Source organism: Haliotis rufescens, unplaced genomic scaffold (assembly GCF_023055435.1).
Source record: "Haliotis rufescens isolate VD_foot unplaced genomic scaffold, xgHalRufe1.0.p SCAF_9, whole genome shotgun sequence".
Lineage (NCBI taxonomy): Eukaryota > Metazoa > Mollusca > Gastropoda > Lepetellida > Haliotidae > Haliotis > Haliotis rufescens.
Genome location: NW_025964383.1, coordinates 19,273,811 through 19,417,989, shown reverse-complemented (window position 1 = coordinate 19,417,989; position 144,179 = coordinate 19,273,811). Strand labels below are relative to the sequence as shown.

Sequence of the window (144,179 nt, the reverse complement as noted above, 5' to 3'; positions counted from 1 at the left end):
ATGGGCGCTATACACCCGGAAGCACTTGCTGAGAAGATGGCCAAGTTTTATTGTGAGGCTAAACCCTAAGGTTCCGAGAAAAGGTCGTCACAATCTGAAGAATATCACAAAAACACACTGAAAAACATTCGTGCTGCCAGCAATCGTCATATATCTGATATTGGTAGACAGATAGACATTGTTCATGATAAGTTGTTCCAAAAAGCAAATCAGACCTTAGATGGTTTGCTGAAGCACAGGATGCAGAGTGGTGTCTCGCGACCAACTCAGCACAAAGAAGTTATTGAAATGGCGGAGCTACATAAAATTGCCGTTTATTTCAGTGATGCCGAAAGTTCACCTATCAAACTCCGTCAAGCTGTTTGGTACAATATTGTTATTCATTTTGTATCTAGGGGTTTAGAGTTCCACCACCAGCTTACAATGTCATCATTTGAATTTAAAAGTGGCGAAAACGGTGTTGAATATGCTTGCTTAACACACGGAACACAGCAAAAAAAAAACAATTTAGGTGGGGGAGGCTAAATAATGAAGAGGCAATGGCTGACAAAAGAATGTACTCATCTGGTCAGCCAAACTGTCCAGTCCAAATGCTGAAAATCAGTAGAACCGACACTCAAGCTACTTCTCTATTTAACCAGCGTGTTAAGGATGCCATTTCGCAACCGTTGAGTCACGAAAAAGGGTATACTTGTTCATTATCATTAGGTAAAACTAGTTTCAAAGGTTTCATGGCTGATGTTTCCAAATATTCAAAGTGTTCAAAACGGTACCCAGCCCACTGTCTGAGATCGACATCGATTCAGGCTATGAATGATGCAGGCTTTGAAGCCAGACAGATCATGTATATGTCGGGTCACCGAAATGAAGCGTCCATTCGAAGCTATAACAGAGAATGCTCGACTCACCAAAAGAAATCACTGAATCGTGTATTGCTTCTGTCGGGGCTAGACGGACCTCATCGTCTCCGTTAAGTAGTACTAGAATGTGTAGGTCGTCCATACTGACGCCCTCCCTCAGGTCGTTGATATCAGTGGCTAGGTCATTAATGTAGAGAGCAAATAACGTGGGTGACATCAAACAGCCCTGCTTCACACCTTTAGATACACAAAATAAAGGGGCCATTATATCGTTGACGGGGCACGGGTGGCCCAGTCGCCAAAGACGCCGCGATTCGCTGTGCAGAGTTGCGTCCCTTGGGCACGTTCACCCCGATTATGTTTCTAGGTTTGTCAGCACCATACCCGTGCTCGTGGGTTTCACCGAAGTGGTGAACGTCTGAGACATGTGCACCAGCTTTTTTACAAATAAGGAAATCTAAACATACAATTTGTTCAGAGTAGTTTTTAGCGAAATTCATGCATATTCATAGTCCAAACTGCCCTTTGAGGCCGAAGGATTCATACAGTTTGCACATCGATTTAACATACCTCAGTGAACCGAAAAAAATACAGAATCAATCCTTAAACGAATGTTGTTGAATACGATGACGTCTTTATACAATGGATGATGTCATATGCATCTGTGGTAACTGTACTCGCCTGGTTAGGATGATGTGGAAAAAGCAGCTGAACCGATGTTGTTAAATATTGATGAAACGTAGCATTTAATTAACTTTTCGACAAACCGCGAATGGAACGGAGTTGGTTTTGGGGATCTTATTTGGGATTGAGGAAAGAAATGGATACATACAATTCCGGAATCCAATCCCATTTAACAAAATTTTCAATCAATTATTATATTGCATCACACACTTTTTCATTTTATAATATCAATTCAGTAATAAGCTTTCTAGAGTTGCGAAAACAGTGAGTCGTTGTCAAATGTGGTACTTTGATGAGACAACCTTGACGACATCTAATTATGTGATAACTCACTATCATTCATTCTAACATTAGGAGATCCTGTTTATTACAGGGGACACAACTGGCCCAGTCGTCTAAGGCGCAGCGATTCGCTGTGCAGAGTTGCGTCCCTTGGGCACGCCGGAAACCTATGATTGTGGGTTCGAATCCCGGTTCGACTCGATTATGTTTCTAGGTTTGTCAGCACCATACCCGTGCTCGTGGGTTTCGTCCGAGACCTGCATCACTTCGGGCTTTCCTCCCACATTAAGCTGGCACGTCGTGATATAACTGTAATACTGTTAAACACAACTCACTCACTGTTTATTACAAGATGGCGAGACCATGCATCAACTTCCATGAAGGTAGGTGTAACCATCGTATTCTAACATTTTTGACATTATTAACATGAAATTATTATTATTATTATTATTGTTGTTGTTGTTGTTGTTGTTGTTGTTGTTGTTGTTGTTGTTGTTGTTATAAATTTTTAATGTCCAATCTCATTGAATCAGGGGGCGGTCGGGTAGCCTAGAGGTTAAAGCGTTCGCTCGTCACGACGAAGACCCGGGTTCGATTCCCGACATGGGTACAATGTGTGAAGCCCATTTCTGGTGTCCCCCGCCGTGATATTAGTGGAATATTGCTAAAAGCGGCGTAAAACTATACTCACTCACTCACTCACTCACTCATTGAATCAGATCTTAGTTCTCGCTACCGCTTAACAAAGATCTGAAGACAGACAGAACGATCTGATATTCCTGTACTTTGACAAAAAGGAACTTGCTGAGCTAGGCAACATTTGTGAATTTAATGCAGCTTTAAGGCCTGGTTGTGCGTGTAATATCTGCTGAAAATGCCTAGTCGTTTTAACAAAATATTACGTTACTATAGATGTCTATGGGAAAACAGCCGGAGTGAACGTCAACAAGTCTGGGGGAGTTGTCTCCCTTACAGTTTAGGAAAGTGAACGAATGAAGTTTAAACTTAAATAAGGAAGACTGTTTCCCACGGTTCCTTGGTGGCCAGTGATGGACATTATTCAAACTGTGGGACCCCGCGATACCCTGGACACAGTGATTTGTGCTGTTGGGGTCGTTGTCGGTTCAGGTACTACAGAAATGTACCTGTACCCTACCTTGGCAATATAGCATACCATACGACACTAGTTTCACCTGTGAGTGAGTGAGTGAGTGTGAGTGAGTGAGTGAGTGTGTGAGTGAGTGAGTATGGTTTTACGCCGCTTTTAGCAATATTCCAGCAATATCACGGCGGGGGACACCAGAAATGGGCTTCACACATTGTACCCATGTCGGGAATCGAACCCGGGTCTTCGGCGTGACAAACGAACGCTTTAACCACTAGGCTACCCGACCGTGTTTCACCCGTGAAGATTCCGGGGTAGAATAGCTCTTAAGCAACCCATGCTTGCCGTAAAAGGTGACTATGCTTGTCGTAAAAGGCGACTAACGGGATCGGGTGGTCAGGCTCGCTGACTTGGTTGATGCATGTCATCGTATCCCAATTGCGTGGATCGATGCTCATGATATTAATCGCTGGATTGTCTGGTCCAGACTCGATTATTTTACAGACCGCCGTCATATAGCATGGGATATTGTTGAGTGCGGCGTTGAACAACAAACAAACAACCAAAAACAAAAACTAGTTTCACACTGCCCCTGATATTGCTGGAATATCGTTTTTGGAATAATTCGTTTTTCTTGGCATAATAACAGAATACAAGTAGTGCGATACTTGAAGTTGATTAAACGTGGAGCCTAACGTCATGCATGGTTCGGAGCAGTGGGCAGCATTAGACTTTATTACATAATTTAAACAGGTTCTCTTATAAGTTCTCTCATTTTAAAGGGGCGGTCGGGTAGCCTAGTGGTTAAAGCGTTCGCTCGTCACGCCGAAGACCCGGGTTCGATTCCCGACATGGGTACAATGTGTGAAGCTCATTTCTGGTGTCCCCCGCCGTGATGTTGCTGGAATATTGCTAAAAGCGGCGTAAAACCATACTCACTCACTCACTCTCATTTTAAATCATGATTATTCTATGATGTTGTTTTTATTGAGCGGATATGTCATGGTTCAGGAACTCAGTGAGTATGTGGGTATGGTTTTACGCCGCTTTTAGCAATATTCCAGCAATATCACGGCGGGGACAGCAGAAATGGATTTCACAGATTGTACCCATGTCGGGAATCTAACCCGGGTCTTCTTCGTGATGAGCGAACGCTTTAACCACCAGGCTACCCGACCGCCCCGTTCAGGAAGCCTTTTAGGGCCATTTGTTTTGGGGTTTTTTCGATACTTCTTGAAATTTCAAGATACTAAGTTGAAATTTCAAGAAACTAAGTTGAAATTTTAAGATAGTATCAACTTCTGTATCTTGAAATTTCAAGATAGTATCTTGAAATTTCAAGATAGTATCGAAAAAACAAAAAAACAAAACAAATGGCCCTAAAAGGCTACCGTAGTGGCCTGAACACTGTCATATCTTTTTTTACAGTTTGATTCTTAGCTGTTCATCATATCAAGTCAACATGGCTGTCGGCGTAACCTCGTGGGGTAACCGCGTGGTTAAAGCGTATGCTCGTCACGTCGAAGACCTGATGGGTACACAGTGTGAAGTACATTGCTGGCACAATGCTGAAAGCGTACAGCCATACTTATTCACTCATTTCTGTTGGCTCACGTCCCCTTTTTAACATCGCCACCATAACCGCCCACGTTTCCTCTCTAAAGTCGCCATGAAGCCAAGGACACGAATCCGATTTTCTCATTTGCGTCTACGATTGTGGGTTTTGAATCCCGGTTCGCCCAGATTATGTTTCTAGGTTTGTCAGCACCATACCCGTGCTCTAGGGTTTCACCGAAGTGGTAAACGTCTGAGACCTGCATCACTTCGGGCTTTCCTCCCACAGTAAGCTGACACGCCGTGATATAACTGGATTACTGTTCAAAGCGGCAAAGCGTCCGGCAACTGACTTCAACCAAAGACACTTAAACCATCAATGGTTCTGGAAAATTGCTGTCAACTCACACGCTATTACGGCATATATTGTGACCGGGCATATATTGTGACCGGGCATATATTGTGACCGGGCATATATTGTGACCGGGCATATATTGTGACCGAGCATATATTGTGACCGGGCATATATTGTGACCGGGCATATATTGTGACCGAGCATATATTGTGACCGGGCATATATTGTGACCGGGCATATATTGTGACCGGGCATATATTGTGACAGGGCATATATTGTGACCGGACATATATTGTGACAGGGCATATATTGTGACCGAGCATATATTGTGACCGGGCATATATTGTGACCGGGCATATATAGTGACCGGGCATATATTGTGACCGGGCATATATTGTGACCGAGCATATATTGTGACCGGGCATATATTGTGACCGGGCATATATTGTGACCGAGCATATATTGTGACCGGGCATATATTGTGACCGGGCATATATTGTGACCGGGCATATATTGTGACCGGGAATATATTGTGACCGGGCATATATTGTCTCAGGCGACTAATCTCTTTTTGAATTTGATGAAATCCTCCTCGGTTAGTTTTAAATTTTGTCTGGCAAAGTCAGTTATGTTTTCCTTAAGATCAGAATTTAGAAACTTTGGCACCCGACGAGCAGATATCTTATTCATCTGTAAATGTTCCTGAATAATAGTTTCAGTGGATGCAGGGCTTAGACTTGTGTCTTCCTCAAGTTCCGCAATGGTAATACGTCTATCTGACAGTAGAAGTTTTTCCATCTCTTTGAATGAATCTTCATTGATGGAAGTTGAGAGACGTCCACCTCGGATCAGCATCAAGGCATGTTCCCCCAGCCTTAAACTGAGCTGCCCAACGTTAAACAGTGAAATAGCTAGTGCACTTATCCCCATACACTTGTGACATGCGGTCGTGAATTTCTTGGGACTTTTTTCTTAAGTCAAGAACTTGATGATGGCTCGGTGTACGTTCTTTTCCATTGCTGTGTACATTTGGACCCCTATCACGTTCAACTGCCTGTCACTAATATACAAACGGCATCAACAGACCAAATACACTTGCAATGAACTATTCAAACAATGTACTGCATTGACTAGTTCACTTTGTTATGGCCCATAGTTGAAAGAACAGGCTTACAACTACAGTATCCTGAGTCAAATATATCATATCTATGGCCCCCAACCCCAGCCTAACCCCACTACCGCCCACCAGGCATATATCGGTGCCTGCGATAATGTGTGACGATTGGCGCCAATGTGTGCCCGGCGACAATATCTGCTGTAATACACCCTTAACTTTGCATTTTGACCTCGAGCAAAACATAACAGAACAATCAATGTTGTATCGAATTACTGGAGTATATTTTTTGTTCAGGAACATGTTAAGGTTTGTCATTCTGGACCTGTTGTATAACAGTTAATTAACACCTGATTAATAACAATAATTGTTTGATAGGCATTACTTAGAAGGTGACGGATGACAAAGTGGACACAATTTATGGATAACAACTTAGTAGTAGCACAGTATTAAAGAAGATGTTATCCATAAATTGTGTCCACTTTCTCATTAACATTTCCCACCCAAATACCATTGATCGAACACAATTGAATTACAAATTGATCTTGGGTTTATAACATTATGTTGCTGTCTGATTCATATCATATCATATCATATCATATCATATCATATCATATCATAGCATAGCATAGCATATATCATCATGTCATATATCATCATATATCATCATATCATATATCATATATCATCATATCATATCATATCATATCATAACTTGAGAAATTTGAAAACTTTGTTTCTATTGGTGATTCTATAACAGACGTTCAGGCTTTAGAATAACTCGACAATGCACTTGAAACTTTTCCGTTTTGATTATTACCAGGGCTATAAGGGTCAGCTCTTACAGTGTGTTATACCCTCGGGTCGCACGGGGAAACTGTGTCAGCTGCCAGTACTGAACAGCCGGTCCTGTCTGACGCCATGGGGGTGACACGCTGCGCTTCATCTGGCCTGACGTGGATCAGCGTGTCGATGCCGCGTGTTCCCGTGACGTTGACGGGTGAATCTCGGCGGTCAGGGTCCGGCGGGGCTTGTCTCGCTGATGGTGCTGGGACGGGAACAGCTGGAGCTGGTCTCCCCGTGGACTTGCAACACTGCAATAGTAGTAGTAGTAGTAGTAGTTGAGGTGAACTGGGGTTTAACGTCGCGTCCATGATTATTGCACTTATATAGCGACGTACATGCATGTGTGTGTGTGTGTGTGTGTGTGTGTGTGTGTGTGTGTGTGTGTGTGTGTGTGGCTGCTTGTACTAGTCCGGACTCCGATTTATAGTGCTAGCTCACTGAGATACATGTACCATGCCGCAGTTTAACATGAATACCCCACTCAGACACAGTATACTGACTCCGAGCCGACCAGTCCTTGTTTTAGCCCCTTAATGCCGAGCGCCAAACAGGGTAACAACAAGTACCATATTTTAACGTCTTGTGGTATGACGCGGCCGGGGATCGAACCCCGGACCTTCCGCTCTCCGGGCGGACGCTCTACCACTAGACAACGGAGGCGGTAGCAGCAATAGTAGTGGTGTTAATAGTTCAGTGTCGTCACGTCTTATGGGCAGGAAAAGTAAGGGCCATAATCTAAACCAGGTTCGAACCAGCGACCAACGCACAAACGCGGACTTGGAATTTTTGTGGAACTATCTATAGACACATATGCAAAGGACTGGCGTGCTGACTCGGCTTGTGTTCAGACAGGCGTATGCCGGGGAATCCCAGGAAGCTTATTGCCGACCTCGACCATATTCGAATTTTCAAATGGTTTGCTTGAGACATTTCTGAGTAAAAAAATTGATTATAATCAAAATCCAATATGGCCGCGACTAAAAAGATATCCCAAAATGGCAAATGTGTTATGTGTGGAGACAAATCTCAGAAAGTTTGGAAACATTTAATTCAGTAGGTTCAGAGTTGTAAGGATTTGAAGAGATGTACCCCAAAACACTGTGGAAACCTTGAATAATGATTTGTCAAGAAGAAAAAATGTCAAGCACCTAAAGCAGCGACGCCTGCAATGTGTGAAAGTATTCGGACAACAGGGCGAAATATATCTTTAAAAGTTGCTTGGTTTTTAGTTATGTGCCCTTGGTCATTTGGTCTATGACCTTGGAATTTTTGTGGTATCTCGAACTCAACAGACACACACTATTTGAACATAATCGAGCCATCGAGTTATTTTGCGATCACACTTGTACAAAAAATAATAAATAATATAAAATCTAACGATTACAATAGGGCCCTAAAGACTTTCGGCTTGAGACCTAAATATTGTTACTTTGGGACAACTGAGGATATTTGTATGGACTGAAGCCTAGTGTCAGTTATCGTAGTGGAAAACGAGAGCTACCTTCAGTTTTGACAACTTCAACATGCCGTATGCAAAGGGTGAAGTTGCGGCGTTTGCAGTACTGAGTAGCCACAGGAGCTCTGCCAGCATCCGGTCGACAGTCTCAGGGGATACACTTGCGCGTAATACCACCACGGTAAAGGGTATCTTGCAAACCACGTACAGTGCAGTGATTTGAAGGCAGGAGCGAGCCACTTTGAGCAGATTATCCAGACGTTGCCGCTCAGCTGTTGATCTTGACGATGCTTTTGAGGACATATCTGCAACCTGAATATACGATTGGACAACAGGATGTAGAGACCGGGACTTCACTGCACCAGACAGCAACACATGCAAACATACCCTCTTGTTGAACTTCACTGCACCAGACAGCAACACTTGCAAACATACCCTCTTGTTGAACTTCACTGCACCAGACAGCAACACTTGCAAACATACCCTCTTGTTGAACTTCACTGCACCAGACAGCAACACTTGCAAACATACCCTCTTGTTGGACTTCACTGCACCAGACAGCAACACTTGCAAACATACCCTCTTGTTGGACTTCACTGCACCAGACAGCAACACTTGTAAACATACCCTCTTGTTGAACTTCACTGCACCAGACAGCAACACATGCAAACATACCCTCCTGTTGGACTTCACTGCACCAGACAGCAACACTTGTAAACATACCCTCTTGTTGAACTTCACTGCACCAGACAGCAACACATGCAAACATACCCTCCTGTTGGTCTTCACTGCACCAGACAGCAACACTTGCAAACATACCCTCTTGTTGAACTTCACTGCACCAGACAGCAACACATGCAAACATACCCTCCTGTTGGACTTCACTACACCAGACAGCAACACTTGTAAACATACCCTCCTGTTGGACTTCACTGCACCAGACAGCAACACATGCAAACATATCCTCTTATTGAACTTCACTGCACCAGACGGCAACACTTGTAAACATACCCTCCTGTTGGACTTCACCGCACCAGACAGCAACATATGCAAACATACCCTCCTGTTGGACTTCACTGCACCAGATAGCAACACTTGCAAACATGCCCTCTTGTTGGACTTCACTGCACCAGACAGCAACACTTGCAAACATACCCTCTTGTTGGACTTGTATGTACGATATAGCTACACCTGCAAACATACCCTCCTGTTGGACTTTACTGCACCAGACCGCAACACTTGCAAACATACCCTCCTGTTGGACTTCACTGCACCAGACAGCAACACTTGTAAACATACCCTCCTGTTGAACTTCACTGCACCAGACAGCAACACATGCAAACATACCCTCCTGTTGGACTTCACTGCACCAGACAGCAACACTTGCAAACATACCCTCCTGTTGGACTTCACTGCACCAGACAGCAACACATGCAAACATACCCTCCTGTTGGACTTCACTGCACCAGACAGCAACACATGCAAACATACCCTCCTGTTGGACTTCACTGCACCAGACAGCAACACTTGCAAACATACCCTCCTGTTGGACTTCACTGCACCAGACAGCAACACATGCAAACATACCCTCTTGTTGGACTTCACTGCACCAGACAGCAACACTTGCAAACATACCCTCCTGTTGGACTTCACTGCACCAGACAGCAACACATGCAAACATACCCTCCTGTTGGACTTCACTGCACCAGACAGCAACACATGCAAACATACCCTCCTGTTGGACTTCACTGCACCAGACAGCAACACTTGCAAACATACCCTCTTGTTGGACTTCACTGCACCAGACAGCAACACTTGTAAACATACCCTCTTGTTGGACTTCACTTCACCAGACAGCAACACATGCAAACATACCCTCCTGTTGTACTTGTCTGGACGATATAGCAACACTTGCAAACATACCCTCTTGTTGGACTTCACTGCACCAGACAGCAACACTTGCAAACATACCCTCCTGTTGGACTTCACTGCACCAGACAGCAACACATGCAAACATACCCTCCTGTTGGACTTCACTGCACCAGACAGCAACACATGCAAACATACCCTCCTGTTGTACTTGTCTGGACGATATAGCAACACTTGCAAACATACCCTCTTGTTGGACTTCACTGCACCAGACAGCAACACATGCAAACATACCCTCCTGTTGGACTTCACTGCACCAGACAGCAACACATGCAAACATACCCTCCTGTTGGACTTCACTGCACCAGACAGCAACACTTGCTAACATACCCTCCTGTTGGACTTCACTGCACCAGACAGCAACACTTGTAAACATACCCTCCTGTTGGACTTCACTTCACCAGACAGCAACACATGCAAACATACCCTCCTGTTGTACTTGTCTGGACGATATAGCAACACTTGCAAACATACCCTCCTGTTGAACATCACTGCACCAGACAGCAACACATGCAAACATATCCTCCTGTTGGACTTCACTGCACCAGACAGCAACACTTGCAAACATACCCTCTTGTTGGACTTCACTGCACCAGACAGCAACCCTTGCAAACATACCCTCTTGTTGGACTTCACTGCACCAGACAGCAACACTTGCAAACATACCCTCCTGTTGGACTTCACTGCACCAGACAGCAACACTTGCAAACATACCCTCCTGTTGAACTTCACTGCACCAGACAGCAACACTTGCAAACATACCCTCCTGTTGGACTTCACTGCACCAGACAGCAACACTTGTAAACATACCCACCTGTTGGACTTGTCTGGACGATATAGCAACACTTGCAAACATACCCTCCTGTTGTACTTGTCTGGACGATATAGCAACACTTGCAAACATACCCTCTTGTTGAACTTCACTGCACCAGACAGCAACACATGCAAAAATACCCTCTTGTTGGACTTCACTGCACCAGACAGCAACACTTGCAAACATACCCTCTTGTTGGACTTCACTGCACCAGACAGCAACACTTGCAAACATACCCTCTTGTTGGACTTCACTGCACCAGACAGCAACACTTGTAAACATACCCTCTTGTTGGACTTGTATGTACGATATAGCTTCACCTGCAAACATACCCTCCTGTTGTACTTGTCTGGACAATATAGCAACACTTGCAAACATACCCTCTTGTTGGACTTCACTGCACCAGACAGCAACACTTGTAAACATACCCTCTTGTTGGACTTCACTGCCCCAGACAGCAACACTTGCAAACATACCCTCCTGTTGGACTTCACTGCACCAGACAGCAACACTTGCAAACATACCCTCCTGTTGGACTTCACTGCACCAGACAGCAACACTTGCAAACATACCCTCTTGTTGGACTTCGCTGCACCAGACAGCAACACTTGTAAACATACCCTCTTGTTGGACTTCGCTGCACCAGACAGCAACACTTGTAAACATACCCTCCTGTTGGACTTGTATGTACGATATAGCTACACCTGCAAACATACCCTCTTGTTGGACTTGTCTGTACGATATAGCTACACCTGCAAACATACCCTCCCGTTTCACTTGTTTGTACGATATAACAACACTTGCCAACATACCCTTCTGTGGGACTTGACTGTACGACATATGACTCCAGTGTAGCAGATGATCACGATGACGACAGGGATGACGAACAACGTCCTCATGACGACTGTGTAGGCAAGTGTGACGGAGTTGAAGAAGATGACATGACATTTTTTAGATCCGTCTGGGTTGTCTGTCAAGACGTACCAGGCAGCGTAAGGGCAGCCCGAGGCCAGCGTGAAGCCCCACACACAGACGATGAAGGCGCGAGTTGTACCCATGCTGAACGCCTGCCCGTTAACGTTTCCAAGAGCTCGAAAACTGAACAAGTAACAACAACGTTAGTTCAGCATTGGTCCGTCCCAATCGGCTCAACCATAATATCATTCGTCACCCGGTCAGCTTGGAGAGGAATACACATTGGTACGGGACCATCCAGTTTCGCGAGTTCACCATCACAACACAACATAATATAAGGGACTTTGGGGTGGCCTAGTGGTTACGGTAATTACTCGTCATGACGAAGCCCTTGTTTCGATTCCCCACATATGTGCAATGTGTGAAGCCCATTTCTGATGTCCCTCGGCGTGGTGTTGCTGGAATATTGCTAAAAGCGGCGTAAAACCCATTTAATAGTTCAAGCGGTAGTGAACAAAATAGTTCAAACGTCGATGAAACTAAACTCAGCTAAACCCCCCAAAGTGCTAATTTTATGAACCCCGTTATGTTTGCCCTCGTAGCTAACAATATATGATATTATCTTTGAAAATAGAAGGTTAAACAAGACAGGCCTGATGTTAATCATGATTTTGAAAAGCCTTTAGACACCATCTCTGAACGATTTATTGAACAAGCATCAGCAAAAATTGGATTTGGACCAAATATCATTAAATGGATAAAGATTTTAACTGATAATACATCAGCATCTGTTATGCAAAATGGGCATCTCTCATCTTTTATTTTTTTGTTAGAACGGAGACGTAGACAAGGAGACCCGATATCTCCCTACCTATTCCTATTTGTAGTCGAAATATTAGCTATAATGATCAGGGATAATTCTAACATAAAGGGCATTACACTAAATAACCTAGAGCACAATGTGCTGACGACACTCGGTTCTTTCTAGATGGATCTGAAAATAGCCTAAATGCTGCCATAGTAATACTAAATAATTTCTATAAAATGTGTGGCCTTATAATCAATGTAGATAAGACTAAAGCAATCTGGTTCAATGCGGGTAAGTTATATGACTTTAGGCAATGATTTAAAGCTGGTCTGGCTTAAAGGGGATTTTGAAATTAGACTAAGACCTCTGGGTGATCAATAAAAAGAAACGTTTAGCTGTTCTAAACAGAATACTTGCCAATTGGCATAGAAGAAATAATAATAGGGAATATCAATTGTAAAAACTTTGGCTGTCAAAATATTACTCGAACATATACTGATGGTGGTAGTGGAAGGGATAATATTGAAACTTGTATAAATGCTCTTAAACTGTCCACCTTTAAACGCTATTTAAAAAAGAACACAAGTAGCAATAACATCTTTCGGTTCTAATATTAGCGACTGCTTATCTCATGTTGACAATCCTTATGGGAGAGATGTGGGTCATGTTTTATGGAAGACATGAGTTTGATAATGAATATATTGAACAAATCATGGCTCAGCCACTCTGGTAAAATCATCATTTTGAATCTTCATATATTATAAAGCATTGGTTTCATCATGGGGTTCATTTTATAAGAGATATTTGTAATGAAAATGGTATTCTAAAATTTGATTTTGATAGCAGTTACAAAATAAAAGAAAAAACTTTTGACTATCAAAAGCTGTTACGAATATTCCTAAAGCTTAGAGTGAGTGAGTATGGTTTTAGCAATATTCCAGCAATATCGCGGCGGGGGACACCAGAAATGGGCTTCACACATTGTACCCATGTCGGGAATCGAACCCGGGTTTTCGGCGTGACGAGCGAACGCTTTAACCACCAGGCTATCTGACCGCCCCTCTAAAGCTTAGAAAATGTGTTACAAACAGATCATTACGTCAACTAAACATCAACAATGTTTTTTTCCGACATTTTTTTTTCTATTCCATTCTATTTTCTGACATTTTCTATGACAAAATGGGGGCACCGCGATTCGCTGTGCAGAGTCGCCTCCCTTGGGCACGCCAGAAACCTATGATTGTGGGTTCGAATCCCGGTTCGCCCCGATTATGTTTCTAGGTTTGTCAGCACCATACCCGTGCTCGTGGGTTTCACCGAAGTGGTAAACGTCTGAGACCTGCATCACTTCGGCCTTTCCTCCCACATTAAGCTGACACGCCGCGATATAACTGGAATATTGTTAAAAGCGGCGTCAAACCCAACTCACTCACTCACTATGACAAAATAATCAAGAGTGATACAACCCTTCAAGTATTAGAATACCGGAATGGTATTTACCACCTTCCTATCACCTTCACTGTTTTTTTCATACTACAGAAAATGTACTAAGGACTGTACACCTTTGGAATTTCAATTCAGATTTATTTAGGGTCAATCTACAGAAAGAAAGAAATGTGCTGTCATATTTGTATTTTGTACAAACAACCACATAGTTAACAATAATCTGCTCTCAGCAAAGAGATTAATTTTTTATCAAGTATTAAAAAACAAAAACCGTCCTTTGATGTATTCATTATAAGATTGAGTGATACTTGTCAAATGGAAAAATTCATATTGCAAACAAAAACAACGGAAGCCATTGTAAGCACAAGAAAGGGAAGTAACTGACTTTACGATGATGATAACCAGTGAAGCGTTCATAAAATATCTTGTTCAATGTAAAAGTCTCATCACTGTCTACTTTAAACATTGTATGCAGGCCTTACGTGAATATTTTTTTTATAATGTCTTCTACCTTGATCGTAAATGTACTTGTCCACTCTATATATGTGTTAACATGTACTTGGAAATGGAATACAATTTACATATAAAAAAACAAAAACATGCCCCCAAACATTTAATTAAATCAACAGTAATTAAGTGGTACGTATCACCTTTATTTAAATATATATGTTTGTATAAACTAGTATGCAACTAGGGTCTCAACTTCGCAAAACAATACCACTGTCAGAGTAGCGTTACGTACAATTATAATATCACATATGTAGATAAAAGAATCTTCTACAAAGATGGAAGTATCATCTACGTAAATGAAATTAGCATTTACATTCTAATCACATTTCTACAGTGTACGCAGCTTCACTATTGAGGGATCACACAGATAACAGGGGTGCAACTAGGCTAACCTAAAGGGTAAACCAATGTTACGAGGGCGAGAAACGAACGGGTTTGGCGGCATGTCCCCAGAAATATTTAAAAAATAAATACGCTATTTCCTGCATTTTGGAAGCGTTTATGTTATATTTTACTTGTAACAAATATGAGTAATTCATTTATTCTATTTTTTATTAGTAGTATTAATTAACTGAACTGCAACAGAAATTTTGCACATTTGAAAATAATGTGATTTTAAATTAGTTGTACTGGTTGAAACCCAAATAGACACAACAACAAAGCCCAAACGCATCGTTGCTGTACCTGTAATTTTTACCGGCAATGCGCACGTTTTTTTGTAAAATCACTCGATGTCATTGCTGGTAAAAATGCACGTGCCATTGGGGTATCAAAACTGCACAGCAACAATGTCAAACATACACATTGTAAAAAAATAATATTTGCAATGCCAAAACTAGCATCAGAACAATTGGGATGGTCCAGATGGGGACCACGCACACCCACGTTGCAAAAACCTTTAGTTGTTCCCGTGTTGCCGTTGGAAACTTGTTGCAGCGTTTCAGACAGACTGGAAGGGCGTCGGACAGGGGGACCTAGGGTCACAACGCAACAGGAAGACTGGTTACTGAGAACTGTTGCATCTCCGCAACCGCTTCCTCACAGTGACGTCATCGGCAGTGAGTGAGTATGGTTTTACGCCGCTTTTAGCAATATTCCAGCAATATCACGGCGGGGGACACCAGAAATGGGCTTCACACATTGTACCCATGTCGGGAATCGAACCCGGGTTTTCGGCGTGGCGAGCGAGCGCTTTAACCACTAGGCTACCCCTCATCGGCAGTGAATGTCTTGGGTCGGTTGGTGACCACACACACAGTGACCAGAAGACTTCGGGCAGCAGGTATCAGGGCCTACCGACCATTCAAAGGACAGATGTTGACCGCTGAACATCGACGCAGACGAATACGATTGACTTATACAGTGAGGTGAAGGTGAGGTAAAATTGGGTTTAACGTCGCGTCCAAGATTATTGCACTTATATAGCGACGTGCATGTACGTGGCTGCTTGTACTAGTCCGGACTGATGCCGATTTATAGTGCTAGCTCACTGAGATACCATGCCGCAGTTTAACATGAATACCCCACTCAGACACAGTATACTGAATTCGAGCCGACCAGTCCTTGTTTTAGCCCTTTAATGCCGAGCGCCAGACAGGGTAACAACAAGTACCATCTTTTAACGTCTTTTGGTATGACGCGGCCGGGGATCGAACCCCGGACCTTCCGCTCTCCGGGCGGACGCTCTACCACTAGACCACGGAGGCGGTGCTCATACAGTGCGGCGGTGGCTGCGTCGGGATTTACGTGGTCTTTACGGACGAAAGCAGGTTCTGTTTGTTGGGTGGATGGCAGACAGCGTGTTTACCGTGGCAGAGGTGAACGGACAGCTGCTTGCTGCGTTCAAGAAGTCGTTCCTCACGGTGGAGGTGGCGTTATGGTGTGGGTTGGAATTTGTGGAGACCAGACAACGCCAATCGTCGTCATCAATGGAAACCTCAATGCACAACGCTATAGAGATGATATCCTCCGTCCAGTAGTGCTGCCCTACCTCCAGCATCAACCCCGATGTCGTCTGGACCAACACGACAACGCCAGGCCCCACACATCTCGTATCGCACTGGACTTCCTCGCCAACAACAACGTCAACGTCTTGCCGTGGCCGGAATGTTCTCCTGACTTCTCGCCCATAGAACACAAGACAAGACAGACAAGTGTTGACACAAGCTCTACATGATGAATGGAACCGCTTGCCACGTGACCTCATCAGACGTTGGACGTTTTCCGTCCGACGCAGAGTCTTTGCATGTATGGAGGCACGGGGTGGCCACAATCGGTATTAGTGACAAATTTTGTGTCTGTGACCACTTTCTGTGTTTGAATGAACTGCATTGAAAATCTGGACAACTGAATTTTCAACTCCCACTGATTTTGTTTGTCTGGTATACAATATGTAACCAAAAAACATTGTTGGTTTATTAACTATACTTTAACTTTTGTTATTTTAGTTTATTAATTACATTCACTTCAATCTGGTGCAAAGTTTATTTTGCCGTTCAGTTTATATGAAAGTGTTTCACAAACACATTTACGACGTTCATTCAAAAAAGCATCTATGATGACAAATGAATTTTGAACATAAAAACGAATCGGTAATATTACTTTAAAGTGTTTTTACATGTTCATTCGTGGTATGTGCTAGTTATTAATATTTTCATCTTTTAACGTGAGCCGATCTATCATTATAATGGAAATAATTGTGAGAGCGCAGTTTGCATCCGTCAAAAACCATCTACAACTAAAATCCTAAAGTGAGTAAAGATTCCGATTTTCAAGTAAATAAATAAGACAATAAATATCATGTTCAACCGCGTTTATTTTGAATTATAAATTCACTGCATAGATGGTAAATTGAGGTTTATTTATAAAAGAAATTGTGGGGTTTTTTAGGTGTGAAAAAAATATGCTTTTTTCTTAGGTGTAAGCAATAATTATTGCTTTTCTGCTACAATGGTTGTTTTGCTCCTGGTTAATAACAGTTAAAACAGTGCGTTGTCAACTTCCAAGAGTTCAGTGCAGTTGCATCTAGAACAAGCGTATAGTTGACAAAGTAATCTATATCCCCCGCCATTTTAACACGTTATGGTCCCAAACCAGGTAACTGACCCAACATTTCTCTTAGCCCATGTCAAAATAGCTGCAAGGGAAATTCTAAAATAAACATTTCTAAAACTCCTTAATATCAAATGGCACTAGTTCAGTATGCGCTTTATATATAGACATGCAATGTTTGGAAAGGAAATATTTAACAGTTAATTTGTTATACTACTTAAGTAAACCAATCCTATATTAAAACTTAAATCCAACTTAATGTCACGGAAACATAAACAATAAAAATTTCTAAAAGTGCTATATATCAAAAGGCACCAGTTCAGTATGTGACTGGTAGACATGCAAAGTTTTGTAACATTTAACGGTTTTTGAGTTACGCTCCGGAAACGAACAGCACCCTTATAGAACCTAAGTCCAACGTGTTGCAATGGAAACGTAAAGAATAAAAATTTATAAAATTCCTAAATAGCAAAAGGCACCAGTTCAGCATGAGTCTGATAGACATGCAAAGTTTCGTAGAGAAATATTTAACGGTTTCTGAGTTATGCTCCGGAAACGATTTCGGGACGCACACACGAACACACACACGCACGCACGCACGCACGCACACACACACACACATACATACACGCACGCACGCACGCACGCACGCACACACACACACACACACGGACGGAACCCATTTCTATATCCCCCGCCAACTTCGTTGGGGCGGGGGAGAATAAACCAGTTTATACCCACATTGACAGGAACTTGTCATGTATTGCACGTGCAAATGGTTCCCCTAAGGCGTGCGTTTTGAGTGTATGTTTTCCATCACCTACAATCTTGCACTTTTCATTGTTTTTAATAGTCGTTGCCCATGTTTCCAGTTTCATAAAAAAAATAGCATAGGTTTATGTTTGACAACTTATATACCAAGGTTGTCCTTTCATAATGAGACCCGTGAAGATTCCGGGGTAGAATAGGTCTTCAGCAACCCATGCTTGTCGTAAAAGGCGACTAACGGGATCGGGTGGTCAGGATCGCTGACTTGGTTGATGCATGTCATCGATCCCAATTGCGTGGATCGATGCTCATGATATTAATCACTGGATTGTCTGGTCCAGACTCGATTATTTTACAGACCGCCGTCATATAGCATGGAATACTGCTGAGTGCGGCGTTAAACAGGAAATTCCTCTCAAAATTGCTGTGTGGGGTCTGGCATTGTCGTGTTGGAAGATCAAACCGGGTCCATGTGCTGCCATAAAAGGCAGAAGTTCTGGTGCCAGTACCTGGTCGCGGTAAGCAGCAGCGTTGAGGTTGCCACGGATGACAAGAAGCCTGGAACGTGCATTGCCACAGAAAGCACCCCACCGCCTCGAAATCTGTCAACTTCCTGTACACAACACTGGGCGTAACGTTCATGACGGCGCCACACCCTCGCCCTACCATCAGCAAATCGAAGATTGCGACTTCAGCTACGGACGTTCCCGTCTGCAACATGCCGATGGCACGTTCACGTTGCACATTTGAAAGGCGTGGCATGACAAATGACCGTAAAGACTTTCTTGGGTTTTTTCTTTTTTTGTTAATGACTGCTAACAAGTATGGCTGAAAACACGTGCGGTATTATGGCCACGTGGCACGTGAAAAAACACTTTTGCCACTATAGTGCTGTGCACATGATTTTGATCGATTCACCTGCACAAAAACGGGTGTTTTCTGAAGACAATACGTGGCCATTACTGTTTAAATACACGATAAGGGCCCACAATGATAATTTGTCAAAATGTTAAAATATAAGGATTGTGAAGTTTTTAATTTGGTTCAGTATATATTATTCATCCTACAATCAATATCGGGAGACGAGACGTTTACAGGCAAAATAACTTGATACTTTCACAAACACAATTTTTGATAAAACCTCGGAGTACCCAATATGGAACTGTTACCTTAATACATGATGTGTCATTCCAATCGTCCTGTTACTTATCAAACACAAATGCTCCAATTTCGCCTTGACTGTGTGGTTTTAGAGAGTGTACTGCTAAAATAATTCTTTGACCCTCGAGGTAGAAGTCACTGGTTTGCCAGCTCCGGTCTCTCGAATATTTACAGACCGTTGTTATGGAGCTCTCTGAGGCGTAAATCAGCATCCACTCGGTCTTACGCTTGATTGTATGTGTTCCGCTTGCATTGGCATATTTAACTGACATTTGCTAGTATGTCCGGTATACGGTAATACGGGTAGTTCCGTACCTTCGATAGAGAATTGAGTGAGTGAGTTGGGTTTAACGCCGCTTTTAACAGTATTCCAGTTATATCACGGCATGTTGGCTTAATGTGGGAGGAAAGCCCGAAGTGATGCAGGTCTCAGACGCTTACCACTTCGGTGAAACCCACGAGCACGGGTATGGTGCTGACAAAACAAGAAACATAATCAGCGCGAACTGGGATTCGAACCCACAATCATAGGTTTCTGGCGTGCCCAAGGGACGCAACTCTGCACAGCGAATCGCGGCGCCTTAGATGACTGGGCCACCCGTGCCCCCTCGATAGAGAAGGCACCACGACACTGGACAGAAGCTAGATAGTAATCTTACCTCTCAATACCAATAAATCCTATGGTGCAGAGTGATATCCTCTCAAAAACAGCCCTTCCTACAAGGTGCACCTGACAAATATGGACACCGAGGCTCCATGTTCCCAGCAACTTGTATAGAGAGAAGGGCAAAGCTGTCGTGAGAACAAACATCAAGTCGGAAAACGCCATGGAGAAAAGACATGTCTCAAAAGGCCGTCTCTGGACTATCTTCTTCTTCAGCATGACGACAATCAGAGCGACGTTGCCAATGGAGGCAATGGCGATGACGAGAAATTCGAGCGACGACACCGACTGGTCGAAAATGGACGTCATGTTGGATCACCTCTGAACGGAACTTTAGAAATTATGTTCGGCTCGGAAAGCACATATCTGGTCAAACAAAACCATAGCAACAATGAGCTATGACCAGGAGCCGAGATTTTTTAATTTATGAATAACAACTGCGGTAAAATTATATTACTGGAGAAAATGATAGACTTTAGTTTTAACCTGACACTGAAGAAACCGGCGGTGATGCGTAATGAACGTAATACACGATTTGACGAGTGAAACCACACAAAGATATGTTATTAATTGATCGACTTTCACCGGTACATCCTGCGAAGCCTTTTATGGCAGCAGTGCTTGCATGATTCTCCTGGGTATAATCCGAGAAATATTTGTTGAGTAACGCGCATGTGCAACTGAATGTCTAACTAATGTGATACTTCTTTATTTATGTGATTTGCTGTGCAGAGTTGCGTCCCTTGGAAACGCCAGAAACTTATGATCGTGGGTTCGAATCCCGGTTCGCCCTGATTATGTTTCTAGTTTTGTCAGCACCATACCCGTGCTCATGGGTTTCACCGAAGTTGTAAACGTCTGAGACCTGCATCACTACGGCCTTTCCTCCCACATTTAGCTGACACGCCGCGATATAACTGGAATACTGTTAAAAGCGGCGTTAAACCAAACTCACTCACTCACACTCGTTATTTATGTCACGTTTCTGTGTAGATCCTTATATCTCGTTGTCAAGCAAAAGTGAAGTAAGATCATCATCATCATCATCATCATCATCATCATTTGGTGGTCTTACCCACTTCAGAGTCAATCCACTTCGTCGACGGGGTAGGTGGGTATAATAATAATTGATATCGTTAATAAAGGGATAAACCACCATACCAAACAGGGTAGGGAATAATATTCAAGTATAAATGTAGCCATTACTTATGGCTTGTTTTAACTCTATTATTAGCACACAATCCGCCATGTGCTACAGCATATACTGCCGCTGGCGACAATACATGCCAACGGCACATATTGTCGCCAATCGTCACATATTACCGCCGGCGACGAGGTATGATAGATTTTTAGATGACTCAGGATATTGTTTAGGTGGACACCATTATGAAAGAAGCTGTACACCTTTATGAAGATGCTTTTACATTATCTGTCATTTGCCCTCAGTTTGCGGTTATTAGATGTAATTGTTTCTTCTAGAAGAATGGATATGATCTCAAAACTGTTTTATATCGAAGTACAAATTTAACTTAACATATTAATCTACGACCAGAAACCATAAGAGTTTTATCTTATGGTAGTCTTGGAATATACCACTGATACGAGGGCTGGTCAAAGGGTTATAAGCCTGACTAACTTTCAAGTATGGGCCATAACAAAGAGAACTAGTCAATGTAGTACATTGTTTGAGTAGTTCATTGCAAGTGTGTTTGTTCTGTGGAGGCTGTGTGTACATTAGTGACAGTCTGTTAACGCGATAGGGGTCCAAATGGACACAGAAATGGAAAAGAGCGTATGCCGAGCAGTCATCACGTTCTTGACTTTAGACAAAAGTTCTTCCCAAGAAATTCATGACCGGATGTCACTAGTGATGGGGATAAGTGTCCTAGCTATTCCACTGCTTTACGTTGGGCAGCTGTGTTTAAGGCTGGGAGAACAAGCCTTGGTGCTGCTGATCCTAGGTCTAGACGTCCCTCAGCTTCCATCAATGAAGAGTCAATTTAGAAGATAGAAAAACGTATGCTGTGAGATTAACGTATTACCATTGCTGAACTTGGGGTAGACACAGGTCTAAGCAATGGATCCATTGAAACTATTATTCATGAACATTTACAGATGAATAAGATATCTTCTCATTGGGTGCCAAAGTTTCTAAATTTTCATCTTAAGGAAAATAGAACTGACATTGCCAGAGAACATTTAGAGCTAATTGAGGAGGATTTAGCCAAATTAAAAAAAGATTGATGAAACATGGGTCTACCACATGGGTCTTCCACTATGATCCCGAGTCAACACGTCAATCCATGGAATAGCACCATTTAATTTCTCCGGCACCAGTGAAATTCAAGTCTTCAAGACCAGTGAAGAAGGTTATGGCTACTGTGTTCTGGGATGCAAAGCGTGTGATCCTTGTTGATTACTTATACACCGTCCACATGCACCACATTTACTGACGTAAGTAATTTTACACATGTGTAACTATACATACGTGCGTATATGTAAATTTACGATGCGTTCACATGAGAAGCATCTTAGGTGTGTAAAGAAAGTATGTAAATTGTGAAAGGGACACATATTCGTCTGTTCACGACTTTCAACAAAAAACAGGTTGTTTTCCCATCAAAGTTGAATGAGAAGAGAGTTACCTCACCGAAAATTTTCGCGTGAAGCAACATTTGTTTTATTTAATTTGTACACAAAGTTTTGACTCCTTGAAACCAAAAAGAAAACACCGTCCGCTCAACTCTGTATATACGCAAACAAGTTGGCAACTGTTGACAATTTGTTTGGTGTTGGCAAAAGAACAGATATTAATTAGACCATCCACTTGCAACATATACATACAGTGCAAACTTACATTTACATTTGCATCTGTTCCAGACATGATGTAAATTTCCTCCTGATGTAAATATACACATATGAGTAAACGCGTTCCCGTGACAGGTATACTCATGTATGTATTTCTACACACGTATGCACATATACACACATATGTATAGAGGCGCATGTAAACGGGGTATTAGAAAGTCAAAAGACGATTACCGGTTCCTACTATGCTGATCTGCATCATCGCCTGAGAGATTCTATCAAAGAAATGCGGCGAGGAATGCTGACAGCTGGAGTTCTACTACTTCATGACAATGCCTCTTCTCACACCTCTCGACTTGCAAAAGCTGATGTGAGACAATGTGGGTTCGAAGAGCTTCCTCACCCTCAATACTCGCCAGACCTGGCACCAGGTGATTTCCACCTGTTTCCTAAACTGAAAGAACATCTTCTTGGAAAGCGCTATGACGACAACGATAACCTGAAAGCTGTGACATTGGTTTTCCAGACTGGCTTCACAATTATTGGTTTTGTTTGTTAGGCTTAGAAGTTTTTGACCAGCCCCCGTACACTAGTTATAACACTAGTAAGACATATATTGATTGCTGTATAGTTATTTATCTGTAAAATGTCTGTTTATATATGTGTTATGCTGGGTTGTATACATGCTCCGGAAATGACACAATCCCTCAGTTTTCAAAGTTCATCATGTTTCCATGGAAATGTCCAAAATACAACTTTGGAAAATCTTTAAATAGCAAATAGGCACCAATGCTCAATGTGATCAATAAGAGTTAGGAGTTCCTTGAAGCTGGATTGTAAAGTGTTCGAGATAAGCCCCAGAAATACAGACGGACGGAAAGAATGACTTACTGACGACTATATACCCCCCCCCCCCCCAAATGACCAATCCTGGCTTCATCCCCGTAATTCCGAGCGCCTGGCACGTTAACAACAAGTACCATTATCAGAGGATCGAACCACAGACCTACACAACGACCTGCACAGCGATTTGCTCCTGATTTCCTGATAAAAAACACAGGAATGTTTCGTTTTTTAATCATCATTTTAATTTTACCGTAAAAAAAACGGCGAATATGAAAGCTATATCTCGTGACCTTCAGCTCAAAAAGACCAAAAAAACTCCTGCAGTTATACATTTTAAGCACGTATTTCTTGTTCGCCTTCCGTGGCATTATGTACAGTCTTCATAGGCTGACAATGAGTGAGTGAGTGAGTTGGGTTTAACGCCGCTTTTAACAGTATTACAGTTATACCACGGCGTGTCAGCTTAATGTGGTGCAGACAAACCTAGAAACATAATCGGGGCGAACCGGGATTCGAACCCACAATCATAGGTTTCTGGTGAGCCCAAAGGGACGCAACTCTGCACAGCGAATTGCGGCGCCTTAGACGACTGGGCCACCCGTGCCCCGTCTAAAATAGAATTACACGCATTTGAAGGCGAGTGTCTCAGGAAGTGAATCATGTTGCACTTGTAAGATCACGACACATGTGAAACAGATGCAGTGCGATGCTACGGTGGCCCATACCCGCCACTGGTGAGATCATTTTTACACTGTATGCCTCTATATTTTGTCTGGCGGCCGCCAGATTCTTCCACTGGTGAGATCATTTTCTCCTGTAAGCCTCTATATTTTATCTCACCAGTGGAAGTATCTGGCGGCCGCCAGATAAAATATAGAGGCATACAGTGAATAAAATGATCTCACCAATGGAAGATTCTGGCGGCCGCAAGATAAAATGTAGAGGCATACAGTGTAAAATGATCTCACCAGTGGCGGGTATGGGCCACCGTAGCAGATATGGATAGGGGATCTTTAATGAAAATGCGGGGGCGGCCAGTAGCTCTATGTGGCGACAAGTCAATACCGAAATCGTTCATAGGGAGGGCGGATCCAGCGTTTATAAAATGTCAAAATCCTCTCTCGCACGACTTTTACTGCCTTACAAGATACTATATCTGGTTTTCAAAACGAGTCGCCCCCACCCCCACTCTGGATCAGCCCATGGGGATCAGTAGGGAGATGCGCTTGCCGAAGCTAGCTGATAACAAGCTATAAAAAAAATGACATTTTAGAAGTGTGACCCTTTTTTAAGGCAAGCACATGCCATTGTGATCAGAATATGTCCATTATATGTTGTCAAAATACATCTTGTAATAAAATAATTTTGATCAGCATTGGTGCCACATCAAGTTTGGCACTGGCCCAAGCCACGTTCCGCCCTGAATCCATCAGACAAGCACGAACCTTTCTTTTGGCCAAGTTTTCAAGAGAAAATAGTTTGAAGTCGTCAGGAAGAAATTTCTGCAGCTGGTCTACATGGTGTAGTGCTAATTGGTGAGGGGTGCTTGACTTTGGCTTCCCCGACACCAACGCCAACCTCATCAAAATCGGTAGGAATAATTTCGGGTCAAGTGATCGAAATATGGACAGAAAGAGTTCTAAGTTCTCCTCGTCCAGCGTGTAGCCATGGGCGGATATCACAGTTTCAACCATCTTGTAGTTCGCAATGTCATTCTCCTTCGCGGCAGGGTGGGATTGAGCAAGTTTGGAAATGGCGTCTTTCACGACACAGTGTTCCTCGTGGTACGTCCTCGCGCCGTACTTGATGAGTTCTTGCACCATTGTGACCTGACCGGCGTTGATAGCCTTGGATATGGGCAGCTTTCCTTTACGATTAACAACGTCCAACCTCGCTCCATGTTTAACCAGCTTTCTCAGAAGCGACACTTGACCATAGCTGGCCGCAACATGAACGGGGGATAGGCCATCGTGGTCCAGGACGTTGGTCTTAGCGCCAGCGTCCAACAACCAATACACACACTTCGGCCGATTGTAGACCACGGCCTTCAACAAGGGGGTTCTTCCCCACGCGTCCTCTAGTTCAACTAAAGCCTTGGCTTGCAACAACAGCAGGAGACACTCGGTAGCCCCTGCTTTGGCCGCAGTGTGCAGTGGAGTTTCGGCGGAGCTGTCTTGAAGATTGGGATCAGCTCCATTCCCGAGGAGATATTTAACAATGTAGCCGTGCGAGTTGGTGGCAGCTGCGTGTAGCGGCGTGGTCAGGGTCGTCTCGCAGCGCAATTTGGTTATACCCCCTCGAACGCATGAGTATATTTTCCGGAGTTTGCCGATGTCGCCCGTTTCGGCGGCCTTAAGCGCCTCCCGCACGAAAGCGGGGTGGGGTTGGCTTGGAACTTTAACACGGCCTCCCCACCAGAATCTCCTTTGGGTGTAGGTGTGGCTCGTATCCTGCACGTTGCCCATCATAGAGAGATGGGGGCGGGGGTAGTGCCACATGTACGCCTGAAACAGACAATAGGTGTACAGTAAACTACGGTTATAACGAACACGCTTATAACGAACTGACGGATATAACGAACTTTTTGGTCCCGACTACTTGCTGTAGTCATACTGTATATGTACTTATAACGAACTATGGTTATAACGAACTAAAATTAGTAGTCCCTTCGAGTTCGTTATAACCGTAGTTTACTGTAGTTAGACAACGGAATTTGGAAGAATGCTAACATTTATCTCTATACTAGAATCTTACGCAGTTCCTGACCCCTATCAAGTGCATTTTGTTTAACCCCGATCTCAGCATATATTCCAGCAATGTGACAAGATTTTGTTTTGTGTGTTGTTTAATGTCGCACTCGGCAATATGACAGCGGTCTCTAAACACTCGCCCCTGTGAAATTGCTGGAATGTTGGAAAAAAAAGCGGCGTAAAACAATACTCGCTCACTCTTAACACTCGAATCTGTAGCAGGCAAACCGGTGGTTGACAGCACGAGCAACTATACACATCGTCGGGTACGTACACAATCTGACAGTTCAGACATTGTTGTCATGCGCGTTTAATCATATATGAAGAAGTGATCCCCGTACGGACTCTGCGTTAGAATAGGTTTGTTTGCGTGTTGATAAACGCCGCATCTTTCAGCAATATGACAGCGTCTGTAAATAATCGAGTCTGGACCAGACAATCCAGGGATTGCCATCGTGGGCACAACTGGGACACGATGACATGTATCAACCAAGTCAGCGAGCCTGATCAGCCAATCCCGTTAGTCGCCTCCTTCGACAAGCATGGGTTGCTGAAGACAATTCTTGATTAAGTTGATATATTTAATTTAAATTAGCAATAGAGTCAGTCGGTCACAGAGCTTGTTCTGTTTAATAGCCGGCTTTCATCCAAATTTTTTTGTTGTGAATCTTTTGGAGTGATTGGACACACTGCCATATTTAGCAACTGATTGACTTGAGAAGAGGAGCTGTATTTATAAGAATCTACAAGAGCCGTCACACCATGATAAAGTTGTCATGTTGTGGCTAAGCATCCTGTAAAGGTCTAGTTTTTGACACTACATTTATATCGCTTCACTCCAAAAGAAAACTTAGTCGCCTCTTATCTTTTAAATTGTTGGAGCTAACGTGACAAGGCAATAACTAGATGCATTCTATATGTTGACCTCTGTTAAAGTACTGTCGGAAATGCTAGAAAACTGTTTTTCTGGCTTCATTTAATAAATACGAGTCATAGGACTATAAAGAGAGCATATATCAAAATAACGCGAATTGCACTAATCTAGCCTGTCCTAACTGACACTGTGATTACCCTTAAAATGTACATTTACAGGTAAAATGATGATAAACTTAGAAAATATTCGTGTGTTGTCTCGCATGTATGAAATGACCTATAACCTGAGATAATTACCTAACACCTGTCCCGAGGTGATGACCTGACATAGTCCCGTGCATTCTCCCAGGTGCAAATGTCACCGAGTTGGGGGTGGTCTCAAAATATTGCTGTTATTGTACTTAATTGACATGCGTTGATGAGGTAGCAGTTTAGGATATGTACATTGTACTGCATTATATTTGCTTGGAAACATGATGGACTAGTTAAGAGCTATGAAACGGAATGAGTATTGGAAGGTTGCGGGTTTGGAATCCAGAAGTATTTGTTGTTCTACAGATGATTTCTTGGGGTAGCATTTATCTCCGCTGATGACGTATATGAATGTTGTGTTATGTCTTGCCACGAACCCTGTACATTTAGCCAAGATAGACACGACAGGGTTGAACTCACAATGTCTGACTGCAGTACGTAAGACAATGTAACCGTGTTCTGCCGCGAGCACATGTCTTGTACTTTACATGTTTCTTATTCAGCCGAATTTTCTCCATGAGTTGAGCTTTCGTTTCATATGGTCTGAGGTGAGGTGAAATTGGGTTTAACGTCGTCCAAGATTATTGAACTTATATAGCGACGTGCATGTTCGTGTATGTGTGTGTGTGTGGCTGCTTGTACTAATCCGGACTGATGCCGATTTATAGTGCTAGCTCACTGAGATACCATGCCGCAGTTTAACATGAATACCCCACTCAGACACAGTATACTGACTCCGAGCCGACCAGTCCTTGTTTTAGCCCCTTAATGCCGAGCGCCAGACAGGGTAACAACAAGTACAATCTTTTAACGTCTTTTTGTATGACGCGGCCCGGGATCGAACCCTGGACCTTCCGCTCTCCGGGCGGACGCTCTACCACAAGACCACGGAGGCGGTCCATATGGTCTGAAGTCGACCAATGTCATATATTCTTGTATGGTCGCCTTCAGAATACTCATGGTTTGGGCGACAGTATCTGATTCCCGGACGTTATCCATGACAATCACACTGACGTTGTTTAAAATGGGCAATAGCTGAAGTTCCAACCAGTCTATGAACACATCACTTCCTATAATTTCCTTATGAAAATCACCAGTTTTCTTTTTCGCCTCGAAAACATCCATCAATAAGTCCCATATCATGGGATGCAGCGTGCAAAACAATGACACGATTACCTTTACCTAATGGTACAATGGTTGCTTTTTGTCCATCTGCCGACAGCCACGTGTAGTCAGTGGAATGATTCACCAAGGTAAATTATCTGGACGCCCTGACTGTGTTAGTGATAGTTATGAATGGTTCGGAGATAATGTGACCTCATAGACAGGATGGAATATTTTCCCCTGAAAAGTGCTCAGTCATCGCCACGCGCAGTGTATCGAAATCCCATCTCTTGGAGAGCAATAGTGCGGTCCGGAAAACATTAATTGTATCTTTAATTCCTCCCAAATTCTACTACAAGTCAGGTTACCTCCTGCTCATAAAGCTTGTACACTGTACGCCTAATCACCCTGTATCAAAGCTGTCTAAATCCTTTTACGCCCCAGTTGTGTTTTTGAGACCACCCCTATACCTGTTTTGTTTTCTTATCATACCGTAGACTTGATGGTATGAATTGAAAACCCCATAGCTTGGGCAGTTCCGTATTTCACCCTATCTAAATTAATAAATGGTTTCCCTCTATCTCTCTAAAGTGTAAAGAACTTGCATGCATTTCCTAGTACAGACTCCATATCGTGTACCATGGTTATGGCTATGCAAGTGTAATGTAACATGCATCATGGGAGCAATGTTAAGAAATAAAACGCAGCGTCATTTTGTCATTTTAGAAGATGCACATCTAGAATTTTCTCAATATGATTTTTGTGTGTGGAGATGTTTTATGAAGACTACATTATTATCATTGTAACGGAGTCACGTGCGAATATTTCTATAGTCCGTTTCAGACTGCCATCATTGGACTTAGTATAAATGTGAACTTCATGTTTTCGTTCGAATTTGTCTCCTGAAATACTTCAAACCACAGGTAGGGCCATCGGCAGTTATTCGAGATTTCAATAACAACAGTCTGTGAAAATTTACATCCCTTTTTAAGCATTTCTAGCATTTCCGACATTATTTTAGTCTGTTGTTTAACATCTCGATCGGAACCCTCCGGCTGTATGACGACAGTCTGTTTATAATTTCGAGCCTTATGATTGCAGCCTGTAAATAATCGACCATCAAGAGGTTCGATCTCCGCAATTGGAATACGATGACATGCATCAACCAAGTCAGCGAGCCTGACCACCCGATCCCGTTAGTCGCCTCTTACGATAAGCATGGGTTGCTGAAGGCCTATTCAAACCGGATCCTCACGGGAGACAGTTGGTTTTAACCAGTTTAGTTAAACCAACGAACATTGGCATCGTGATATAGGACAACCCTGGAGAGACAACTTGATGAAGTATAAAACAGGAAATATAACATGTGCATGTTTTCTATTTAAAAAAATGAAAACAATTAAGAACGACATTTTTTGTTTGTTTGTTTAACGCCGCACTCAGCAATACGGCGGTCTGTAAATAATCGAGTCTGAACCAGACAATCCAGTGATTGACATCATGAACATCGATCCACGCAATTAGGATACGATGACATACTAACCAAATCAGCGAGCAAGACCACCCGATCCCGTTACTCGCCTCTTACGACAAGCATAGTCGCCTTTTACAACAAGCATGGGTTGCTGAAGACGTATTCTACCCCGGATCTTCACGGGTCTAGTAGAACGACATTTAGATTGGTTAGTACAGTGTTTGCATAGCAAGAGGAGGTAGGATAAATGTGCGAATGACAAATGGGTTTCATGTTCGTTTATCAAGAAAAGGTAAATAAGACCACTTCAACCCACATGAACAGGTCGCCAGGCGAGATCCTGATATGAGTGTATACATATATTCTAGTAGCGGACAACGTATGACTGACCTGCATTGCAGCGCAGCATCCGCCAACAGTACTGCCCATGTGTGTAGGGGGGACAGTGTACCAGTTATCTAACTGCGGTGGCGTGACCAAGCTACATCGTGACGTCACAGTGAGACGAACAGTGGCCTGTTTTAGGTGCACCTGTGGGTCATGTTCACTGTCGCCGTGGCACGTGATGACATACAAACATGCACATACGGTGTGTTTCCAGGTCACGCAAACAGAACGTGCTTCCACAACTGGCGCTCTCCCTCTGATGTTGTTATTTACGTTGTGATGTAATCTCACGCACATGCAAGTTGCCAGTTATGGTAAACTTAGGGACTGGTTATGGGGGGAAACTACGGCGGAGAGATTGGTCTTAGGACTGTATCATAATTTACCACCCCCCACCCCACCCCACCCCAAATTTCTACACACACACACACACGCACACCCAATACAATGTCATATAACATTTTAAGTTAATTACTTACCAGTCCGTAAATAGTGTTCATTTTTATCAAAATAAAATATAAATTAAAAAAAACAAACTGTATGGTTCGTTGGTCTGTTGTCTTGTTTGTTTGTTGTTTAACGACAATCCAAGTAGCTGGAATACTAGGAGTCTTGTGCTCACAACAACAAATCATCCAAAAATGATGAACAAAACCGACTCCTGTCAAGAGACAGGAAAAAACAAACCTTGCTCAAATACAACTTTATAAGAGACACGCGGGTGGTGTCACGTGACTAAACAAAGATACAACGACACGATGATGCACATTCAGTTATGTTATAGTTTACTATCTGTCTGTCATGCCATCCCCTTATAATGCTTATTACAATTCTAAAACCTATTTGAGCTATTTTTCCAAAAAGGTATAACCCTGTATATATATATATCGCCACGGACCTATATAATCGGGATACCGATAGCATGGGGATCGGATTTAAATTCGCGGATGCGCGGCAGAGATAGTGTCAGGTTGGTTGGTTGTTTGTTTAACGCCGCATATCATGGGTATCGATTTACGCAATTGGGACACGATGACATGCATCAACCAAGTCAGCGAGCCTGATCACCCGATCCCGTTTGTCGCCTCTTACGACAAGCATATTCGCCTTTTACGGCAAGCATGGGTTGCTGGAGACCTATTCTATCCCGGATCTTCACGGGTCAGATAGTTTCGGGAAATCTGTAGCGTTTCCTGTCCTGGCTTTACAAGTCCGTGACATCGCTAAATCCATGGGACAGTGTTGAGGATAAGCATGTGAAAATCGAATTTGGGGATTATTGGTGTACGTCAGACTGCAGATGACAAATTGATAGAAGCATTTCTTATTAATTGTGATGAATTTAGCAATTTAGAAAGTCCAATAGCAAAGAAAATAGAAAATGTCCTTTGTATAACTGAAGCAGTGTGCATGATCAAACTAATATCCACTGAGAGTTGTGGGGGATAAAAGGTATGGCTGCTTGAATCATAAAATATATGAAATTTATAAATGTTACCATGGTTACATATTACTGACATTTCTATTCTTCTAAAATGCATCCAAAGGTTCCACCCACGTGGTTGATTTTTAGTCGCTTCTAATTACCTGCATAGGTCGCTGGGGACATACTCGGTGGCCCCTAACGACCATTTAGTCACCTCATATGACCAGCATAGATTGCTAGAGACGTATTTAGTCACCTCTTATGACCAGCATAGATTGCTAGAGACGTATTTAGTCACCTCTTATGAACACTTAGTCACCTCTTACGAACATTTCATCGCCTGTTACGATTAGCATAGGTTGCAGGATGGGGTATAACGTCACCTCCATGATAATATAGCGACATGTATGCATGCATGTGTGTGTGGGTGGCTGCTTGTACTTGTCTGGACTGATGCCGATTTACAGTGCTAGCACACTGAGATACCATGCCGCAGTTTAACATGAATACCCCACTCTGTTCTTCTAAATTGCACCCAAAGGTTCCACCATGTGGTTGATTTTTAGTCGCTTCTAATTACCTGCATCTGCTTCTAATTACCTGCATCGGTTGCAGGGTCAGGGGACATACTCGGTGGCCCCGAACGACCATTTAGTTGCCTCTTATGACCAGCATAGGCTGCTAAGGACGTATTTAGTCACCTCTTATGAACAGCATAGGCTGCTAAGGACGTATTTAGTCGCCTCTTATGAACATTTAGTCATCTCCTATTGTCAACATAGGTTGCTGGAAAAGTATTTAGTCGCCTCTAACGACCATTTAGTAGTTACTTACGACCAGGATAGGTTGCTAAAGACGTATTTAGTCGCCTCTAACGACCATTTAGTAGTTACTTACGACCAGGATAGGTTGCTAAAGACGTATTTAGTCGCCTCTAACGACCATTTAGTAGTTACTTACGACCAGGATAGGTTGCTAAAGACGTATTTAGTCGCCTCTAACGACCATTTAGTAGTTACTTACGACCAGGATAGGTTGCTAAAGACGTATGTAGTCGCCTCTTACGACCAGGATAGGTTGCTAGAGACGTATGTAGTCGCCTCTTACGATCAGGATTGGTTGCTAGAGACGTATGTAGTCGCCTCTTACGACCAGGATAGGTTGCTAGAGACGTATGTAGTCGCCTCTTACGATCAGGATTGGTTGCTAGAGACGTATGTAGTCGCCTCTTACGACCAGGATAGGTTGCTAAAGACGTATTTAGTCGCCTCTAACGACCATTTAGTAGTTACTTACGACCAGGATAGGTTGCTAGAGACGTATGTAGTCGCCTCTAACGACCATTTAGTAGTTACTTACGACCAGGATAGGTTGCTAGAGACGTATTTAGTCGCCTCTAACGACCATTTAGTAGTTACTTACGACCAGGATAGGTTGCTAGAGACGTATGTAGTCGCCTCTAACGACCATTTAGTAGTTACTTACGACCAGGATAGGTTGCTAGAGACGTATGTAGTCGCCTCTTACGACCAGGATAGGTTGCTAAAGACGTATTTAGTCGCCTCTAACGACCATGTAGTTGCCTCTTACGACCAGGATAGGTTGCTAGAGACGTATGTAGTCGCCTCTTACGACCAGGATAGGTTGCTAAAGACGTATTTAGTCGCCTCTAACGACCATGTAGTTGCCTCTTACGACCAGGATAGGTTGCTAGAGACGTATGTAGTCGCCTCTTACGACCAGGATAGGTTGCTAAAGACGTATTTAGTCGCCTCTAACGACCATTTAGTAGTTACTTACGACCAGGATAGGTTGCTAGAGACGTATGTAGTCGCCTCTTACGACCATTTAGTAGTTACTTACGACCAGGATAGGTTGCTAGAGACGTATGTAGTCGCCTCTTACGACCAGGATAGGTTGCTAAAGACGTATTTAGTCGCCTCTAACGACCATTTAGTAGTTACTTACGACCAGGATAGGTTGCTAGAGACGTATGTAGTCGCCTCTTACGACCAGGATAGGTTGCTAAAGACGTATTTAGTCGCCTCTAACGACCATTTAGTAGTTACTTACGACCAGGATAGGTTGCTAGAGACGTATTTAGTCGCCTCTTACGACCAGGATAGGTTGCTAAAGACGTATTTAGTCGCCTCTAACGACCATTTAGTAGTTACTTACGACCAGGATAGGTTGCTAGAGACGTATGTAGTCGCCTCTTACGACCAGGATAGGTTGCTAAAGACGTATTTAGTCGCCTCTAACGACCATTTAGTAGTTACTTACGACCAGGATAGGTTGCTAGAGACGTATGTAGTCGCCTCTTACGACCAGGATAGGTTGCTAAAGACGTATTTAGTCGCCTCTAACGACCATTTAGTAGTTACTTACGACCAGGATAGGTTGCTAGAGACGTATGTAGTCGCCTCTTACGACCAGGATAGGTTGCTAAAGACGTATTTAGTCGCCTTTAACGACCATGTAGTTGCCTCTTACGACCAGGATAGGTTGCTAGAGACGTATTTAGTCGCATCTAACGACCATTTAGTCGTCTCTTATGACCCCGTTAGGTTGCTAAAGACGTACTTAGTCACCTCTAACAACCATGTAGTTGCCTCTTACGACCAGCATAGATTGCAGAAAACGTATTTAGTCGCATCTTACGACCATTTAGTCACCTCTTATGAACATTTAATCGCCTGTTACGATTAGCATTGGTTCCTGGAGATGTGGCGAGGTGAAAAGGGGTACAACATCGCCTCCATGATTATTGCACTAATATAGGGACATGCGTGTGTGGCTGCTTGTACAAGTGTGGCTGCTTGTACAAGTTCGGACTGATGCCGATTGATGGTGCTAGCCCACTGGGATACCATGCCCAGTTTAACATGAATACCCAAATCAGGCACAGTTACTGACTAGGAGCCGACCAGTCGTTGCTTAAGTCCCTTAATGCCGAGCGCCAGACGGTAACAACAAGTACCATCTCTTAACGACTTTTGGTATGACGCGGCTGGGGATCGAACCCCAAACCTTCCTCTCTCTGGGCGGACGCTCTACCACTAGACCATGGAGGCAGTCTGCTGTGGGTGTATTTAGTCACCTCTTACAGACATGTAACCCATCACCTCTTACAGACATGTAACCATGAAGATCTGGGTTAGAATAGGTCTTCAGCAACGCATGGTGGGTAAAAGGCAACTATGCTTGTGGTAAGAGGTGACTAACAGGATCGGGTGGTCAGACTCGCTGACTTGGTTGATGCATGTCATTATATCCCAATTACTAGGCTCAATGCTCATGATGTCAATTACTGGACTGTCTCGACCAGACTGGATTATTTACAGACCTCAGCCATATAGCTGTAATACATGTATTGCTGAGTGCGGCATTAAACAACAAACAAACAAACAAACAGACATGTAATGGCCTCTTATGACCAGGGCACGGGTGGCCCAGTCGTCTAAGGTGCCGCGATTCGCTGTACAGAGTTGCGTCCCTTGGGCACGCCAGACACCTATGATTGTGGGTTCGAATCCAGGTTGGCCCCGATTATGTTTCTAGTTTTGTCAGAACCATACCCGTGCTCGTTGGTGAATGAGACCTGCATCACTTCGGGCTTTCCTCCCACATTAAGCTGACACACCGTGATATAACTGGAATACTGTTAAAAGTGGCGTTAAAAACCAACTCACTCACTCCTCTTATGGACCATAAGTTAGTTTTAAAAAAAAACAAGCTCAAAATTGAGCAAACACTTTAAGCCACAGAACATCCATGACAAGGTGTAATTGAAAGACCACAGTCCAGGTATATTCTTTTCTCAAGGTTGTTGTGTATCATTTTTAATTCACGTGGCAACATTTCTAACAGTGAAGTTTAATTCAACCATACGATGATGATAACTATGGTATTTTATGATAATCTAAAAATATTCTCTGGTTTACACATGAAAAAAATGGTTATGTGGCTGTTAAGCTTCTAGTGCCTCACAGGCAGCTTGGGTTGTACACTCCCCAGGGAGCTGAGAATCCATTGATAATAATGGTAATAATGTTAGCGCTTTGAGCATACACCTTGTGTGACGAGTTCAGCACAATACAAATACACAAATTTTATTGTAATAATTGTTTAATAGAAGTCAAACAGACACTAACTAACAATAAGTTGAATAAGATGTTAATGAAAGATAATGACAATGTGCCGTTACAAGTATCACTAACAGTAATATTTTATTTAGTGGTTTGCAATCATGTGCATCCACCGGAAGTGCTACTATAAAACATTTGTTCTACCAGAGGTCCAGATAACTTTTTGAGCAATTGAGTTTTTACTCTAGGGTTCTATTTTAATTGGGTTATAACATTTTTCATTGGGTAACCAATATTATTTCACTCATCTATTCATTACTCTATTGGGTTTTTCCCAAAATTAGTGAACATTTTTAAGATTTTAAAAAAATGAAATAATGTTCTTATAACTGTTCTAAATATAAAAGGCTGGACTCAGAAAGTGAATTAGCTCACAATTGTGTTTCGGAAATTAGCTCCGTTGTACGCATGCTAAAAAAGCTTCATTGGGTATTTACACGTGCTGTTTTTATACATTTGAGTTTTTCCTTTAATGCACATGTTTTTGTACGCATGATGATTGAAAGTAATTGGGTTTTGAATATTTTTGGGGAGTATTTTACGCAAATATGCCGCTTATCTGTAGCTCTGTTTTACGTTCTTTGGTCGCAAGGGCGACAGAGATTCACTGGGTTCTCCATATTGGTTTTTAGCATTGCATGCTACATCAGGTCAAACTTCAGCCATCCATAGTCCTTTTACCAAATATACTCAACGACAAAAGAAACGTGAATACCTTACATGTTGGTTAATATATGTAAAATTACTCATATGCAAGAGATATTAGATTTGGTTCGACTCACAAACAAACATACTGCTATATTGTGTGAACTGACACCAATGAACGCATCACATGTGATGTCATAGATCCATGACTCGAGATGCACCATTTGCCTCGTGCACGATTAGCAAATAACGTTTGGAAATCAGGTGCAGCATATCTTTAAGAATAAGACACTCTGTGGTAACACTTGACTGATTGTTAGTTTTGTCATTAAGTGGTACACATTGGCAACATCTCTTCTTAATGTACTTACTTCTCTATATGTTTCTATGGTTTGCGTTTCTTTTGGCAGTGAGTATACATCCATACACATTGCATGTACAGGCTCACTGAAGTAGAGACATGCACAGGAGTAATAAACTTGGAATCTGGAATTTCAATTTTGTCTAATATTTTACTGGACTGAGCCTTACTGTGTTGGATCGGTAAACTGATGAGTGAGTGAGTTTGATTTTACGCCGATTTTAGCAATATTCCAGCAATATCACGGCTGGGGACACCAGAAATGGGCTTCACACATTGTACCCATGTCGGGAATCGAACCCCGGTCTTCGGCGTGACAAGCGAACGCTTTAACCACTAGGCTCCCCGACTGCCCCGTAATCTGATGACTGCTAGAACCTAAACCACATTCTAGAAGACAGTACAGACAACATGCACTTAAAAATGATGCATAGCTTTCAACTTAAATCAGACTTGACCGACAACAGTGTCTCATACCAAGCAGTTCCCGCTGTATTCCACAAATATTTTGCAGAAATGCCCATGCAGTGCAGAAATGTACCTTTCTTGCAGAAAAATCACATTTTGTGCAGACCTTGTGCAGAATTTGGCATTTATCTGCTGCAGAATTCATCAAATATACTGCAAATCTTTAACAGGTGAGTTGAAAGCTGGTAACAAATATGTTGGTTGGTTGGTTGTTGGTTTGTTGTTTAACGCCGCACTCCGCAATATTCCAGCTATATGATGGCGGTCTGTAAATAATCGAGTCTGGACCAGACAATCCAGTGATTGATATCATGAGCATCAATCCACGCAATTGGGAATCGATGACATGCATCAACCAAGTCAGCGAGCCTAACCACCCGATCCCATAAGTCGCCTTTTACGACAAGCACAGTCACCTTTTTACGGCAAACATGGGTTGCTGAAGACCTATTCTACCCCGGAATCTTCACAGGTCGTAACAAATATGTAAACGGACATATATTTCATTTTGAAGTGATGTTGACTTTTGTATTATTGCTTACTGAAAGTGCAGGGCCCCGTTCCTCAAAGCGATCTTAGCGCTACGATGATCGTAAACCTATGTTAGAGTATGGGACTTAAATCACCTTAGTGCTAAGATCGCTTTGTGGAACGGGGCCCAGGTCTGTATGTTTTACACTAGTCATCTCCAAATTGACTTCAATAAGCTCCTCTAGGCATGGATAATCTTATCATAAACATGTCAAAACAGGTGGAAAACTACAAATTTAGGAAAACTAAGCATAAAAGTTTGCAAAATTATGTGCAGAATTAGCTAAATTTGATAATAGAATTTCCAAAAATGGACCGGAACAAAGGTATAGTGATCTATAGGGTCACACTGCTTTGAACAGTATTTCAGTCATATCACTGCGTGTCAGCTTGACCTGGGAGCAAAGCCATAAGTGGTGCAGGTATGATGCAAAAAAAACCTAGAAACAAAATTGGGGTAAACCGGTATTTGCACATAGGTTTCTGTTGCGCCCAAGGGAGGTAACTCTGCACAGAGTATTGCAGCACCTTAGATGACTAGGCCTATAAGTGACCTGAAGTAGCTTGATGTCTGAGTGAGTGAGTGAGTATAGTTTTACGCCGCTTTTAGCAATATTCCAGTAATATCATGGGCCCCCAGAAATGGGCTTCACACATTGTACCCATGTGGGGAATCGCTTTAACCAGCCCTTCTGGATATCTGAAGTTGCTATTGTAATTGGTATGAAAGGGTTACTGACCTGATCAGAATTATGCCGCCCCAATTCTCTGATTTGGCTAATGTCATGGTATCTGAAATGGTAATAGCAGCGTTAGAAATTGGCACTAGTCCTGTAGTCCTTACCAAACTGCCCAATGGTACAGGTATCCTAAGGACAAGTAGAAATTGGCCAATTTTAAGGGTTTTGCTATATGTTATCATTATGAGGACTAGTGGACGAAAACTGTTAGTTTCTAACCCTAAATAGGTGAGTGAGAGGCTTGAGAAATATTTACTTTTACCAGAGCTCCAGATAAGCTGCGTATCTGCGTAAAATACGCTTCAGAAATGCAGAAATACACAGTAAAATATAATCCAAGCGTATCAAATACGCAACAAACATTACAGATACACTACAAAAATAAAACTTGTGCGTATCATCAAAATATTGTGAAGTAACCCTGCGTATTCGATTAGCAAATCAGCAACTTATTTTGAAATTATAAACGGGCATTCCGTCAACCTTGCAAAACTCCACGATGACAGTTACATCATGATCATTTGCCATCACACTTTCTTGTGGAAGTATCGTGGTATTTTTGAGTCCTATAAAGCCTCAAACCCACACGACACCAGTTTGCAGGCAATAGATGAATAGTGTTTTTAAATATTTAACTTAAATACCCACAAGTGTAAAAACTAGTGGGCAACAGAAATTTGAATACCCAGATAGAATTACTGAAACACAATGATTTTAAAATGCATAGGTATAATACCCACAACACCAAAAGCTTATCTGGAGTTTGTTTTACTCAATGATCCATGGGCTGCATAGTGCTATATAATGAGTGCCAGTCAAAACCGACCAGTTCCAAAACAGGCCAGCCTATTTAGTCAAAACAACCTATTTTTTTGGTCGAAAACCGACATAGGAGTTAGAGGAACCTCTACGAGATTGATTCTTGCATGCTGACAAGTATGAAAGTACATTGTATATTGTTTGCAAGTTAAAATTTAGGATTATTTAGGAATAAAAAAATGATAGGTTTTACGTCTGATCACGTCAATTTTGTGGACAGATTATTTACACACATTTCATGTATATTTAAGTATTCATGTGTTTGTGACTTTGGTTGGTTTGTTTGTTTGTTGTTTAACGCCGCACTCAGCAATATTCCAGCTATATGAAGGCAGTCTGTCATTAATCGAGTCTGGACCAGACAATCCAGTGATCGATATTATGAGCATCGATCCACGCAATTGGGATCGATGACATGCGAGCCAGACCACCCAATCCCGTTAGTTGCCTTTTACGACAAGCATAGTCACCTTTTACGGCAAGCATGGGTTGCTGAAGACCTATTCTACCCCGGAATCTTCACGGGCAGTTTGTGACTTTGAATGTATAGTAAGGCTTTTGGGGTTGTTGCTGCTGGGGCACATTTGTCTATATAGCACATTCAGCAATATTCCACCTTTATGTCCATGGTGGCACCCTGTAAATAATCAAGACTTGATCAAATATTCCAGTGATTGATAGCATGAGCAAGAATCCACAGCGTCAGGGTACGATGGCACACAAAAAAAGTCACCAAGTCTGACCAACCGATCACATATGTAGCAGTTGCAGATTTGTTTTGAATTTGTACATTATTACTATTAGTTACATGGTCCTGTGATTCACATGAATATTGGACTTATGTGGCGGAAATAACATAAACTAGGTCTGTCTTTATGCAAATGAATAAGAAGTGTTAACGTGTTGACAATGACATATATATATATACACCCCCTATAACAGCGTTAGAAACTAACAGTTTTCGTCCACTAGTCCTCATAATGATAACATATAGCAAAACCCTTAAAAATGGCAATTTTCTACTAGTCCTTATGATACCTTTACCATTGGGCAGTTTGGCAAGGACTATAGGACTAGCGCCAATTTCTAACCCTGTATGAGAGGTTTACATATTTTAATTACCGTATTTGACGTAATAAGCGCCCCACTCTAATAAGCACCCACAGCGATATTTGCTAATATATTGGCTAGTAAACAATCCCAATAAGCAAACTTCCGATTGATCAATGCACACAAGACCTTTTTATTCGTGTATAATACGCACTCGTGTGTCATATGCACCCTTAATTACGGGTAATTAAATTCTGGAAAAATATATCTGTCGTGTATAGGCCTAATACGTACAGACTTTTCTTATTATTATTTCAGGCTGTCAGCATAAACCACGAAATTTACGATCTTTCAACTCTTTCACCCAAATGATATTCTAACAAGAGCCCCCTATTTCTAATTTTGAGAGCGCCCTGGTCGCTTATTACGTCGAATTCGGTACTGCCCAATAAATGACATTCCAGGTGTCAATGACTGAATGAGTGATTCCAAGTTCAGCAGTCTACATATGTCCAATGGGAGACACATCAGGAAACTGACAACTGCGCTTACACCTAAACATCAATCCACAGAACCTGCCTGGTGCAATTCTATGATGATAATGAGCACAAAAAGAACATATTAAATGGACTCGACAAACAAACCTGAACGGTCTACCACAAGAAAAGGCATAATAGTGCCGTTTATGGCATGTTGCAAAAGTGACACTGAAAGAACGTATCGTGTTATGCTAATCAACCAGTTATATATCTATGAAACTAGATGCAGAAAGTATGTGAAATGATCACATATAAGAATCGTTGGAGCGACAAGAACTTTAACGACAGCCATAAGTGAAAACATTGCGCAAGCGTGTTGTTTACTTCCGGTACATGTGCATGGAGGGCGAATGAGTGTTTTGTAACTTTGACATTGGCTCGCCATTCGATAAGATGCGTTTGCTTAAATTAAGCTCCGTCCTGCGCCAAGGATGTGTAAAGCAACTGAAACAGGTAAAAGAAGAATATAAAAATATAAGGAAGACACGTAATCTGTGGGTCAACAGCGTAAAATCTTATGGTTTTGACCCCTGCTCTTATACCGGTGCTTCATCAGCTGGTGAGTGGGTATTCATGTTCAACTGCGGAATGGTATCTTACTGAGATAGCACTATAAATCGTCATCGGTCCGGACTAGTACAAGCAGACGCACACATACACACACACGTGCATGCGACCGCCTCCGTGGTCTTGTGGTAGAGCGTCCGCCCGGAGAGCGGAAGGTCCGGGGTTCGATCCCCGGCCGTGTCATACAAAAAGACGTTAAAAGATGGTACTTGTTGTTACCCTGTCTGGCGCTCGGCATTAAGGGGCTAAAACAAGGACTGGTCGGCTCGGAGTCGGTATACTCTGTCTGAGTGGGGTATTCATGTTAAACTGCGGCATGGCATCTCAGTGAGCTAGCACTATAAATTGGCAACAGTCCGGACTAGTACAAGCAGCCACACACTTACATTCATGTGCATGCACATCGCTATATAAGTGCAATAATCTGGGACGCGACGTTAAACCCAATTTCACCTCACCTCACACGTGCATGCACATCGCTATATAAATGCAATAATCTTGGATGCGACGTTAAACCCAATTACACCTCACCTGATTGTGTAGGGGTTGTCAAACTTTGTGTAAGAGTCCAACAATACGCAAGTTTCGGTTCTCCGTGGGTTCGGATTGTCCAGTTCCCTATATATTTTTATAGTTCTTACTGGATCCCAAGTTGGTTTTCTTAAGTGAAGCAAATATATGTAATTCTCATTTCATTGTTAAGGGGACAAAACATCGACAGTTCTGAAGCATTGTTTATAAACAGTAGCCAATAGCCCCTGAGCTTGCTCAACTCCATTTCTGCTCCAGTGACCACATCGCCGTTGTTGGTTTATCATGTGACCGGATTTTTAACTTGTTTGTAAACAAAAATACTTTTTCTGAAATATGAACAGACGGACCTGATGGGAGCCTTTCAGTGTGCTTTACATATTGTTTTGCATAATTCTGTAGATATACTTCCACCGCAATTGCGGCAGTGAGGTGCATGGCAAGTGCTTTACACATCAAAGTGAACATAAGTGTCTTGAGCTCTTCATAGAGCTTTGATGACTGACTGACTGATTATGGTTTTACGACGTTTTTAGCAATATTCCAGCAATATCACGGCGGGGGACACCAGAAATGTGCTTTGATGACAGTACCTGGAGGATAAATCTGCAAATGGAAATAATTTTTCACGTTTTAGGATATTTTCTCAATGAAAGTTAAACATTTCATGACATATGCTTATCCATGTGTGTAGACTCGTCCAAAATGAAATAGATGAATAAACATGTATGGACTGATTAAGATGTGACAATGTGACAGAGTTGACTCTGCTGGCCGCAAGGATCTCTGGTAGGAAAGTGATTGACTTCATACCTAGATACAACTAAGGCATATTTATGTTGTAGTTTAGGCTTTGACAACACTGGCTTCTAATCTTAATCAAGATGGCAATAAGTATTTTGTAATTCAGCCCTAAGAAAAACACACAAACTTTCTCTTCAATTCTTTTTGAAAAGCAAGACTTAAGCCAACTTACTCTGCGCAGAACTTGTGTTGTCGACTTCACAGTGTAGAGTTCTATTGGTTTGGTTTGAGAATTGAATTGGACATGTAACATCACACTCGGAAAAACAAAACACACAGAACCGTCGACTAATGTCCCTTTGGTGGTACAGAACCGACAAACACATGAACGTGAAGCGGGTTATCTGGAGCTCTGTATGTAACACCATTAAACATAGGTATTGAGGATTACACAATTTACAAAATAACACTAAAATATTTGTGATATATTTGTCAAATCTGGATAAAAAGGTATGAAAGTTAATTATTTTCAACTGTGATTTTCTCCAGTGTACATATATTTTAACAGCAACTTAACATTTGTGCATTTTTCAAGAAAGTGAATTTACTCTTTTCTTAAAAATGTTAAAACTTATCTGTTGTCAATTCATGCACATTGGTTTTCTCAACAATTTGTTGATCATGATAATAATCAATGACTCTGCCATGTTCAGTTTGGATGAGATGGACAATTGGTTGCATGTTCATTTTGGATGAGATGGACAATTGGTTGCATGTTCATTTTGGATGAGATGAACAATTGGTTGCATGTTCATTTTGGATGAGATGGACAATTGGTTGCATGTCAGTTGGGATGAGATGGACAATTGGTTGCATGTTCATTTTGGATGAGATGGACAATTGGTTGCATGTTCAGTTGGGATGAGATGGACAATTGGTTGCATGTTCATTTTGGATGAGATGGACAATTGGTTGCATGTCAGTTGGGATGAGATGGACAATTGGTTGCATGTTCATTTTGGATGAGATGGACAATTGGTTGCATGTTCATTTTGGATGAGATGGACAATTGGTTGCATGTTCATTTTGGATGAGATGGACAATTGGTTGCATGTTCAGTTGGGATGAGATGGACAATTGGTTGCATGTTCATTTTGGATGAGATGGACAATTGGTTGCATGTTCATTTTGGATGAGATGGACAATTGGTTGCATGTTCAGTTGGGATGAGATGGACAATTGGTTGCATGTTCATTTTGGATGAGATGGACAATTGGTTGCATGTTCAGTTGGGATGAGATGGACAATTGGTTGCATGTCAGTTGGGATGAGATGGACAATTGGTTGCATGTTCAGTTGGGATGAGATGGACAATTGGTTGCATGTCCATTTTGGATGAGATGGACAATTGGTTGCTTGTTCATTTTGGATGAGATGGACAATTGGTTGCATGTTCATTTTGGATGAGATGGACAATTGGTTGCATGTCCATTTTGGATGAGATGGACAATTGGTTGCATGTTCATTTTGGATGAGATGGACAATTGGTTGCATGTCCATTTTGGATGAGATGGACAATTGGTTGCATGTTCATTTTGGATGAGATGGACAATTGGTTGCATGTCCATTTTGGATGAGATGGACAATTGGTTGCATGTTCATTTTGGATGAGATGGACAATTGGTTGCATGTCCATTTTGGATGAGATGGACAATTGGTTACATTTTTTGTTTGCTTTTTCAGTTCCAAGCAGTATCCTACTCCACAAGAAAACTTGGAGTAAGTGACGCCTTTAATTCCATTAAATCCTGATAAAAGGGGAATAAATCCAAGTGATAAGCAAGTGAAGTACATTCACAGTTACATATAATAAATATTGTTTTTGTTCTATGTAAACAGTTTAAGTTTGTCATTTTAGTTGATGTTTAACACAGCAACACTGAATAAGGTATTTTATTAATGTCAAGAAACAGAACTAGAAATGTTGTCATTGAGCTTTGCTTTTAAACAGTTTCATTTTGTCCTGATCCTGCAAGAAAGGTCTTATTTTGACAACTATAATTTATGTGCTATGTGTCGTTATTTGTCACATTGTTGGTTGTCGAATAGAAAGGATACTGAAAATGATGTTTCGAGTGATTCCGATGACTGTATTTGTGACCATGGTTACATTGTTTATGTAAATGTAGGAAGTGCAAGAAGATGTGAAGATGATCAGAAACATTGGGATCTCGGCTCACATCGATTCGGGAAAGACAACTCTCACAGAACGCCTTCTGTTTTACACAGGCAGACTAGCAGAAATGCACGAGGTAATTGTCACGTTCAACATGTTTGTCTCATTCAACATAAATGTCTCATTCAACACGTTTGCCTCATTGAACATAAATGTCTCAATCAACACGTTTGCCTCATTCAACATAATTGTCTCAGTCAACATAATTGCCTCATTCAACTTGTTTCTCCCGTTCAAGATAATTGTCTCATTCAACATATAGTAAACATGGTAAATTACGTTTATAACAAACACGCTTCAAACGAACTGACAGATATAAGAACTGATTTTTGTCCCGGCCTTTCGCTGTGTATTTGATGTATACATGCTTATAATGAACAACTGTTATAACAAACTAAAATTAATTCCCCTTTGAGTTCGTTATGACTGTAGTTTACTGTAATTGTCTCATTCAGCTTCAAACATGAGTTGTGCCATGCCCCTTCTAGGTTTAACACCATAACCTTTTGTTCACCTTGACCTTTTCAGGTGAGGGGGAAGGATGAGGTGGGCGCAAAGATGGACTTCATGGAGCTTGAGCGTCAGCGAGGCATCACAATCCAGTCCGCGGCCACTTACATCATGTGGAGAGACCACAACGTCAACATCATTGACACTCCAGGTGATATAGCAACTTATTCTTCCTGGATTTGGGGGGGGGAGGGGGGGGGCATGGGTGGCTCAGTTGTCTAAGGGTCCGCAATTCGCTGTGCAGAGATGGGTCTCTTGGGCATGCCAGAAGTCTATGATTGCTGGTTCGAATCCCGGTTCTCCCCGATTATGTTTCTAGGTTTGTCAGCACCATACCCGTGCTCGTGGGTTTCACCAAAGTGGTAAGCATCTGAGATCTGCATTACTTTGGGCTTTCCTCCCACATTAAGCTGACAAGCCGCGATATAACTGGAATATTATTAAAAGCGGATTTATACCCAACTCACTCACTCACTCATTAGGAACCCCGTATCCATGGTGTGGTGGACAGCCCAGAGAGTGGAAGTCGGTGGTTCGATCTCCTGGTCGCGTCCCACCAAAGGACATTCCTTGATTTGTTGTTACCCTGCCTGGCGCTCGGGATTAATGGTGTACCACAAGGACTGGTCAGGTTAGAGCATCTGAGTGGGGTATCCATGTTAAAACTGTGGCATGGTATTTCAGTGGGCTAGCACTAGAAAACTGCCTTATATTATTTGCACTAGTACAAGCAGACACACCTATGAAGATCCAGGTTAGAATTGGTCTCCAGCAACCCATGCTTATCATATTCCTGAGAATAGACAAAGTATTCTTTGATTCAATGCTGAAATGTTACTATTTTTGGGTGTGTAAGAATTAGGTTACTGCTCTTCTGCCTGTGAAATACAATTTATCTTACAACTCAATATTATATGTGACAGGCACTCGTAGTAATCTTTTTGTATTACCCTCATTCTCGCTCAGGAAATACAAGAATTTGGACACTCACTTTGTAAAATCAGTATGACACAATTGCTCAAAATAATTTCAATATTTACAGACTCGCAGATTCTTATAGCCATAGGGGTACGAGTGGCCCAGTCGTCTAAGGCACCGCGATTCGCTGTGCTTAGTTGCGTCCCTTGCGCACGCTAGAAACCTATGATTGTGGGTTTGAATCCCGGTTCGCCCCGATTATGTTTCTAGGTTTGTCAGCACCATACCCGTGCTCATGGGTTTCACCGAAGTGGTAAATATCTGTGACCTGCATCACTTCTGGCTTTACACCCACATTAAGCTGACACGCCGTGATATAACTGGAATACTGTTAAAAGGGGCGTTAAACCCAACTCACTCTTATAGATGTGATTGTGTTGCAGGTCACGTGGACTTTACAGTAGAGGTGGAGCGAGCACTGCGTGTCCTGGATGGCGCTGTGCTGGTGCTGTGTGGTGTCGGGGGCGTCCAGAGTCAGACGTACACCGTCAATAGGCAGATGAAGCGCTACAGTGTTCCCTGTCTGGCATTCATCAACAAGCTGGACAGGATGGGGGCCAACCCACACCGAGTCCTCACACAGTTGAGGTGAGTTTGGAACAGCTGCAGCAACTGTGCTGCTCTCTGTAAACATATTATAATTTTTACTTGTTGCCAGACAGAGCTGACCGCCTCCGTGGTCTGGTGGTAGAGCGTCCGCCCGGAGAGCGGAAGGTCCGGGGTTCGATCCCCGACCGTGTCATACAAAAAGACGTTAAAAGATGGTACTTGTTGTTACCCTGTCTGGCGCTCGGCATTAAGGGGCTAAAACAAGGACTGGTCAGCTCGAGGGCAGTATACTGTGTCTGAGTGGGGTATTCATGTTAAACTGCGGCATGGTATCTCAGTGTGCTAGCACTATAAATCGGCATCATCCCGGACTAGTACAAGCAGCAACACATACACATACACGTACATGCACGTCGCTATATAAGTGCAATAATCTTGGACGCAACGTTAAACCCCATTTCACCTCACCTCACCAGACAGAGCTATGGGCAGTTTTTCTAATATTTTTCCCGATTCGGAACATACCACAGTAACAATCATACCATGGCATGGCCTTTGTCAAGCATTCGGTGGATCAGCATTTCAAGGCTTCGTTTAAGAATTCTGTATGTCGTCAGCCAAGAATCCTAAGCGAACAGGTACTCCATTGTTGCCTTACCTCCCTTGTCTTTTTTCAAGACAACAATAGTGACCATCACTAAACTATCAATGGAAGATGCATTTCATTCACATTTCTCCAGAGCTGAATTTTCCCGCCTTTACGGCGACCACAGTCTGTTTGCGTGTGGATACACATTCACGTTCTACAGTCATCCCACTTTGAACACCAACGATACTGTATGGTTTATATAAGATTCAACGTGACCTTGTTGGACTATTTCTACAAGGGACATATAATCCCACTGGCTCACTCATTCATCTACGCATTGCCTGGATCAGATTAACTTTCGGTTTTGAGACATTATGGCAGTCTAGATTGGCCCTCCCTTTCCTACTGCACGGAATCAACTGACTTTATTCAATCTGTTGCTCAAGAAGATTTTCAAATATTTAACGTTTAAGATTGGTTATTTTACCCCTATGAGTATAGACATTATCAAGGGAGTGAAGATAGACTGGATCATGCGCTCCATTTTTACAAGTGCGATCTACAGAGATTTGACGATTTTGTCATTTCGGACTTATTTACATGCATCACATATTGCACCTGTCATGTCACGCATTCTACAGGGAACTGGCTGCACTTACACTGTTACCGCTTCAGAACTCGGGACACCTTTTTGTTCATCTGCTATGCAGTTCTCTTGTGATGGGGTGTGTGGATTCTCTTTCTGATTAAATCCTCCTTGGGGCACTTATTGCATTTTCCTTGCTCAAGAAAATCTACATGACATAGTTGTAACCATTTTCCTTAATAAAAAATGTTACCACACAAAAAACTTCGTTTTTGTATGATATACGACCACCCTTACGGGGCCTCACCCCCAACGGCGCCTCACGCCAGGGGGAGCAACTCTCACCCAAATCACTTTTCCTTATGTCATCTGTAAGAGACAGACGTAACACGCCCCTTTGGTGTTATAATTATACTACGACATTGGCTATTAGTATCGCGTTACAAATCGCATTCTACATTACGCCTTTGCTTCTAGTTTCACAATTTATGCACGTATATTTCCGATCTTTATATCGCACTGATACACGTTGATACCCTTCCCGCCCACCTCAGAAATTACGGTCTTGTTTACAAGACCTTCAAACTGTGTACGGGTTGTTCTAAGACAGGCACGAACGCTGCCTAATATGTCTGGCGGAGGACATTGCCTTTACCCCCCGGGGCCCCCCAAAAGAGACAAGTTGACTTGTTCCACTTTAAAGAGGTCTATTAAAGACGGGGGTAGATATCAGATCTACTAAGACATCCTCCCCCCCTCCCCATCTAAAAAGGGTAAAAAAGCTGCCGAGATTGTCTCCCCCGCTACCTCTCCGGGGGCCGGGGGAGAAGGCTCGAGGGTCCCCATAGTAAGCACTGCACCCTCTCCTGCACTGTCTTTGGCAGACTTTTCTGCGTTACTTAAGTCGCAGATGGCGTCGATGATGGAGGAGGTAAAGTCTCAGCTCCGAGAGGAGATGCGGACCGAGCCTTCCCCGTTGTCGGCGCCGGACGCGGCTTCGAGACCTTGTGATATGCCCGGCGTCGGCCGAGGCAGGCCACTTGGTCTCGGGGACGATCTCAGACCGGGCTTCGGCGCCGGCTCGAGGTCGCTCCCCAGCGGAGGGGTGGCGGGCGCCGGCCCGTGCACTACCGACGCACAATTTTTCCCTAGCGGAGCCAGACGCCTCTTCCGAGGCCAAGGCTTTCACTAGTGGATTCGTAGCCCGGAGCCAGGGGGGTTTCCCTTGGTCTCGGGGACGATCCGAGACCGAGCTTCGGCTCCGGCTCGAGGTCGCTCCCCAGCGTAGTGGTGGCGGGCACCGGCCCGTGCACTACCGACGCACAATTTATCCCTAGCGGAGCCAGACGCCTCTTCCGAGGCCGAGGCTTTCACTAGTGGATACCTAGCCCGAAGCCAGGTTGGTTCCCTTTGTCTCGGGGACGATCCGAGACCGAGCTTCGGCTCCGGCTCGAGGTCGCTCCCCAGCGTAGTGGTGGCGGGCACCGGCCCGTGCACTACCGACGCACAATTTTCCCTAGCGGAGCCAGACGCCTCTTCCGAGGCCGAGGCTTTCACTAGTGGATACCTAGCCCAGTGCCAGGTGGGTTCCCTTGAACCTACGGCACCTCGGCACCGGGACTTGGCACCGGGACCCTGCCTCGGGCCGGGTGCAGAGACACGTGCGGGACAGGATTGTCCAGGTACTGCCTCAGGTGGCTGCGCCCATGCCAGAGTCGGAGACACCCAACTTGACTAAGGTCAAGCAGGGCCGGCGGTTGCCCCCCCCCCCCTTTCCCGTGTGCGGTGCGGAGTTGAAGGCTGCTTACATATGCTTCGAGGAGCAATATCATAATGCATGCCAACAGCTCCGTGTGTCCGTACACTCCGCGTATCTGTCGGCTGTACAGAGGGAGTTAGCGGGAGAGGGGCCGGCCGACTCTTCGGAGTTGGCCGCGCAACTAACGGAAGTTCAGTTATCTCGCGCGGGACGCTATTCGTAGCTGTGCCTCGCAGATGATGTGCGCTGTTATGGGCATGCGCAGGCGGTGGATGTCGGTATCTAAATACTCGACTTACACACGCCAAGACCTACTTGCTTTGCCGTATAAGAGGGTGCCACCCTCTTCCCTGGGGCTCAGCAGGTGGTCCGAGAGGCTGCTCAATTGTATACTTCCATCAAAGACTCATAAGGCCTTGTTGGAGGTACCAAGCGTTAAAACCGCGTAAGCGGGCCTCTCCAATTGTCCCCTCCTACGCTAACACACGGGTCAGACGTCCACACCTGCTTGGAAGCCGCCGCTTCCTTCAGGTATAAGGGCGCCGGGAGGAGCAAGAGAGGCACGGGCCGGGGCAAGGCAGCTGGTCGAGGCCAACAGCTTTTTCGCGGGGCTGGGAACGATGGGTTCCCATTAGCGCCCGAAGAGCCCCGGGTGAACCCACAGTCGCAAGTTATCGAACTGCCTCCAGTCGGGGTCCACTGCCTCCAGCCGGATGTCCCCGTAGGCGGCCGACTGGCTCTATTCCTGAAGGAATGGGAGACAGTTACATCACAATCCCCGGACCCCGTCCATTTTAAGGGATGGCCATTTGCCTCGGTGGAAAACTCATCCGCTCCTCCACTTTTCCGGGATAAAGCACACTCCGGTGCCTGCTACCCGAGAGAAGGCGGAATTCCTCCGTGCCGAGGTCAACGCACTTCTTATGAAAGCTGCGATCGAACCGGGTCCCGAGGGACAGGGAAGCGAGGGCTTCTACTCGACTTGTTTCCTAGTCACCAAACAGTGATCTCAACTGTCGAGACAGGAGAATGGCTAACGTCAATAGACTTAAAATACGCCTATCTCCACATACCAATACACCCCGAGTTCAAGAAATACCTGAGGTTTTCTTTCGACGGGAGGTGTTATCAGTTCAGGGTTCTACCATTCGGGATCTCCACGGCCCCCGAGGGTGTTCACCAAGCTGATGTTGATTCCCGCCCAAGTGGCCAGGTCAAAAGGCCGGTTCTGCCATCCGTACCTCGACGACTGGTTACTAAGAGCTCTATTGCAATCCCTGAGTCAGATAGCTACACAACAAGTGATAGATATTCTGATCACTCTAGGGTGGATGGTCAATCTCAAGAAGTCAGATCTGAGCCCCACTCAGAATCTAGTCTTCCTAGTGGCTAATTTCAACACGGTGAGAGGACGTGTATCCCTGTCACAAGATATCAAGTCCCTTAAGCGCAAGTCACACTGCTCGTACATGGCTCCAGTTACTGGACAACATGGCGGCGACAGTGGATTTGGTCTGGCGGGCGCTCTTGAGAATGAGTCCCATTCAACAAGCACTCCGTCGACTTTGGGCGAACTCGGAAGATCTCGAGACTGTGCTCGAGACTCCCTAGTGGCTCATTACACACCTCCAGTGGTGGACCGAGGTCAGGAATCACTCCCGTTCCGTCTCTCACAGTTCAAACAGACGCGTCACTCTCCGGCTGGGGAGGCGTTCTGAATGATCACACTGCCTCGGGACTATGGTCCCAGCAGGAGATCAAACTGCATATCAATGTGCTAGAACTGAGAGCGGTCAGGTTGGTGTTTCAACGCTTCCCGGATCTGCTTCGTGGCCAAGTGGTTCGTCTAGAGATGGACAACCAAACGGCGATGACTTACATCCGGAAGCAGGGGGGAACGGCGTCTCCGTCGCTTCGACAAAAGACGTGGCAGTTCCTACTATAGTGCGACTCTCATGATATCAGGGTGCTACCTGTTTATCTCCCGGGGGTGGACAACGTCCGTGCGGACGCTCTGTCTTGCCGGATCCTCGCTCCTCACGAGTGGAGGCTGGACCCGGGGATATTCGGGATTTTCTCCCTGTTATACAGGTCGTTACAGGTGGATCTGTTTGCGTCTGGGTTAAATAACCAGACACCAACGTTCTGCTCCCGAGTCCACGACCCGAGGTCGGTGGCACCGGACGCCTTTCAGCTAGATTGGACGGACAGTTCTGTGGGCATTCTCCCCAGTACCTCTGATTTCCAAGGTCCTGTCTCAGCTAGGCACTCAGCCTGCGCGACTAATTGTGCTCCTGGCACCTCTTTAGTCGGCGCAGAGTTGGTTTCCAGTAATACTCAGGTTTCTGGCTCAGCCTCCTGTTCTATTACCTTTACGACCGGACCTCCTATCCCAGAACGGGGTCCTCCACCCGAATCTCAGGATTCAATGGGTGGCTTGGCCACTGTCAGGAATCGCCTCCAGAAGAGCGGTATTCCTGCACGAGTTGCAGACACAATACTGGCTTCGCGGAGGGATTCGACAAACGTTCAGTACGATAGATAGGCCTGCTATGCGCCCTGGTGTGTCGATAGAGGGATTGCAGATTTTTTTTTTTTTTCTGCAGATCTCGTATCCGTGCTTGAGTTTCTCCAGTCAGGAGATGGCCGCATCGACAGTCCGAGGGTACTCTACAGCTATCGCAGCTTTTCACGTCCCTGTCGACGGGGCACTTCTGGGTGCACACCCATTAGTGCAGCGCTTTTTAGCAGGTGTGGACAGGATCCGACCGCCAGTCCGGCGGATCAGTCCCCCTTGGGACTTGTCAATCATTCTCGATTGGCTGTCCGGTCCTTCCTTTCGGGATCTGTCGTCTCTCTCTCTTCAGCTGTTGAGCTGGGAGACGGCGTTCCTTGTGGTGGTAACGTCCGGCAGACGGGTAGGCGACATTCGTGTTATGTCAGCCGATCCCAAAATAACTGTCTTCCATGGGGTCGATAAATATCACCGGGACAGTCAGTTTTCGTCTACCGGACTATTACCGTCCTAGGGTCGCACACGATTCCACGTGAACGGCTCCTATTGAGCTACCTGCTCTTTCACAGCCTTCCTCGTCGGGGACCACTGCAAGACATGCTCATGTCTTGGATGTCCGCACGACTCTCAAGGCCTATATCAGCAGAAATATGGGTGTCCGTAAGGATAACCAACTATTTTGCTGTTACTGCGGTAGGAAGGTTGGCTCACCTGCGAGTAAACAATCTATCTCGAGGTGGATAGTTTCAAACATTTGTACAGCGTATACGCTTACAGGCAGGGACCCCAAACCAGGTTAAAGGCTTATTAGGTTAGAGCAGTGGCTGCGTCAAAAGCGTACGCCGCGGCTATTTGGAGCCAGCCGAGCACGATTCATCAAACCTTACCAACTCGACAAACACTCAAGCGAGCGTACTCGGTTTGGTCAGTCAGTTCTCCGAACTGGGCAAAGTTCTAATCTCTAGCTGATTGAGCATTCGAGATTTTAGACAGTCTTCCGGTTATACTGCTCAGTAATGGTTTGGATTTTATCTTCTGCGGTCGATAAATATCAGTCCTTACTACTCGATAATACTCGTATTTTGCGCACGCACTCCTTCGATCCTCGGGGACCCTCTGGCCTAACTCAGCGCTGGTCATGGTCTCTCGTGATCTACGCCCTTATATCACTTGTTCAAAAAAAGTGTGGGGGGGTGGGAGGTGTTTCGAGTTCTCAACTTATGACAAGCCGCAAAAACAGGCTTTATCATAATATATGGTCGACCACGCCCGGTCTCTAGCCCCCGCCTTTCGACGGTGGTGCCTCACGATAAGGTTGGTTCCATTTATTGAACTCAATATTTTATTCTGTTGAATAATCAAATACGATGTATTTATTTACGCCTGTTGCTGACGGATGCCACTTCCTAGATTATCTTTGGGAGTCTGTCTTGATGCAATAAGTGCCCCAAGGAGGATTTAATCAGAAAGAGAATTTTACAAACCTGTAGAGGTTATGAATTCTCTGATGAAATCCTCCTTGGGGCACGGCCACCCACCTCCCCTTATTCCGTCAGCATTTGACATATGGAAAGTGATTTGGGTGAGAGTTGCTCCCCCTGGCGTGAGGCGCCGTTGGGGGTGAGGCCCCGTAAGGGTGGTCGTATATCATACAAAAACGAAGTTTTTTGTGTGGTAACATTTTTTATTAAGGAAAATGGTTACAACTATGTCATGTAGATTTTCTTGAGCAAGGAAAATGCAATAAGTGCCCCAAGGAGGATTTCATCAGAGAATTCATAACCTCTACAGGTTTGTAAAAGTTTTACAACAAAAAATGAAAGAATAGAACTTTTGAGAACTTGAGTAAAGGGTCAAAATCGTTTTTGTTTGATTATGGAAAATTGCATACCATTGCAATGGACCTGTGAAAACCAGGGGAAGAATATGTCTTCAGCAACCCATGCTTGCCATAAAAGGTGACTGAGCTTGTCGTAAGAGGTGATTAACGGGATCGGGTGGTCAGGCTCGCTGACCTGGTTGATGCATGTCATCGTGTCCCAATTGCATGGATCGATGCTCATGATGTCAATCACTGGATTGTCCATACTCGATTATTTACAGATCGCCGTCATATAGCTGGAATTTCGCTGAGTGCGGCGTTAAACAGATAAACAGACAAACAAATCCATTGCAACGATGTTTAGACCTTCTGAACACCACTTGCAACAATCGCCTCCTGCTGGGTACGAGATCTGGATGGAGTAACAATAGACTCCTGTAAATCATGGTCGTCAGTTGACGTCAGTTAATGATAGGTTGTTGAAATATTCCCGACTGCAGGATAAATATTCATTCACTTCTCAAAATATTGTGAATTAAATTCAAATCATCTTCATTGAAGCACCGATCAGAATGGATGATTGTCATTGTTACCATGGTTACAGGTCAAAGCTGAACCACAATGCAGCATTCATCCAGCTGCCAATCGGACTTGAGGCCAACCAGAAGGGAGTCGTTGATCTCGTACACCAGAAAGCTATATATTTTGGGGATCCTCACGGGTAAGTGCATTATGTAAGCATTCAGATTAGAAAGGACTCCATCCATCCATCCATCCATCCATATACTTCTCAAATTCATCCCTAAATGAAATTAAACAAGACAGTTTCAAAACAGATACTGATTTGCTCATTAATGCTCTTTGAATTATTTTTCTAAGTAATGATATTTTCTAAAACTTTGATATTTCCACACAATATGTACATATTAAATGTTGTAATGTTTTAACCATGATAAATGATTTTTGTATCTTGTTAATTATGTTTTGAAATATAGCCTCTAGTTAAGAATATCTCATACGTGTTTTGGGGGTCGCCAAGTCGTCTAAGAGTTGCGTCCCTTGGGCACGCCAAAAACCTATGATTTGGTTCGAGGCTCGGTTCGCCCCGATTATGTTTCTAGGATTCTCATCTAGGATACCTGTGCTTGTGGGTTTCACCAAAGTGGTAAACGTCTGAGACCAGCATCACTTCGGCCTTTCCTCTCACATTAAGCTGACACGCTGTGATATAACTGGAATACTGTTACAAGCAGCATTAAACCTCACTCACTCACTCACTCACTCACTCGTATATGCTGTGTTTCAGAATCAATGTCTATGAAGATGAGATTCCAGCAGAAATGAGGGCGGAATCAGCAGACCGCAGACAGGAGATGATCGGTCAGTTGTACATGAATTTCCAATGCATAACTTGTATCGTCTCAAATCACACTTTCAAATGCTGTGATAGCTCACCTGCACCACATCATGCTTTAAAGTAACATGTTAGCTCTCCTGGGTGCCGTTGAACAAAGCGATGTTAGCGCTAAGGTGATCGTAAAGTCCCATACCTTTACATAGACTTACAACAGTTGTTGAGCTAAGGTTGTTTTGTACAATGGCACTTTGGACCACATCACACATTGAAGTACAGTGTTAGCTCACCTGGACTACATTACACGTTGAAGTACCATGTTAGCTCACCTGAATCTCATCACGTGTTGAAGTACGTTACCTCACCTGGACCTCGTAACACTTTGAAGTACCATATTAACTCACCTGGACCATATAAAGCTTTGAAGTACCATGTTAGCTCACCTGGGTGCTGTTGTACAAAGTGATCTTAGCGCTTAAGTCATCGTAACTCTCACACCTTAACATAGACTGACGACAATAGTAGTGTTAAGATTGTTTGCCACAATAGCACCTGGGACCGCTTCACACTTTGAAGAACAATGTAAGCTCACCTGGATCTCATCACACTTTGAAGTTCCATGTTAGCTAACCTGGACTACATCACACTTTGAAGTCCCATGTTAGCTCACCTGAACCACATCACACATTGAAGTACAATGTAAGCTCACCTGGACCACATCACACATTGAAGTACAATGTTAGCTCACCTGGACCACATCACACTTTGAAGTACCATGTTAGCTCACTTGGACAAAACCTGGCTACAGATAAGCAATGTATTTAGGTAAAACACTGAAATTTAAAACTCAAATGTTTAAAAACAGCACACGTAAATACCCAATGAAGCTTATTCAGCATGCGTACAAAGGAGCTAATTTCCAAAACACAATTACGAGCTAATTTACTTTCTGAGTCAAGCCTAAATATTTAGAATAGTTATATAGATCTAAAACATTATTTCATTTTTTTTTTAATTTTAAAATGTTCACTAATTTTGGGAAATAATCAATAGAGTGATGAATGGATGAGTGAAAAAATATTGGCTACCAAATGTAAAATGTAATAACCCAATTTAAATAGAAACCCCAGAGTAAAAACTCAATTGCTCAAAAAGTTATCTGGAGCTCTAGTAATTTCCACACATCAGACATCTCTCTCTTCTGAAACTGTAGAACTTATGAAGCTCAAACTTGTATAGTGCCAATGAAAAGTTGCACATTGAAATCAACTCCTAATTTTAAGTGTTGCCATTTAAGGTACATTGGAAATGCAAGTACTTAACAAAATAGCATTTGTGTATTTTGGCAAACACATAGGTAAAAATTATGTCTGAAATTCTTGTTTGACCTTGTTATGACCTTGTTATGATCTTGACTTTCATGTATGCCTGTGTAGAACACTGTGACATCTCTTCTGAAGATGGCTTATGCAACTGGTATTTTAGCATAATGATCCTACATGTGACCATGTCAAATATGAATAAGATGACCATGTGTTCTAGGGGACCACACTCCAAAATGGTAAAAGACCTGCATCACTTCGGACATTCCCGAAGCTGACACACGGTGATATGACCAAAATACTGTTCAAAACAGCATTTAATCAAACTCACTCACTCAAACACTGTAAATCTTGAAATTAACGCGAGCGTGAGTTAAATGCAAAAAATGCAAGTGGTCTTTGCTCTCATTAATGAACTTTATGTTTCCAAATGACTATCAACAATAAGACGACCTCACTGCACACTTAGGATAGCGGAAATACCAACATGATTATAAACACAAACACGGTTTGTTGAGCAGCAGTTGTAACAAGTCCATAACAATGCCATTCGAAGAATAGGAGTTATCAATGCTGGGGTCAAGAGTTCTACCCACTTGTGTCAAGCTTGTTGATACATACTCCCCATACCGATCAGTGAACTGTTATAGGTTCAATTATTTTATTGCTTTTGAACTTCCTTAATGCCAGTCAACAGAGTAAACATATAAACTGTGTGTTGTTTTTAGGAAAACACTGTTTATTGTTTTAACAGAGGTGCTCTACTAGCGCTAATAAGCTGTGTATTTACTGTTTGATTGGATAAGGGATTGTTTCATTCCACTGGGGATGGGGTGGAGGGGGTCGCATTGATACTGAGTGACATTTTTGGCTAGTGGTCAGAAGTCGTTTTAATTTGGAGATGGATTAATTTCGAAATTTATGGTGAAAAGGTGTAGATTTGACTCAGTTAGGATCCTTGGTCGAAGTAGGGCCGACACCAACTCACTCACTCACTCTCTTGCCTACTGCAGAACACATAGCTAACGTGGACGAGAATCTGGGTGAGATGTTTCTGCAGGAGAAGACACCGACGGAAGTTGAGATACAGGTGAGAGCATGTTTCTAGGATTTAAAACATTTCTTCTCTGACACTGTTTAAATACCACCAGTAGACACTCCTGTGTTGACCTGTGCCTGGGCAGAATACGTCCCATGTCCCAGAGCTTTTCACAGGAGCCAATGAGGATTAGGCAGTTGCAGTGTGTGAGAGATTTTGTATCATAACACCCCATAGAGGGGGAGACCGCCTCCAAGGTCTGATGGATAGAGTGTCGACTCGGGGAATGGTTTGATCCATGCACATGCCCGACCTAAAGGCGCTCAAAGATGGGACTTGTTGTTACCCTGCCCAATGCTCGGCATTCAGGGGCTAGTGGGGCCTATTCTAACCTTGTTTCGATAGAAGAATCAGCTTTAGAGTTGTGGGGCCTATTCTAGCCCAGTTTCAATAGTGGAATAAGCCATGGAGTGCTGGGGTCCTATTGTAACCCGGTCTCAATAGTGGAATAAGCCTTGGGGTGCCGGGGACCTATTGTAACCCGGTCTCAATAGTGGAATAAGCCTTGGGGTCCTGGGGACCTATTGTAACCCAGTCTCAATAGTAGAATAAGCCATTGGGACCTATTGTAACCCGGTCTCAATAGTTGAATAAGCCTTGGGGTCCTGGGGACCTACTGTAACCCAGATCCCTACTTGTAATGTGTGTATTTCAGGCAGCTATCAGACGGACCTGCATCGCGCGGACGTTCACGCCGGTGCTTGTGGGGACAGCCCTGAAGAACAAGGGGGTGCAGCCCTTACTTGATGCCGTCCTGCAGTACCTCCCCAACCCCTCCCAGGTCAACAACCACTGCCTCGACAACTCCCAGGGGTGAGGCTCACCCCAGGCTCTTGTTTATTGTTTATGAATGTATCTGCCTCAAGGTATGATAAGACCAAAGAGAGCCCCCTCGTTCCTCTTGTGTGTTTTTTATGGTAACAGCCGGAGTCAACAACTTACACAATATACAACTCAAAATGACATAGACATCCTGATTCAGAATCTGGGCGGTGGGGTAGCCTAGTTGTTAAAGCATTTGCTCGTCATGCCAAAGACCAAGGTTTGATTCCTCACATGGGTACCATGTATGAAGCTCATTTCTGGTGTCCCCCGCCATGAATATTGCTGGAATATTGCTAAAAGCAGCGTAAAAACATACTCACTCACTCACTATCATACTTTTTTATCTATATTCAGTGTTGTCTTTCATTCTAACATCCCCTGTTTCTGTTATGACAGGATAGAGAAAGCCGAGAAGCTGCTGATGGACTCGGACAGAACTCACAACAATCCCTTCATTGGACTCGCATTTAAACTGGAGGTATTGTCATCTTTCCCTCCCATTACATTCTTAGATTTTGTCTCCGGAGTTTGTGTACTCCTCCCAAAAAGAAACACACCTATACATACAGGATGGCTGAGGAAAAGTACACAGATGGGATTCAGTACGTCACAGATGGGATTCAGTACACAGATGGGATTCAGTACGTCACAGATGGGATTCAGTATGTCACAGATGGGATTCAGTATGTCACAGATGGGATTCAGTACGTCACAGATGGGATTCAGTAGGTCACAGATGGGATTCAGTACCTCATAGTTGGGATTCAGTACGTCACAGATGGGATTTAGTATGTCACAGATGGGATTCAGTACCTCACAGATGGGATTCAGTACCTCATAGTTGGGATTCAGTACGTCACAGATGGGATTCAGTACGTCACAGATGGGATTCAGTACCTCATAGATGAGATTTAGTATCTCATAGATGGGATTCAGTACCTCATAGTTGGGATTCACTACGTCACAGATGGGATTCAGTACATCATAGTTTGGATTCAGTACCTCACAGATGGGATTCAGTACCTCATAGTTGGGATTCAGTATGTCATAGATGGGATTCAGTACCTCACAGATGGGATTCAGTACCTCATAGTTGGGATTCAGTAGGTCATAGATGGGATTAAGTACGTCATAGATGGAATTCAGTTCCTCATAGATGGGATTCAGTACCTCACAGATGGGATTTAGTACCTCATAGTTGGGATTCAGTATGTCATAGATGGGATTCAGTTCCTCACAGATGGGATTCAGTACCTCATAGTTGGGATTCAGTAGGTCATAGATGGGATTAAGTCATCATAGATGGGATTAAGTACCTCATAGATGGGATTAAGTACCTCATAGATGGGATTCAGTACCTCATAGATGGGATTAAGTACCTCATAGATGGGATTAAGTACGTCATAGATGGGATTAAGTACCTCATAGATGGGATTCAGTACCTCATAGATGGGATTAAGTACCTCATAGATGGGATTAAGTACGTCATAGATGGGATTCAGTACCTCACAGATGGGATTCAGTACCTCATAGTTGCGATTCAGTACATCACAGATGGGATTCAGTACCTCACAGATGGGATTCAGTACCTCATAGATGTGATTTAGTACGTCACAGATGGGATTTAGTACATTACAGATGGGATCCATTACCTCACATATGGGATTCAGTACGTCACAGATGGGATTTAGTACCTCACAGATGGTCTTCAGTACACAGATGGGATTTAGTACGTCACAGATGGGATTCAGTACACAGCATGCACAGATAGGATTTAGTACACAGATGGGATTCAGTACACAGATGGGATTTAGTACGTTATAGTTGGGATTCAGTATGTCATAGATGGGATTCAGTACCTCAAAGATGAGATTTCTTAGTAAACACGCTTGAGACTTTGTGGGAGGGGGGTCATGGAAAAATACAGTGAAAGAGGAGGGGAGGTGGCCAAAATTATTCACTACTATATAGGGAGGGTAGGGGGGGGATATAAAAATATAAAAAGGATAAATTTGAACATAATTTAGGGGCAGGTCATTTATTATGGCGGAGGGTAGGGGACCGTAAATTATGATACAATCCTAAGAGCAATCCAACCTGCCCCCTCCCAGCTATAATCAATGACCAGTCCTTTATACACGATGGCATTTCTTCTATTTATAATCAGTGTATTATTACATCAGTTATCAAATTTCAACGATCTTTTTGTTCTAGGCCGGCCGATTTGGTCAGTTGACGTACGTCCGAGTCTACCAGGGCGGCATTAAGAAGGGGGACACCATTGTCAACACACGGACACAGAAGAAGACCAAAGTATCGCGGCTTGTCCGCATGAATGCTGATGAGATGGAGGTAAGTCTGTGGGCGAGGGCCCATTTGCACAAAGCAGTCTATGTTAAAGTACTGACTTTACGATGACCATAGTGCTAAGATAACTTTATGTAATTGGATCCAGAGCTCCCATACCCATGCTTGTCGTAAGAGGCGACTTATGGGATCGGGTAGTACTGCTCGCTGACTAGGTTGATGCATGTCATCGATCCCAATTGCGTGGGACCCATGAAGACCCGGGGTAGAATAGGTCTTCAGCAACCCATGCTTCCTGTAAAAGGCGACTATGCTTGTTGTAAGAGACGTCTAACAGGATCGGATGGTCAGACTCACTGACTTGGTCGACGCATGTCATCGTGTCCCAATTGCGTGGATCGATGCTCATATTATCAATTACTTGATTGTCTGGTCCAGACTCAATTTTCTAAAGACTGCCGTCATATAGCTGGAATTGCTGAGTTCGGTGTTAAACAACAAACAAACAAATAAACATTGATGGCATCACTTTCCTTCAGGATATATCAGAAGCTTATGCTGGAGACATCTGTGCCTTGTTTGGTATTGACTGTGCCAGTGGTGATACCTTCGTAACCAAGGGCAACACACATCTCTCTATGGTGAGTAACAGAGATTTGCTATAATAATCATACATTTTATCATCTCGCAGAATAATCACTCCTGCATTTGAAATTTCACAGTGCACAATATTTCTATTTTTTTAACTATAATAACTTACAAATATATCACAAAGTAGTCTGTCATTAGTAAAGAAATTGTGAAGTCTAGCTTGATGTGAGCAAAGTCTGCCCTTGTCATTGCTGTAATGTTTGAAACATGGCCCATGAAGATCCGGGGTAGTATAGGTCTTCAGCAACCCATGCTTGCTGTAAGAGGTGACTATGATTGTTGTAAGAGGCGAAAAGACTGACAATGAAGGCAGAAAATTCAGTTTAAAGCATTTAATGGATAAGCCTAGTTCATATTTAGCATTTAGTTGATTAATTGCAGGTCTACAGAGGTTTTGTCCATACATATTTAGAATAATTAATTTTGTTATTAATTTATATATATATCGTGAAAGTTGATGTATCAAAATATTCTTTCGGCTATGCATGTGGTCCAGTATTCACTGCCTGTTGTTTGACTGCAGGAGTCCATGTATGTGGTCCAGTATTCACTGCCTGTTGTTTGACTGCAGGAGTCCATGTATGTGGTCCAGTATTCACTGCCTGTTGTTTGACTGCAGGAGTCCATGTATGTGGTCCAGTATTCACTGCCTGTTGTTTGACTGCAGGAGTCCATGTATGTGGTCCAGTATTCACTGCCTGTTGTTTGATTGTAGGAGTCCATGTATGTGGTCCAGTATTCACTGCCTGTTGTTTGACTGCAGGAGTCCATGTATGTGGCCCAGTATTCACTGCCTGTTGTTTGACTGCAGGAATCCATGTATGTGGTGCAGTATTCACTGCCCGTTGTTTGACTGCAGGAGTCCATGTATGTGGTCCAGTATTCACTGCCTGTTGTTTGACTGCAGGAGTCCATGTTTGTGGTCCAGTATTCACTGCCTGTTGTTTGACTGCAGGAGTCCATGTATGTGGTCCAGTATTCACTGCCTGTTGTTTGACTGTAGGAGTCCATGTATGTGGTCCAGTAATCACTGCCTGTTGTTTGACTGCAGGAGTCCATGTATGTGGCCCAGTATTCACTGCCTGTTGTTTGACTGCAGGAGTCCATGTATGTTGCCCAGTATTCACTGCCTGTTGTTTGACTGCAGGAGTCCATGTATGTGGTCCAGTAATCACTGCCTGTTGTTTGACTGTAGGAGTCCATGTATGTGGCCCAGTATTCACTGCCTGTTGTTTGTCTGAAGGAGTCCATGTATGTGGTCCAGTATTCACTGCCTGTTGTTTGACTGCAGGAGTCCATGTATGTGGTCCAGTATTCACTGCCTGTTGTTTGACTGCAGGAGTCCATGTATGTGGTCCAGTATTCACTGCCTGTTGTTTGATTGTAGGAGTCCATGTATGTGGTCCTGTAATAACTGCCTGTTGTTTGACTGTAGGAGTCCATGTATGTGGTCCAGTATTCACTGCCTGTTGTTTGACTGTAGGAGTCCATGTATGTGGTCCAGTATTCACTGCCTGTTGTTTGACTGTAGGAATCCATGTAATGTGGTCCAGTATTCACTGCCTGTTGTTTGACTGTAGGAGTCCATCTATGTGGTCCAGTATTCACTGCCCGTTGTTTGACTGCAGGAGTCCATGTATGTGGTCCAGTATTCACTGCCTGTTGTTTGACTGCAGGAGTCCATGTTTGTGGTCCAGTATTCACTGCCTGTTGTTTGACTGCAGGAGTCCATGTATGTGGCCCAGTATTCACTGCCTGTTGTTTGACTGCAGGAGTCCATGTATGTGGCCTAGTATTCACTGCCTGTTGTTTGACTGCAGGAGTCCATGTATGTGGTCCAGTAATCACTGCCTGTTGTTTGACTGTAGGAGTCCATGTATGTGGTCCAGTATTCACTGCCTGTTGTTTGACTGTTGGAGTCCATGTATGTGGTCCAGTATTCACTGCCTGTTGTTTGACTGTAGGAATCCATGTAATGTGGTCCAGTATTCACTGCCTGTTGTTTGACTGTAGGAGTCCATCTATGTGGTCCAGTATTCACTGCCCGTTGTTTGACTGCAGGAGTCCATGTATGTGGTCCAGTATTCACTGCCTGTTGTTTGACTGCAGGAGTCCATGTTTGTGGTCCAGTATTCACTGCCTGTTGTTTGACTGCAGGAGTCCATGTATGTGGCCCAGTATTCACTGCCTGTTGTTTGACTGCAGGAGTCCATGTATGTGGCCTAGTATTCACTGCCTGTTGTTTGACTGCAGGAGTCCATGTATGTGGCCCAGTATTCACTGCCTGTTGTTTGACTGCAGGAGTCCATGTATGTGGTCCAGTATTCACTGCCTGTTGTTTGACTGCAGGAGTCCATGTATGTGGTGCAGTATTCACTGCCCGTTGTTTGACTGCAGGAATCCATGTATGTGGTCCAGTATTCACTGCCCGTTGTTTGACTGCAGGAGTCCATGTATGTGGTGCAGTATTCACTGCCCGTTGTTTGACTGCAGGAGTCCATGTATGTGGTGCAGTATTCACTGCCTGTTGTTTGACTGCAGGAGTCCATGTTTGTGGCGGAACCGGTCATCTCCATGTCGATCAAACCCCTCAAGCAGCAGGATGTGGACAACTTCTCCAAGGGCATCGCACGCTTCACGAAGGAGGACCCCACCTTCCGTGTACAGTGGGACAATGACGTCAAGGAGACCATCGCCTCCGGCATGGGAGAACTACACCTCGATGTCTATGCTCAGGTGAGGCAACTATGTCCAGGTGTGTTTGCTCAGGTGAGGCAACTATGTCCAGGTGTCTGTGCTCAGGTGAGGCAACTATGTCCAGGTGTGTTTGCTCAGGTGAGGCAACTATGTCCAGGTGTGTTTGCTCAGGTGAGGCAACTATGTCCAGGTGTGTTTGCTCAGGTGAGGCAACTATGTCCAGGTGTCTGTGCTCAGGTGAGGCAACTATGTCCAGGTGTGTTTGCTCAGGTGAGGCAGGTGTGTTTGCTCAGGTGAGGCAACTATGTCCAGGTGTGTTTGCTCAGGTGAGGCAACTATGTCCAGGTGTCTGTGCTCAGGTAAGGCAACTATGTCCAGGTGTCTGTGCTCAGGTAAGGCAACTATGTCCAGGTGTCTGTGCTCAGGTAAGGCAACTATGTCCAGGTGTCTGTGCTCAGGTAAGGCAACTATGTCCAGGTGTCTGTGCCCAGGTAAGGCAACTATGTCCAGGTGTCTGTGCTCAGGTAAGGCAACTGTCTCCATCTGTCTGTGCTCAGATGAGGCAACTATGTCCAGGTGTCTGTGCTCAGGTGAGGCAGCTATGTCCAGGTGTCTGTGCTCAGGTAAGGCAACTGTCTCCATCTGTCTGTGCTCAGGTAAGGCAACTATGTCCAGGTGTCTGTGCTCAGGTAAGGCAACTGTCTCCATCTGTCTGTGCCCAGGTGAGGCAACTATGTCCAGGTGTCTGTGCTCAGGTAAGGCAACTATGTCCAGGTGTCTGTGCTCAGGTAAGGCAACTATGTCCAGGTGTCTGTGCTCAGGTAAGGCAACTATGTCCAGGTGTCTGTGCTCAGGTAAGGCAACTGTCTCCATCTGTCTGTGCTCAGATGAGGCAACTATGTCCAGGTGTCTGTGCTCAGGTAAGGCAACTGTCTCCATCTGTCTGTGCCCAGGTGAGGCAACTATGTCCAGGTGTCTGTGCTCAGGTAAGGCAACTATGTCAAGGTGTCTGTGCCCAGGTAAGGCAGCTATGTCCAGGTGTCTGTGCTCAGGTAAGGCAACTATGTCCAGGTGTCTGTGCTCAGGTGAGGCAACTATGTCCAGGTGTCTGTGCTCAGGTGAGGCAGCTATGTCCAGGTGTCTGTGCTCAGGTGAGGCAACTATGTCCAGGTGTCTGTGCTCAGGTGAGGCAACTATGTCATGGGGTATATGCTCAGGTGAGACAACTATGTCCAGGTGCTTATGCTGAGGTAAGGCAACTATGCCCAGGTGTGTGTGTGAAATTTACTCCAAAATGTACTTCATTTTGCTCACTACAAAACTATGTGACAATGTAAATGCTCAGGTAAGGTAAGTATTCCAGGTGAAGGGAGCATGCTCAGATGTGTATGCTCAGGTGAGGTTGCCTCCAAGTGGCTCTGTTTAAGTCTATGCTCAGCTAAGGTATGTTTGTTCAGATGCCAATGTGTTAATGCTCTATGAGGCTTGTCAGCAGCCATGTCTGTCTGGGCTGAGCACTTTCTGTTTATTTGAAAGTTCTGCTATTGTTTTCCTTGAACCCGTGAAGATCTGGGGTAGAATAAGTCTTCATCTACCCATGAAGGAGACTATGCTTGTCATAAGAAGCGACTAACAGGATCAGGTGGTCAGACTCGCCGACTTGGTTGATGCATGTCATCGATCCAAATGGCGTGGATCGATGCTCATGATATTAATCACTGGATTGTTTGGTCCAGACTCGATTATTTACAGACCGCTGTCATATAGCTGTAATATTGCTGAGTGCAGCGTTAAACAACAAACCAAACCAAACCTTGAACCCAGATGTATCAACTGTTTGTTTCACTTCAGAGGCTGGAGAGAGAATACAATGCAAAGTGTCAGCTTGGGAAACCTAAAGTTGCCTTCAGGGAATCATTGCTGGGTCAAGTGGAGTGAGTACTCAAATCACCTGTGGAAGTTTGTTTTTGTTATTTTGATTAAGTCTTTTTATTTATCCAGTTGGAAGTTAGCCTTTCGCATGTGTCATTGACTTATTTATTTGTTTGTTGTTTAACTCGGCAATATTCCAGCTATATGACAGACAATATGGAACCAGACAATCCAATGATCGATATTTTGAGCATCAATCCACGCAATTTGGATAGATGACATGGGCATCAAGCAAGTCACAGAGTCTGACCATCCGACCAATAACATGGCATTCAGGGAGAGTACCTTTCACTCTTGTGTCAGGGTGGCACGGGTGGCCCAGTCATCTAAGGCGCTGCAATTTGCTGTGCAGAGTTGCATCCCTTGGGCACGCCAGAAACCTATGATTGTGGATTTGAATCCTGGTTCGCCCTGATTATGTTTCTAGGTTTGTCAACACCATACCCGTGCTCGTGGGTTTCACTGAAGTGGTAAACGTCTGAGACCTGCATCACTTCGGGCTTTCCTCCCACATTAAGCTGACACGCCATGATATAACTGGAATACTTTTAAATGTGGCGTTAAAGCCAACTCACTCACTCACTCTTGTGTCAGGGTGGTGTGGTTAACTGGTTAAAGCATTTGCGTGTAACACCAAAGACACGGGTTCGATTTCCCACATGGGTACAATGTGTGAAGCCAATTTCTGGTGTCCCCTGTCGTGATATTCCTCGAATATTGCTGAAAGCGGCATAAAACCATACTCACTCACTCTCTCTTTTGTCTAACTGCAAATAAATTGCTGTGATATGAACATGTGCACATAATATTGAAGTTCCCACCTTTTCATGACATAAACCTAAGAAAGCATCACAAATTCCATGTAACACAGGGATTCGTGAACTAGTGTGTTCAAAGATTGATTTTTGTTTGGACAAGTAAGGGTTAGTCAGACACAAATTTTCAGATTTTTCTCCTGCACTTGGAGCATGTAGAAATAAATATTAGGCATCATTTTACAATAATAGGTTGCATGGATCCCTGTTTGTGTATGTTTTCCCCAGTTGTTGAACAGCGTGTTATTCTTGCTGCCATTTGACAATGGTTCTGATGTACGTTTTTCAGTTTTGACTACTTTCATCGAAAGCAAAGTGGAGGTCAAGGTCAATATGGTCGGGTCATAGGGGTTATGGAGGTGAGTGGACTTTAAGTTTCGGCAAGTCTCAGATTGTGCCATTACACAGTCAACACGTCTCTTTGTTACGGGCAAGCATGGCTTTGTGGTCTGAGGACTTCCTCCGTGGTCTTGCGGATAGAGAGAGGGAAGTTCGTTCACCAGCTGCGTCATATCAGACGATGTTAAAAGAAGGTACTTGATGCTTCCCTGCCTGGCGCTCAGCATTAAGGGGATAAAGCAAGGACAGGTCGGCTCGGAGTCGGTATACTGTGTTAAAGTCAGGTATTCCTGTTAAACAGCGGCATGGTATTTCAGCGGGCTAGCATTACACAACCAGCATCAGTCCGGAATAGTAGTCACACACTCACACATGCATGTACATCACTATACAAGTGCAATAATCTTGAACGCGGCGTTGAACCCCATTTCAGTTTAAGGCATCACAGTGCCATGTGCAGAGTTGCTTCCCTTTACTGTAAAAGGATCTGGGTCAGTCCTGGGTCAATCCTGGATTTGTCCTGGAACAGTCCTGGGTCAGTCCTGGATCAGTCCTGGGTCAGCCCTGGGTCAGTCCTGGGTCAGTCCTGGGTCAGCCCTGGGTCAGCCCTGGGTCAGCCCTGGGTCAGTCCTGGGTCAGCCTTGGGTCAGTCCTGGGTCAGTCCTGGGTCAGTCCTGGGTCAGCCCTGGGTCAGTCCACTGAATACAAGCTACTCACTCATTGCCTCGAACAATTTGAGACATTCCAACATGTGACCTTTGTACTACAGCCTCTACCCCCAGAGGAAAACACCAAGTTAGAGTTTGAAGATGAGACGACAGGAACCAATATACCCAAGCAATATATTCCTGCCATTGAAAAGGTAAGCATATCTCTTGTATGTTTTGTTTGTTTGTTTGTTGTTTAATGCAGCACTCAGCAGTAGTCCAGCTATATGATGGCGCCTGTAAATAATCAAGTCTGGATCAGACAATCCAGTGATTGACATCATGAGCATCAATCCACGCAATTGGGATACGATGACATGCATCAACGAAGTCAGTGAGCCTGACTACCCAATACCGTTAGTCGCTTCTAACGACAAGCATAATCGACTTTTACGGCAAGCATTGGTTGCTGAAGACCTATTCTATGCCGGATCTTCACGGTTAGTATTTGAAGAGAATCATTTGCAGGCATGACCTAACATATTTTTATGATTTTCCTAGTCAAGCTGGCCAAAATGATTTTTCCATAAAAATATTATTTATGTTAAATATTTTATTACTGAAACACATCGCGCTAATATGCCAGTGTTAGTCCATTAGTATCATAGTAGAAGGTTGAAAGTATGCTGGCAGCTGATTGGTTGTTGCAGGGTTTCCGGAAGGCGTGTGAAAAGGGTGGACTGACTGGACATAAAGTTGCTGGTGTCGTCTTCAGACTTAAAGATGGTAAATGTTGAAATTGTCCGATACCTTATGCCCCAAACAACTATAGCACCATGACTCTCTAAATGTTAGATTGTAGGGGGTGCCGGTTGGGTAGCCTCGTGGTTAAAGCGTTCGCTTGTCACGCCGAAGACCCGGGTTCAGTTCCCACCATCGGTACAATGTTTAAAGCCCATTTCTTGTGTGCTCTGCTGTGATATTGCTGGAATATTGATAAGAGCAGTGTAAGACTTTTCTCACTCACAAGATTGTGGGAGTGGCAGAAAGCAACCATAGTGCCATGACTCTCTAAATGTTGGGTTGTAGGACTTACAAGAGTCAAACACAGCGATTGCTTTATGGACTGAGACCCAGGGTTGATGTGAGTACATGTAATTCTCAGACTCTCTGCTGTTGCCTCGCTAGATGGCACCCTGATCATGTAGCAATACTGAGAATCTGGGATTCCCGAAGAACCTTGAGTCCTTGAGGGGTGAGTTGATTCTTCCGAAATCAGCAGATTCGAGTGATTTTCCTGCCCTAAACCATGTTATGGTTCATATGTAATGTCTCTATAATTGTGCACAATGTCTCTATAATTGTGCACAATGTCTCTAAAATTGTGTATAATTGTGTCAGTTTGACTCAGAAGTTTACTCTTGAATTCCTGGCTCAGCGTCAACTGCAACAATTGTAGCATGTCAGTCATCAAAATAGTTTTAAGTTTCCAGTGAGTGAAAGAGTTTGGTTTTACACAGCTTTTAGCAATATTCCAGCAATATTCATGGCGGGGGAGACCAGAAATGGGCTTCATACATGGTACCCATGTCAGGAATCAAACCTTGGCCTTTGGCATGATGTGTGAACGCTTTAACCACTAGGCTACCCTACCGCCCCTTTAAATTTCTAGGTTTGTCTGCACCATACCTGTGAATGTGGGCATCACATGTATGGTAAGTCCTGCATCACTGTGGGCCCTCCTTTCCTCCCACAGTGATGTCACTGAAATACTGTTTAAAGCAGTGTTAGAACCATCTTCCCGAGGCAAGGGTGCTATTTTCCACCTTTGTCGAAGTAGGCTGAAATTTCCAGACTCGATCGTAGCGCCACAAGCGGCTATTACGAGTTATGTCCCTTCTATGTCCCTCCTATTGACCAATTCGATTCCACCTCTCATATCACTTGCAATTGCTGCAAACAAAAAGGTGGCGCACAGTCAAGATGATCTGATCGATAATGAAGATCTATATTGTGATAAAACAGGCCTTACCTCATGAAGTGCATGAGATCACTTGAATACCTTGATTAAAAACATGAAAAGGTTTGCAAAATATCTGTCGACGCCCAGCTGGCTCTGTACACATGCTATGCAAATCCTTCAGTCGTCCGAAATCTGCACATGGAATCCATGTTGTTTAAATTATGAACTGGATGACTAGTTCGTTACACGATTTTGATTGGACTATGCATAAACTTGTTAGTCCCGCCAAAATGTAACTCTGGAATTCCAGCAAGGGTCAAAACTGGATTTTTATAGTCAGTTAATGCCCTTGATTCAGGAAGATGTGTTAAAACATAATCACTATTGCAAGGTGACATTCACACCGGACAATATTCCCCCATCTGTAAATAACATATCTGAATTTCTGCAAAAAATTGTTTAAGCCCACTCTCCAATAGATCACTGTTTTCTACAGGGGGCAAGGCTGTCCCAGTCGTCTTAAGGCGCCGCGATTCACTGTGCAGAGTTGCGACTCTTGGCTTCACCAGAAACCTATGATTGTGGGTTTGAATCCCGGTTAGCCCCGATTATGTTTATAGGTTTGTCAACACCATACCCATGCTTGTGGGTCTCACCAAAGAGGTAAACGTCTGAGACCTGCATCAGTTCGGGCTTTCCTCCCACATTTAGCTGACACGCCGCGATATAACTTGAATACTGTTAAAAGCGGCGTTAAACTCACTCACTCTTTAAAGTCGGCTGGGACAAGGACCCTTTAACTTTCAAGGTTAATTTCAACTAGGGATGAGTTACCCAGCCCAGCCCTAATGTCTAGTTCTCAGATATTAGAGAAGCTCATCTAGCTGCACATCTTCCCAGTCTCACCAAAGAGGTAAACGTCTGAGACCTGCATCAGTTCGGGCTTTCCTCCCACATTTAGCTGACACGCCGTGATATAACTGGTAAAATGTTAAAAGCAGTGTTAAACCCAACACACTCACTCACTCACTGTTTGCTACAGGTGCCCACCATGCAGTAGATTCCAGTGAACTTGCCTTCACGACGGCAGCGGAAATGGCCGTTAAACAGAGTGAGTATAAGTATCTGTAAAATGTCATAGCAGAATATTATTAAACCCAGGTCAGATACTTGGGAGTATATGTGTGCGAGTGTACCACACTCACCAATATTACAGCTATTTGATGGCGTCCTGTTTATAATTGAGTCTTGACCAAACAATCTTGTGATTGATACTCTGAGCATCGATCTATGTTGTTGGGTGATGTTGATTACGTGATCATCCAAATCGCTGAGTAGTAGTAGCAGGATCAGGAGGGGTACATGGGATTTTATGCGTCCTGGTGTTATGTTTTATACCATTGATTTGTTCACCCTCTCAGAAATCCACTTGCTCATGGCGGGGTACAAGAGATTTATTACCCCGCTGAGAATTTTTTTTGTCCCTTCCATGGTCAGTCTGGTTCCTTAGGTTTGCCAGCACAGCATACCCAGGCAACCAGACTGCTTTATGGCGGGATATTTTATCAAGATCCCGTTGACCAATCAGATCTCATCATTCTGACATGGAGGTGTGATAATTCAATTTAGTTTGGACATTGTAGTCCTGATTTTGTAGGAGTTGAAAGTGTCCTGGGACTGTAGTTGATAAAACAAATTGAAATTTGATGATTTGATTTTGGACAATTTCATGACTTTGTGGTTGCCAGTGGTATTCTTTTTTTATGAGGTGGGGAGTTCTCTCCCTTATCTCGTGTCGTGTAGAACCTGTTGTAAAAAGATCCACACTTGATAAAATAGGTGAACCAAGATGCATGTGCAAGTTTGTCTAAATTAAGCCAGATGAAGTTACTTCTTGTGTGATGGGGGGGCCCAGTCATCTAAGGCGCCGCAGAGTTGCGTCCCTTGGGCACGCCAGAAACCTGTGATTGTGGGTTCGAATCCCGGTTTGGCCCGATTATGTTTCTAGGTTTGTCAGCACTATACCTTTCTCCGTGGGTTTCACCAAAGTGGTAAACGTCTGAGACATGCATCACTTCGGGCTTTCCTTCCACATTAAGCTGACACACAGCGATATAACTGGAAAAGCGGCGTTAAACCCAACTCACTCACTCACTCTTGTATGATGCCACTTCTAGTGTTTGCGGACGGGAACTGGATTATTCTCGAGCCGGTCATGATGGTGGAGGTCAACGCCCCTGGCGAGTTCCAGGGGTCAGTCATGGCATCCCTCAGCAAGCGCCACGCCCTCATCACAGGGACTGATGCTATAGAGGGGTACTTTACGCTGTATTGTGAGGTAAGGGGGAAATTATTGGTCATCTTGGACATGGACAATATGGTGGCTCATTAATTGCTGTTCAGAGTTGCTTCCCTTAGTGGAGCCAGGAGCTACTGATTGTATTGGTTTGTGTAATCATAATCCTATGACCTTGTTTGTTTTGTTTGTTAGCAATAGTCCAGTATGGACCAGACAATCCAGTGATTGACATGAGAATAGTTCTAAGTAATCGGGATGTGATGCCATGCATAAACCAAGTCGACCCATCAAGTCACCTCTTTCAACAAGCATCTGTAGTTGAAGACCATGGGGTTAAATCCATCAAACCCCCTCATTTCTAGGTTTGCCAGCACCATCCTTAGGTTTCATCCAAGACCTGCATCACTTCAAACATTATTAAAAAATACTACTCTTGGTTCTCAGGCACAGCACAAGTTTTGTTTTAAACTGCGCACCTTGTGTTATGGTCATGGCAGCAACAGGAGTTTGTATGCTTGTTTATGTAGGGAGGCCCTTTCCCAGGTGGATGGTACACAGCTGTTTATTTGGTTACATACCAGTTTGAACAAGCCAAAAAAAAAGAGCAACACCCACCACCCACACTATATTTTCAAAAGTCATTGCCTGAGAACCAACTTTTTTAAGCTAACTCACTCACTCAGAACTGCCTATACTTGTCAAATTTCCTGCTGTTCCTGTTCTGTAGACAATCAGTTTCATCTTTCAGGTTCCTCTGAACGAAATGTTCGGCTATGCGACGGAGCTGAGGTCGTTGACCCAGGGCAAGGGGGAGTTCACCATGGAGTACAGCCGCTACTGCCCCGCCCTCCCCGAGACCCAGGAGGAGCTTCTGATGGAGTACGAGCAAACCCAAGGGGGGCACGGGGACAAAAAGAAAAAACGGAACTGAGGACGTGGCCCTAGGAAATGTGTATATACATATATATATATGTGAGTGTGAGAGTGGTATGATAGTGCAGAGACTGAGATCACAGACTTTACACAATGGTTGGCCAGACCAGATGTGTGTTGGCGAAGGTTCACAGTATTGTTGCAAGTATTGTGTGTGAAGAGCTCATTGAGACAGCTTTACGGGTGACGTACAGAAGTTCACCTGTTTTATATCTATGCTGTTCTGTGTGGAGAATCCTGGATATAGAAAACAGATGATGTCATGTCAGGCATTCACAGATCATTTCTTCCTTCCAGAATCAACCCAAATCACTTGTGATCAATACATCTGGTGTAAAGTGATCTATGTTCATGGCATGATGTGAATGAAGTACATGGACAGTGACATGGGATGGGAACAGTGGGAACAAGAGTCTGTCCGGGATCTTATCTTCATGTTGGTCTAAACTGGTCGTTCGAATTCTTTGAATTCGGGGGGCACAGGTGGCCCAGGCGTCCAAGGCGCCGCGTTTCGCTGTGCAGAGTTGCGTCCCTTGGGCAGCCAGAAACCTATGATTGTGGGTTCGAATCCCGGTTCGCCCGGATTATGTTTCTAGGTTTGTCAGCACCATACTTGTGCTCGTGGGTTTCACCGAAGTGGTAAATGTCTGAGACCTGCATCACTTTGGGCTTTCCTCCCACATTAAGCTGAAACGCCGCGATATAACTTGAATACTGTTAAAAGCGGCGTTAAACTCACTCACTCTTTAAATTCGGCTGGGACAAGGACCCTTTAACTTTCAAGGTTAATTTCAACTAAGGCTGAGTTACCCAGCCCAGCCCTAATGTCTAGTTCTCAGATATTAGAGAAGCTCATCTAGCTGCACATCTTCCCGAGGCAAGGGGGTTAACTGACTTTAAAAGTCCAGTTTCCACCCTTGCCGAACTAGGCTGGTATTCCTGGGCTCGATCATAGTGCCACCAGTGGCTATTGTGAGTTATGTCCCTTCTATGCCCCTCCTATGGACCAATCAGATTCCACCTCTCGTATCACATGCATTGGCTTCAAACAAAATGGCGGCGCCCAGTCAAGACGATCTGATTGATAATCAAGATCTATATTGTGATAAAACAGGCCTTACATCGTGAAGTGTATCAAATCACGTGAGCACTTTGATTAAAAACATGAAAAGATTTGGAAAATATCTGTTGACAACAAGTTGGCTGGGCACATGCTTTGCAAATCTTGCAATCGACCGAAATCTACATGACAGTTTACAAACCGGATTTTGATTTCGTTGCGGGATTGTGATTGGACTATGCATAGACTCGTTAGTCCAGCCAGAATGTAACTCCATAATACCAGCATAGTTCGGCAAGGGTGGAAACTGGACTTTTATAGTCAGTTAACTCACTTGCCTCGGGAAGATGCTATCTGCAATTCAAGATTTGTTTCTTTAGATTATGTTTATTTGTATTGTGATTGTATGTCTTAGTTTCCTTGTTTTTCATGTTTCACATTAACATCGCTCATAAACACAACCAAACATTTGTTCCTATGAACCAGAACTTTTCACAACAGGGTCGGAACATTTTCATTGCAATTTTATGTATCTAATCCTGATATTTCTCCCGGGTCGGAACTGAATTTGAGCTGAACTAAACATGCTTACATAGCTGCCTGTCTTTGTGATAATACAAAAAGGGTTAATTTAATTTGGACCTGCATGGATTAAGGATGGAAGCGAGTGTAGGGTGTAGAGTAGTACTTGCTGTGCTGAACAATACATGCTTACATTGCAAGTTAAAAGGAGCAATAATCACCCTTAATACAAGACATTTGCAAAGGATCAGCCATCATGCTCTTGACACGTGCTACAGTAATCCGGTTGTGGTTTAAGATGGTTTATGTATGTAAACGTCAGAATTATTTTCTCTCTTGTAAAACAGCAATCATACAACTATAAAGTACTCCTGGACATTCATGGAAACAAGTCTTTGTTTTTCATCTACAAGTTGAACTTGAGGACAGGAATCTTCTTAGTGACAGACTATAAAGTTGTCCATACAATGTTCCATGTCTTCATGACAGTATGTGTTCATCATTGCGCTGCCATCATGTTATCACCATTTCATGAGTTGGTATTTGTAAATATTACAAATGTTCTATGATAAAATATTTATTAACTGTCAACAGAATTTTACTGTAATAAAAGAAATGTAAATATCATGAAATTTTAATATTTTGAGTGATTTTCCTTTATAGCCCTCAGCAGTATTCCAGCTATATGAGAGTAGTCTGTAAATAATCTGGAGCAGACAATCCAGTGATTGATGTTGTGAGCAACAATCCATGCCGTTGGGGTATCATGACACACAATCTACCAAGTCACTGCACTGTGATAAGTGTCAGTAACATTGTGCTTTATGTTTTATGGGAATATAAACATATACAAACGATTGGTTGGCTGGCTTGTTTGTTGCCGCACTCAGCAATATTCCAGCTATAAGACGGCGGTCTGTAAATAATCAAGTCTGGACCAGACAATCCAGTGATTAATATCATGAGCATCGATCCACGCAATTGGGATACGATGACATGCATCAACCAAGACTAACCCGTTAGTCGCCTCTTACGACAAGCATAGTCGCCTTTCACAGTAAGCATGGGTTGCTGAAGACATTCTACCCCGTCTCTCTCTCACTCTCACTCTCACACACACACACAGATACTAGACAATACACAAACTCGAAGAATTTAATCATTTATTGCTGACAGTGCAGAACAATGCCCATAGAAATACAGCAGCGAGTTTGGTTGTTTAACAATAACTACATACCCAGGATTTAACAGGTTTCACAGAGAACAGCACCATGCAGATAAACGACTTACTCAGTGTCACATTGTCACAACCATGTCAATAGTTCCCTGTGGGACACAGGCATGTCAGTAGTTCCCTGTGGGTCACAGGCATGTCAGTAGTTCCCTGTGGCACACAGGCATGTCAGTAGTTCCCTGTGGCACACAGGCATGTCAGTAGTTCCCTGTGGCACACAGGCATGTCAGTAGTTCCCTGTGGGACACAGGCATGTCAGTAGTTCCCTGTGGCACACAGGCATGTCAGTAGTTCCCTGTGGGTCACAGGCATGTAAGTAGTTCCCTGTGGCACACAGGCATGTCAGTAGTTCCCTGTGGCACACAGGCATGTCAGTAGTTCCCTGTGGGACACAGGCATGTCAGTAGTTCCCTGTGGGACACAGGCATGTCAGTAGTTCCCTGTGGCACACAGGCATGTCAGCAGTTCCCTGTGGGACACAGGCATGTCAGCAGTTCCCTGTGGGACACAGGCATGTCAGTAGTTCCCTGTGGCACACAGGCATGTCAATAGTTCCCTGTGGCACACAGGCATGTCAGTAGTTCCCTGTGAGACACAGGCATGTCAGTAGTTCCCTGTGGGACACAGGCATGTCAATAGTTCCCTGTGGCACACAGGCATGTCAATAGTTCCCTGTGGGACACAGGCATGTCAGTAGTTCCCTGTGGGACACAGGCATGTCAGTAGTTCCCTGTGGCACACAGGCATGTCAATAGTTCCCTGTGGGACACATGCAGGTATTTCCAGTTAATTAGTGAACTCTGTGGAATGAGATGATTGTCTTGTAAATAGTGCACTGTGGGACCTGAAGTCATCTTCTGGTAATTAGGGACCGGTCATTTATTACAGGGGTGGGGGGTCAGATGTTTTTGATGCACTGATGTACTGAAAATTATGCTTGTCATATTTTTTTATGCCCATTCCCATGTCCTTGTACATTTTTGTCATGACCCTCCCTGAAAAGACGCTTTGTATGTTATGATAAAATGTCAATTTTTTTTTATGTCCATTATTTTTAGGTGACTCCCTGATTCTGATTCCCTCTGACCCCCTCCCCCCCCCCCCCCCCCTGTAATAAATGACCAGTCCCATAGGATAATCAATCAGGTATACATTCAAATAGGTCATAAGGCAAACTAAAACATGAGATTTCTGTCACACAATTCACTGGACATAAGTGACCTGGGAGGAAATCCCGATACGATGCAGGCCATGTGGACAGGGAGGATGGAGCCACAAGCACGAATATGGTTCTGACAAATCAAGGATCATGAAGAGTGAATATGGGATTCAGAATCATCGGATTCTGGCACAGCGAATTGTGGTGCATTTAGACTGGGCCAGCGATGCCCCTGGATCTGATGCATCATGGTGAGTCAGAGGGGAGTGAAGCCACTCTTCACAATATCCCAGCTGGGTCAAAGCACGGGACACCATAACTTGGCTTCACACATTGTAATCATGTAGGTACTCCATACAGTGAAATGTTGGTGAACTACAAATGTTCTTTAATAATGAAACAATACAAAATGGTAACTTAAGTACATCCACATTAACAAAGAAGGAAGGAACCTCACCAATCTCCTCGTGTGCTACAAAAATAATCGACACTGCTAGGTCTTTCACATAACAAATGTGACACACACTACCTGTGACAAACATCTACCAGATGTTTAAGCACAGCTATAGCCTTCTGTTGAAAGAGAGGTCAGTATTTGAACATTTGAAGTACATTTATGGCAGGCAAAAAATCTGTCATGTAAATTTTCTGTCTTCGTAGGGGCACTTAAAAAGACTACTTACAAGTTGGTCAGAGGGTGCTTGTTGGAGCAGGGTGCTTAATACAACAAATACGGTATATTAATCTATCAGACAGATAAGTAATTGATGTTATGAGCAACTTCCCAAACAAACATTCATAATTATTTATTTTGAAAATTAGACTTGTCAATCTCACCAGCCCACCACCCTCTATAATAAAGGGTGAGTGTGACAACTTCTAAGATGTTTCACTAAAAGATGTATTCTGCACTGAATCACCAAGAGACCATCAAAGGTACTGGGGACCTATTCTGTACTGTATTCCCCAGAGAGGCAATCAAGAGGTACTGGGGACCTATTCTGTATTGGAATCCCAAGAGAGAAAATCAAGGGTACTGGGGACCTATTCTGCACACGAATCCCCAAAGAGTCAATCAAGGGTACTTGGGACCTATTCTGCACTGGCAAAGAACCAATCAAGGGTACTTGGGACCTATTCTGTACTGTATTCCACAGAGAGGCAATCAAGAGGTACTGGGGACCTATTCTGTATTGGAATCCCAAGAGAGAAAATCAAGGGTACTGGGGACCTATTCTGCACACGAATCCCCAAAGAGTCAATCAAGGGTACTTGGGACCTATTCTGCACTGGCAAAGAACCAATCAAGGGTACTTGGGACCTATTCTGTACTGTATTCCACAGAGAGGCAATCAAGAGGTACTGGGGACCTATTCTGTATTGGAATCCCAAGAGAGACAAGTATTTGTCACAAAGTGACGAAATGTCCCCCGCCTGTATATACACTATAGTACCAAATATGAAGACAATCAAGCGATTAGTTCTTGAGATATTGCGGCAACACCGTTTTCCAACTCCAAAAGCAGATTTGCCTGCTGTGACCTTGAAAATGGGGTCAAGGTCACCAAAACCGACTGGTGTATGCAGTGTCTGTATATACACCATAGTTCCAAATATGAAGACAATCCAGCGATTAGTTCTTGTGATATCGCGGCAACACCGTTTTCCAACTACAAAAGCAGATTTGTCTGCTGTGACCTTGAAAATGGGGTCAAGGTCACCAAAACCGACTGGTGTCTGCGGAGTCTGTATATACACCATAGTTCCAAATATGAAGACAATCCGGCGATTAGTTCTTGAGATATCGCGGCAACACCGTTTTCCAACTCCAAAAGCAGATTTGCCTGCTGTGACCTTGAAAATGGGGTCAAGGTCACCAAAACCGACTGGTGTCTGCGGAGTCTGTATATTCACCATAGTTCCAAATATGAAGACAATCCAGTGTTTAGTTCTTGAGAAATCGCGGCAACACTGTTTTCCAACTCCAAAAGCAGATTTGCCTGCTGTGACCTTGAAAATGGGGTCAAGGTCACCAAAACCGACTGGTGTCTGCGGCGTCTGTATATACACCATAGTTCCAAATATGAAGACAATCCAGTGTTTAGTTCTTGAGAAATCGCGGCAACACTGTTTTCCAACTCCAAAAGCAGATTTGCCTGCTGTGACCTTGAAAATGGGGTCAAGGTCACCAAAACCGACTGGTGTCTGCGGCGTCTGTATATACACCATAGTTCCAAATATGAAGACAATCCAGTGTTTAGTTCTTGAGAAATCGCGGCAACACTGTTTTCCAACTCCAAAAGCAGATTTGCCTGCTGTGACCTTGAAAATGGGGTCAAGGTCACCAAAACCGACTGGTGTCTGCGGCGTCTGTATATACACCATAGTTCCAAATATGAAGACAATCCAGTGTTTAGTTCTTGAGAAATCGCGGCAACACTGTTTTCCAACTCCAAAAGCAGATTTGCCTGCTGTGACCTTGAAAATGGGGTCAAGGTCACCAAAACCGACTGGTGTCTGCGGCGTCTGTATATACACCATAGTTCCAAATATGAAGACAATCCAGTGTTTAGTTCTTGAGAAATCGCGGCAACACTGTTTTCCAACTCCAAAAGCAGATTTGCCTGCTGTGACCTTGAAAATGGGGTCAAGGTCACCAAAACCGACTGGTGTCTGCGGCGTCTGTATATACACCATAGTTCCAAATATGAAGACAATCCAGTGTTTAGTTCTTGAAATATCGCGGCAACAAACAGGTGGGACGTACGGACGGACGTACGGACGGTCGTGAATACTATATCCCCCGCTCTGCGCTTTTGCGCGGCGGGGGACAAAAATCAAGGGTACTGGGGACCTATTCTGCACACGAATACCCAAAGAGGCAATCAAGGGTACTTGGGACCTCTTCTGCACTGGCAAAGAACCAATCAAGGGTACTTGGGACCTATTCTGTACTGTATTCCACAGAGAGGCAATCAAGAGGTACTGGGGACCTATTCTGGACTGTATTCCCCACAGAGGCAATCAAGAGGTACTGGGGACCTATCCTGTGCTGTATTCCCCACAGAGGCAATCAAGAGGTACTGGGGACCTATTCTGGACTGTATTCCCCACAGAGGCAATCAAGAGGTACTGGGGACCTATTCTGGACTGTATTCCCCACAGAGGCAATCAAGAGGTACTGGGGACCTATTCTGTGCTGTATTCCCCACAGAGGCAATCAAGAGGTACTGGGGAACTAATCTGCACTGGAATCCCCAGAGAGACATCAAGGGTACTTGGGACCTATTCCGTGCTGTATTCCCCAGAGAGGCAATCAAGGGTACTTGGGACCTATTCTGGACTGTATTCCCCACAGAGGCAATCAAGAGGTACTGGGGACCTATTCTCGACTGTATTCCCCAGAGAGGCAATCAAGGGTACTTGGGACCTATTCTGCACTGGAATCCCCAGAGAGAAAATCAAGGGTACTGGGAACCTTGGAGGCTACACTAAGATCAAGTTCAAGTGCACAGGATTCATATATTTTCTGAACATCAAACTCATATTCCATTCCACATATATTCTCATGTATAAAAAACAATTCGCGACAAAAAAGAGAGATTCAATGAAAGAAAAATAACAGCACCAAAGTAATACTGCAAAAGCAAAATACAGCAATAAACAAAACATAGGTTACCATGTTTACAAAAATATGTGTACATCCCAACAAGGCAACATGATATACAGCATCTTTAAAATTCGACAACACACAGTCTGACGACAGTGTGACAGTGTTGTTATCAATATTGTCATCAAACAGCATTGTTATCAATCCATATTGTCAACAAACAGCATTGTTATCAATCTATATTGTCATAAATGTTGTTATCAATAATATTGTCATCAAACAGTGTTGTTATCAATCTATATTGTCATCAATGTTATCAATCTATATTGTCATCAATGTTGTTAACAATATTGTCATCAAACAGCATTGTTATTAATCTGTATTGTCAACAACGTTGTTATCAATATTGTCATCAAACAGCATTGTTATCAATCTATATTGTGATCAATGTTGTTATCAGTCTATATTGTGATCAATGTTGTTATCAATAATATTGTCATCAATCTGTGTTGTTATCAATCTATATTGTCAGCAAACAGCATTGGTATCAATATTGTCATCAAACAGCATTATTATCAATCCATATTGTCATCAATCAGCAAGCACTCTTCGAATAAAATAGACATCTTCATGATATGGTTTGTACGAGGTATATGGAATGGGATGATGGTTTGTATATTGGAATGGGATGATACACTTTGTTGAGATGCACGTTATCTCGATATTACAGGTCTCGGCCATCAAGGGAATGACTAGACCTCAATCTAATAGGGGCTGTGGCACACGGTCTTGGCCTTGTTCCAACTCACAGTCTACATGTTGTAATTAGTGACGTGTGTGACGGACACATTGTCATTAGGTGATCAATAGTACTTACATCATACCAAATGAGTCTGCAGACAAAGTTATGTTTGAACGACTTGAATCAAACTGGATTAGAACTACCATAAGTTTGTCCCTTTGTTAGTAAACACGAACCTGGACATACGATTTGTCATTCGTGTTTTCATGTTACTCATCACTTGGCACAGAGTATCATGTCTCCTCAAACCTGGAACACATTTAAGTTGTTTTCCACATTAAGGTCACTCTCCTATGAGATTGAAAAAACATCTGAGAGGAACTTGATTTGTTTGCAGTCTCAAGATGGAGGGCGATCACATTCATTACAAGCAAGTTGTGGTAAGTACAGGGTTCTGGACTGTTATGGTCTTTAGATGCAACAGAGAATGAGGGTTCAGACTGTTATGGTTATATAGATACATCAGTGAATGAGGGTTCAGACTGTTATGGTTATATTGATACATCAGTGAATGAGGGTTCAGACTGTTATGGTTATATTGATACATCAGTGAATGAGGGTTCAGACTGTTACGGTCATATAGACACATCAGTGAATGAGGGTTCAGACCGTTATGGTTATATTGATACATCCGTGAATGATGGTTCAGACTGTTACAGTCATATAGACACATCAGTGAATGAGGGTTCAGACCGTTATGGTCATATTGATACATCCGTGAATGAGGGTTCAGACTGTTACGGTCATATAGACACATCAGTGAATGAGGGTTCAGACCGTTATGGTCATATAGACACATCAGTGAATGAGGGTTCAGACCGTTATGGTCATATAGATACATCAGTGAATGAGGGTTCAGACCGTTATGGCCTATAGACACATCAGTGAATGAGGGTTCAGACCATTATGGTCATATAGATACATCAGTGAATGAGGGTTCAGACCGTTATGGCCTATAGACACATCAGTGAATGAGGGTTCAGACCGTTATGGCCTATAGACACATCAGTGAATGAGGTTTCAGACTGTTATGGTCACAGATATATCAGTGAATGAGGGTTCAGACCGTTATGGTCATATAGATACATCAGTGAATGAGGGTTCAGACCGTTATGGCCTATAGACACATCAGTGAATGAGGGTTCAGGCCGTTATGGCCTATAGACACATCAGTGAATGAGGGTTCAGACCGTTATGGCCTATAGACACATCAGTGAATGAGGGTTCAGACTGTTATGGTCACAGATATATCAGTGAATGAGGGTTCAAACTGTTATGGTCTATAGACACATCAGTGAATGAGGGTTCAGACCGTTATGGCCTATAGACACATCAGTGAATGAGGGTTCAGACTGTTATGGTTACAGATATATCAGTGAATGAGGGTTCAAACTGTTATGGTCTATAGACACATCCGTGAATGGGGGGGTTCTGACTGTTATGGTCTATAGACACATCAGTGAATGAGGGTTCAGACTGTTATGGTCTATAGACACATCAGTGAATGAGGGTTCAGACTGTTATGGTCTATAGACACATCCGTGAATGGGGGTTCAGACTGTTATGGTCTATAGACACATCCGTGAATGAGGGTTTAGACCGTTATGGCCTATAGACACATCAGTGAATGAGGGTTCAGACTGTTATGGTTACAGATATATCAGTGAATGAGGGTTCAAACTGTTATGGTCTATAGACACATCCGTGAATGGGGGGGTTCTGACTGTTATGGTCTATAGACACATCAGTGAATGAGGGTTCAGACTGTTATGGTCTATAGACACATCAGTGAATGAGGGTTCAGACTGTTATGGTCTATAGACACATCCGTGAATGGGGGTTCAGACTGTTATGGTCTATAGACACATCAGTGAATGAGGGTTCAGACTGTTATGGTCTATAGACACATCAGTGAATGAGGGTTCTGACTGCTATGGTCTATAGATACATCAGTGAATGAGGGTTCAGACTGTTATGGTCTATAGACACATCCATGAATGGGGGGGTTCTGACTGCTATGGTCTATAGACACATCAGTGAATGAGGGTTCAGACTGTTATGGTCTATAGACACATCCGTGAATGGGGGGGTTCTGACTGCTATGGTCTATAGATACATCAGTGAATGAGGGTTCAGACTGTTACGGTCTATAGATACATCAGTGAATGAGGGTTCAGACTGTTACGGTCATATAGATACATCCGTGAATGAGGGTTCAGACTGTTACGGTCTATAGATACATCAGTGAATGAGGGTTCAGACTGTTACGGTCATATAGATACATCCGTGAATGAACTATGACATGAAAAATACAACCTTTGTTTTGAGCAACAACAATGCAATACTGACAATGAAAACAAGTTGTTACCCCTGGGATGAGTGAGTGAGTTACAACTTTAACGTCGCATCAGCATTATAGCAACTAACCCTGGGATGGCAAGGATATCAGTATCTGCAAACATCAGAACGCCAATTGTTTCAGTTCTTTTGTATGCAATAAAAGCATTTTTCAACAAATATTCCATTATGATTCTTGTGAGTGAGTTGGTTTTGAACAGTATAATACTTAATGGAATATCACAGCTTGTGAGTTTAAATGGGGAACTAAAGATGAATGTGAAGAAGGACATAGATCAGATCGGCATTCAATTCTGCTCAGTGTTATACAGCAGTCTAAACCAGTGTTTAGAAATAAATTCAAAACCCCAAAAGACAGTGGGGCAGGTGACCAATAAGTGTTGCCTGCCCATCTTCAAAGTTACCTGCCCACATTTAGACATCATAAATATTGCAAAATCATAACCATAAAATAAGAGACAAATCCTGTCTTGATTCAGCAGAAATAATGCAAACAATTACATGACAATCTACAAGGAGTTATAATAAAACTAAATTCGTGAGTAGTCTTGAAATTATCTTGACAGTCGAGCAGGTGGATGAAAGATTCATGCAGCCCGACAGAAAAGTTACCAGACACGGGCAGCTGGCAGGCAGTTATTTCTGACACTGGTTTAAACAACTCTGCAAACCTCTTTCACACTCTCATACATCCATTGAGAGTTGAAAGTCTGTCCTAGTATTAACTGTATGCCTTGAATGACATAATGTCAGACATGTCACAGATCCTCTTCACAATTACCATACACCCATTTGAGAGTTGAGTGTCATAGAATCATGCCCAGATTGATTTACAGTGTATCCAAACAAGGTTGCTGTGAAGTGTGGCTGGGATGTGTGTTTGATCATGCGCGGGCCAGTATGGCGGCTGGTTGCTGCATGTCTTCAGTGAGTGCGGCAGGTAGTGAGGTCATGACAGTCGCCAGGTTGTTGGTCAGTGTCAGGAGCCTGGAACATATCAAGATGAGAAGATATTGGGACATTTTAGAATCCTGCATTCTGACAGGTCCGCCAGCAGTATCAAATCTATGTTTGACTATACTCTTGTTAAAGACTGCATCTCTGCGAAAGAAAATATAATTTCTATTTGTAAGCATTTCATTCACATGCCAATAGGCATTAATCGTCCATCAATGTTTTTTGCCACACTCAGCAATATTCAAGCTTTTTGATCATCTGCGAATAATCAAGTCTGGACCAAACAATCCTGTGATTGACATCACAAGCATCAATCTATGCAATTTGGATACGATGACATCCATCAACCAAGTCATGGATCCTAACCAACCTGTTAGTCACCTTACAAGAAGCATGGGTTGATATAGCTAAATTCCAACCCAGATCTTCACAGGGGGAGACAAGCATGAATCGATGAAGACCAATTCTAACCCAGATCTGGGGGAGACAAGCAATAGTTGGTCAAGAACAATGCTATCCCGGATATTCATGGGGGAGTCCCAGCATGGAGCTTGTATGTCAGTCAACCTACCATTCTCTGATCTCTGGAGCGAGGTATGTTTCACCCTGATCGGCAGCAAATGCAGCTTTCACCGTCTTAAAGTTGTCCTCTATATTCTTCTTCTGAACAGCCAGGGCGGAAGAGCTGCCCTCCAGGTTCGTGATGCTTTGCTACAAATATAAAACAATGCTCAATGTGTTCAATTTTTTCTCCAATTGGAATGTAGCCTTTGGCATGATTTATTTATTTATTTGTTTGTTTTTTGTTTCATGCAGCACTCAGCAATATTCCAGCTATTATGACAATGGTCTGTAAACAATTGAGTCAGGACCAGACAATCAAGTGACTGATATTGTGAGCACCGATCCACACCTTCAGGGTACGATGACAAGCAATCAACCAAGACTGTCAACCAAGCCTGACAACCTGATCAATATTGTGACATAGGACACCAGAAATGGGTTTCACACATTGTACCCATGTGGGGAATTGAAACCTGGGTCTTTGGCATGAAGAGCGAACACTTGAATCATTACACTGTTCCACCACCCCACAACAACATGTAATATGCTATCTTGAGTGAGTGAGTGAGTTAATTGTGTTAACGCTGCTTTTAACATTATTCCAGTTATATCACGGCGTGTCAGCTTAATGTGGGAGGAAAGCCCAAAGTGATGCAGGTCTCAGACGTTTACCACTTCGGTGAAATTCACAAGCACGGGTATGGTGCTAACAAACCTAGAAACAAAATCGGGGCGAACCGGGATTCGAACCCACAATCATGGACACAACCCTGCACAGGGAATCGCGGCGCCTTAGATGACTGGGCCACCCGTGCCCCCTATGCTATCTTGAAAGAAAGCTGGAACTCAGTCCCATGAGATAAAATGTTTTTTTAAATAGTTACTAAATTATGATCAGCATTAAGAACTTTGCCCTCATCATTCCGCAATTTCTTTTGTTTGTCTGTTTGTTGTTAAACACAGCACTCAGCAATATTACAGCTGTATGACAACAGTCTGTAAATAATCGAGTATGGACCAGACAATTGAGTGATTGACATCATGAGCATCAATCCATGCAGTTAGGATACGATGACATGCATCAAACAAGTCAGCGAGCCTGACCATCCACTCCCGTTAGACGCCTCTTACAACAAGATTAGTTGCCTTTTACAGCAAGCATGGGTTGCTGAAGACCAATTCTTCCCCGGATCTTCACAGGTCTCATCCTGCAACTAACTGACCCCAACTATTCCTACATCACTCACCATCTACAATATTGATGAACAATCTACTTTGGTAAGGAGAGTGTTGACAAAACTTACATACAACAAAGCTAAGTGGTAACTTGGGAGACAATACTTACATACAACAAAGCTAAGTGGCAACTTGGGAGACAATACTTACATACAACAAAGCTGAGTGGCAACTGGGGAGACAATACTTACATACAACAAAGCTAAGTGGCAATTGGGGAGACAATACTTACATACAACAAAGCTGAGTGGCAACTGGGGAGACAATACTTACATAGAAGAAAGCTAAGTGGCAACTGGGGAGACAATACTTACATACAACAAAGCTAAGTGGCAACTGGGGAGACAATAATTACATACAACAAAGCTAAGTGGCAACTGGGGAGACAATACTTACATACAACAAAGCTTAGTGGCAACTGGGGAGACAATACTTACATACAACAAAGCTAAGTGGCAACTGGGGAGACAATACTTACAGACAACAAAGCTAAGTGGCAACTGGGGAGACAATACTTACATACAACAAAGCTAAGTGGCAACTGGGGAGACAATACTTACATACAACAAAGCTAAGTGGCAACTGGGGAGACAATACTTACATACAACAAAGCTATGTGGCAACTGGGGAGACAATACTTACATACAACAAAGCTGAGTGGCAACTGGGGAGACAATTCTTACCTACAACAAAGCTGAGTGGCAACTGGGGAGACAATACTTACCTACAACAAAGCTGAGTGGCAACTGGGGAGACAATACTTACATACAACAAAGCTAAGTGGCAACTGGGGAGACAATACTTACATACAACAAAGCTGAGTGGCAACAGGGGAGACAATACTTACCTACAACAAAGCTGAGTGGCAACTGGGGAGACAATACTTACCTACAACAAAGCTGAGTGGCAACTGGGGAGACAATACTTACATACAACAAAGCTAAGTGGCAACTGGGGAGACAATACTTACATACAACAAAGCTGAGTGGCAACTGGGGAGACAATACTTACATACAACGAAGCTAGGTGGCAACATTGGAGACAAAACTCACATACAACAAAGCTAAGTGGCAACTGGGGAGACAATACTCACATACAACAAAGCTAAGTGGCAACTGGGGAGACAATACTTACATACAACAAAGCTGAGTGGCAACTGGGGAGACAATACTTACACACAACAAAGCTAAGTGGCAACTGGGGAGACAATACTTACATACAACAAAGCTGAGTGGCAACTGGGGAGACAATACTTCCATACAACAAAGCTAAGTGGCAACTGGGGAGACAATACTTACACACAACAAAGCTTAGTGGCAACTGGGGAGACAATACTTACATACAACAAAGCTTAGTGGCAACTGGGGAGACAATACTTACATACAACAAGGCCAGCTGATGAGCTATATATTTTGGTTTGGATTGTGTTGACAGGTCGTTGTTCATCTGGCGAGCCAGTGTAGCGAGATGATGCAGCCCAGCCAACTGAGTGTAATAGTCTGGAAGATGAAAGAACGAACAAACACAGTATTTGAAATCTGTCAGGTTTAGTAGAAATTCAAAAGAAATTCATGACATTCTCTAACTGCTCAACAATCTACCTAAAAATACCTAGCAACATTTACATAACATTCCATCTCATACCATTACCAGTCTCATTGCAGCATAAGAATATTCGTATCAAATAAGTTAACTGATATTTTCAGTCCATATATCATGATATTTCGAAGTAAACATATCTTGATTTTTTTCACTCCATATATCTTGATACTTTTTCAGTCCATGTGTTTTGACATTTTTTGGTCCATATCTTGATATATTCAGTCCATATATCTTGATATATTCAGTCCATATATCTTGATATTTTCAGTACATATGTCTTGATATATTCAGTACATATGTCTTGATATATTCAGTACATATATCTTGATATTTTCAGTACATATGTCTTGATATTTTCAGTACATATGTCTTGATATATTCAGTACATATATCTTGATATTTTCAGTACATATGTCTTGATATTTTCAGTACATATGTCTTGATATATTCAGTACATATATCTTGATATTTTCAGTACATGTCTTGATATTTTCAGTACATATGTCTTGATATTTTCAGTACATATATCTTGATATATTCAGTCCATATATCTTGATATTTTTAGTACGTCTTGATATATTCAGTCCATATATCTTGATATTTTCAGTACATATGTCTTGATATTTTCAGTACATATGTCTTGATATATTCAGTACATATATCTTGATATTTTCAGTACATGTCTTGATATATTCAGTACATATATCTTGATATATTCAGTACATATATCTTGATATTTTCAGTACATATGTCTTGATATTTTCAGTACATGTCTTGATATATTCAGTACATATATCTTGATATTTTCAGTACATGTCTTGATATTTTCAGTACATATGTCTTGATATTTTCAGTACATATGTCTTGATATTTTCAGTACATATGTCTTGATATTTTCAGTCCATATATCTTGATATTTTCAGTACATATGTCTTGATATTTTCAGTACATATGTCTTGATATTTTCAGTCCATATATCTTGATATTTTCAGTACATATGTCTTGATATTTTCAGTACATATGTCTTGATATTTTCATACATATATCATGTATATCTTGATATTTCCAATACATATATTGATATCTCTTCATCTTTTCATCATAAAAATGTCTGCCTTACTATCAAGTGTTGTTTTCTTTAAAGCAATAGACAAAGCCTCCGGCCTCACAACATAAGCTGCCGCACGTGGAAACAGACGATCAAGCCACTTGCTTTCTAGGTATGCCTGGAAAAAAATATGTCCCCATGCAATTGTTGAGTGAACGTCGTTACAGCCACAAGATCACATGTCGATCATCAAATCTGGACCCTACAAACCAGTTGTCGATAACATGAGCAACTAACCACAGACACAATGTCTCAACAATAAATGCAAAGTATCGTCATTAGCAATGCGAAACTAAGTAGACACAATTTATGGATAGCAACTTCTTTATTTTACTGTAAAGTGAGTGAGTGTGATTTTACGCCGCTTTTAGCAATATTCCAGCAATATCACGGCAGGGGACACCAGAAATGGACATCACACATTGTACCCATGTCCGGAATCGAACCCGGATCTTCGGCGTGACGAGCAAACGCTTTAACCACCCAACTACCCGACCGCCCTTTTACTGTAAAGACGACATTTCGGTATAGATCCTTATACTGTTGTCAAGCAAGGCTGATTAATAAACATGGTACAGAATATATCTGGTAGGTGGAGCAGGCATCATATGCAGGGGGGATAACCAGTGATTATCTTCAATATGGTGACAAGCATGCAAATTACTGTTCTTTTTCTGAAATGGAAATACTTACTATATTGGAAGGGCTGAAATAGGAACTGCTTATTCGGGGGTATAATCAAATGCCAGTTTAGGTAGTGGTGTATTTACCTGGACGTCCAGCGGACTATTGCATCTCGCCAGCAGCTGATGCATCTGGTCATACACGACTCGGGCTGCAACACACATGGAAATAATACAGTACAGTGCTCGAACTTACGAGTGTGCTATGCCAGCGCCACACATAAAATAGATAATGGCAGGCTTGATTTCCTGTACAGTGCCTCGTGAGCACGCTCATCTTTGTGAAAAGTACTTTTGTTAATATTTATTTCATTTCTTGAGAAAACTAAAGTGTGGAAAGAAAGAGTTTTCCACATTATTTGCATGTTCGACTATCGCTAAACGACTTCCTGTTGTAAATCCAATCAGCATGATTCAGTGATTTCCAGACTAACTTACAGAGATATTAAACATTGAATGAAATACATTTGAAAGTAATCGCTTCTGTACATATTCTGATGGAATATAAGGAATAGTGTGTTGGCCTTGTGTTTTCATGTTTTGCATCTTTCCATATTTTGATAAAATATTACAAAAACTAAGTAGGCCATGAGTTTCAAACAAAAGTGGTTATTTGTGCTGACTGTTGTAGTGAGTAAGTGAGTCTGGTGTTACGCCGCTTTTAGCAATATTCCAGCAATATCACAGCAGGGGACACCAGAAATGGGCTTCACACATTGTACCCTAGTCGGGATTCGAACTCGGGTCTTCAGCGTGACAAAGCTTCAACCACTATAGGCTACCCTGCCGCCTCCTGAATCTTGTAAAAAAACCGAGAGCGATCGCATTTTTTCAAAATGGAAGTCTAAAAAGAAAACCTCCACTATTTTATATAACTTCAAGCCAATTTCTGTAAGTTCTAATAAAGTTACTGCAGACAACAGACATGTAAGACCGCATATATTGCCGAGCGCTACCACTGAAATTGAAAAAATCCCTGAGAAGCAAAAATGGAATGCTGACATGTGTGATAGTATAGATGAAACAATTCTAAAATTATCTAAACATTAGTAAAAAATTCTTCCGTTGTTCCAGGGGTTTCAAACCAGCAACCTTGAAACAATTTTTTATCTAATGGATTGGCAGCCTTTTGTTATAATGTTTGGGAAATATAGACAAGGCAATTAAAAATGGCACATCTGAAAAATAGGTCCAGAGTCTTCAGGCACACCTGATTTTTTTTTCTAATTTCAAGTCCTGTAGTAGTACACTCCATGGATCGAGTTTCTCCAGTTAATAACACAATTTAATAAGACGATCATTTTGATAAAGGACCATGACAAATAAGGAGTAACTTTTTTATCAATTTCGAAGCCGTGGTAATACTGAAGACAGATTTTTACTTAAAGATTTTGACTTCTTTATTTTTCCTGTGCAAACTTTGACAAATACTAAATCAACTCTGTCATCACTGATATACATTTATTCTTCGAAAATTGACTTAAATAACCCGTATTCTATGTTTCAAAACTCCTGAATCATGTGAATGTGACTCACTGTATATAGCTGTGTTAAACAATACCAGCATTCATCATAAAAATAATCATCCTCGATAATAACTAGTCAGCAGAATTGCTGGTTTCTAGAGAATATCACAGACCTCTGTTCACAAAGGAGTTGCTTGTCTTCCCATTATCAATTCTGTGAGATGGTTGCTGAAACAAAGCAGAAAGTTATACAACATGGATAACAACAGGACAAAATCACCAATATCCCCTGCAATTGTAAATACTTGTCTTAAATATGTCAACTAGTAATATATATATATATTGTTGCCATGGAAACTAAAAAAATACTTATTTCAAAAATCATGAACTAACGAAAGGAACCAGTACACCACTAGACCTATCTATGTGCCAATTTGCTGAAGAAATATTGCATGATTTTCAAGATCTGCTATGGAAATGACCACTACCCCCATTTTCAAAGTTGTTGCAATGGAAACTCAAAAATGTTCCTTTTGTCAAAAATCCCAAACAATCAAAATGCACCAGTTCACAGCTTGACCTATCCGTGTTCCAACTTTGGTGAAGAAATATTGTATGATTTTCAAGATTTGCTCTGGAAACAAGCACCACCACTATTTGCAGCCTATGTCAAAGTTGTTGCCATGGAAACACGAAACATATTTCTTAACAAAGAAATATATCAAAAGGCACCAGTTCACCACTAGACCAATCTATGTGCAAGTTTGGTGAAGAAATATTATATGGTTTGCAAGATCTGCTCCAGAAACAAGCACTCCCCCCGTTTCAATATACAAAAATAAAGGAAATAATACAAAAAAAATTTCAATGATTAGAAGATTCAATTCAAAGCCATCAAAAGGACCTAAAGTGTTTTCCAACAATCTACCAAAACTAGGCTTTTCAAACATAATCGAACATAAAAGCTGTAAACATCCCACTGGAGGGACTTTACTTCTAGCTTAGAGAAGGGCAACATTGAAAATACCAGTTATGTTAAACACCCTGACTGGAATACTGTTCAAAGCGACCCATCAAGATCCGGGGTAGAATAGGACTTCAGCAACCAATTCTTGCGGCAAAAGGCAACTATGTTTTGTCATAAGAAACGACGAACAGGACCTGGAGGTCAGGCTCGCTGACTTGATTGATGCATGTCATCGTAATCCAATTGCATGCATTAATGCTCATGATGTCAATCACTGGATTGTCTAGGTTAAGATTCGATTATTTACAGACCGCTTGAAAATTGCTGAGTGCTGCATTAAACAACAGACAGACAAACAAACTGTTCAAAGCGGTGATAAACCTAACTCACTCACTCACTCACAGAGTTGTGCTCCTACCTGGGTGAGTTCCTTCCTGCAGAGTAAATCCAGCTGACCACACAGTGACATCATCTCTATCTCAATGTCGGTGGGTGTGTCCGTCCCAGACAACAGAGACTCATGCAGCCGAACTGTCACTGGAACATATAGATGCTAGTTCACCGTGTTGTTTACAGTAACCAAGAACCGGCTTCACCTAATGGTCTCATGAGGTGGGGGCACGGGTGGCCCAGTCGTTTAAGTCACTGCAATTCGCTGTGCAGAGTTGCATCCCTTGGGCACGCCAGAAACCTATGAATCCCAGTTCAGCCCCATTATGTTTCTAGGTTTGTCAGCACCATACTCGTGCTCGTGGGTTTCACCAAAGTGGTAAACGTCTGAGAGTGAGACCTGCATCACTTGGGCTTTCCTCCCACATTAAGCTGACACGCCGGGATATAACTGTAATACTGTTAAAAGCGGCCTTAAACCCAACTCACTCACTCTCTCTCCATGAGGTCGGACTGAGGTTTATTCAGGATCAGCAAGATTAGTGTTAGATTTACAGCATTAAAAATTGGCACTGGTCCTGTATCATCAGGACTAGTAGAAATTTGCCATTTTAAGGGTTTTGTATCATTGTAACTGTAAGGTCCAGTGGAGTAAAAATGTTAGGCGAAACCGCATTATCAGTGGTTCATATTGGGAAAGGGAGGTCACTCTAACTTCAAACGGGAGCTATCTCCGTTGTTTTCGTATTTGCGAGAAATGGCGTCACCCACGCTGCACGTTGTTGGTCCAGCTATTAAATGCCCAGCTTATCCCTAAGGTAAAACGTAAGGTAATTAAATGTTTGAATGCATTATATATTTATGTTTCCATCAGTACATCTTCTAAGATTGGTTTAGTGGTGATAACCATTTTCTAACATGTGGGCCCACATCTTTCCCGTCATCTATGGTGATCGAAACAAGTGGGCCCACATTTGTATTTCGCCTAGCTTCGTTAGGTTGTTTCGTTAGTTCTGATAATCAATCCCTAAATGTGGGCAGACGTTCTTCCGTCATATTGATTGCAACAGGAGGGACCACATTTATTAATCGCGAAATTCTACTTAAATATTGATAATCATTTTCTCAAATGTGGGCCCACATTGTTCCCGTCATATATGGTGATCGAAACAAGTGGGCCCACATCTGTATATCGCCTAGTGGGTAGACGTTCTTCCGTCATAGTGATTGCAAAAGGAGGGACCACATTAAAAAATCGCTAGCTTCATTAGCTTGGCTTACTTATAACCATTTTCTAAAATGTGGGCCCACATTGTTCCCGTCTTATAGTGATCGAAACAGGTGGGCCCACAATTTTAAATCGTTGGGTTTCATTAGGTTGACGAAGTCATTTAGGCTATTGGGCTCACGTTTGTCATTATGTGACATTTTATATTATTCATATTTTGTAATATTGATGGGAAATATCTTTATAAATCATTTCGTGTGACATTAATTCCATAAAAGGCACAAAAGTCTTTGAAGTTTGAATAACTGCGTCATAGCTGACCACACTAGTTTTACAAAAATAGCTACCAAGCAAGAAACTTAAATCTACTTCAAATTAAATTTACAGAGGCAATACGACTCATTCTACTTTTTCCAATTTGACACATCAATCTAATCATAAGTGTTGGTGGCGATATAAGCCTGAACATATGTCTACACTTGAATTGATCTCGGACATGATACAAGCCTCAGACGTTTCCGAGAACTTGTTACATAAAAGGAATAACTCATGAATATTAATGACCCCACGACCTAGTTTGGCGATGTTCGTAGAAGTGAGTTCTGCTGTATTGCCATCTTATTTGTACATTTTAATCCAATTATAAGTCATAATACTTATTTTAAAAAGACAAATTATGAGTTCGTTATGCGGGTTTGTTTACATAGTATATATTCTCAACAACAAGTGCGTTTAGTTTCGAATGTGGGCCCACCTCGAACTTTCGATTAGGCAAACAGAGTTAGCTCCCCTCTCGAACCACCGATAATGCGGTTTCGCCAAATGTTAGTTTCGACTGCTGCATTTATCATGAAAGCCTGTATGTTATCACATCTAAAATCAACCAACCTGTGGTTGATAGCATTACCAGTGATGTACACAGTCAGCACTGGTGACACATTAGATAGTACACAGCAAAAATCTGATCCCATTTTTAGTCCACTCTCAAGACCTGGGGTAGACTAACAACTAGTCCTCTGGAATGAACATATTTTACAGACAAAAACAGTTGTTAAATTAAAGTCATAAAAAATTAAAAAAAGGAGCCAGGAGACTTTCCTCATTTTCCAAAACTAAACCAATCTGCAGTTAATAGAATTACTTGGAATTTCCCAACACATATACTTGGACTGTTACGATTCGCTAAGTTACACAGTGACTTGAACCGTATCCATTCATGAATTAAATTCGTTATTCGTGGCCACTGGAGTCAAATATTTATAAATATACAATCATGTGCATTTGTAAACATACCTTGTACCCAAAAAATATCGGTAAGAACATATCATATGCATAGATTTCTTCAAAGACAACACTCTTAGTCTTATATTTAATTTGACAGTAATGTGGTCACTGGTCATTGTTGCATTTGATCAGATACTAGTATATGGATAAGTGCAGTATATAAATGTATAATATAATAATAATTAACAAACGATGTAAAAAAATGTATGTTGCTTTTGTTTCACTGAATATAACAAATAATACATCAACTGTTGACTTGTTATTGTATTTGTGAATAATTATTTGTTTTCATTACCCTATATTTGTGATACGAATCATTTTCGCCTCATAGTGTATTCGTTGCAGCCCTAACATGTACAGAATCCTATCACCCATCACTGATAGGCCTCTGAAAGTGTGCGTGACAGGAATGTTTACTGCTGTATACACCTGGTATAGGATATATTTGATTCAGGGTCTGTATGACAGACTAGACCTGGGGAAACAAACTTACATGATCATTTGAGAGACGAATGTTTTAAAATATTACATTGATACAAAGACAAGTAGGATGATGGTTCTTTATGTGGATATTGACGGTATTGTAGTCCATAATAAGCAAATTTTGAATCCGCGAAGAAAACACCGATCCATATGTCAATACTTTCAAAGTTAGAGTGTTGTTCCCCTTAAGTATCCAGTGTAGATCTAGACCCAAAAGAACCCAACAAACAGAAAACAAAGGCAAATCTCATCTTGATCTTCACCTGAGAGCCTAGTGATAGTAACAAAGTCAGACAATCTTTTTTCAAACATTCAAATCTTCTATTAATCATACATACTACATCCATGCAAGATTTATCTATGAACATGATAGAGTTATTTTAATGAATTAGCCCTAGCTATTATTTCCGTGACTGTAGGCCTACATGTTATTGTTTGTGGTGTCTGTTCGCATCATGCTGCCTTTGTCGGCGTCTACTGTCAAATGCACAAGTACGCTCTAAAGGTTTCAATCAGCCATAAACTGGACTGACATGTAATAGTTATTTCGTGTCTCGATCGCATTACCTTTAAAAGCCGGGTCATAATGTACCGGCGTGACAAGAGGTTGACTACAGGATGCCGCCATGTTTTGCTGCCTATGCGAAACGTCACTTCCGGTTCACGACAACGCGTCGTCTGCTCGTTGTAAATATGACGATTCGTTTAAGCAAAATAATCTACAATCACACTTCGGGCAAGTAAAATCTAAAATATCATTCCGGGGTGGGCGTTGCATCGAATGCGCTTTATGATAAGCATTTTTTGTTCTTCAGGATATAAAAACTTTATTCGTTTCTTTCGTTGTATCCCGATATATTTGTATTTGAGAAAGTCTATGGGTTACATTCCGCTGTTTTTTGTTTCAAATTATTATTTGCCAAAATTATTTACTGAGGTGACGATTGACTGGGCTCCTGTCATCCTAAACGAGAAAAAAACTTCTGCGCGAAGCAACACTGGAGCTTGTTGAAGCTGACGCACGAGATTTGTGACGTCATAAGGACTTTCTCTTGTGACGTCATAGTACCCTGGGTTGGCCTCAAGAGCAATGTGAGTATTTCGTGCCTTCTAAAACCTTTTTTTGATTTATAAAAAACACGAGATCTCGATGAATGTTTTTATCATCTGATGGTTGATCACAGATATAATCGTTATAGTTGATGTAATGATTAATAAGCAGAAGTTGGGCTTCACCAGCACATTTTAAAACACATTACTTATTCCTACAAATAGAACATTATGTGAATCTGAAGATGACCATCTCTAGTGATGTAGTTCTAAACCAAAAGAGTGTACCTAATGAAGTACGGGAGGCCGAAAGCGTGAGATTACGTACATTTATGTATTTATTTCAATTCCCCTATGGGAATGAACACAAAAGAACATTTGTATTTTCAGAAATAAAACTAATCTAGTATTTAATAACTTCTAAAGCTGGATCTAATACCCTCCAGAACTCTTTCGTCTATGGCAGCAGTTATTTGAGTACACGCTTCCTACTGAAATAAACGACACGACTTCATTACCAATTCTGTGCTGAATATGATAAACCAAGTTCCTGTCAAGGTGCAACAATTCTACTTGCGGGATGACAGAAAAGTAGATATTCTTAAATTCACATTAATTTTGACATTAATGAAGCTACTGAAATCGGATCTGTTTTGTGTAGATCTTAGTGACCCAATCAGACGATTGTGGTTCAGAAAGTGATTTTTTTTTTCATTATTTTCTTGAATGGCCAAGGTTTACTAAATTCCGTTCTAAAATAATTTCTCAAAAACAGTCTCAAAAGTGGCATATGCTTTATAATTGATCGAATTTTGTTTCAGAATGGGTAAATAAAGTTCTTTTTGCAGTAGTCCATAAATAAAAGTCCAAGCAAAAGATAACATTAGTTTGTTGATATAATTACTTTATTCTTCATATAGTTACTCCTTATTTATGCTACATTTGTAAATGCATTGTCTATTTTATATGTTGATGATGATGATGATATGTAAGCATAATGTGCTTTATCCCAATTCAGATTGATGAATCAATAAAAAAATATAGTCAACTAAAAAATCAAAACGACAGGTTGCATGAAAGTGAAAATGAAATGAATTAATTATTATTTACAAAAACACGTAGTTTGACATTTTAGAAATGAACGTTAGTTCCGTTGAGGCAAAATTATGAAATGAAAGTTTAGTCCAGAATGTCGGTGAAGTCGAAGAATTTCCCCAATCACAGTAGAATATTATTTTTAAAAAGTAAACAACTTTCCTAGACGTGTGTGTTTCTAAACAATTAACCATGTAACGGGTTTTATACATATTTTAAAGCAATTTGTAATACATTTTCACGAGGCAAGAGTGTCATCAACCTATATCAAGGTCTAGTTTTCACTTCGATAGAGGCAAGAGGGAACTTTTGACTCGGGCAGATGTTTGAAATATTGACCACTTCTTCATTACTCAATAATTCTTCTCTCTCCAGTGGAAACTGGACTTTCAAAGTCAGTTAACTCTCTTGCCTCGGGAAGATGACCATCTTCTCGCAGCAAGCGTGTCCACTTGCCTATATGTCTGATAGGATGGTGAACAGCCTTACCTCAGCGGAATATGTATACACCACGGTGGCCTTTTAGGGCCATTTGTTTTTGTATTTGTTTCTTGAAATTTCAAGATACTTAGTTGAAATTTGAAGTTATTATCTTGAAATTTCAAGATGATTATCTTGAAATTTCAACTTCGTATGTATCTTGAAATTTCAACTTAGTATGTATCTTGAAATTTCAACTTAGTACCTTGAAATTTCAAGAATAAAGCAACAAAAAAAAGCAAATGGCTCTAAAAGGCTTCCGTAATACACTGTCATTTCTGGAATTATTTTATTTTGAGTACTACTCTTTTAGTTCGTGAATGTCAAAGCGCCAGGATATTAACGATTTCCCCTTTGTCATATTTATTGATGTATGTAATGCTTTGGTGACATAATTACATGGCGTTGCTGTTTTGTTTGAAATGTGGCATGTTTGGATGGATGTTGATGGTGTGTTTTTCAAGTATAATGTCTACCGGTCTCTTGAATTCTTCCCTGCTTCTTATTATCAAGAAACAATTTTAAAATTAATACAACACATCTTGACTAGATCCAACAACGTATGTTGACGCACGTTGACTGTATTTGTCAACGAACTACATATGTGATCACCCATGAAGATCCGGGTTAAAATTGGTCTTCAGCACCCATGCGAGGTGACTAACGGGATCGGGTGGTCAGGCTCGCTGACTTGGTTGATGCATGTCATCGCATCCCAACTGCGTAGATCGATACTCGTGATACCAATCACCTGATTGACTACCCAAACCTATTATTGTTTAAGCATATTAAACAACAAACAAAACAGCATATGCAAATTTATGAACAGTTGCAAATGTCCTTCGGCTGATAAAAATCAGCGACTGCAGTCACTAGTAATTGAACCGTGTTAGTTATCATCGATGGCTTTCTTGTTCCAGGCCTCTTGCAATGATCTGGTCAAAGCAAATGCAAGATCCGGATCCTTTGGAGGATTCGGACACCGACAGCGTAGAAGAGGTTCAGATAACCCGCTACCTCAACCAAGGCCTTCTGCAGGGCCTCCAGCAGGCTAAGGCATGCAGTGATGTCAAGCTGGGCATCAAACGTCAGACCGGGCACTACCATCTGAAGGATCGCACGCATGCTGTGATCACACCAAAGATTGTTGCTTACGGAGGCAAGCATTGGGATATCACTGTCTCAAACAAACTTCATAGGGCCACGCCCCGCTTAACTGCTTATGCCATTGAGCGGGAGATCGCTCAAGAACAACTTAAGCAAGTCAAATCAGAAGAGGCTCGACAAAAAGCAGCGTCCGGTGTCCTGCAAGGACTAAACGCCGAATTCCAGGATAGGATTAATCGGAGCCTGGCATTAGAACAGGAGATACTGGAAAAGATGAAGAACGATCTTGCCGTTGTAAAGGACGATGCCCTCTGTGAGCTGACGAGGAAACATAACATTAAGCATTTCGATGAGGAAATAGAAATAGAGCGGGAGAGACAGGTCGCCATGGTTGAGATTTTTAATGGCTGCATGAAGTCCCCTCATATGTCTCGCAGCGTAGAGAACATGTTGGGTGGAATTGCTGATTCCAATCACCGTAGGAGCATCGTCCATCAAGATCTTATGGAGGCCTTTGCTCGTTATACCGAGGAGGAGCTCGAGGCAGATAGCGAATATAAAGGCGCCATGATGGAGATGATGGATGAATCCTTGATTACTCTACAGCAGATGTTTAATAAGAATAACACCAAGAGACTGGAAGAGGATGAACGAAGGCGGAGATTAGCGGACTTGAAGAAACAAAGCAAAGATCCCAACTTCCGTTCGCAGAAGAGCCATTTTGATAGCGTCATGGGCGATCTCAACCATGCATTCGATATGCTGAAACAACAGGAGATGGCAGAGAGCTCGCACCTCCAGAGCCTCATGTCGGACAGGAAGGAGTCTGTTCTTCAGGAACTGAGACGCCGCTGTGCGGCTCGTTGGGCGGAGAAGATGTCGGCCAAGGAGAAGGCGCGGCGGATCCAAGAGGAGGACAGCCTCTTACGCCAGAAAGACCCACAACGGGACTACATGCTGAAAGTCGTGGCAAGGGTTCAGAGGCAGATGATCCTCCAGAAGTTTGCTGGCCGCTGGATCAACCTGTCTGTTGCGCGCAAGGATGAGGAAGAGATGGTGGACCTGGAGGGGCTCGAGAACAACCATAATCAGAAGTTGAAAGTTACCAGAATGAAAGCGCGTCGTCCATCTTGTGTTGTGAGCGGCAATGGTGATTTCTCTTAAAGCATCCCATGTTAATTCTCAGCGAAGCCCTTGTTGTAAAATCAGAAGCTTGTTCTTTATTGGACTTTCATGCTAGACACTTTTGTTAACGCCATTCATTTGTCCTGATTGTTAAACATTGTGACCATAGCTCTTATCTAACTACACAAACCTATTATTGTTTAAGCATATTACCTTCTGAATTCAAGAACATTTAATTTGGGATTTTATTTAGTCCTTAATCACACACAACTCTTGCTTTTGTCTTCAACGCTCGTGATGCATTACTTCTGTGTTAAATAAATGTTTATTATGTTCACCAAGTCCGCATCTTCCTTATATCGGGCCGGTCGAGTAGCCTAGTGGTTAAAGCGTTCAGTCGTCACGCCGAAGACCCGGGTTAAATTCCCGACATGGGTACAATTTGTGAAGCCCATTTCTGGTGTCCCCCGTCGTGAATTTGCTGGAATATTGCTAAAAGCGGCGTTAAACCATACTCACTAACTCACTTCCTTATATCACTCTTTTATTGACATTCCTCCTTTCGAGCTGGACAATGAGAAAGAGGTAAAGACTAATCCAAAAATGATACATCGTAATAGTCCATGACATAGTTGACATCGATCCCACGCTAAACTATCGTAGTATTTATAATGGTTTAATTTTTCATTCATTTAAATATAATACAACTTACAACTCCCTCAACCCTCTCAACCACTTCTCAACATCCCAAGCCATATGCTGAATCTAGGACTTGGGACGCGCTACGTTTTGTCTGCGCAAGAGTGGGCTGGGTTTAACGACACTTTATGCAGGAGGAAAGTCTGGAGTGATGTATAGATCTGAGCCGTTTACCGTTTTGGTAAAACCCACGGGCACTGGTATGGTGCTGACAAACCCAGAAACATAATCATGGTGAACTGGGATTCGAACCCACAATCATAGGTTTTTGACGTGCCTAAACACGCAACTCTGCACAGCGAACTGCGGCGCCTTAGACGACAGGGCCACCTGTGCCCCCTGATTTTCAAGAATGGAGTGGTCACATATTTAAAACAAAAGTCACGCACAGTTATTCCTAATTCTACTGGCAGAAATTAACCAAAGGTAAGAATAACAGTTGAAGTAAATGAAACCTGCTGCAACATCGTAGGTGTGCTTTCTTTAAAGATATAGGGACGGTCGGGTAGCCTAGTGGTTAAAGCGTTCGCTCGTCACGCCGAAGACCCGGGTTCGAATCCCGACATGGGTACAATGTGTGAAGCCCATTTCTGGTGTCCCCCGCCGTGATTTTGCTGGAATATTGCTAAAGCGGCGTAAAACCATACTCACTCACTCACTCTTTAAAGATAGAATAGGTAAACTGTAAACATCCTGTGATTGCTTGAAATTTAAGTGAGTGGGAGAATACTATGTCATTGAGTTGCATCACCAATGCAACTTTCTGTCGGTGTTCGTGGAGATAGAATACAACCTTGGTGAGTGGGTGAGTGAGTTGGGTTTAACGCCGCTTCGAACAGTATTCCAGTTATATCGCGGCGTGTCAGCTTAATGTGGGAGGAAAGCCCGAAGCGATGCAGGTCTGACAAACCATCGGGGCGAACCGGGACTCGAACCCACAATCATAGGTTTCTGGGGTGCCCAAGGGACGTAACTCTGCACAGCGAATCGTGGCGCTTTAGACGACTGGGCCACCCGTGCACCCACATCCGAGGTGCCTCAAGATTGTCATACGAGTCATCATGCATTGTGACAGGGCATTGTCTGACCGATTTAACTGACTCGAGCTTTATTAATAATTGCGACCGTCCGGGACCAAGCGGAAGGTCCGGGGTTCGATCCAGCCGCGTCATACCAAAAGACGTTAAAAGATGGTACTTGTTGTTACCCTGTCTGGCGCTCGGCATTAAGGGGCTAAAACAAGGACAGGTCGGCTCGGAGTCAGTATACTGTGTCTGAGTGGGGTATTCATGTTAAACTGCGGCATGGTATCTCAGTGAGCTAGCACTATAAATCGGCATCAGTCCGGACTAGTACAAGCAGCCACACACACACATATACACGTGCTTGCACGTCGCTATATAAGTGCAATAATCTTTGACGCAACGTTAAACCCCATTTCACCTCACCTATTAATAATTGCGTATCAGTCCAAGAAAATGTACAAGGTACATATGAATGTGTCGCAATAGTATTGCCATAATGAAGAAGCACGCGATATTCAGTCTGATTTCATTGTCTAGGATCATTGCAGTTTTGCTCAGGGCTCAGTTTCGCTCATATATGTTTATTGCGTGTGCTCGTGGGTTTCACCAACGTGGTAAACGTCTTGGACTTATGACCATCGAATCCTGGTAGGTCTAAGGGATGCAACTCAGAGCAGATATTACCTTGGACCGCTGGGCTACCTGTACACTTTATATTACTTTGCCATGAGTACGCGAGTGAGTGAGTGAGGGATTTTGTTTTGACGCCGGTCTGTCAGGTTGATATGGGAAGAAAGACCTAAGTGATGTTTACCAATTTGCTGAAAACCTAGAAACATTATCAGGGCTAACACGCGACTCGAAGCCGCGATCATTGGTGTCAGAAAAGCCTAAAGGTTACAACTCTTCACAGCGAAATCTCTTTCAACAATGGTACACTTTTGCCATCCCCTTTTCGTAGCCCAAAGTCCTACTCGTGGTTGTGCAAAACGTTCTCCACAGCTGCTGTGTAATTGTTGGAGTCAAAATGGGTTCCGTCTTCATTCTTCATGCTTGTAAACAGATGGAAGTGTGATGGAGTCAGATCAGTTCAAAGAGTCACACTCGTGGATTGTTGCCACGACAGTGACCGATTTAAGCCCTGATGGAAGAGGCTTTTCTCAGCTTCTGACATATATCTTAGTCTCAATTTCATCCCGTAATTCCCTCAAACATTCTTTGCTTTTTTTGGTGGTGGTGATGTCAAATGCTTTCACTGGTTTATTGTTGTTTGGAGTCCATAGTCCATAGTCACAAATCGAATAACCTTTCTTGAGTGAGGGAATGAGTATGGTTTTTACGCCGCCTTTAGCAATATTCCAGCAATATCACGGCGGGAGACACCAGAAATGGGCTTCACACATTGTACCCATGTCGGGAATCGAACCACTAGGCTACCCGACCGCCCCCTCCCTCATAGAACAGGTCCAGAGAAAACCTCTCCCTCATAGAACAAGCCTGTGAAGATCCGGGGTAGAATAGGTCTTCAGCAACCCATGCTTGCCCTAAAAGGCGACTATGCTTGTCGTAAAAGGCGACTAACGGGATCGGGTGGTCAGGCTCGCTGACTTGGTTGATGCATGTCATCGTATCCCAATTGCGTGGATCGATGCTCATGATATTAATCACTGGATTGTCTGGTCCAGACTCGATTATTTACAGACCGCCGTCATATAGCTGGAATATTGCGGAGTGCGGCGTAAAACAACAAACCAACCAACCTCATAGAACATGACTAGAATGAGATGAAACGACGTCTACGACAGGACCAGAACCAGCCAGTAATGCTTGCTCTATTGGGCCAATCTTTGCTTGACATTTGGAACATTCCCCAGGCTGTTTTCAATCATTTGGTGTCTTCAACGCGACACCGCGTCCTTGGCTGTACCAAGGCAAATGGTGGTATTGACATCTGATATTGACATCTTGAGTTGTTACACCACCCTCTGGGTGGTTTTTTTTTTCAACGAGGTGAAGTGAACTGGGGTTTAACGTTTCGTTCCAGATTATTGCACTCACAAAGCGATGTGCATGTGTGTGTGTGTGTGTGTGTCTGTGTGTGTGAGTGTGTGTGTCTGTTTGTACTAGTCTCGACTGATGCCGATTTATAGTGCCTGCCCACTGAGATACCATGCCAGAGTTTAACATGAATACCCGAATCAGCCACAGTATACTGACTCTGAGCCGACCAGTCCTTGTTTTAGCTCCTTAATTCTGAGCGCCAGACAGGGTAACAACAAGTACCATCTTTTAACGTCTCTTGGTATGACACGGCCAGGGAACGAATCCCGGACCTTCCGCTCTCTGGGCAGATGCACTACTACAAGACCACAGTCTTTTTTTCAATGAATTTGCTATAATAAAACATTGATCTGACGAATGACCAAATTTAATGCAATGTTATATTATTTGGTTTAAACCTGTTTTCTATTGGAGTTCTGCCCTCTGTTTTATCAAATAAAACAAAAGCGTTTTATGATTGATGGCCACTGACACATGGGAGTATCTCAGCCTCCCAGAGTGAGTGAGTTGGGTTTAACGCCGCTTTTAACAGTATTCCAGTTATATCATGGCGTGTCAGCTTCATGTGGGAGGAAAGCCCGAAGTGATGCAGGTCTCAGAAGTTTACCACTTCGGTGAAACCCACGAGCACGAGTATGGTACTGACAAACCTAGAAACATAATCGGGACAAACAGGGATTTGAACCCACAATCATAGGTTTCTGGCGTGCCCAAGGGACGCAACTCTGCACAGCGAATCGCGGTTCTTTAGACGACTGGGCCACCCATGCCCCCCTCAGCCTCCCAGAGGACACTAGCTGCATGACAATACACTACATGGTTCAAGAATGTCATTTATTTACAATGTCTGTACACTGTACAATAATTACAGAGCATATACACAGGCAATATATATATCATACAATGCATGTACAAACTGCACAATAAATAAACTATATTCAGATATGCTCTTCTGATTTTATTTATGCTGTGTGTTATTCTAGTCTAATATTCATAACAATCAACAGAATCACTGTCAGGACAATCAGTTGAATGAGCACAATGACTTTTAAGATACTAAACATCTTATCAATATAATTTAAGAACAGTTTTATAAGTAAGGAAGAAACATGACTAAACACAAATTATGCAACAGAGTATCCATAAACTGATACAAAGACAGAAGATTGTTAAGTGACTAAAATGAGTACCGTATTTCATCCATTAAACGCCTGGGTGAATATTTCTTTCATACACTCTTTACCCTCGGCGTTTGGGCCAAGCATTCATAATTTTAATGACTAAAGGTTAGCTCAGACCCATCTACGGTAGCATTGTTCAAAAGGTCTCTAAAATGTTTCTGTTTAGTGGGGACAATGTGTTGTATGCATACAGAAGTGGAAATACTATGGGGTACATGTAAAAACTCACGCTATGTAAAAACAACCTGGTCCTCATTATTTTCATGTAGCACGTACCAGTGTTTAATTGAGGGTGGCGTTTAATTGAAGAAATATGGTATTCTGACAGTTGTAGGAGTGAGTGAGTGAGTGAGTTGGGTTTAACGCAGCTTTTAACAGTATTCCAGTCATATCACGGCGTGTCAGCTTAATGTGGGAGGAAAGCCCGAAGTGATGCAGGTCTCAGATGTTTACCACTTCGGTGAAACCAACGAGCACGGGTATGGTGCTGACAAACCTAGAAACATAATCGGGGCGAACCGGGATTCGAACCCACAATCATAGGTTTCTGGCGTGCCCAAGGGACGCAAGACAGTTGTAGGAACATTAACTATGTTCTAAACATGGAATAAGTAGGTGGTCCTGGTCGTCTGTTGAATCTGTACATCTGAAGATGGACCAGCTTCAAATAAGGCTTGGACTGTCTTCCCTCCACTTAGCATCTATTTGTATCTACATTTATTTAATTCTGTTGCATAATTCTCTCACAAAAAACACATCCTACGGTCATCAAGTACATTAATCAGGACATGTAAGTTTACATTACCATGGAGAGATCATTGTCAGGTCCATTTTCAAAAGACATTTTGACACTAAAAATGTTTACCAACCTTCTTCAAATTATTACCCCAAATGTGAGTGTTATTTCACATATTACACATTAGCTAGTCATAGCTTCATAAAGTTAATAGTTGCAAAACATGTATGATTTTCAATGTTGACACCCAATTTGTGTATAAACAAAAGGAAATCAGTCCTCACTGGATATAAAGTAAATATAATAATCATTATGACAATGTTTGTAAACAGATCAGAAACTGGCAATGAAAGGAACTGATTACTTGTTGGAGTAGTAGGTCAACATGTGTATTACCTGATTCGGTATAATAAACAGGAACGGTGCATAAAAACTGCCACGTTAGGGAGATCAATAATGACTACCTATTTTACTTTTAACAAAGTTGATCTCTACACTTCATAACCACATAATGATGATAAAATACATGAGTAGGTGTAATAATGAAAATAATCTTAATCATAATGTACATTTCTATTGCGCCAAATTCCATGCCAGCCAGTATGCTCTCATCTTCCCGAGGCAAGAGAGTTAACTGACTATGAAAGTCCAGTTTCCAACCTTGACGAACTAGGCTGGAATTATGGAGTTTGGGCTGGACTAATGAGTCTATGCATAGTCCAATCAAAATCGCGTAAAGAAAATGACATCCGGTTTGTATAATGCCATGCAGATTTTGGTCGACTGCAGGATTTGCAAAGCATGTGTACCTCCAACTCGACGTCAAGAGATATTTTCTAAATCTTTTCATGTTTTTAATCAAGGTGCTCACGTGATTGGATGCACTTCGCGCAATAAGACGATTTTGATTATCGATAAAATCGTTTTGACTGGGTCCTGCCATTTTGTTTGAAGCAAATGCAAGTGATATAAGAGGTGGAATCTGATTGGTCAATAGGAGGGACAGAGAAGGGACATAACTCGTAATAGCCGCTGGTGGCGCTACGATCGAGCCCAGAAATTCCAGCCTAGTTTGGCAAGGGTGGAAACTGGAGTTTTACAGTCAGTTAACTCTCTTTCCTGGGGAAGATGGCATGCTACAATCAGTTGAATGACTCCAGTCAAATCCTTTTAAGTGTTCTGACAGGGAGTTCCTAAATGCAGCAGCAATAATTCGAGAACATTATCTCACCAAAGAACACGTGAAATTTTGGTTTCAAAATGTGGCAGGCGCTGTTTACAGCAGAGCGCTTATGGATACAGTATGGTACAAATCTCACAGCATCAGTAACTGAAAGAACAGCACCAGAGAAGAACCCTCCCAGGCTTCTACTGTTGCTAGGGAACCTGAGACAGGTAATATAGTTGCCAAACTGGGAAGCTACTCATGGTATTGTGGAAAGCTGTTCCCATGGCAATATTGATACCATTCATTTCATAAGATGTCCAGGAATCCCATTCAGATCCACCCTTGATACGCAGATAGTGTATAATAAGTCACAAATTGTAGTACTGTATTCACTGTATAAAGCACCTGCTCCAATCAGCACCCAATCAATCAATATTATTACAGAGACTGAAAATTTACATGATAATCTGTATTTTCTTGTTGACTTTGGTGTGACAAGCAAAGGCTTTAGCCGCTAGTGAGTGAGTATGGTTTTACGCCACTTTTAGCAATATTCCAGCAGTATCACAGTGGGGGACACCAGAAATGGGCTTCACACATTGTACCCATGTCGGGAATCGAACCCGGGTCTTCGTCGTGACGAGCGAAAGCTTTAACCACTAGGCTACCCGACTGCTCATTTGATCTCTAAAAACAGATTTAACGTGTTGTGAATGGTTCTAATAAGTCATTTTTCTAGGTGCACAAGGCGCTTATTACGACGAATACAGCAATATATATATCTTGTTATATATTGTTTTCGGCATGATGCCAAAGCTATACACATGATACAGGTAACCAGTTTCACAGAAACAGATCTATTAGCACCACATCTTATTGCTACTCATCAACTAGGAGGAGAAGGTTTTACAACAGGTATAGAATTGACATCGAACACTTAAACCACCAGGGTAATCTGTCCTGCCTGGGTCACATGGAGTGAGTGAGTTGGGTTTAACCCCGCTTTTAACAGTATTACAGTTATATCACGTGTTCTGGCGTGCCCAAAGGACGCAACTCTGCACAGCGCATTGCGGCACTTAGACGACTGTTCCGCCCGCTTAAGAGTGTAATCTGATTGGATGGCTATTTTTTTTAAAAAGAAGATGGAGTAGCAAGTCCATGGTAGTTATCACAAATATGACACCGCTTTTAGCAATATTCCAGCGATATCAGACACCAAAAATGAGCTTCACACATGTACCCATGAGGGAAACGAACTGGGACTTCGGCATTTCTAGCGAACACTTTAACCACTAGGCTACCCCACCGCCCCTATACAAGGGAGGTAATATGGACATAATCAAGGATGAAGACGGCATTGCAATGTTTTTCAAAGGAATACTAGTTACAAACTGAATTTAATAAATATTGATAATATTGGAAAATGTACAAAGATATGTTTATTGAAATATGCATCAAATGCAAAAAGGAATATATTAAATTCATAATCTATCTTGTCCCAAATGAACTTTGTGTTGAATTAAATTAACATTATCATAATTCTAATAAATAACTGGTCAATCTAGAAACAAAATAGGAACAAACACAACATACTTGTATATGTCACAGACAGTATTGCACACTTGTGTGAAAAAATTTATCCACTGGACTGGTTTGGTACAAGCAATATATGTATCTAGTGTTAAGATATTATCCATATTATAACGAAACTTAGAAAAATAACACTTGACACTAAATTACAGATGCTCCTACCATTGTGTGATGTCAAAGTTTCATTCTAATGGGGATTTTTTCTCTTGCCAAGGATAGTAATTCGATCCGACTAGCATATTATATACATTACATATGAATATTTGACAATATATTTTAATCATTTTTATTGCCTTGAAATAATTTCAGTTTGTAAGTATGGATTTGCCCCACCAAATCATCCGCAAAGGCAGGTTTCCAGATTAAAAGGGTTCAAAGTGGCTGAATATTCATCTTTAACAAAATCAGTGCCAATCTTTATATCATTATTAAACACATCTGAAAGGTAGACATGTTTATCCAACAAACTTGATGCATTCATTATATCATTATTAAGAATCAACCTCCGGAAATCTATTACAAAAATTCCCGTATGTATGGTACCCCACGACACACAATCCACATTTCTCCCATAGCACACTGACAATGAGAAAAAGAGGCATACCATATTTGACGTAATAAGCGCCCTCAAAATAAAAAATAAGGGGGCTCTTTTTAGAATGAAATTTTGGTGAGAATTGTTTTTGTAAATTTCAAGGTTTATGCTGACAGCCTGAAATGATACAAAAGAAAAGTCTGTGCGTATTATACACGACAGATTTATTTTCCAGAATTCAATTGCACATAATTAAGGGTGAATATACCACACGAGTGTGTATTATATCTTGTGTACATTGATCAATTGGAAGGGGTGCTCATTGGGATTGTTCACTAGCCAACATATTAGCAAATATCGCCGTGGGCGCTTATTAGAGCAGGGCGCTTATTATGTCGAATACGGTAATAGTAGAATATCAAGATACAGTTGCCACAAATTTTTCACTGCCATTTCCAACTGTACTTTATCAAATCAAGCACTCCCAGAATCATACAATATACTACTCAAAACAAGTGAAAGAACACCTGATATTGTTACATGACTACACTTAATATGTAATGGCTGGTTGGTCCTGCAACACATAGCCTTCCCATTGTGGGTGGTGTTTAACTTGTTTTGAGTAATATATATATAGGTTTTTAACTAGTGCACATAGAGACCCTCCCATGGTGGCTGCCTCTCTGTCAGGTGATCTGGGTGATCTTAGCGCCATGCCTGTCATTAGTCTAGGAGACCGCCTCCGTGGTCTTGTGGTAGAGCGTCCGCCCGGAGAGAGGAAGGTCCAGGGTTCGATCCCGGGCCGCGTCATACAAAAAGACGTTAAAAGATTGTACTTGTTGTTACCCTGTCTGGCGCTCGGCATTAAGGGGCTAAAACAAGGACTGGTCGGCTCGGAGTCAGTATACTGTGTCTGAGTGGGGTATTCATGTTAAACTGCGGCATGGTATCTCAGTGAGCTAGCACTATAAATCGGCATCAGTCCGGACTAGTACAAGCAGCCACACACACACATACACGTGCATGCACGTCGCTATATAAGTGCATTAATCTTGGACGCGACGTTAAACCCAATTTCACCTCACCTCACCTCATTAGTCTAGGTTGAAGAATGGCAGTAAAGAATCACCTAAGCGCTAAGATCACTTTGTGGAACAAGTCCATTTTGTATAAAAATCTGAAATAATTTTATGTATTCTGATTTTGTTTAATGATGAGTCATATCTACCAGAAGCAAAATTACCTCACAGGAAAATGGGCTGTATACTGAGTTTCTAAAATAGTATGACAAGACTGCTGTGTTCGATACACCAGGGACAGCTAACCAAGTTCTGATTATGAAATAATGAAATTGTATGCCTCTTGCTAGGAAAATACTCTCTATTTATTTTAATTAGAACTTTGACTTCCTGTGTGCCAACTAGGCAAAATTGTAATAGTCATTATGCCATGACAGTGAGTGAGTGAGTGAGCTGGGTTTAACGCCGCTTTTAACAGTATTCCAGTTATATCACGGCGTGTCAGCTTAATGTGGGAGGAAAGCCCGAAGTGATGCAGGTCTTAGACATTTACCACTTCGGTGAAACCTACGAACACGGGTATGGTGCTGACAAACCTAGAAACATAATCAGGGCGAACCGGGATTCGAACCCACAATCATAGGTTTCTGGCGTGCCCAAGGGACTCAACTCTGCACAGCGAATCGCGGCGCCTTAGACGACTGGGACACCCGTGCCCCCTATGCCATGACAGATTAACTATAGTAATATGAAAGAATAGGCTGGTCAGTAAGTTCTTTTGAGTAGTTAATATTCAAGGACAATATAAGTGAGTGAGTGAGTGAGGTTTTCGGCGCTTTTAGCAATATTCCAGCAATATCACGGCGGGGAACACCAGAAATGAGCTTCACACATTGTACCCCTGTCGGGAATGGAACCCGGGTCTTCTGCGTGACGAGCGAACGCTTTAACCACTAGGCTACCCGACCGCCCCAGGAACAATATAAACACAACTTGTGATGGTACAATGTACGATAGACATTTCCTTGTATTTTCCCAAAATATCAACTTGAGTGTTTCAGAAGTCAAGAGTTTTAATAATTAAATCTGTTATAAAGTGTATTGTGATAACAAATTTGTTACCTTAACCCCACTACCCACACACACTCCAAACTTAAGACAAGATCTTATAAACCTGGGATAGACACGAACACTAGTCCGCTAGTCCGAGACCAATAACAATTTAGACGGACTAGTTTCATCCCCAGATCTAGTTATTTTACATAACCACTAGTCCGATATGAGCTGCGGACTAGTTGGATATAACCAATGGTGTCTCCTCCTGCACACATCCATACAGACCCGTGAAGATCTGGGTTACAATTTGTCTTCAGCAACCCCTGTAAGCATGGTAAGAGGCGCCTGACAGGATCGGGTAGTCAGGCTCGCTGACTTGGTTGATGCATGTCATCGTATCCGAAATGCGTGGATCGATGCTCAAGATGTCAATCACTGGATTGTCTGGTCCAGACTCAATTAATTACAGACCCCCGTCATACAGCTGGAATATTGCCAAGTGCATCGTTAAACAACAAACGAACAAACAAAACAAAACATACATACAGTTTGTTGTGGCCTTGCTTACTAACAGATTACAACACACTTACCTGCCTACATAATTTCTGTGGATGTCTTCTGTAAAAACTCTGGAAGTCAACTGAGCTAGTATTTGAGGCCTATCCTGTATAAATAATTTGTTCCAGAAAATATTTTTTAAACATCTTGCCTCAAGTTTAAACAAAATATAAAAATTTCAGTGGACAAGATGGATGTCTGGGAAACTGTGTTGTTGAACATGTTGAAAAATACCCCAAATTCCGCCCCACTCCGGCACAGTGGCGACTCAGCATAACACCACTGCCACAGGCTAATTTGCATATCACGTGACCAGACTTTTCTCTTGTTTGTAACGGACCAATGCAAGTATTTGGGGGCGCTTTACATATTGTTTTGCATAAAAGACTCGTCAAACATGAAACGGATGAAAAGCATATGCAATATCTTGAATGGACTGAGAAAGATGTGACGAAACGTCACATGGCGCTGGCCTGTGGCAGAGGTACTGTGCTGGCTGCCGACCGCAAGGAAATCTGGGTAGGAGAGTGGGAATTCGGCCTCAAGAGAAAAAATGATATGTCTTGAAGCAGTGACCAAATAAGTAGTGTTTTGTATAGATTCCAGAATCGCTGTGGGAATATGAAGGCTTCTGACACACGGACAAATCCGCATACTGACTGACACATTCACACACCACATGGGAGGGATCTCAGGAACATACAGCAGATAACGTTACATCATGTAGGCTGGTAAAGAGCTTGTTATCACAATAGCCTTGTCGTTATGGTAACACATCTTGGAAAAATCACTAAAACACTCTAACCATCCACATAAAATTATGACAACTTGGCTAAATTTAACCTCGAAGAAATGATTCAACATAAATCTGCAGCTAGACAAGACAGTTTTCTCAAACCAACTACTGTTTGCGTTATAAACATGATATCTGTATAAAATAGAAGTACACAGACATTCGTTTGTGTATCGTAGTGATCTTATGAAACCTGAATTAGAATTTATTCCTGGTGCACAGAGTACATGGTAAAGGATAAATCATGGTTCTTTCTTACAAGCATATGTATCACGATTTCATTTTTATGGGTCGGTATACTGGGCAATTTCAAATATCAATTTTGATAATGTGTCTACAAAGTAATTCATTTTCCAGTGAGAACACTGTCAGTTCATAGTTAGATCCCTTAGGTGCATTTATTTTATTTCATTCATTTCTGTCAAGCAAATGTCATAATCTGATTTTCATAAGATATATCAATCATACTTGTTCTACACCAGGTTCAAGGTCATCACAGATGCCATGGTTACAACTCCCACTTCAAAAAAGACATCTGTTAGCCATTGCCGAGTGTTATGTCTTTATGTACACTCAATGTAGTTGTCTATGGGAGATAACTCCGGACAGCTTAATGTGTTCATGGTATGGTCTAGGGGAGATAACTCCGGACAGCTTATGTTATAAATGTACTCTTCAGTGAGGGAGTAGAAAGTGAGTGAGTGAGTATGGTTTTAGGCCGCTTTTAGCAATATTCCAGCAATATCGTGGCGGGGGACACCAGAAATGGGCTTCACACATAGTACCCATGTCGGGAATCGAACCTGGGTCTTCGTTGGACAAGCGAACGCTTTAACCAACAGGCTACCCAACCGCCCGGGAGAAGAAGGAATTGAGTTCCAATATGTCTGCCTGCATATATGCCATGTGCTCTGTGTGAATTAAAACCCTTGTTCTACATTTCCTGAAACCATTATACAAACCAAAGACTGCTGTGTGAACAAGGCCTAGAGTGCTGAGAAAGACCCTTCCTCTAGCACCAGAATCAGCCTGTGATATTTTCCAAGATGTATTGCCATCGCCACAGGACCAGAATTAGCACTAGGTATCATTATGACACAACCTTCGCAGTATTCAGATAATCCTCCGTCAAGTTGGTGTCAGGAGAAGACTCGCGTTCAATCCCCACCAAAGTCCGAAATGCCCCTGTTTTGAACGTTGATACTGGCGTAAGGTCTGTGTGAGTTGTGTCACTGTTCTCCGTGAACTGTCTATCACAACCACTTCCCACTGGTTCCATCTGGTCTGCAGGCACCTGGTCTCCATGCTTACGATGTTGTAAGCGTTCTTCGCCTGAGGATATGTCCCCCTCGTCGTATGACACGCTGGGGCTGGACGTGCTGTCACTGTTATCAAAGTGTATATGAAGTGTGGCCTTGAGAGCTTCCATATCATTCAACTTGTCGTCTTGGTCAATCAATGCATCACTGCCTTGCAAGTCAATCACTGCCTTATCAAAATCCTCCACTGACGAGTTCACATTAATGTTACCACCAGATGGTGCTGATTGGCTAATCTTGAAGAAATCATCGTCATTTGCCTCAAATAAAGTGTCTGTTTCATCAAATTCCTGTTTCCTGACCTTGTTGACTCTGTCCTCGAGGTCGGGGTTGTTGATGGTGTCATTGTTGTCTCTGTTCTCCTTGTCCTCGAGGTCGGAGGTGTTGGTGGTGTCATTGTTGGAACTGTCGTACTGTTGGGCGGAGATCACCTCCTCCTTGCGGGCCAGACTGGATGCGGAGCTGGAGCCTGCGATACTCCTCGTACTATCCCGTGCCGTGGAGCTGGTGATACTATTCCCAGTACCACTGGTTGGAGTAAGGGACCGAGTGGAAGGTCCATCCCTAACAACACAAAAATAACATCTGTAGAGCTTCTTGGGTTTTTTGTAAGATAAGTATTGAATAATTAAACCATTTACCAACACAATCAATTTTATGCCCTGGGCAAAACATAAGTTTTATTTCATTAGCGAGTGTGGTTTCACTCCGCTTTTAGCAATATTCCAGCAATATTGCGGCGGGGGACACCAGAAATGGGCTTCACACTATGTACCCATGTCTGGAATCGAACCCGGGTCTTCAGGCTGACGAGCAAACGCTTTAACCACTAGGCTACCCGACCGCCCCTTATTTCATTAGAAAGAACCATTTTTACTGTGCTCCAATCTATACTTGGAAAGATGAAAATAACATATATTCAACCACATGATAGGATAAAAAAATAATAGTCTTGGTTCTAAGGTACTGCCCACATCATCAGAAAGTCGGCTGCTTGTTTTGTTTTAAAAAAATCCTAATACTTAAAAACAATGCGGTCCAAAATAGCACGCAGTTACTTCCCTTTACACTGCTTTATTGCCCATAGTGTGTTATGGCAATGGAGGCAGTAGTTTGTAAGCTTGTTTATGTAGGGAGGCCCTTCTCAGTTGATGGTACACAACTGTTTATTTGGTTACATACAAGTTTGAACCCTCACCCCCACCCCACAAAAAAACCCCACCGCCCCTGCTCCATACTTTTAAGGATAATTGCCTGAGAACCAAATCTTTTATTTTTTTAAGCCATAAAAATACTCTTTACATGAATGATTAGGTGGTTTATCTTCAGACAATGACAACATGCAGTGACCTTTCTGAATATGATAATGGGAAGTCTTTGTTTGAATGGCAATAACCCATAATGTGAATTAGCAATATTATTGCTCAAAAGTAGATGCAGCATAATTCATAATAGAAACATTTTGTGATCAGCAGATCTTTAAACAAGTAATGAAATACCAGTGTTTTTTGTTTGTTTGTTGTTTAACGCAGCACTCAGCAATATTCCAGCTATATGACGGCATCTTCCCGAGGTAAGTGAGTTAACTGACTATAAAAGTCCAGTTTCCACCCTTGCCGAACTAGGCTGGTATTATGGAGTTACATTTTGGCTGGGCTAACGAGTCTATGCATAGTCCAATCAAAATCGCGTACCGAAATCGAAATCCGGCTTGTAAAATGTCGTGCAGATTTCGGTCGATTGCAGGATTTGCAAAGCATGTGCACCGCCAACTCGTTGTCAACAGATATTTTCCAAGTCTTTTCATGTTTTTATTCAAGGTGCTCACGTGATTTGGTGCACTGACCATCCGATCCCGCTAGTCGCCTCTTACGACAAGCATAGTCGCTTTTTATGGCAAGTATGGGTTGCTAAAGATCTTCACGGGTCGAAATACCAGTAAGTGAGTTGGGTTCAGATGCAGGTGTTAGAAACAAAGTACCGAATGCTTTATCATGGTGTTTATCAACTTACAGTTTAACCCCAAGTCGGAGTTCCAGCAGAGTCCTGAAGTTGGGCAACGTCAGCCGCAGGTCAGTCGTGCCAAGGCCACAGCAGAACCGGATCTGAACAAACACACACGAGACCCTCATTCAACAAATACATTACAGGTAGCCCAATCAATACACCACCCTCAGGGGGGTGTTGCACAAAGGAGGAGTTATATAATTTGTTTGTTTGTTTGTTGTTTAACGCCACACTCAACAATATTCAAGCTATGTGACGGCAGTCTGTAAATAATTCAGTCTTGACCAGACAATCCAGTGATTGAGATCATGAGCATCGATCCATGCAGATGGGATACGATGATATGCATCAACCAAGTCAGCGAGTCTGACCACCCAGTCCTGTCAGTGTAACACTGCTTGGAACATTATTCCAGTCATATCACGTGTCAAGCTTAATGTGGGAGGAAAGCCCACAGTGATGCAGGTCTCAGATGTTTACCATTTTGGTGAAACCCAAGAGCAGGTGTGCTCAAGGGACACAACTCTGCACAGAGAATTGCAGAGCCTTACGCATCTCGGCCCCTGTCAATCAGGATGTTGAACTGTCACTTGGGTTGTTTATAAGAGAACTAGCTAACCAGAAAGACTGAGGTTTCTTATGTTGTAATGCTGAGACATATTTACAAGAATGTCCAGCTCATAGTTGATCATATTCAGTATAAGGGCCCTTTCTGCCCACAGGAAATGGCAAATGTTAAAATGTCAAGCTCTTGAATAATGGATCAGTGATGTTCTGCATGTCAACTCACTTGACTGATGTTTTTATTGAGAAGAAAGACGCCGTAGTTGAACTGAAACTTCTCCTTCCCCTTGCTGTAGAGCGGGAAGCTGAAACACAGACATCATGAACAATTACCTAGACTCGCCAGTAATACATACCATCAAACAATTACCTAGACTCGCCAGTAATACACACCATCAAACAATTACCTAGACTCGCCAGTAATACACACCATCAAACAATTGCCTTGACTCGCCAGTAATACAAACCATCAAACAATTACCTAGACTCGCCAGTAATACACACCATCAAACAATTACCTAGACTCGCCAGTAATACACACACCATCAAACAATTACCTAGACTCGCCAGTAATACACACCATCAAACAATTACCTAGACTCGCCAGTAATACACACCATCAAACAATTACCTAGACTCGCCAGTAATACACACCATCAAACAATTACCTAGACTCGCCAGTAATACACACCTCAAACAATTACCTAGACTCGCCAGTAATACATGCCATCAAACAATTGCCTTGACTCGCCAGTAATACACACCATCAAACAATTACCTAGACTCGCCAGTAATACACACCATCAAACAATTACCTAGACTCGCCAGTAATACACACCTCAAACAATTACCTAGACTCGCCAGTAATACACACCATCAAACAATCACCTAGACTCAGCTGTAATAAAGCATTTGTTTTGTTTGTTGTTTAACACTGCAGTCAGCAATATTAAAACTAGTTGGTTGGTTGGTTGGTTTGTTGTTTAACTCCACACTCAGCAATATTCCAGCTATATGACGGCGGTCTGTAAAACAATCCAGTCTGGACCAGACAATCCAGTGATTAATATCATGAGCATCAATCCACGCAATTGGGATTGATGACATGCATCAAACCAAGTCAGCGAGCCTGACCACCCGATCCTGGTAGTCGCCTCTTACGACAAGGGTAGTCGCCTTTTACAGCAAGCATGGGTTGCTGAAGACCTATTCTACCCCGGAACTTCACGGGTCTATTCTAAATAGTGGTTGATAGCATGAACAACAATCCCTTTTGGAATGTCACAAGCTTTCAGCCTGGTCAAAGGATTTTTATAGGAGTGCAAACTAAGTGCCTTTTTACAAGGAAATTTTGAAAATATAGTTATTTTGACAAAATGTGTTATATTTTTATTTCTTAATTTGAAAGGTGTTTTAACATTGGAGTTTTAACATTGTTTTCGAAGTAAAAAGTAAGACTATGCATTAAAGCCTTATTACGCGTCCTGTTATTAGTGAAATACAAGTCAGCAATGAACAAGTCCCATTAATAACAATATGAATTGGAAAAGAGCCTCCTGATTTGGGTCAGAATATTGCTCAAATTTAGATAAATCTCTGAGGTCACAAACGATTTAAACGCTAAGGTGATCGTAACTCCTATACTTTAACACAGACTTACGACAGTCGTAGTGCTAAGGTTGTTTTGTACAACGGCGCCATGATCCTAATATTAAAGGTACTTGACACTCATTAACAGGAGAAATTGGAAAGCAGAAAAGTAATTCATTATTCACTGAAACTACTCAATGTATTTTACAAGATGAACATGCTTTCAACATACTCTCTGTCCTTATCCGAGAGCTTCGTGTGTATGTGATCTTTGATCTGTGACCTTGAACCCCGGTGCACCATCATGTATCGCAATGGAAGGTCAAGGAACTGCGACACCATCATGGTCAGGTGACTAGTGTAGCCCAGGCCGACAGCTACCATCGTCTCGTCCTGACCTGCATTGAGTAAAAAGCTATAGTGTCTTGTCCTCTGTTTGTTGTTTACCGCCACAGTTTTGTTTGTTTGTTTGTTTGTTGTTTAACGCCGCACTCAGTAATATTCCAGCTATATGACAACTGTCTGTAAATAATCGAGTCTGGACCAGAAATACAGTGATTGACACCATGAGCATGGATCTACGCAATTGGGATAGATGACATGCATCAACCAAGTCAGCGAGCCTGACCACCCGATCCCGTTAGTAGCCTCTTATGACAAGCATAGTTGCCTTTTATGGCAAGCATGGGTTGCTGAAGACCTATTCTCCCCTGGATCTTCACGGGTCGTTACCGCCACAGTAAGCAATATTCCAGCTATATGATGGTGTCTTGTAAATACTCAAGTCTGGACCAGACAAAGCTGTGATTGATATTGTGAGCAATGATCCATGCTTAGTACCAGCCTAGGCAGCTAGGGACCTTATTCTGACCTCAAAACCCCACAGGGTGCATTCTTGACAACAGGTGATTAATGTCACTATAGAAACCCTGTAAAGGAAGTGTTTGTAATTGGCAGGCGAATGAGATTTAGTTCCGGCAGCATTTAAGAGATATCATGGCTACCTGCTAGTGATCCAATCAGGGTGAGGCGAGAAGAGGAGAGGAGAGGAGTGGCAAGGAGTGGCAAGGAGAGGAGAGGAGTGCAGAGGAGAGGAGTCAGGAGGTGAGGCGAGAGGTGATGTGAGGTTTAGTGAGGAGAGGCGAGGCGAGGCGAGGCGAGGCGAGGAGTGGAGAGGAGTGAAGTGGAGAGGCGGGGAGCGGAGAGGCGAGGAGAGGAGAGGAGAGGAGTGGAGAGGAGAGGCAAGGAGAAGAGTGGAGTGAAGAGGAGTGGAGTGGAGAGGCGAGGAGTGGAGAGGAGAGGCAAGGAGAGGTGAAGCGTGGAGAGGTGATGTGATGTGAGGTTTGGTGAGGAGAGGCAAGGCGAGGAGAGGAGTGGAGAGGCGAGAGAGGTGAGGCAAGGAGAGGCGAGGAGAACAGAGGCAAGGTGAGGAGTGGAGAAGAGAGGCGAGAGGAGGTGAGAGGAGAGGAGAGGAGAGGAGAGGAGAGGAGAGGTGAGGTGTGTTGAGGTGAGATGAGGTGAGGTGAGGAGAGGTCATGTGAGGTTTGGTGAGGTGGTGAGGTGAAGTGAAGTGACATGGGCTTTAACGTTACTTTCACAATTCTTGCCTTCATATAGCACTCTACATGTGTGTGACTGTACGAGTTGTACTATGCCAGTATTATAGTGCTCGCCCACTGAGACAATATGCCACAATTTTATCCCACTCAGACATGATATTCTGACTCGGAGCCAACCAGTCTTTGTTTTTTCCCCTTAATGCGGAGCACCAGTCAGGATTGCAATGGCTACCACCTAAAATCTATGGTATGAGAAGTTGCTCTATCCACTACACCACAGAGGGGGTCAGAAGACCTTCTACTCTCCGGGCAGATGCCGAGTCCACTACGCCACAGAGGCGGTCAGGGGATAGAACGGACCTACCACTCTCTGGGCAGACACCTACTCCACTACACCAATGATGAGACAGGTCAAAGTCTAACCATTCCTTAACCAAGGAAATTATGTGAGGGCTTGTGTGTAGAGTGAGGCAGGCAAATTTACACAGACATCTTCCCGAGGCAAGAGAGTTAACTGACTATTAAAGTCCAGTTTCCACCTGGTCTGGTATTATGAAGTTACATTTTGTCTGGACTAATGAGTCGATACATAGTCCAATCAAAATCGCGTAACGAAATCAAAACCCGGTTCGTAAACTGTAATGCAGATTTCGGTCGATTGCAGTATTTGCAAAGCATGTGCACTGCCAACTCATTGTCAACAGATATTTTCCAAATCTTTTCATGTTTTTCATCAAGGTGCTCACGTGATTTGATGCACTTTGCTATATAAGACCTGGTTTATCACAATATAGATCTTGATTATCGATCAGATTGTCTTGAATGGGCGCCGCCATTTTGTTTGAAGCAAATGCGCTACGATTGTTTGGCGCTACGACTGAGCCCAGGAATTCCAGCCCAGTTCAGCAAGGGTGGGAACTGGACTTTTAAAGTCAGTTAACTCTCTTGCCTCGGGAAGATGTACACAGACAACACTGTCAGTGTCAGTGCTGTTTGAAAAATGGGAACATTCAGTCATTTGGAAATTTGTGTTCGCAATTGTTGTTTTCTTGTTTACAATCACCAGTAAAATGTAAAATGTGAGGGTTGATTGATAAGCTCTAAGCTTCACATAGAGGGAATTGTGCAATACTAAAATCTTATCCAGTTCCACAAGTTGTCCATTTTCTAAAGGTGACAGACCCTGCTTATTATACTGACTTGTCACAGCGAAACAATTTGCTAGACTGACTCACATTTTTGTGGATGTACCTCTATGACGTCATGTCTACAACAACAGATTTCACTATTAGTGAGTGAGTGTGTTGGGTTTAACGCCGCTTTTAACAGTATTCCAGCTATATCATGGTGTGTCAGCTTAGTGTCGGAGGAAAGCCCGAAGTGATGCAGGTCTCAGACATTTACCACTTCGGTGAAACCCACGGGCACGGGTATGGTGCTGACAAACCTAGACACATATTCGGGGCGAACCGGGATTCGAACCCACAATCATAGGTTTCTGGCATGCCCAAGGGACGCAACTCTGCACAGCGAATCGCGGCGCCTTAGACAACTTGGCCACCCGTGCCCCCTATTTCACTATTAAGCAGTTCCTTCTTCATGAGACTGAGAACCTATCTGTTAACCCTGGTATGATCTGTTACAAGGTTATATCTACTACACTATTCACAGGCAGGGAAACACGGCTTAATTATCCCAGGTCGGTTCTCACCTTGGTAATCCTCGGCATTAGGCAGCCACACGCCACATATACAAATATGCTTCTTCTTGTTCTGTAACCATAGCAACAACTCATTAACAAACACCTTCATAACCATGTCATTTACTTCAATTTCTGCTTTTCTTGTCCTGAAGGTTGAAAATAGTAGCATTTTGTTAAGATTTTTAAGATTTTGTATTACAAATAACAGAAAAATTACATGTAGCATTGTTATGTGGCTTACCTCTGCTAAGGGATATATGTACATGACCTACCTCAGCTATGGGATATACGTACATGACCTACCTCTGCTATGGGATATACGTACATGACCTACCTCTGCTATGGGATATATGTACATGACCTATCTCTACTATGGGATATATGTACATGACCTACCTCTGCTATGGGATATACTTTCATGACCTACCTCTGCTATGGGATATACGTACATGACCTACCTCTGCTATGGGATATACGTACATGACCTACCTCTGCTATGGGATATATGTTCATGACCTACCTCTGCTATGGGATATACCTACATGACCTACCTCTGCTATGGGATATATGTACATCCTCTACCTCTGCTATGGGATATACATACATGACCTACCTCTGCTATGGGATATACATACATGACCAACTCTGCTATGGGATATACGTACATGACCTACCTCTGCTATGGGATATATGTACATGACCTACCTCTGCTATGGGATATACGTACATGACCTACCTCTGCTATGGGATATATGTACATGACCTATCTCTACTATGGGATATATGTACATGACCTATCTCTACTATGGGATATATGTACATGACCTACCTCTGCTATGGGATATACTTTCATGACCTACCTCTGCTATGGGATATACGTACATGACCTACCTCTGCTATGGGATATATGTTCATGACCTACCTCTGCTATGGGATATACCTACATGACCTACCTCTGCTATGGGATATATGTACATCCTCTACCTCTGCTATGGGATATACATACATGACCAACTCTGCTATGGGATATACGTACATGACCTACCTCTGCTATGGGATATATGTACATGACCTACCTCTGCTATGGGATATACGTACATGACCTACCTCTGCTATGGGATATATGTACGTGGCCATCTCTCCCACCAACTGCTTCCTCCGTATCAGCAGCTGTGCATTCTCCTTCACCAGCGTCTCCCTGCAACAGAAGAATCACCATTACGTCACCATCCGTACCAGAACAGAGTTTCATGGCCTGAACACTTCACCATGCACTTCTTCTGCATACTCTCTGATTCTGATACTTCGAGTCCAATTCAAAAATTAACCCCTGTACCACTTACCATATTTAACAGAAGTATTTTGAAAATTATTACATCAAAATAATTGAGATGATGAGATTCAAATTGGTTTCTCACTGACCTTGTTTGTACATAGGCCTTTTTCTTTTCTTCGTGGTGAGTCTTGCTTTTCTCTAGGTTGGACTCCTGATCATGGAAAGCGTGTTCTGGGAGAGAGAACAAGACCCATGAATCAGTGAGTGGGTTAAGTTTAACATCGCTTTCAACAGTCTTTTAGTTATATGACGGTATATTGATTTGATATAGGAGGAAAACCTGAAATGATGAAGGTCTTAGATGTTTACCACTTTGGTGAAACCCAAAAACCTAAAACATAATCAAGGCAAATTTAGGATTTGAACCAATGATCATAGGTTTCTGGCACACCTAAGGGAGGCAACTCTGCTTAGTTAATGGCAACGGTTTAGAGTTTAGATGACAGGGTCAATCTTGCCCCTCAAGAAGCATGAGGCAGGGGCAGCAAGATGCAGAAATATGATGTATTCTTCTCTGAAATGTGCTGTTATTGTGGCCATTTTAAAAGACAAAGTTAAAGGAAATGCAGACAGTGTTAAGTTGGTAAGAAATGGGCTTCACACATTGTACCCATGTCGGGAATTGAACCTGACGATAGTCTCAAGGTTTCGCTCACAACTGTCAGATGCCCCAATTGTCAGACGTGCCAATCTTCGGACAGGTCAGTGAAGTGTGGCCAGTATTACTGCCTAGTCTTACCTACTTAATTAATGAGCATCTCCCAACTGTGAGCTCAGAAAGATACTCCAACAGGTCAGCTAATGAACCCGATTATGATTGTGTGGATTAATTACCTCACCGCCCTGTGCAGGAGTTAAAGTAGGACCAACCTCTCAGAGTGCTCTCCCCTCTCTGTCTGTCGTACTTGTCCTTCTCCAGCTGCAGCTGGTTCATCTGCCACGTCAGCTCACTGCGCAGCTGAGACACCTTCACCAGCAACTCCTCCCGCCGTGACAGCTGCAACATCACACACACACACACACATATACCCAGCGTCATATCTGTTTCTTGTGACATCATCACTTATCTGATGTGTTCGTACTTCACATTTCTGGGGTCCTGCAGTCCCAAATCTAGAGGTGTAGCGCTACACTATACGATTCTATGGTTGTGATACTATTTGTATCCCGTTACAGAACTTTTATTTCCTAAGTTGATATTATTATTTTTTCGCAGGTGAATCAAGGCTTATGACAAGACATGCACAACCGAAGTCTTTAATGTTGTCATTAGAAAGATGTTTAAAGGACATCACCAAAGTGCAATCACTGATTTACAGTTCAATAACTATCTGATTAACAACTACATACACCAATATAACTTACTTGGGGAATATAACAGACAGAACCCACCTACTTGGGGAATATAACAGACAGTACCCACTTACTTGGGGAATATAACAGACAGTACCCACTTACTTGGGGAATATAACAGACAGTACCAACCTACTTGGGGAATATAACAGACAGTACCCACTTACTTGGGGAATATAACAGACAGTACCCACTTACTGGGGGAATATAACAGACAGTACCCACCTCCTGGGGGAGCATAACAGACAGTACCCACCTACAGGGGGAATATAACAGATAGTACCCACCTCCTGGGGGAATATAACATAGAGTACCCACCTCCTGGGGGAATATAACAGACAGTACCCACCTACTGGGGGAATATAACAGACAGTACCCACCTACTGGGGGAATGTAACAGACAGTACCCACTTCCTGGGGGAACATAACAGACAGTACCTACCTCCTGGGGGAATATAACAGACAGTACCCACCTACTGGGGGAATATAACAGAGAGAACCCACCTTCTGGAGGGAATATAACAGACAGGACCCACATACTTGGTGAATATAACAGACAGTAGCCACCTACTTGGGGAATATAACAGAGAGTACCCACCTTCTGGTGGGAATATAACAGACACAACCCACCTACAGAGGGAATGTAACAGACAGTACCCACCTTCTGGCCAGTTTCCTGAGATGACAATAAACGATCTTCTATGGAGCTATGGATTCTGTTCACAGTGGCCTGAGTTTGTTGTGTGGCTCGCAATATTGTCTGAATACTGAAAGAACAGAATGTACAAAATTGAAAGTTTTACTGAAAACTAAGAAAGAGTGTCTGACAGAAACATGTCTAAATACTCCAACCACAAGACTGACACTGTCTGATCAACCTACCGTGAGACAGAGTTGGATGTGTATGCGCCTCGAATCATGGTCTGGTCTACTTTAAACACAAAACTTGGCCCCTCCGGATTGGGAAGATTGGTTTGTATCTCAGACATCTGCAAGATATGGCAAAGTCACTCCATGAATGTAACAGCATGTACATCAGAAGTTGTGCTGCCTTGGCATATATCTTAACACAACTATACTCACCGCGAAGAGAAACGCGAACCGTAGAAACATATAGTGATGTATATACGTTAAGATTGGTAGGTTTGTTGTTTAACACCGCACTCAGCAATATCCAGCTATATGACGGCGGTCTGTAAATAATTGAGTCTGGACCAGACAATCCAGTGATTGACATCAGGATCAGGATCGATGACATGCATCAACCAAGTCAGATAGCCTGACAACCCGATCCCATAAGTCGCCTCTTACGACAAGCATAGTTGCCTTTTACGGCAGGCATGGGTTACTGAAGAGCTATGCTACCCCAGATCTTCACGGGCCGTATGTTAAGAAGAGATGTTTACAATGTGCACCACTTAATGACAAAACTAGCAGTCAGTCAAGTGTTACCACAATGTCCTTATTCTTATCGCGATATGATGCATGTGATTTCCAAACTTCTCACGCTAATCCTGCACGAGACAGATGGTGGATCTCAAGTCATGGGTCTATGACGTCACGTGTGATACGTTCATGGGAGTGGATTCACACAAGATACCAGTATGTTCGTTTGTGCATTGAAACAATCTAATATCTCTTGAATATGAGTAATTCTTGGTCTATTAACCAACATGTATGGTATTAGCGTTTCTTTTGGCGGTGAGGATATAATCATTTGATAATGAACATGATATGTTGTAGGACGTTCATGGCCCACTAGAAATTCAATCTGAGGAGCCTGTAGAGAATTGGCAGCATGGATTACATATTATGATGGAAACTTGGCCTTAGCCAGAGCCTTTGTATAATCTTCATGTGTTTAATGTTTTCTCATCTATTCACCACTATAAGACTTTCAGAACAAGTGTGGTGCTGGTCTAGATCCTGTAATCATAGTCAAAAAGCAATGGCAGAATTTGGACTTTAGGCACTAAAATATAATGGGAAAGAAAGCAAACAAAACAAAACAAAACAAAACAAAACAAAACAAAACAAAACAAAACAAAACAAAACAAAACACACAGTCCAACTACATGTCACCCAAAAGTCATCCCACCCCACAGTCCCCTCACCCCACCCCAGTCACCCCACCCCACAGTCCCCTCAGCTCACCCCGCAGACCCCTCACCCAACATTCACCCCACAGTCCCCTCAACCCACAATCACCCAATCCAACAGTTCCCTTAACCCACCCCACAGTTCCCTCACCCCACCCCACAGTCCCCTCACCCCACCCCATAGTTCCCTCACCCCACTCCAAAGTTCCCTCACCCCACCCCACCCCACAGTCCCCTCCCCCAAACCCCACAGTTCCCTCACCCCACGCCACCACACAGTCCCACATCAGACTTCAATTTTAGGTCAGTGGAGAGACCAGCAACACAAGTATAACTTGTTCCCCTTCATCACCTGTCTTTGTAGTTCAGGCGAGGCCTTGGACTCATCAGCAGAGACAAAGTACTTGTCAAACATGCCGAAGATGACGGTGTTTGGATTGTACTTGACGCCGCTGTGCTGCAGCTGAAATTGTAGAAAGTAACCATGATAGATCAAATGGCAGAATAATGATCTAGAAATATATACCGTATTCGACGTAATAAGCGCCCTGCTCTAATAAGCGCCCACGGCAATATTTGCTAATATATTGGCCTGTGAACTATCCCAATTGGCACCCTTCCGATTGATCACTGTACACAAGACTTATTTTTTTGCGTATATTACGCACTCATGTGTTACATGTACCCTTAATTATGGGCAATTAAATTCTGTAAAAATATATCTGTCGTACATAAACATTTCAGGCTGTCAGCATAAACCACGAAATTTATCTTTCAACCGTTTTTTTCACCAAAATAATATTCTAATAAGAGCCCCCTGTTCCTAATTTTGAGAGAGCCCTGAGCGCTTATTACGTCGAATATGGTACATCTTTTTTGCATACTCATGAATAACCAGAAACCAGTTAAGCAGTGCCTCAAGAACTCACATTGCGAAAGAGAGAGAGAGAGTGGGGAGTGATAGGAATGGGCTCCATGTAATGAATCAATCTAGGAATAGAACCCAGACTTCTGTTACAGGCAAACACATGAACCTGGTACTTGAAAGCTGACATATGATCATGGTGATTGACACAGATTTAACTACGGAGATAAGGTTAAGATCAACGGTTCACATACCTTCTCGGCAAAGAAGGCCAGACCGGCAAGGTGGATGGTGAGGTCTATCAGCAGGGTGAACCGATCGTCCTGACACACCCACACCCTCACCACAACAGCTGGCAAAGGTCAAGGTGGAGATAACCAACACTCAGAGAAGTACAGCCAGCAGGCATCTCATCCCCACAAAACGGTCCCCCTCATCCCACACAACAGTCTCCTACTCTCCTCACCCCACAGTTGTCTCCTCACTTCACAGTCCCCCCACCCCACAGAACCGTTCTCCCTCACCCAACCCTACAGTCTCCTCACCCCACAGTTACCCCACCCCACTGAACTGTCGCCCTCACCCCACACAACAGTCTCCTCACCCTACAGCCGTCTCCTCACTCCACAGTCGTCTCCTCACTTCACTGTCCCCCCACCCCACAGCACCGTTCTGCCTCATCCCACACAACAGTCTCCTCACCCCACAGTCCCCCCACCCCACAGAACCGTTCTCCCTCATCCCAACCCACAGTCTCCTCACCCAACAGTCCCCCCACCCAACTGAATGGTCCCCCTCACCCCACACATGTCCCCCCACCCCACAGAACCGTTCTCCCTCACCCCACCCCACAGTCTCCTCACCCCACAGTCCCCCCACCCCACTGAATGGTCCCCCTCACCCCACACAACAGTCTCCTCACCCCACAGACATGATTATAAACAGGATGTCCATTAACATCCCTGTATGATAAAGCAAGGCCAGTTTATAGCTTGCAGCCTAACACCATGTACCAACACAACATCCAACACCCATTGTGGCCATAGTGACCAGATGTTTCAGAATTTTTCTATTTTAGCTACTTGTCTATTTTAAGCTACTGGTTTATTTACTGTATATCAGCTACTGGTCTATTTCTGTATTTCAGCTATTGTCTCCCTATAAAGACCTGGGTTAGAATAGGTCTTCAGCAACCCATGCTTGTCGTAAGAGATGACTAAAGGGATCAGGTGGTCAGGCTCACCGACTTGGTTGATGCAAGTCATCGTATCCCAATTGCTTTGATCAATGCTCATGATATAAATCACTGGATTGTGAGGCCCAGACTCGATTATTTACAGACTGACGTCATACAGCTGGAATATTGTTGAGTGCAGAATTAAACAACAAACAAACAAACCGCAACTGGTAATATTGTCTCTGACAAGGATACATTTGGATTTCAAATTGACATCTTTTTCATATCTGCTGATGTCAAAGCTCTTCCATGTAGGATTCTGGAAAAAAGCAAATATTACTGAATACCATGTGTAAAATATCTACAAATGTAAGAATGAGGTTGGTCTGTGGTCTAACCCCTGCTGTGTTTTTACTTGGCTAGCTCGCAGTGCAACATTTTAATCATGAGACGATGTAGAAGTACTTCTGTTTAACAACAGCAGACGTATGGTCCTCAAACGCATGACCTCAAAAAGCTACCATGGTGCCGTTGTACAAAACAACCTCAGCACTACGACTGTCATAAGTCTATGTTAAGGTATGGGAGTTATGATCATCTTAGCGCTAAAATCTATTTGTACAACGGCACACTTATCACAAAAACCTCTGGTCCAAAACTGGTTTAACCCCGCTGTTAACAGTATTCCAATTATCACTGCGTATCAGCTTAATGTGGGAGGAAAGCCCGAAGTGATGCAGGTCTCAGACATTTACCATATCAGTGAAACCCACGGGCACGGGTATGGTGGTAATAAACCTAGAAACATAATCAGGGCGAATCAGGATTCGAACCCACAATCTTAGGTTTCTGGCGTGCCCAAGGGACGCAACTCTGCACAACTAATTGGGGCGCCATAGACGACTGGGCCACCCATGCCCCTCATAACAAATTATCAATCAAAGCAAACATGCAATATATTGTGGTATCAACAAATCACGAAATTGCAACACGAAAGTCAGGCCAATAACCTTCCTTAATTTCAAACTTTCAGTTTTATATTTCACAAGGAAAACTCTGCTTACCACTGAGCCGACAGCTTTCTCGCTTGTGTAAAATGCTGAAAAACAGATGCAAAAATAACATAAACAATATATACCAGCGATAGAAACTAACATTATTAGTCTACTAGTCCTCATAAGATAACATACGTGTATAGCAAAGCCCTTAAAAATGGCAAATTTCTATTAGACCTTATGACACCTCAACTATGGGGCTGTTAGGCAAGCGCTTTAGGACTAAGTAATTTACCAATATCTATTGCTGTATACATATAGTGACATTATATGGTCTTTATTAGCTAAGCTTAGTAAGGCGAAACTTTTTTTATTTCTTGGTTTATCGATTTCAAACTCATTTCAAAAGTGAGGCAGGCCAATTTAAAAAAAAAAGCAAAAAAAAAAGCCTCTCACATTTTTTTTACTTGACTTTTATCCTAAAATGTTAGGTAGGTATGAAAAAAAATATCCTGGCGTAACAAAAGTAAAATAACTCAATTTTTCAAGAACATTTTATTATATCCCTGGCACTCAGCTTGTGCACAAATGGCAACATAACAATATTCATGTCATGGATGGAAATGCATGAAAGGCGCTGCTATTTTGGCAGCATGGGCAACGTTTAACTCTTTCAACACCAGCCAACCAGAAGATTACTGCTGTGACACCAAGTTCCCAGAGACTCTTGTGTGATAGATGAAGCCAACTTTATCAAGGAAATTATCTGCTGAAATTAACATCTTTGCTACTACATGTTTGGCCATACACTATTTGAAAGGTCTAATTAATCCTATTGTTTATAAATATGAAAGTTATGTGTATTACATTATTTAAATAATTCATTAACAACTAAATAAAGTTCGTTTTAAATAAAAATAATGTAAGCTTAAACATTCATAACGTCCAGATTAAGGACCAATGAAGCGCAAATCTAACGATTTTTTCGGCAAATATAAGAATTCATAAAATCCTCTTACCCATTTCTTTTTTATTTCCATTTGTTTACGTTGTTGGAACGTTATTTTAAAAAGAATTACAAATAATATCTGTCATCACCCATTTCCCGATGATAGTGGCTGTCCGCTCACTAACATGAGGAAATACCTCCGTTTTCAAAGCTTCGTATGAATAACACATACGTCGAAAGGCTGCCATGTCAGTGTACATTAAAAAAACTTATATTGTTTCACCGACAAAATCTGCTACAAGGTTCGTGATTGGTCAAATTTAAGCACGTGACCTAAAGCAGCCAATCAAATTACAGAAACGGTAATTTTCAGACTTTGGCAAAAGGTTTGGGTTAAATCATGTTATTCTGAATGTTTTAGCATGAAACCGCAATCTATATTAAAAATATGGAACTTTATGGATGCATAGAGCTAGGTTACAAGCTGTGACAAAGATTTCTTATGCATATATTTTGGCATTAAGACATCGTGTCCAAAGGCGAGATGTCATTTGACTGACGATTACATGCGATCGCACGAAAAGTTGGAAATAATAACTAAGATGTCAGTTTGGCAACTTTTATAGATATATTTTTGATGATTTTATTACTTTGTAAATAAAGACGTTTCAGCATTTTGCTGTTTGACATGTTCGATGAGGACCCGTTGAGAATTTTATTTCCAGTAACATTGCGGGGAAATAGTGTCTAGTGAATACATTTTTGATCTATAGATAAAGAAATCATAAAATCAAATGGAATACGTATTTCAGACATTGTGAAATATGATAGATTTAATAAATGAATGATATGACAAGTAGGTTAATATAATTATAAACTATTTTGACGTGACTTGGACGATCTACCGTGCGGTGTGACTTGTGGCTTTGAACGGCCAACAGTGTTGAAATAGTTAAACTGGTCACCACTGCGCTTTGCATTGACAAACTTTGATGGTATTAGAGAAGGATCCCATCAAGAAATATCAGAGTGACTTCCCTTTGCTTTACTCTCGACGAGGAAATGAAATCTTTTTTTTTGTTTGAACTTTTTGTCGAAAAGATCGGCGGTAATAAAAAATAGGGTAATTTTCTTTTTCTTTTTTTTAACATTTGGACTGAAAGAGCAGCGCATCCGTAAACCAAGAAATAAAAAAATTGTCGCCTAAACAGATTTTTACTAGATTCAGGCTTGAGTCACCTACAGCCACCATGACAATAACAAAAGATGTGCAGTCAAGCAGTGCTCATGTAAAGGGAAATAACTGCGTGCTATACTGTATCATATTGTGTTTAAGTATTAGGAATTTAAATTTTTTTGAAAATGGAAATAAAAATGAAACATGCGGCAGATTTAATGATGATGTGGGTGGTGCCAAGGTGCCAAGAATGTTATCTTTTGTAGCCTTAGATCTCCACACGACCCCCCTATGATGCTTATAGAACCACTGGCTGGAGGAGCTCTTCTCACCTGAAGAGGTTGTGTCGCGATGCAGCGTGAAGAAGGTCTGCATCTTCATCACCTCGATACCACGGTAGGTGTTGCATACCAAGTTCCTCACAGCGACACTTCGGAGATGACGAATTCGTTTCTGAGGAAAACAAAAAGAATATACACTACAAAATGTGCCAAACCTTTTCTGGTCACTTAATACGCCGTGTACACTTCTAATTTGACATTATACAGCCATGAAGCAAAAATAAAAACATAAAGAATAGATACATACAGTAAGTTTTTTTTGTTGTTGTTTAATGCCACACTCAGCAATATTCCAGCTATATGACGGCAGTCTGTAAATAATCGAGTATGGACCAGACAATCAAGTGATTGACATAATGAGCATAAATCCACACAATTCGGATACAATGACATGCATCAACCAAGACTGCGAGCCTGATCACCCGATCCCGTTAGTCAAGTCTTACAACAAGCATAAGATGTGTTGATGGTTGGTGCATGTCATGGTATCCCGATCGCGTGGATCCATGCTCATGATGTCAATCACTGGATTATCTGGTCCAGAGTTGATATATTTACTCTCCTTCAAAGAGAAACACACTGTTTCATTTTCTGGACTAACAATCAAGTCTTTGAATGGCATAGAATAGGGCTGGGACGAGTCCAAATTTACTACCCAGGTACCCATCCCCCTATTACCCGACCCTACCCGGGTACCCACTGTAGGTCTCAGGAGATGTCTCAAAATGTCTGAATGGGAACATTTTTAGCATAGCCCTGGCAAAATGTATTAAGATACATGTATTGAACAATCTGGTCATTCATACACTGAAAATACATATGAAAAATCAGAAGGAATGGGTGCATAGTCAGAAAGAAATGCGAACATTAGTGACTTGTAGTGTAACCATAGAGTTCTAGATAATCTTTTTCATTAACCAATATATCACGTGACTAACCACGGGTCCGGGTAGTCCTGTGGGTACCCGGGTCCTACTCAATACCCACCCGACCCGGGTACCTGAGTTACCCGTCCCAGCCCTAGCATAGAAGCATAAAGAAGGGAATCTATAGAATCTTCTTTATTATGAGGAACACGTTTCAGAGTATATCAGCATTCCCGTTTACCGGTAATAAGGCGCTTTTTACCAGTAAAATAGGCTTGGACCAGTAATTCATGTGACTGTCAGTCCCTGTGGACCGGCAAATAAAGTTCCTTATCAATCTTTGTTGTTGAACAAAACATCGGTGATATTCATATACAAGTACATCTTTGAAACAAAGTCAGCTTGTTTATTACCATCAGGTTTCCCCTCGTCTAGGTTAAATATCCATTTGTAGCGACTTTGTCTCGAAATATTAAAAAAGAAGAGAAAATTGTGACTAAAGTTTGTGTGAATGACGTATAGATCTAACAAAGTTACTTCAGAGATGTCATCTTTGCATAAAACATGATGTTAAAAGCATAAGAACCAAATAATTTTCATACGTTTTTTTACTTGTTGAATGTGGTACTGGCTAAAATTAGGGGGGATTGGTAATTTTTAGTTTCAGTTTCAAAAGCCAGCGGGAACACAGTAGTTTCAGATCAATTTCCTATTTAGTTTCGGGGTCACTGTACAGCTTCCTTCATTATTTCTGTCATGCATATTTGTTGAAAATAAAAAAAATTTAGTCTCATATTTCATGAGGTTTTCATGAAATTACATATTTTTGAATATTATGTAAAAAAATTTTCAGTCTGCAATTTCAGCCATTGGTCTGAAGCCTAAGGGCAGTCAAATTATCAGATAATTATAGAACATATTCCACTACATTTTACTGAAAAAGATGCTCAGAGCCAAGTTGGGCCATCTTCCCGAGGCAAGAGAGTTAACTGACTATAAAAGTCCAGTTTCCACCCTTGCCGAACTAGGCTGGTATTATGGAGTTACATTTTGGCTGGACTAACGAGTCTATGCATAGTCCAATCAACGCGACGAAATCGAATTCCAGTTAGTAAACTGTCGTGTAGATTTCGGTCGATTGGAGGATTTGCAAAGCATGTACACTGCCAACTCGTTGTCAACACATATTTTCCAAATCTTTTCATGTTTTTAATGAAGGTGCTCACGCAGTTTGAGTCACTTCACGAAATAAAACTCGTTTTATCACAATATAGAACTTGATTATCGATCAGATCGTCTTGACAGGGCGTCACCATTATGTTTGATACAAATGCAAGTGATACGAGTGGTGGAATCTGATTGGTCAGTAGGAGAGGCTTAGAAGGGACATGACTCATAATAACCACTGGTGTTGCTACGATCGAGCCCAGGAATACCAGCCAAGTTCGGCAAAGGTGGAAACTGGACTTTTATAGTCAGTTAACTCCCTTGCCTCAGGAAGATGAGTTGGGCTGGTAGTCTCAAACATTTTGGGCACAGACTATTATTTTGTGTACAGAGATACATGTATTTAGTAACTATTTACTATAACATACAGGTGTAGAATACTGGTAATTTCAGTTAGGAATCTAGTCAAAAGTGTATCTCAAATTGCAGCTTAACATGGGAGGAACGCACAAAGTGATACTGAATGGGTCGATGTTCATGTTGTGACAAACAACTACAGAAATGTACCCTAGCCAAAATCACAACACAGAAATTACCTCTATCAGCAATAGAATCTAACATGTTTAGTCCACTAGTCCTTATAATGATAACATACAATGATATAGCAAAACCCTTAAAAAGGGCAGTTTTCTTCTAGTCCTTTTGACACTTGATTGATAGGCATTTAGAAGCTGGAGTAGTAAGTAAGGATAAGATTTATGGATGAACAACTTCAATATTACAATTAAGAGCGTCGTTTCAGTGTAGGTTCTAACAGTTTTATCAAGCAAGCGACATACAGAGTATGGTTGACAAGTAGATATACAAGTAGGAAGCAATGTTCATACAGTAGAGTAGATATCAGATGTAGTTATACTGGATTGGGGAATCCTATTATGTAAACAAAAGGGGTAGTTAAGACATTACCGGTGAAGTCAGTAACATAAACAAAAAAATGAAGCCAGTAATATAAACAACATGATAACTCCTTAACTATTGGGCAATTTGGCAAGGACTATAGGACTAGTGCCAGTTTCTACCAGAGCTCCAGATAACGTTTTGAGCAATTGAGTTTTTACTCGAAGGTTTCTATTTAAATTGGGTTATTACATTTTTCATTGTGTAACCAATATTTTTTCCCTCAACTATCCATCACTCTACTGGGTTTTTCCAAAATGAGTAAGCATTTTGAGATTTAAAAAAAATAATGAAATAATATTTTAGATCTATAGAACAGTTCTAAATATAGGCTTGACTCGGAAAGTGAATTAGCTCATAATTGTGTTTTGGAAATTAGCTCCTTTGTACGCATGCTGAACAAGCTTCACTGGGTATTTACGCATGCTGTTTTCAAACAATTGAGTTTTTAATTTAATGCATGCGTTTCTGTATGCAAGTTAATTGAAAGTAATTGGGTTATTTTACTCAAATATGCAGCTTATCTGTAGCTATGTTCTAGCACTGTCTGTTCAACATTACCTTAAAGGGGCACTGATCTTACGCATTTCCCCGGGCTGGTTGTTGCCTTTGTTATTGTTTTTTTCCCTGTGAATACCCGGATGATACGCAACGCAACTGAGCGTGACCAGAGACTGGGCTACCGTCTGCAAGGACAGCTAAATAAACTTGGAGGCTGGAGGCAATATTTGTTTTACGCATTTTTGCATAAACACTGATTGGTTAACTGTGATCTATAAAGATTTCGACAAAGGGCGCATGTTAATTAATTTCTCCAGCCTAAACAAACAGACAAAAAGAACACGGAGCTCATCGGATGTCGTCATTTGGAAATACCCCAGATGGTTATAGTTTAATACTAAAAAAAGTATCCATGCAGTGAAAGCATTTTCGGATTTCCGATTGCGTCGATAATACGATTACTACTACCCTGTTGTCATCCACGTTTTCTCGTATAACCCTACACTTGTGTATTTGTCGTCATTCACTTGATGCTCAGTTAATGAATTTATTACAGGTACAATTAGTTGTAGCACCACTTAGATTACCTGACAAAGGTTCCCATTTGGCATTTATTGTGCTGGGGTAATTATTCAATCTAAATCCAGGTTTGGAGTGAGGTGAAATGTGTGTTATGTTATATGCACGTGGCAGACCAGCAAGAGGTGAATGATCAGTTGAGTTGATTTACTTTTTTTTGTAAATCAACGGATCGTTCCTAGCCATCAAAGGATTAACAGAAAATACGTTGATTGATTAATCACTGTTATCTTGCACAGTGGATATGTCAAAAGTGAGTGTTTACATGTCTAGGTTTACTAAAACAAAGGGAATACACTCACATCATGGCGTGAAGTGCCGATGTAAAAACAACATACTTTGTTCAAAGGGTTAACTGATAATACGTTGATTGATTGCTCATTGTTATCTATCACTCAATGGATTTTTTAGGAACCGTGGATGTTATGAAAATAGTTGTCACGTGGGCTTTCTCAGCCGACCCTTGAGACTTGACACCTATGTGAAACACCTGAAACAATCTAAGTGATCAGTTGAGAAACGAACACGGGTTATAATATCCCGAAACGATATATATCTTTTAAAATATTTGATTGTTACAGAGACATGTGACATCGAATAAATTTCTTTGTACAGCTGCAGACGAGTAGGATATTGTTCCTTTGTGTGCATGGATATTCACGGATACATTCCTCGAACAAGGAAGCTGCCTAGAATTTATACACATAAATTTGGTAGGCTGTAATTATGGTATTTGCATTTTGTTTTCCTTCATTTGAACCGATTCGTTCTTGTTCCTCTACATCTTGGTTGGGAAATTCTTCAATGCGCGATAGACGTTGTTTTCACAAGTCTTTACCTTTGTAAGCGTGTATATATTACCGTCAATTTGTAAAATCTGATTCTCTCAGGCAATTTATAAAATGTGTAAATATTTCAGGCATTTTGACTGAAAAATCTGTCCAGATTGACTAAAATTGATTAAGACGATCCAACGGGCCTAAAAACACCACAACAGATTATTATGTAGGATGAGAAGCCAAACAACATAGAAATGTACTTTTCAACGTAACATTTTCAGTCTCTTGGTGATGACATTAAACATCAAAATGTTTGGAATTCGTTATCATAATAATACAGATGGAAATGTTTGTTAGTCACTTTGTAAAATAACTGAATATTTAGACGTTTAATAAATTTGTTACATATTTTGACAGTAAAAAAATATACACACTATAAAAAAAGCAATGCTCAGGTGAAATATTTACTTTGTGTTGCAAGTCGAAATAGTGTAAACAAAAATCGCAAAATTACCAAGCAAGTGACTTATTAAAACTTCGTCACCATTACCGATGCTACCCACAAAGATACTTACATTTCCTTATTATCTCGAAAACTGTATTTAATTTTGTCGCGAACTAGTCTAGATTTCTGCTATACATCCGGGTACTCACTGGGAAAAAACAATAACAAAGGCAACAACCAGTCCCGGGGAATTGCGTTAGATCAGTGCCCCTTTAAACTATGTATCCTACAATGGCTCCTTCAGTCAAAGTTTTCAACAAGACATCTACCAATTCCTGTGCTGACAATCAAGGAGTCATATTACAGGCAAATCTTTGCGCCCTCTGCCTCTGGTTGGTATGTTCCAGAAATTGTATGTCAAACATTTCAATTTGAAAGTTTGAGAATGGTACACATGCATTTCTGCGGACACCTATCTGACATTTTTTTTTTCATGCTGCTAATATTGCGCTATTTGAAAAATTGGGTGATAAAGCTGAAAATAAGCAGACAAAAATTACTATGCTTGCATTTTGATGGCTAAAGATGATTAAACCTTGAAATGGAACATAAAAGTAATTGCGAAATCATTGAAAAAGTACTTAAAACAAAAACATGAATAATGGTATGTGACAACCTCATCAGTCACATCCATCGGGGCCACATTTAAACAAAGATGTACTGTTCAATAGTTTTGGTCACTAAAAATTACATTTACTTATGGAAGAATTCAATTCATGCCATTGTGTGGGAGCCAGCCCCTGCAAAACTCTCTGTTATTTTAGCTTTTAGCAATGCAGTTAATAATGGCATCTGAAAAACTTAGAAAATATTACTAATGAAGGACCATGTGTATATTCCTTACCAAATGGCAGAGGGTGTCTAGTAAAAAAGCATTCATGCCCATAAATGAATAATACTTTATTGCTTTAATACTGCACATTGGTGATAAATGTGTTGATGTGCAATTAATTACAGGTCAATGGAATGACTATTAATTTACAATCGATCACTGCACTGATACCAGATGATCAGTTAACCACTGTAATTTGACATCACCAGGCCTTGTCAAACTAATCGATCACTAAATACATGTACGTGAACTGAAGAGTAATAGATTCAGCCTGTGCATTTATTTCCTGATGTCACAGAGTGACATACTTAGGCAAGTACCCAGGTTATGGTAGATTTACAGGCATGTCCTGATCAGTATGTGATCTGTGTTAGATCAACAGCTGACCAAAGGACAATCAAACATAACTAGTCAAACATAGGAAGTGTATCACAGCTTCTTGTAAAGAAAAGTGTCATCTATCACGGTCCTTGAAACTGAAATTTCGGCAGAGAATGAACAGTTGTATTTCATTTCCACACAACACACTGCTGCACAGTTACAGACACCTGTCAACCTGTCACTCATTTTTTCCGAAATTAACATCTAGCAATCTAATCACCTGGTATGTTGGCAAGTCGAAAGGGTTCGTAACACGTTGAAAACCTCCACCCGATGCCATGTCTTGATACTTCGTTATTTGCAGAGTTTTACATAATAATGAAACCTCAATATTTAACAGAAGACTTCTGTCGACTTTAGGGAAGTACCCTACGTCGCCATCTTGATTCTCGTATTAGTATCACGTGACTGTTTGATTAGACGTGAATATTTCGTATCAGTTGTGATTCAGCAGGCCCACAAGCTAAGTGGAAGTTATTGAAAACACCTCCGTTCGTTTATGTCAGTATTCTGACGTTTGACAAGTTCCTGAACATGAACAAATAGGAAAAATCGTTATTTCCGATCTCGCGAGATTATGTGTACACGCCAGTCATGTGACTCTGAGAGCCGACAGAATCAAAACATTTCTTTTTCGTGTGTTAGACTTTGGTCATCCTTGGCATAAAAAGACATACAATCGTTTTGATTGCGTGACACTTAGCACGCCGAAGACCACGGCTATTTGACTGAAACGATTTTCAGCAGAGACCAGGCAAGCAGGTATAATAGCATTGGAATCAACACCATTTCTTACCAAATGCAGATCAGACATTAATATTGTCAACATTGCCAGTGACATCATATAGAGTCTACTCCAAGATGTATCCCGGTTTCCAAACAAACTGCCCTTAGAATAAAAGACTGTACGTTTTTTTCAGAATTGGGGATGTTGTTAAAGGTCCATAAAAGTTTATATTTCATTCTGTGCAATAATGTCAAACTAGGGTCTAAATATAAAGCCTCTTCTTTGAATACACAATGCCATTCAGAAAGTGATCAAATGTAACAAATGTTATATTTGGGATAACACTTTCTTAGTAAAGTACAGATTCCCATACTTTTTTTGGGTTGAGTCCCGTCTAGGATTTGAGCCCACACTGCCAGAGTGGGGCACCTTATCGCCAACACACAAAGTCAGCGATCTAACCCCAAGCCTTTACTGAGAAAGTGTTATCCCAAATACAACATTTGTTACATTTGACCCTTATTGAATGGCTTTGTGTATTCATAGCTTTCGGCCATGAGAGCCGTGCCAATTTACACTTGTCAGAGGGGTACACAAAGTACATGATCTAGACTACCAGTTGTGGGACTTTCATTTTTGTTGTAGCCTCGGTGGCTGAGTGGGTTAGATCGCTGACTTTGTGTGCTGGCGATAAGGTGCCTCACTCTGGCAATGTGGGTTCGAATCCCGGATGAGACTCAATCCCAAAAAGTATGAGAATCTGTACTTTACTAAGAAATGTAACATTTGTTACATTTGACCCTTATTGAATGGCATTGTGTATTCATAGCTTTCGGCCATGAGAGCCGTGCCAATTTACACTTGTCAAAGGGGTACACAAAGTACATGATCTAGACTACCAGTTGTGGGACTTTCATTTTTGTTGTAGCCTCGGTGGCTGAGTGGGTTAGATCGCTGACTTTGTGTGCTGGCGATAAGGTGCCTCACTCTGGCAATGTGGGTTCGAATCCCGGATGAGACTCAATCCCAAAAAGTATGAGAATCTGTACTTTACTAAGAAATGTAACATTTGTTACAACCCTCTTCTTGTTTGAATACATGACACTATTTTATGGATAGCAACTTCTTTTATTCTTTGTACAACATTTCAGAGCTACTTCTTTCTCCTTCATCAGGTGAATCTTGTTTATTATCAAACATTATCAAACACAGTGAAATGCAAGTCACATCTTCAAAGCAATAACATTAATTATTACTATAACAACATGACCTGGCCAATATTTAATTCCAATTTTTGAATCTTTGCTGGTATTTTCCTCAGACATGGGGAGGGATATTGGCCTATGAGCAGGTCTAGTGATACTCCAATGATAAAATGGCCTTTTGTCATCCCTGTCTAATAAAATCAGATCCAAGCAATCATTACAGATCATATATTGTTTGACCATCTGTATCTCAAGATTTGTAAACTTAAAATCCAGTGTTGGAAGGGATAACATGTTAATCATTGTCATTTTAATTATGTACCTATACTGGAAGATGTACAGCATTTGACCAGGCACAGTTTTGGATTTGAAGTAGCACCGTGTGAAGGATGAAATTTGCATTGCCAGCTTGAAGCTAAGCTAATTGGCCAACACTTCACCATAGGACCACAAATAATTTGCACTTTTTTTTACCTGTTGATCAGCACCAGATGTGTGCTATCCTTTTTGTCTGTGAAACTTGAAATAATTTAATGGATTTACCCCAACTTACAATGGATTAATTCGTTAAAAGAAGTGTGTTAGCTAGCACTAACAAACTATAAACATGATAAACTGCACTGGTAAGGCCATCATAAATTCATTGCAAAATTATCATCCACTTTTTTTCAAATGTGGGGAGGGAAGCTTTTTATTTTGTATTTTTATTTAAAGTCTTGAAGTTGAAGACTGGACACCTTGGTAGGAACAATAGATGACTGAAATAACAAAGATAACAAATAAACATTGATTTCAACAGTAGCAGTCGGATGTATCTTTGTTCAACCTATTTTTGTTTTCCCTGCCCCAACTTGTACAGTTGTACTCGTGCTTATGAATATATCCTCAATTGACGTTAACATATCAAGTTCTCCACATGCAAACTTGTTGAAGATTTCCATAAGAGTCATAGACTCTGGCATAGGACAGCCATACCAGTCTTAAATGGTTTGGACACCTCTCATATTTTCAAAATAGCTAGAACCATCTTACTCTCATCTTACCGAGGCAAGGGAGTTAACTGACTATTAAAGTTCAGTTTCTACCCTTGCCAAACTAGGCTGGATTTATGGAGTTATATTTTGGCGGGTCGATGCAGTCCAATCAAAATCGTGCAACAAACGTTGTTCATAAACAACATGGCGACTGCAGTGCAGATTTCAGTCGACTGCAGGATTTGCAGAGCATGTGTACCGTCAACTGGGCATCGACAGATGTTTTCCAAATCTTATCATGTATTTAATCAAAGTGCTCGATTGATTTGATGTACTTCACGAGGTAGGACACATTTTATTACAATAAAGATCTTGACTATCGATCAGATCGTCTTGTCTGGGCGCCACCATTTTGTTTGAAGCAATTGCAAGCGAAAGGAGAGGTGGAATCTGATTGGTCAGTAGGAGGGACACAGAAGGGACATAACTTGAGATTGCCACTGATGGTGCTACGTTGAAGCCACAAAATTCCAGCCTAGTTTGGCAAAGGTGGAAACTTGACTTTTTACAGTCAGTTAACTCCCTTGCCTTAGGAAGATGGCCTCATCTTGACAGCTGACAGCAAGCAGACGATAGGCAGTCGTCGCAAAGAGTTTGTTGTAGGCACATTTATGGCATGTCATAAAGTTGACTGATTGCCAACTAAAAGGTCCACCAGGCTCATTTCATATTTAAGTTTAATTTTAACATGAAAGAGACATTTGACAGTTGATGTTCTTACAGTGCTCTCAACATTTCAGACCGCCTGTGTGGTCTAGTGGTAGAGCGTCCGCCCGGAGAGTGGAAGGTCCGGGGTTCGATCCCCGGCCGCGTCATACCAAAAGACGTTAAAAGATGGTACTTGTTGTTACCCTGTCTGGCGCTCGGCATTAAGGGGCTAAAACAAGGACTGGTCGGCTCGGAGTCAGTATACTGTGTCAGAGCAATTAATTCATTATGGCCTTAACTGTGGTCAGAAGAGGTCCCCAGTATCTCAGGCTAGTTGTCGTTGGTTGGTTTGTCAGCAGTATAACAACTATATGACGGCAGTCTGTAAATAATGGAGTCTGGACCAGACAATCCAGTGATTGATATCATGAGCATCGATCGGGATCGATGACATGCATCAACCAAGTCAGCGAGCCTGACCACCCGATCCCATTAGTCGCCTCTTACGACACGCATGGTCACCTTTTACGACAAGCATGGGTTGCTGAAGATCTATTCTACCCCAGAATCTTCATGGGTTGGCTAGTTGTCAGAGCCATCTACTATGATCTAGAAAGGAGATTGGGTGGTTGTGGTATGAGATGTTGATCATGCTGTCTACCACTGGTTTTCAATTACAGTGGAATCAACCGGGCTTGTATTGAACTGGCATTTTAAGTCTGGTTGAGACAGCAGACCAGATTAGACAGAAATCTCATTCCAGCAAAGAGTTGCATCTCTTGGTGTCTCGTGAAATGAACATTTAAGATTGATGGTGAAATTGGGTTTAACGTCGCGTCCAAGATTATTGCACTTATTT

General features: G+C 42.3%; 7 protein-coding genes across 8 annotated transcripts; 2 read left to right on the top strand and 5 right to left on the bottom strand.

Moving 5' to 3' along the window:
* Positions 1-6,241: 6,241 nt before the first annotated feature.
* LOC124145978 lies at positions 6,242-9,303 on the bottom strand. The gene is made up of 2 exons (XM_046515982.2): positions 8,302-9,303; positions 6,242-7,048 (listed from the first exon to the last, which is right to left on the bottom strand). The coding sequence occupies exons 1-2, from the start codon at positions 9,301-9,303 to the stop codon at positions 6,806-6,808; spliced, it is 1,245 nt and encodes a 414-aa protein (XP_046371938.2). The 3' UTR covers positions 6,242-6,805.
* Positions 9,304-11,537: 2,234 nt separating this feature from the next.
* Positions 11,538-20,631, bottom strand: LOC125377329 (neuropeptide Y receptor type 1-like). The gene is made up of 3 exons (XM_048390359.1): positions 20,318-20,631; positions 11,812-12,097; positions 11,538-11,588 (listed from the first exon to the last, which is right to left on the bottom strand). The coding sequence occupies exons 1-3, from the start codon at positions 20,629-20,631 to the stop codon at positions 11,538-11,540; spliced, it is 651 nt and encodes a 216-aa protein (XP_048246316.1).
* A 3,524-nt stretch (positions 20,632-24,155) lies between these two features.
* Positions 24,156-41,686, bottom strand: LOC124145979 (serine/threonine-protein phosphatase 6 regulatory ankyrin repeat subunit C-like). The gene is made up of 3 exons (XM_046515983.2): positions 41,649-41,686; positions 39,136-39,187; positions 24,156-26,480 (listed from the first exon to the last, which is right to left on the bottom strand). Exon 3 carries the CDS (start codon positions 26,472-26,474, stop codon positions 25,314-25,316), a length of 1,161 nt encoding a protein of 386 aa, XP_046371939.1. The 5' UTR covers positions 26,475-26,480; positions 39,136-39,187; positions 41,649-41,686; the 3' UTR covers positions 24,156-25,313.
* Positions 41,687-41,860: 174 nt separating this feature from the next.
* Positions 41,861-74,691, top strand: LOC124145977 (elongation factor G, mitochondrial-like). Its single transcript, XM_048390948.1, has 20 exons — positions 41,861-41,996; positions 45,129-45,164; positions 45,575-45,697; positions 46,150-46,282; positions 47,493-47,697; positions 55,534-55,650; positions 56,236-56,309; positions 58,619-58,695; positions 59,360-59,517; positions 59,926-60,007; positions 61,744-61,881; positions 62,376-62,477; positions 65,029-65,223; positions 67,036-67,118; positions 68,221-68,290; positions 69,040-69,132; positions 69,628-69,703; positions 71,923-71,991; positions 73,058-73,218; positions 73,928-74,691. The coding sequence occupies exons 1-20, from the start codon at positions 41,937-41,939 to the stop codon at positions 74,108-74,110; spliced, it is 2,235 nt and encodes a 744-aa protein (XP_048246905.1). The 5' UTR covers positions 41,861-41,936; the 3' UTR covers positions 74,111-74,691.
* An 8,659-nt stretch (positions 74,692-83,350) lies between these two features.
* LOC124145976 lies at positions 83,351-97,462 on the bottom strand. The gene is made up of 8 exons (XM_046515980.2): positions 97,393-97,462; positions 93,859-93,977; positions 92,647-92,701; positions 91,095-91,159; positions 90,337-90,442; positions 88,995-89,113; positions 86,386-86,525; positions 83,351-85,844 (listed from the first exon to the last, which is right to left on the bottom strand). The coding sequence occupies exons 1-8, from the start codon at positions 97,451-97,453 to the stop codon at positions 85,742-85,744; spliced, it is 768 nt and encodes a 255-aa protein (XP_046371936.1). The 5' UTR covers positions 97,454-97,462; the 3' UTR covers positions 83,351-85,741.
* Positions 97,463-97,805: 343 nt separating this feature from the next.
* LOC124145975 lies at positions 97,806-102,019 on the top strand. Its single transcript, XM_046515979.2, has 2 exons — positions 97,806-97,917; positions 100,371-102,019. Coding segments are annotated over exons 1-2 (1,353 nt in total). The 5' UTR covers positions 97,806-97,915; the 3' UTR covers positions 101,722-102,019.
* Positions 102,020-113,185: 11,166 nt separating this feature from the next.
* LOC124145943 (UV radiation resistance-associated protein-like) lies at positions 113,186-140,126 on the bottom strand. 2 transcript variants are annotated; one of them, XM_048390713.1, is made up of 16 exons: positions 139,927-140,126; positions 133,131-133,251; positions 130,742-130,776; positions 129,933-129,996; positions 128,755-128,852; positions 127,988-128,098; positions 126,419-126,525; positions 126,198-126,303; positions 125,054-125,180; positions 124,270-124,354; positions 123,946-124,045; positions 122,857-122,917; positions 119,819-119,984; positions 118,223-118,301; positions 117,439-117,530; positions 113,186-115,989 (listed from the first exon to the last, which is right to left on the bottom strand). In XM_048390713.1, exons 1-16 carry the CDS (start codon positions 139,984-139,986, stop codon positions 115,197-115,199), a joined length of 2,205 nt encoding a protein of 734 aa, XP_048246670.1. In that variant the 5' UTR covers positions 139,987-140,126; the 3' UTR covers positions 113,186-115,196. The 2 variants fall into 2 exon arrangements, with proteins under 2 accessions (XP_048246670.1, XP_048246671.1); XM_048390714.1 differs by having other exon boundaries at positions 123,955-124,045; positions 139,927-140,125.
* Positions 140,127-144,179: the final 4,053 nt, after the last annotated feature.

Excerpts from the sequence above, each read along its gene's own strand:
- LOC124145978 (XM_046515982.2), bottom strand. The coding sequence starts at position 9,303 with ATGTTGCTGTCTGGTGCGGTGAAGTCCAACAGGAGGGTATGTTTACAA. Across the intron at positions 7,049-8,301 it reads TGAAGTTGTCAAAACTGAAG|TGTTGCAAGTCCACGGGGAG; the intron begins GTAGCTCTCGTT and ends CTACTATTGCAG.
- LOC125377329 (XM_048390359.1), bottom strand. The coding sequence starts at position 20,631 with ATGACGTCCATTTTCGACCAGTCGGTGTCGTCGCTCGAATTTCTCGTC. Across the intron at positions 12,098-20,317 it reads GGATTTATTGGTATTGAGAG|TTTTCGAGCTCTTGGAAACG; the intron begins GTAAGATTACTA and ends TTACTTGTTCAG. Across the intron at positions 11,589-11,811 it reads CAGTCAAGTCCCACAGAAGG|CGAAGTCCAACAAGAGGGTA; the intron begins GTATGTTGGCAA and ends TGTCTGGTGCAG.
- LOC124145979 (XM_046515983.2), bottom strand. The coding sequence starts at position 26,474 with ATGTGGCACTACCCCCGCCCCCATCTCTCTATGATGGGCAACGTGCAG.
- LOC124145977 (XM_048390948.1), top strand. The coding sequence starts at position 41,937 with ATGCGTTTGCTTAAATTAAGCTCCGTCCTGCGCCAAGGATGTGTAAAG. Across the intron at positions 55,651-56,235 it reads TATTTTGGGGATCCTCACGG|AATCAATGTCTATGAAGATG; the intron begins GTAAGTGCATTA and ends GCTGTGTTTCAG. Across the intron at positions 69,133-69,627 it reads ATATTCCTGCCATTGAAAAG|GGTTTCCGGAAGGCGTGTGA; the intron begins GTAAGCATATCT and ends TGGTTGTTGCAG.
- LOC124145976 (XM_046515980.2), bottom strand. The coding sequence starts at position 97,453 with ATGGCGGCATCCTGTAGTCAACCTCTTGTCACGCCGGTACATTATGAC. Across the intron at positions 92,702-93,858 it reads GCAGGAAGGAACTCACCCAG|CAACCATCTCACAGAATTGA; the intron begins GTAGGAGCACAA and ends GCTTTGTTTCAG. Across the intron at positions 86,526-88,994 it reads ATCAGCTGGCCTTGTTGTAT|CAAAGCATCACGAACCTGGA; the intron begins GTAAGTATTGTC and ends TTATATTTGTAG.
- LOC124145943 (XM_048390713.1), bottom strand. The coding sequence starts at position 139,986 with ATGGCATCGGGTGGAGGTTTTCAACGTGTTACGAACCCTTTCGACTTG. Across the intron at positions 126,304-126,418 it reads ACATCCAACTCTGTCTCACG|TATTCAGACAATATTGCGAG; the intron begins GTAGGTTGATCA and ends CTGTTCTTTCAG. Across the intron at positions 125,181-126,197 it reads CTCAGGAAACTGGCCAGAAG|CTGTCACGGCGGGAGGAGTT; the intron begins GTGGGTACTGTC and ends GTGATGTTGCAG.